Source organism: Catharus ustulatus, chromosome 2 (genome assembly GCF_009819885.2).
Source record: "Catharus ustulatus isolate bCatUst1 chromosome 2, bCatUst1.pri.v2, whole genome shotgun sequence".
NCBI classification, from domain to species: Eukaryota; Metazoa; Chordata; class Aves; order Passeriformes; family Turdidae; genus Catharus; species Catharus ustulatus.
In genome coordinates, this window is record NC_046222.1 from 38,092,050 (window position 1) to 38,236,228 (window position 144,179).

Sequence of the window (144,179 nt, forward strand, 5' to 3'; positions counted from 1 at the left end):
TTCCTGGAGCGCCAGGTGGGCACGGGACACCCAGAGTACCAGGGAACTCCTGGAGCAGCGGGGCCCCGGGGACGCTGCACGGAGCTGCGGCGGGCATAGCCCGGCCCTGCTGGGTACAGGCGGGCCCAGGGGCCCATGTCCGCCGGGTTGAGGCAGGGCCTCAGCCAGCAACCACGCGGGGGGAGCTGGGGGCGGATCCTTGCTGCAAAAAAAAAGTGCGCCTTGTAGTCTGGTGCGCCTTATATGACCTACAAAGTTGCGAAATTTGCCGACTCCCGGGGGGTGCCCCTTATAGTCCAGAGCGCCTTATGGTCGTGAAATTACTGTATTCTGTGTTTTCTGTTTCTTCCTCTCTTAGCATAACTCCCCTTGGATGGCTTCAGTCAACAACCTGTGATTTTTGACTTTCAGGAAAAAAAGTTAAAATATCAAAAAACAAGGATATTTTAATTTTAGTTGCCTAAAAAGTATTAAAATCATTGTGAAAGGGTAAAAACATGAATACTGTTTTTATGTAGAGCTATAAGCAACTGCTTTAGAATACAAACCTTAGTTTTCCAGTCCTAGAATACTCAAGAACTTACTTAAGGTAGTATGTCAAGAAGAAAAAAAAGGTACATTTTTAGGGCTCCAGAGAGGAAATACGAGTCACATGTCTTTGCAAAGCTTCAGCTGTTTTGATTAGAGGAAGGTTTCTTTCTAAGGAAGCTATTAACTATGGGAGTTTAAAAATGCTATTTTAAGATACAGAAATAAAGCAGTTGCACCTCAGTGAGCTTTGGCACATGATTTCTGGCTGCCTTTTAAAGGGGTGCAGAGGGGTTAATTGGCTTTTTCCAAAACTGCAGAAGGATATGCTGACAGATTCAAGTACTATTTTGAAGACCAGATAAGGAAATACACATGCACACACACAGTTTGTGAAAGCACTGTCAGCTAAACCAACAAGCACTTAAGTTGTGGATTCACAAGATGCCTAAAACCCTGTTAAAACACAGTCTGACGACTGTGGTTTGATCATTTCATGGGTACACTGAAGGGAAAACTGGGATCCCCCTCCAAAGAAAGCTTGGAAGAGCATGAAAGGACTCTAAGAGAAATGCAAAGAGAAAAACATCTACTTCATGCATTTTTTACAGGTTTGCCATTTTGCAGCAGGTAGCTGGGGTGAGAGCCTCCAAGCCTCAGTGATCATGGAGCTATTTTAGTCAGCCCGAAGGCTTTGGGGTAAAGGAGTTAGGAAGTTTGTCAGTTGTGGACCATGTCAGTCCTAGACCAGCCATGTGAATGGCATCCAATGTGAAACAGCCCTTACAGCAGCTGTGAAAAACCTTCTGAGAGGACAGTGAGTGTGCAGCAAGTCTGGTGACTTTCTGTGCATGCATTTCTGCACCAGGCTCCAAAAGCACCATGATCCTTCCTGACACTGTTGGCCCCACTACCAGTTTGTCGTTGCAGAGGTAGATTCATCCAGATATATATGCACTAAGAATATGATATCTGAGAGGAAAAAAAGAGCAATGTCAGTGGTGGCTTATTTCTCCCTCAAGAACAGAGACTGAGACAGCATCCTTGGCATTCCAGTTACAGAAAGAGCACACTGCATCACTCTGACACTCAAGTCCAATAAATGTATCTTTCTTGGGTTTATCTAAGTTCATCACCAGTTCTGCTCTCTACACTTCTATAAGCTCATTGCTTCATACTGACACTGCTTTCTATCCACCCTGTCTGATGCCATCCATCAAACGTGCAACAGAGACACTTCTTGTTTTCAAGTCTTTCCTTTACACTCATTTTAAACCCAGCAGGGGACGTCCTGGCCTCAGGATTCCTGCTTCAAATTATACAGTTTGCTTCAAATAAGCTGGCAGTAAAGTTCTGAACATGCCCTTCAGCGACAGACGTTGCTGCAGAAAGGACTGCACCCATTTCAAACTGTGAGTGCAAACAGATTTCAGATGCTTGGTCTCTCATGAACAAAGTCATCATCATTTATAGTCCCCGGCACAGCTGAGTCAATGTGCCTAGCTGAGTGCTAGAGATGCACGAGGACAGATTATGGCACTTGATCAGGATTAGAGAAATGTAACCCAACCATCTGAGACCAAGGCAGGCTTCAAAAAGTTGTAACCAAAAAAATAATATGTTTAGTTAGACCACTCAGAGTGAAAATCTATAGAGTGAAGACACTGGTTGAAATGACCTAAAATCAAAGCACTGAGTCAACACTTAATTTCTATTTAATTTTTGTGAAAATTTTGCTGAATAGTGAAATTTTTTAAAGAGAGACAAAAAAAAGAGAGGAAAATACCAAGAAAGCAGAAATATAGGCTGCAGGTAAATCCACAGTCTGGCTTTCTTAGGGAATCTCATGGATATTTTTCATCCTTCTTTTGGCAAGAAAACATTTTTCTCACTATACAGGGCAACACTGGCATTTTTGTGTCCCTAATTTCTTACCAGTTAGTGTGCCTGACTGCCCAGAGAAGAAAACACATTAATTAAAAGACTAACTCAGTGCAAAAACAATTTCTTTCTGCTTCTGCTACTCTTTCTAAAGAGAGGGATATACCAGATTTTACAAAGTTCACAAAGGACTGGTATCACTACTGCTATTAATTTCAGACAGCTACTACAATGACAAGTATAAATGTCCTGTGAGAAAAGGATGTTGGCAGCCCGAAATATTATATTTCAAAACCTTTTTGGGATTGACCTGGCTTTCAGTTAGTGACAGTTTTAATCATAATGGAGGCTTTGTGACAGAGTCTTCAAACTTAAACTACTCATGAGACACACACATTAATCCTGGAGAATAAAGGCTATTAGTCCTGCTTTTCAAAAAAACCCCTTCAAATCTGACCAAACTCTTATCTAGCTTAGAAAAAAAACCATCCTAATGAACTCTAATAATGGGAAGGATAACCTAGACCATGACAGGAAAACATGAATTTCCTAACATAGAGTCCTAATCCCACAAGAAAAATCCAGTTTCTCTGTCAAAAGCAGTGATTTATTTCCTATTATGCAATTCCAGATTTGACGCACTATTGCTTTTACAAATTAATTGCTTATTTCTTCCTTAGTGGTTTCACTTTTTGGCCCTCCTCCTAACACAGAATTGCAATTTGCAGGTTACAAAAAATGCTGCAGGAAGTTTCATTCTACATTAAATAAACCATTATTATTTAAAAATCACCCAAGAAAATGCATGCATGTTGTATACATAATAAAATTTAGAACTTGAAGAAAAAATGTGACATCAAACCACACCATCTTAAAATTTCTTCATATTATCTAAGGGATCTTGCAGCTACCTTAAAATAAGTCCTAAACAAAGAGATGTAGCTTTACTTTCAATATAGTTTGAGATTTGTCATTGACTTTAATAAAAGCAGGACTCAAATCTATAAACAGTGTTCAAACACAACGAGAGAAGACAGACCTCTAACCATGCAGCTGACTCATCTCAAATAAATGGTATATGATTTAGAAACTAATCATCATCTGTCTACACACCCTTTCTTGAAAATAATGTAATTTGAAGGAGTTTTGTCCAAATATCACTACTCTGGAAATCATAATGAAAAATGTTCTGAAAGCATGACATCAGAATACATGTCTGAAAGTCCACAGAAATTTTCTATGGAAGATATACTGAGCAGTAGCTTCAAGTACAGGCTTAACATTTAATAGTTGCCTATTAAATGTAAGGGAATACAGACCAGAATGCCCAGAATGCTAGCAAAAATCCACCCCCCCCCCCAAAAAAAAAAAGAAAAAAAAAAAAGATAATACTACTGCACATTAACAAGGAAGTGTGTGAAGAAAGATTAAATTCAGCAATAGCACTGCAGCCCTAATAGTTCAGTGGGTAGGATATAAAACTGAAAGCTCCTGCATGGAGAGAAAGCAAGGAGTTTCATTGACTCTCGAAGGAGTTCACACTATCAGAACAAGGAAGGTACATGAATATACAGAGAATTAAAACCCAAATGCTATTGGGGCTTTCCTTGAATAATTTTAAAAATGAATAAGACTTTTCAAAGCTTTTATTAACTCTATGACACAAATTTTGGTCAGGAAGGAAGCAATTTCTCCTCTCCTGGTATAGTTTTATGACTTTTGCAGGAGCACAGAGCAATGGAAAGCAATTGTCACAACCTAGGCAGATCTGCTGACCTAAAATAGAAAGGGATCTCATTTATAAAATAAAGTGCTGTCTGAGTACCTGTCAGAAATCTACACAGACAAGTAAGCCACACCGATGTGTGTTGCTGAATGATGGATAGAAAGAGAATAGATAGGGTGTAGGTAGGGGGAGCTTTGCAGTCTGAGTGAGGCAGGGATGGAGAGAGGATGTGGTGGCCCACGCATTAGAAGGAAATGACGCAATGCCACAGCACAGCAGATGATATTCTGGTTTGAGGACTCCTTGCCTTCCACTTAAATCTCTTTTATCTCATACACAGAGGAATCTCTAGGTCATGGTACCCTATGGGTATGTTAGAAAACCCTATCATGTGTGAGTTAGAAGACAGATATACACAACAGCACGACATTCCTAAAGCACTGGTCTTTAACTTCATAGCCCCCTTCAGACCCCTCAGACCATCGGTCTGTTTAGGGTTTCTGAGCATTATGAGTATTTAGGTCCATGTCAGGTACTCAACAGGGACATACAGAATGGCACAGAGACCACTGGTCTGAAACACTGCAATGCTTTCTTTGAAATATCACACAGAGAAAATACTGTAGTCTTTTAACAAAAAAACGCTCTAAATTATTTTGGTGAGAAATTCAAGGCAGTGAATCTGACTACCCAATCTCATACTGATCCAGGCTGTTCAACAGCTTTCAATTCTTTCAGTTATGTCCATCTCATTTTCTGCCTCCTCCCTTTGTTCTAAGCAGTCTTTTTTCTAGCTTGATTGCTTTCTCTCTTTGCTTTGCTGTCTAGTAGTAGGAGGGAAATGAGGGAAAAACAAGACTTTTCCATTGTAATATTTTTCATTTGAAGACTGCTTTATATGTTTATGTGAATGAAACTGAAATGTGAATAAAATTGGTGTGTTCTATTCTATTTCATAGAAAAGTCCTAAAAATAACAGAAGGGATCATTTTCCAGTTGATATAGCAAGTCAGAGCCAGAGATCTCAGGTTCTCATATATGAGCATTCATGCACCTTAGAAAGAATGATTTTCCAAAAGTAGACTCCAATGCCTATCTGCAAAATCAAATGAACACCAACAAGGTAAGAAATTTTGCTTTCCCTTTAAATTAAAATATTGCAATAACTGGGCATTTTTTAAAGTCTTAACACAGATTTCTATTGCATTTGCTAAATAACACTCTTCCCCAACATGCATTCCAGTGTGGCATATGAGAAACAGGCAAAGATATAAGGACATATATTGTAATTAATACAGTGGACGGGGCTGTAAAGACACAAGTATTTTCATGTCATCTCAGGAGCACTACCAACATTGCTCCCTGCAATATAAACAGATAACTTCTGTAATAATAATAAAATTTCAAGATGCTTCTATTCTAAAAAAACAAATATGCAGGATGGAATTTCCTCATGTATAACATCTGGTTGGAATAACCACAGAGCTCTTCTGTTGCCATGCAGCATGAACATGTCAAAAAGGTCCAAGAGCTAAGTCTCTTGCACAATCAGTTCCTGAAGAAGTAGGATCAAGACAAGGACCAACAATCAAACTGAGCTTCACAAAAATTTTTCCTGTTAAAAGTGACTGGCTAGCAAAGCACCACAGCATCATTCTTTACCAATGACTCCATTTACAAAAGGAGGTATCCCAACATCCCAGTACAATACCAGATAAAGAAGTTTGCAAGGGTACACTATCTAACAAAAAAAAAAAAAAAAATCCACCCCAGCCACAGTAGTTGGTAACTTCAAGGATTTTTATGATATAAATACTCCACAGGCAGTATAACTTCAAATGCATTTTAAAAAAATAACATTAAACTGTTTTTGCAGCAAGAGGACTCTGACAAGTAACTTAAATTTTCTGCAGCGCTCTACAATCTGTGTTGCTCTTAACTAATATGAATATAATGTATTTGGGTTTTTTTCTGTGTATCTGTGTACTGAAAGTGAAGAAATCTGTAATATAGCAGCTATTAAAGGTCTATAAATTATACAGTATATATTCTAGGATGGTAGATTTTGCCACTACTCTAATCCAATACTAAGTTGAATAAAAACAATTTTTTAAAATTAAGAATCATTATAGTGTTTCACAGCAATAACTATCAGTTTTATCCTTTTAGCTGAGTGAAATTGCTTTTGTGTTTGCCTGTTGGTCTCTTTTTTTTTTTTTTTTTTTTTTTTTTTGTAAGACATTAGGAAATCTCGAAAGCTCAAACAGAAATGAACAGTAGCTTAGTTATGCAAGACCCATTACCCGACCTTCACGACTGGAAACAAAAAAGCACCAGCAGCTTGGAGTGTCCATGCTGGTCTCAAAACATCCTGAAGATATAAGGATGTGGCATCTTTTGTTTTAGTGAAGAACTGGCAGTTAATATCCAAAGCAAAAGCTCTGATAGGCATGTTCTTTCACATTACCTAAACTGAAGGCAAATGATGACCTTGCCTTAGGGCGAGTAACATTGTTTTTTTCTAAGATGAAAATAAAAATAGTATTGCCAGCTTTACTTTCCTGAAGAGAATGATCAGTAACTGCTGAAAACCTTCCCGGTCTACACGTGTGAAATAAAGTAGGTCAGGAAATAGTCAATGGCAAAGCCTTTCAGAAAAGCTACCAGCAAATGAAATATGTGGGAAGGAAAGACGTGGGCTTGTGATTTCTCATCCGTTCAGCCTTTCAAATGTGTAGGCTGCTGTTTAGGGCAGAACTGAGACAAACAGCTAGTTAGACATCAAATTCATAGCTGTGTTCCTTTTGAAGACCGGTTCTCTGATCAAAACCAAGGGTAAGAAAACTGGAATAGCTGCTCACAGAACCAAGACACACCCTGCCTCAGCCTTTTGTTTTCTCTTTCAGTCAAGTGAGAGAGCATAAGCTCAAGGGACCCATGCCAGTGGCCCTCATTTTGTGCTCCCTCCCAAGTACATCAAGGTGTGGCATCACAATTTGCTGTTAACTGACTGACTGTGTTGGCTGCAGCTGGTTGGCCTGGGCTGCATCCCACCACCGTGCTGCTCCTTTCTGTCAGACCAACCCAGCAAGAGCCTGTGGCACTGCACTTCAGCTACAGTCCAAAAGGATCCTGTTAAAAAGCACAGTGGCCTACTATGAGACATTTTGATCTCAATACTCTTACACACTTTTCAGTTTGAGCTTGTACATGCCTTGATTTCCATCAGCCTGGAGTAACTTTGGAGTTCCACTGGAACCTGCTGAGTCAGGAGCTTGCTGAGGACAAGGATGTAATGCTAGAGAGTGATTAGAATATTCTATGGAAAAGTGGTTCTGCAGAAGGGAGGAAACCTTCCCTTTATTAATCTACATCACATGGTGACTGAAGAAAGAAAAATTATGTTACTTGGCTTTTTGCTTCCTCACCCTACACAAGTGCAAGATTCTCCAATTACTATCACATCCCAACCATGTAAAAAAATTTCATTGTTTCTTTTCTATAGATAAAAGACATACACCTCCTATCCTGCACCGTTCTAGATTAAAGAGCAGTTTTGGGGAAGTTCTAACATTATTTCTCCACTCAGCTATGCAACTTTTCATTTTGGATTTGAGTTTCAGTTGAGGAATGGCTTTTTTTTTTTCCTTTAAAGGACAAAAGGTGTTCAAAGATAAATAAAAATACAAAAATCCTCTTAGAAAAATACCGTCAAGGCTGGTCAAAGTCCAATTAGATAGAAAGCCATTTGCTGCCCTTCCTTGAATCCAGAGAAACTATACTAATATGGAGAGATTTTCTCTGGAAAGACACAAATGGCATTTAGTCACCAGGTTTCATTTTGTTTAGTGCTCATCTCTGTTCTGTATGATCCCTCCCGGGCTGCTCACTCAAATTATCCAGTGAAGCAGCTTATCCACTGGAACAGCAAGAGTATTAAAATTCTGGGGTTTCTGTCCCCCAAACCCTGCCAGCTCAGAAAACCCCTCAGCACACAGGCAAAATGAAAGCCAAATACAAAGCACCCATTTGTCAGACCTCAGGAAATATAGGTTACCCCTGTCGCTATTCTTGTGTCCTCCTTGGACAGTAATTTTTAAATTAAGCAGCCACTACATGAAAATTAAAACCAGTTCTAAGAGCTATGAAAAACAATAGGCTTAAGTGATATTACTTGTAGAGTGAATGCTATAGTACTAGTGATTCAAAATACCTGAGATCTCTCTTGGTTCTGTCTAGATAAACTCTGTGATCTTGGACATGTCTCTGCTCTGGTGGTAGCTCTTCCAAACTATTTAGACAGCAAGCCTTCTAAAAAAGTCTCATGACAAATTTACACAGGGTTCAATCCAGCAGAGTTACATCTCTGCAACATGCTGGCAATCATCTCTGATTGAAAAAATTAAGCATCTGCTTTCAAAGTACCTAAGTCAGACTTCAACCTTTTTGTTCCTGGTGATGTGAGAGTGGAAGAACAAAGGTATTTTTTTAGCAGTGGTATAAAGGAGTGGAAGACTGGGCTGAAACAAGATGAGATCCTAGCAGGGTCCTCACACGAGGAATACTCCAAGCAGGCTCCAGTGTACTGCTGCATCTCCCATACAGTAGTCATGACAAGGAAGGAAAGAAGGCAGGAAAGAATGCATGAGTATCAAAAAGTCTGATCAGAGCCTCTCACATTGAATGCATGAGATTTATCAAGTGTCAGTGCACTCAGTGGGCTGCACGTCACCAGATGCTATGAATTGTTTTCACGAGCTTAGGCCAATGTGAATAGATTGAAGTGTATCATCGTCTCTCTCCACAGGCTGAGGACCTGACCTGACCTGACCAGACCAGAAAAAGATCTGTAGGGAGAATGTAACCCTCAAAGAATGAATTTATTCCATTGATTGACGCATTACATAGGCACACCTTTGCACACATATGAGGCCAGATTCCTCACTTTCCCAAATGGTAAATGCTGTAGCTGCACTTCTATAAAGCAAGCATAACGGGAAATCAGAAGAACCAAACTGCTCAATTTACAGTTGTATTTATTTTTGCTGACTTCCTTGAAAGCAAAGTAGCTTTTGTCAAACTATGGTCTCGGGTCATAGATGTTATATAAATAGGAGGCGAGTACGTGCCATTCAGTAGGTAGTCTGTGTCTGCCATCTGGTGGGTAAATGTAAAAATTACTTAAGGAAAAGAAAGACATACTCCCATCTCTCAATCATGCTTTTTAAAACAGCATTTTTAAAGAATATGTGTATATTATCAGTTTCTTTTTATGTCAGGATTAGTAGTATGTATGAGATGTTCCAAGAGTCATTATTCATAAATGTATGTTCTCAGGAATTTAATTATCTTATTTTAGTTTTTGCTTCATGAAATCATCAATTATTGTGTCCTCCCTCCCTGTCCCTCATGTAACTTATGTTCTGAAGTCTAGCTCTAAAAAGACTTGCTATAAAAAGCTCTAAAAATAGTTGCATATAGAAGAGCAAGAGATTCTCATATGGTCCTCATCCTTTGTCTAGCAGAACCCCAGCTGTGCTGGCACGTCCCTAGATCCTATAAAATCTAGACAGTATTTTCAGACAATAACAGAAGGTGTTGATTGGTTGTGATGTCCAGGAGGTTCATAGAGCACCAGAATAGGAGAAGATATGCACATTAGGAGAAGTCTGATGACTGAGGTTTAATGCCACTCAGGATGCAATTCTATAACATTTATGTCAGATAGATTGCTTGCTTTCACTTCTCCATCAACACCCTTTTAATTTAGGACTGTTCCATTTACATTTTCAAAATAGTATTCATTCTCCCCAGCTTCCCTTTGTCTATGCTGTCTTTTCAAATAACTTTGACTTGTTCCAACAGAAGAACAAGTTGCTATTGGAAACATTTCTTTTTTAGCTGCCTTCCGTAGGACTGTCTGAAGGATTCACCCTGGGGTTCAGAATGTAGAACACAATTTCTCCAAGGACTCAGTGAAATACTGTAAGTAAGTCTGGCTGCCTTTATTTAAACTCTTCAGGTGAGGGAGAAATGGCTACACATTTTGATAAAATACTCATGCAAAACCTTCAGTCAAACGTATGATTACAGTGCCATATTTCACAGGCACCCCTATATATGCATAGCACCAGTCCCACCTGAGGATGCAGGTGTGCTCCTATAACACAAATTAATAATACAGCACATGAAATCTCACAAATGATCACCCAAGAAAACTAATGTAATTTTATTTCAATTATCACATTTATATATTGGGATACTAAATGTAGCAAACCTTCACAGCTCTTTCTTAAGCATCTAAGAAATATCCAGTGAGTTTTCAGCAACTTGTATATTTTTAGTAGTCTTTTAGCAACAAAATCTAAAATCTGCATCAATCTCACTGACCATCATCAACTGCTGATGGAACATACTGAACTGATCTCCAAACATACGTACTGCCATACCTCTTTTCACTTCAGTCTTCTACCATGGAGGTACAGGAAAAGTGTTTGGTTTGCATTTCTCACATTTGTGAAGAGATCTTTTTTGATGATAATGATATTCAGCAACGAGAGCAAACATGAATGGGGCCTGATCTCTCATGCCTGCCATTCACACAAAAAGAAACAAAAAGAGAGAAATGGTAGGTCTCCTCAGAGTCACTGCTTTCATTTACCTCATACTTGAAGGTTCAGAGGTAGATGTAATTTTAACTGAACCACAAAGGTGTAGGAATTATTATGTTATCTCTTAACAAGAGAAGAAGAAAAGGCATTTACAACTGAAGTAAGTAATCTTGTAGTGAGTGAGGGAAGGAGTAGACCCTATAGAACCAATTTCATTCACCCTGAAAGCTGCCAGAATCTCATTTCAGTCAATTTAGTTCAGTGCTTGTTTCAAGTTCCAGTAGAATGATGCATTTTCAACATAAAAAGGCTCAGCAGAAAAGGGTTTTCCTTACACTGGTGTGTAGGATAGCCAATGTGACTGAATTCTTGAAGTGAATTTCTTTCTTCCAACAATATCAAATTCACTGACGGAACATGGAAAAACAGATGTTAGCACTTCCTTTTCACATAGAGTTTCAGAGAACTGATTACTTCTCTTCAGAGGTCAGGGCAGGAGAATGCATTTTTCCCCTTACACTGCAGGACTTTCACAAGAGGTTTTTTAAAGAGTTGTTTATTTCTTGTCTTGCCTCTATTCATCTTCTGTCTTTAATCTGAACTCTGTCCTTTACTCACATTTTTTTCTGCAGCTGCATATTCTTTTATTGCTCTCTGAATTGCTTTTTTTATCAGGAGGTTGAGTGAACTTCAATTTGTCCTTCACCTGGTGATCACAAAAAGTTCAGGAGTCTGATTTACTTGTGTATCATTTCAATTTCATGCCAGTGCAGTTTCTTTTAAAAAAGACTAGAGAGTAAAACTTCTATGGCTCAGGCCAACACTACAGATATGTATGCAGTACTGAAAATCATTCAAGTATTTAGCTGTCTGTTTGGGGGCCAGTTCCAAGGCCACTGGGATATTCCCCAAGGAAAGACAGTGTTTGAAATATGCAGCAAAATGGAGGGAAGGAAAATCCTCCCCAGTTTTTACTGACAGCAGAAATGATGATATAGTAAGTGGAAGTTTCTCTGGTAGCATTTCATCTTTCTACATGCACACAGTGCATAACTGTCCATGTCAAAACTATTTGCCTTTGCAATAGCAGCAACTGCCCATACAAAGAATTAGTTAGATCACCTAAAAGAAGAATGTAGACATAAGGAATACTGCAGTTGGGCTTTGGAATACTGTAGTCTTGTGGCCAGGACACAGGGCTAAGAATTCAGAGAACTTTGTGTCTACTACAGTGACCTCAGATAAGTCAGAAAGACTCTGCACTTCAGACTCTGTAAGGATTAAAAGGAGTATCATGCATAAAGTTTGTCAAACAATCCAGGGAAAATGGTGATAAGGCCAAGTATTCTAATTTCTCTGTATAATAAAAGGAACAAAAAAAATAAAGACGTATGAAACCTTAAACCACAGAATTATCCCGAATAGAAAAAAAATTGAAATAGACCTTGTAAACTTCTTGAGCAAGTACTTATTTCTTACATCTGACCACAAAAATCCCACTGAGAATTATTAGCCTCCCATTTCTGAGAAAATAAAATTCACAACAGGAAACTGTTAAAAAAATAAGCTTCATATTTTGCATTACGATGTAATCACACAACAAACAGAAATGTCCATAACAGCAGTGCCTATTTTTAACTTGTTTTTAAAAGTTTAAGTCACTATGTCTTGCTCAGCAACAGAATTGAAATGGTTTCCTGCTTCTGTCTACATATACTAAATCTCTTCCAGCTGCAATAGAAAATCTTAAAGAATAAGCAGCTAGGAGCAGACAAATAGCCAAAATGCATACAACAGTGATAATCACAGTGACAAAAATATTCTATAAAATTCCAAGAATACATGCTGGCTAACTGTGACTCACCATCAATAAGAAGGGTTATTTAACAGGCCCTACAATTTAAGTCTGTGCAAATAAGTACAGAAAAAAACCCCTCTTTTAATTTGCTCTTGTAGCATGAAAAGGCTAGAATATTTGTAGACTCCAGAGCACTCTAGTGCAGATTTGAGGAAAGCAAAAATGGTCAGGATGCTCATCTTAAGGCAGCTGCAACATGAATAATCTGCAATTTATTGATTTCTCAGAGAGGCACGTATTTTGATATTAGTGATACTCTAACATCTGAGAGATTTTTCATGCATACATTATTCTGCTCCATTCTCCTTGTTTTCCATACTGGCACCCCAGTCTTTGGCACAAGAGCAACAAGAAAATGTACTTGCTGTATTTCCAATATGAGAAAGATCAGTGTCCTGTGAAGGCAGAAACTGAACACAGACACAGAAGAATTTCTGTATATTTGTGTAAAAACTTGTTCTGAAGCTGTAAAATGATTCAAGGCAATTCAGCCATGGTGAAGTCAATTCTGTAGCAAAAACTGTTCATTTCTCTTCTCATGGTGCCTCTATCACAGGGCTCCTTGAGATGATTTAACATTCTGATGCCAGAAAAGGGGCAGATGCTCTCTGGATCACATTCTGTCACCTATGAAGCTTGTCTGATTCCTCCACATACCAAGTCAACACAATAATCCAGCAGTAAAATGAAGTTGATAGCAATAAATACTCTTCTGTGCCATAGTGATGAAACCTAAAGAATCCATTCATAAGTGGTCCAGTGAGTATGACAACTGGAGGAGAACTGAGTTGTGAACCCAGGAGCAGTAGTAACAGCAAAAGCTCTTCATTCAATATGAAAGTTGTTAAATCAGCGTGACACCTTCCCTTAGCTTTATATCCCTGCATCTCGCAACACTGGGGTTCCTGTTATAACTGGTTACAATTGCAACTTTCCTTCCCTCTTTCCATGTGTAGCACAGATCCTTATGGGCCTTTACGCTAGCTCACAGTACCTTCTTCTTCCTTTTTTCACAGTGTACTACCCCAAAATGTTGTACTATTTGAAAAAACAAATGCCCTTCTGCAAATAGATGGATATTTACTTCTTGACCTCTGTAGAAGTTAGTGGTCCAGCATTTCATTAGGAAGCCCCAGAAGACGGGAGCACAATAATTTTGGACACAGTAACAAGTATCACCATTTCAGACGGAAGGGAGTCAACAAGAGTGCACCTGGACATGTAGTTACTATGGCAAATTCATCACCCTTTCCTTTAGGTTGTTAAAACTGATACCCTTGGGGACCTTTAAAGCTGGGAGAGGAGGAAAGAGGATACAAAAGGAACCTGAAAGAGGATACAAAAGGAACCTGGAAGAGGAAAAGAGGACAAAATTAGTGAGCCATTACACTAGAAAATCAGCCCTGCCCTGCTGTTTTTTTGAGTCCCCAGAGTCACAGCAGAAGGAATCTTATCACAGCAAAATACTCCACAGATCTCCAAGTTCACAGCATAGGGTCAAGGCACAAACCCAACATAGCAGGTAATAAATCTGACTACAAAGAATTCAAATCGAGGAGATAAGAGAAATAAGGACAGACTTTTTTAGTAGGGTCTGTTTTGACAGGACAAAAGGAAATTATTTCAAACTAAAGGAGGATAGATTCAGATTAGATATAAGGAAGAATTTCTTTACAATGAGGATGGTTAAACACTAGAACAGGTTGCTCAGGAAGGTTGTGGATGTCCCATGCCTAGATAGACTAAGGCCAGGTTGGAAAGTGCTCTGAGCAACCTGGTCTAGTTGAAGATGTCATTGCCCTTGGCAGAGGGGCTGGATGAGGGGGACTTCAAAAGTTGCTTCCAGACCAAACTATTCTGTGAATCTATGATTCTACAATTGCTTAGTGTTTTAAGTAGGCACAGAAGCAGCATTCTGACTTTTTTTATACAGAGACTTGTAGGAAGAAAAATATCAAGCAAGCTTAAATTTTCTTTCCAGTACGTAGCCATATGTGGCACCTTGAAGAACGGGATGTTTCAGAAGCACTATAGTGACTTGTGAAAATCAAAAGCAGCATGGTTTCTAGGCACCTTCAAAGTTTCATCTATGTTTCTTTTTATTGCAAATACAATGAAAAGAGTATGTAGTATGGGAAAGGAAAATATGAGTTATAAACCTACTTGTTATTTGCATGCCCTATATGAATAAAAATAGTGAAACTGGTATTTCGAATTGCTTGAAAATATGAAGCTAGAATAAAGTGTAAGAAAGGGTTTCTTGGTGAAAAGTCTTCTGGGTTTCATTTCATGCTCTTCTATTGACATTTTACAACAATATATGCTATTTATTTCACTCATGAACTGAGTGAAATCAATAACTTCAAACCACTTAAAATTTGATTAGTGGTTGTTTCTATAGCCTAATAGAAACTTGGAATGCATTAATTTTTTAATTTTTTTTTTTAAAGGAAATGATTTAATCCCACAGAACCCTTGGGAAAAGGCAAGTGTTTTTATTTTACTATCTGTTCCTCAAATTTTTATCAGAGAAAAAAAAAAAACTTCAATATTTGCAAAGAAGCCCACATATTAGCCTGCAAGCAACTCTCTATCAAAATTATGGAGTCATAGAAAAACACTAGAAGGGACCCCAGAAGCTCAGCTCAGACCAACTCCTGCTCAAAACAGAGCTAAGGTGCACCAGCTAAGGTAAGTTAAATCACGTTGCACAGGGACAGGGCTTTGTTTTTTGTGCCACATCTTTGGGCAGCCTGTTTGAGTGCTCCCATGCTGAAAGCCCTGTAGTCATGAAACTTCTTCTAGATGTTCAAACAAGGCTTTACCCATTTTCTAGGCCTGATAGAGCAGTCAGTAGCAGGTGACCCCCTGATGTCTCCTTACTGGCCTCCTGTTGAATCCTGACATAATTCCACAGTGGAACTCCATGCACATAAGCATCTTCTTTTGATGCACTCTTTCACAGTTAAAACTGTAACAAAGACTGGCAGCTACAGGCAAACACACCTTTATTTGACAAGTTATAAAGGTTGGCCTGGGACACCACAGTAGTGTTACCTCCATACTAAATTGGCTGCTCCTGGGTTGGAAGTGACATAACCACTTCTACTTTCTTTTTTTTTCTGCCCAAACAAAAGAATTTGGAACCTCCTAACTTAATCATCTGTCAAAATAGCTTTGTGACCCTGAGTAATGAAGGGCTACCACAAAAACCACCACTAAGACAATTTGTTCCCACCCTTTCCTCAGTCCCAAATCTGAGTAAACTCAGTAGGTATATGTAGAACCCTCCCCACAAATGTTTCCAAGTATTATGTGCAGTGAATTACTGTGACAACATTTTCAAAAGCTGAAGGGGTAGCAAGGAACAGAGTTTTTCTGGGGGTATACAAAAAAAAGGTAACACAGACATTGAACTTATTGTATCTGTATTTGAACAGCCCCTTAACATACAAGTAGGTTCCTTAACACCTTCAAGTAAAGATCCTCCCATTGGTTGCAACTGGATCTAAGGAAAATTGTGTCATGATGAATAAGTAAATAATCCTAACAAAAATGTTTCCTAAAATGTGCATCTCAAAACACAGTGAGTTTATTTCTTCAAGCAGATATATTGGAAAAGAAAAATTTTCATACATTTTTTGAATCTCAGAGATTAGAAAAAAATATTTCTAGTACTTTGATTAGTAGAAGATTTTTCACAGAAGCAGGAGAAGTATTAATTTTTCCTGCTCTTGGTTTAGTGAAATGACTTTGCCTACAAAGTGACCTATATGATTCTATATAGAACAAGCATAACATTTAATGCATTTATCATAACTGCCATTTACTCTTGAATATTTTTTTCTATGATCTTTGGCTGCTGCTATTCTATATTTAAAGTTCATAATGTGCTGCCCAAGCTGCAGGCACACTGAAAAAACTATATATCAAACATCTCAAACAGTTATTCAGAACTTCCAAGGGGGCAGGTCAGTTAATTTTAGAGTGCTGAACAACACCAAGCCTTCATCAATATTCCCATCTCAATTTCCTCACTGCTACTTTCCATCTTATTTCACTTGAAAAAATGTGGCCATAAACTACTGGGATTGATTAAATCCCCCTGGAATATTAATCAAGAGATACATTTTTGTTCAATGCCTAGTCCCTTGGTGCTTCATTAACCTAATTTCCAAGTGCTTCAAAAACCAATTAACTGATCCAAGGGCTCTCCCAAAGATGGCTTATGCCTAAAGGTGCCCTGGCCAAATTAATCTTTCTAAGAATACCAGAAGGCAAGTTCATTCTTCAGCCTACTTAATACTGCCTTGGTTTCATCATCCACCAGTGAATAGTGGAGGAGTAACAAATACAGGCACATTGTGCACGTACAGGATGGGGAAGGCAAGTAAACTACAGGGCAGAAGTAAAACCTTCCACCATGTGCATTTCCAAATGTATGTTTTTATGTTTTCTATATATTATAGGTCAAAGCTGGGGATTCCAGAATGGTTTATACAACTGTCAATAAGCTGATGGCAACTTGTCAGGCATCTGAATTTGACTCGACAATGTGATGGAGTACTCTGCTCAGAGTACCATAAGCAGGGCTCCTGCACAGCAGGGTCAGACTGCATATGATAGTATAAAGTAGGAGACAGGACCAACATCACAAACATAGCCTTTTTTTCTTTTTCTTTTTTATTTTTTTTTTTCAACTTTCTGGTTGGTCATTTGCAGGGATTTTTTGTCTCTTAGAAAATTTTAAAGCATGCTACTGTTGTTTTATTGGTATATTGCTCTTCTTCTTTCACTTCTGCTTTCCACAGTAGCCCTCTAAGTGTTCTTATATCAAGATTTCCTGACATGATAGGTTCTGCAGATGAGGCAAGACAAAGTCCAATGTCTGGAATTCATCCTAGGTTCAGGTTTTTGTCTGCATCAGCAAGTAGCATGGCTCAATAGGAGCAGTCCTGTAGAGTGCAGAGTCCTTGCACTGCTGCTGAGTACAGACTGCCCATACTGTGTTTGGGCATGGGTAAAACACAATTTCATGGGTCCAACTTCAGACTTTGTGTGTTAAATGTCAGCGGTCTCCCTAGCAGGCACTGGAGCAAGGGTTCTGAGGATGAAAATCCATGCAGAGCTGGTGAGGCCACTTCTACAGGCAAAGTTCCACTCTGTTCATGGCCTTAAAGGTACACTCTCATCCCAAAGATGATGACTAAACCGAATGGAGAGGTTTTTCCAAAATAACACAGGGATAATTTTAAGAGGTGGAAAAAAAGACACCAGCAAAGTCAAAAATGGACAAAGTTTCAGCCTTGTCCTCAAACTGGCAGCTGAGTGCACCCACTCTCTTTGGGGCTGAGCCTCTGCGAAATGGAAGGAAACACAAGGCATGAAGATACATGGTATAAACCCACCTTCACAGAGGCGCCTATATCTCTGATGAGTCTATAGCCTGTCAGCGTGTTAGATATTGGAGTAAAATGTTTCTTAAAATGTATCTTTTAAAACACTGGCTTTTACATTTCTTCCCCTCAGCTTTGCCCTGCTGGTGTTGCCGTCTCTGATGTGTAGCTTGTGGAGAATGCCATGGCATGGTGCAGTGTGAGAAATCCACAACAAACCACGTGTGGAAGTCATTGCTCTGCATTCTCACTGCCCTTTGTAGTAAGCCAAAAGAACTGCGTGCCCAGGTAGCCAGAAAGAACAATGGCATCCTGGCCTGTATCAGTAACAGTGTGGCCAGCAAGAGAGGGAAGGGATCTGCACTCGATATTGGTAAGATGGAACCTTGAATCCTGTGTCCAGCTCTGGGCCACTCAATTCAGGAAGGACATTCCAGTATCCAGAGAAGGGCAATGAAGCTGGCAAAGGCTCTGGAGTTTATGTCCCTTGAGGAGTGGCTGAGGGAGCTGGGAGTTTATCCTGGACAAAAGGAGACTCAGGGGTGACCTTATCACTCTGTACAAGTGCCTGCAATGCCACGTCGGGGATCGGCCTCTTCTCCCAAGAACAGAACAAGAGGGCATAACTTCAAGCTGTTCCAGGAGAGGTTCAGTCTGGACATCAAGAAAAGTTTCTTTACAGAAAGGGTGATTAGACACTGGAATGGGGCCGAGGAGGTGGTGTAGTCACCATCCTTGGCAGTGTTAAAGGAAGGACTGGATGTGGCACTTGATGGTCTTGATGTGCTGGTGTTCGGTCATGGCTTGGACTCGACGATCTCAGAAGTCTTTTCCAACCTGTTTGATTCTGTGGTTCTGTGAAACACGGGATACGGCGGGTGTCTGGCAGAGGGGAGGTGGGCAGCCCGGAGCGGCCGCCAGAGCTCAGCCGCGGCTCACCCAGCGGCAGGCGGGGCCGGGCATGAGGGCCGGGCATGAGGGCCGGGCGGGGCCGGGAGGGTTTTACCGGGGCCGGGCGGGGCGGGGCGGAGCGGGGAGAGCGGGCTCTCTCGGCCCTGGTGCCCCGCTCTGGCGGGAGCCGCGGGAGCACTGAGGGTGGCGGGACGGCCGGGTCGCAGCCATGCCGCTCGGGACGTCGCTCGGAGCCCACTCGGAGTCGGCCAGCCCCCGGGCAGCCAGCGGCCGCTTCTGGGCTGTCGTCCTGGCAGCAGCGGCAGGATTCTTCCTCCTCGGGTTCCTCATTGGTATAGTGCAGAGTAACCCTCCTTCGCATCGGGGGTCCTCCAGCCGCGGGACGTGGCTCGGAGCCGGGCCGAGGAAGGGCCGGGGTGGGGGGAGAAGCGGGCGGGTTTCAGCGCCCGGAGTTTGTGCCAGGGGTGCCCGGGGTGAGTCCGTGCTCAGCCGGCCGAGGCACCTCCGTGCTCCCTGCTTCACATCGGGCAGGTGCACTCCCTGACCCGCTCTGGGATATCCAGCTCCTCCGCAGGAGGGGTTTTGTGTCTTTGCCTTGTTTTTCTAGTTCCTTTTTGTTCAGGTAAATAGGAGTAAAATGGTGCTGTGGGCGAGAGAAAGGGGCGCTGGGTTTATGGGGAGGGGACAGAAAACCTACCCCTATACCCTGCTGCTTTGAAACAGCACCAACCGCAGCCACAGAGGTAGGAAGGTGAACGTGGGGCTGGAGGGGCACGGCAGCAGGCGAGAAATAATCTCTCAGTGTCTCACCTGCTCCTCGTCCCAAGCAGGCAGGACTGGGGGCTGCTACCGCAAGAGATTCCTCCTCCCCACCTTCCTTTTGCTTTCACATGGTCAGCTTATGGAAGGGAGGAAAAAACAAAAGAGCCACTTCTATTTTACAATGCCATTTGGTATGTACTTGGGACTGGTGCCATTGGGAAGCCCCGAGTGAATTCTCTCATGTGGAGCCTTTCAGTGTGCCAGTAACCAGTGCCTCACTGGTGCCAGCTTGTTGCCCTCTTGAACCCACTGGTTCTCTCATTCACACTACCCATGTAGCTGCTGCTACTCATGCACTGGATGTGTCCAGTCTGACTTAAAAACACATGTCAGGAACACTTCTCTTTCTAGCCAGCTGTTCCTCTCATCACTTCTCTAGTAGTGCTTGCTCAGAAAGGGAAGGATTCCAGAAAGGAGCCAGACAGACCAGAGTGAGAAAGGAGTTACAAGACATCTGTTCCTTACAAAGTGTGCCTGTTTTTCTGTGCATTTTTTGTGAAGCTGCTGCCTTGTTATTGAGGTAACTATATGACTGACTGCATGACGTTCTGATCCTCAAGAAAGATAGATAAATCTACAGGAAAATAACTGATGAATAAATATAAGGTAGTATTTTACATCCCTCAATATCTACCTAGACAAATAAGTTCTCTTACCATTTGTGAGACTAACTGCCATCACTTTGCAGCCTGCATTAGGTTTTAGCTGCTTGTATGTGCTGTAATAAAAACAGTTTTAAAATATAAAACAGTGAAAATCTTGTGGTGAGACCAAAGACAAGTGATATGTGTCATGAGAAAATTGCTCTGATACTTTTCTTCTGTATTTTCATGTGTTGTACAGGCTGGTTTGCAAAACCTACAGATAAGAAGACATCTCCGAGTACTCATGAGGACATGAGGACAGCATTCATGGCTGAAATGAAAGCAGAAAACATCAAGCAGTTTCTTCAGTAAGCAGTGTGCAGACTAATCAGTTCAGACAAGAAAATAAGAATCAAGTGGGAGCCAGTCCAATGATCACAGAATCATAGAATTGATTGGAAGGGACCTTAATGATCCTCTGTTTCTAACCCACCTGCCATGGGCAGGGACACCCTCCACTAGACCAGATTGCTCAGAGTTCTATCCAAACTGACCTTGAACACTTCTGGACATGGGGCATGCACAGTTTCTCTGGACAACCTATCACCACCCTCACAGTAAATAATTTCTTCCTAATATCCAAGCTAAACCTGACCTCTTTTTGTTTAAAACCATTATCCCTTCTTGTATCACTAGATGCCCTTGAAAAAGGTCCCTCTCCAGCCTTCTTGTAACCCCCTTCAGATATTAGAAAGTACTCTAAAGTCACAAAGCCTTCTCCAGGCTGAACAGCCCCAACTCTCTCAGCCTTTCCTCTCAGGAGAGATGCTCCGGCCCTCTGATAATTTTCATGGCCTCCTCTGGAACTTGTTTCATCAAGTCCTTGTCCTTCTTGTGCTGGGTCTCAGAGCTGAGCACAGCACTGCAGCTGGGGTCTCATGAAGCAGAGTAGAGGGGCAGAATCGCCTCCCTGACTTGTTGGTCATGTTTCAAACAATTCAAAACAATGGAACATGACAATATGGATATTTTGAAGTCTAATACATTGTAATTGATACAATAAATATATCTATTTAATAACTTAGAAGTTTTACCTGCAAGTACTTGCTCTTGATTTGTTTGTTTTAGGGATCTTGTAAATTGGTTATTTTTCTCTTTAGAGAGAGTAGTATTTATTAAAATTGTATATTTATTCCAGTCAGTAATAGGCCACAAGTCATGGTTTATTGATAAGAATTTACTTTCAGTGTAAAGAAAGAGCATCAGCTATTGTAGAAGTAATCAACAAATTTGCATTTGTCTCATATTTTTAGTCTGATGACATAGCATGGAGTTGCAGAAAATTAAATTGCTAAAAGACCATTTTCAGTTCATAGGATTGTAGCAATCCTACTGCTTAAATTTTTTGTATTTGCCATAAACTATTGCAGATAAATTAGCTGTAAAGTATGGCCTCATTACTACATAACAGTAATGTACTGGAGTATAACATATACATTCAAAACCAAAGATTTAGGAGTTTTTAGAGACTTAACCTGTGTTTGGCTCCTGCAAAGTCAGTTGTTGTTAAACAGCTCTGTGAAAGGACTTTCCTGCCCTCTAAACTCCCTGTCTTTATTTAAGCAGAAAGCATTGTACCTCATTCACTGTCATGTGATCAGTCCTGCAGTGAAATACAGCAGATGTTTAGTCACTGCTCAGAACTACCAGTACAGGCAGGCAGATTAAAAGAGAAAATGAAGAAAAACACAATGTTCAGTTAAATGGGAGTATAATGCAGGAAAATGTTATTGCATAAATCAACTTCTAATGAAAATGTGATACTTAAACACTTGTAACTCCCACAGAAAACAACCGTTCTCACTCACAATAACACATAAGTGTGTTCTTGGTTCAGTATATGTCATCTAGAAGATGATGTTGTCCTTATAAAAGTGATTTTTAGAACAATATTAGATTTTGGCATGATCAGAGGAACATGGTTTTATTCAGCAGCATTTGGCTGCTGAGGATTTTGTCTAGTTTGGAGAAAAGGAAGCTGAGGGGCAACCTCATTGCTCCCTACAGCTTCCTAAGCTGGCAGGAAAGGGGCTCATTTTCTCTCCCTGGTATCCAGTGATAGGATGCATAGGAATAGTTCAGACCTGCACCAGAGAAAGACCAGAGTGAACATGAGGAAGCATTTCTTTACCAAGAGCATGTTCAGACTTGAAACAGACATTCTAGAGAGGTGTTCAATGGCCCAAGTTTGTCAGTGTTCAAGAGACATTTGGACAATGCCCTTAACAGCATGCTTTAACTTGGTTGGCCCTGAATGGGTCAGGTAGTGGGACTAGATAATTGTTGTACATCCCTTACAGCAAACCTATTCTATTCCATTCCGTTCTATTCTGTTTTATTCTGTTTTGGCTTTCTTTGATGGCTTTGGTCTTATTTGAACTCCAGAATTTAAATTTTTCCTAATCTCATACCCCTTCATAATCCAAGATACAATTTCCTTCATTAACATCAGCTGGTGCCACACATGCTTTGTTGGCATATTAATGGCCTGGTCATATGATACAATGAGGACATCATGATGACAGCCTCATTGAACTGAGGTTTTTTTCAGCTGGCTTCACAACTGGGCTTTCACAGTGGTCTGGACAATTTTTAAATTTTTTTTTTGGACAATGAGCTGTTCATTATTTTTGCTCTTTTGCTGTTTGTTATTCATGCTGGCATGACTTTTAAGTCATAAACTGTTGAGTTTTTCTGTTCCTTGTTTGTATGATACTCAAAACTCACTCTCTTACTTGCCAACAAGACACACTAGGAGTCAACTTTTAGATAAACCAGTATTTGTTCCAAAATTAATTAAAATAGTGGGATTCAAGGAGAATATCTAGTTAATTATAAGTAAGGATCAGAGTAATTATGCATATTTCTAAATTGAATAGACAAAAATAATTGTACTCAGTTCTTTTATCACTTCACAATGATAAGGTCTTACTGTGCATAGGACTACTGTAGCTTAGAAGAAAAGGAGTAAAGAAAGGACAAGACCCAAGAGCTGGTGTCATCACACCATTCTTGCTAAACCTTGCTACAAAGAAGATTTAAATGCCTGTGCTAGATCAGGACAGCCTGAAACCCCTCATCTCAGTTTATGTGCACAACTTAAAAATACACAGATACACAGACAAGTCTTGGTCCTTATATAGCCTGCGTATATCTGATCATCTCTACAAGGTTTATTTCCAACTAGGCTAAGAGGAGTTCTGATTATGACCTTTAATGCCTGATCCTCCTTATTTCTTCCTTGTCTCTAGCAATTTTACACAGCTTCCTCACCTAGCAGGAACAAAGGAAAATATGCTTCTGGCACAGCAAGTCCAAGCTGAATGGAAGAAATTTGGTTTGGATTCAGTTCAGTTGATTCATTATGATGTCTTGCTCTCCTACCCTGATGACACTAAGCCCAACTACATCTCAATAATTGATGAACATGGCAATGAGGTACAAAAACCACCAGTTTTTCCAACCAGGGAACAAAATCACTTTCATACACCTGAGAAGGCTGTGAGAGAAAACTGTCTTCTGTTCACTTAATGGTGTTGGGCCTCATACAAAACTCAGGGAAATCAGGGATTCCAGTTTGCTTTTGTATTTTGCATCTTTGTTTCATAATATATGTGTTAGGAATATTAATATTTACCCTGATTCATACAGCATTCTTACATATGGATAAAAAAATCAATTATGTAAGATAATTACTTCATGTAATTCAATTGTTTGAAAATTACTCTGTTATTTAGAAAGAGGAAAGAAACCCTGGTCAGCATCATTCTTTACATTCACTCTTTATACAGTATTGATTCTGCTAAATTTCTGGAAGATTAGAATAGGTTCAAGATGTGCTATCACAAGGGGAATGAATTCATTATACACTGGCTGGAGTGCATGTAGAAGCTTCAGGGATGAACAGAATGCAAGCATTTTTACTACTGTGATATAACCTGTTCTTATCTGCTGTACCCAGACCACTTCAGGGAACCCTGTGTTCATTTATGTGGGATTCTGTGTGAAGCGTGGAGATGATATTTGTAAGCTCACACATTTAGCATGCCTTCTGAAAAGGATACTAAGTGCTTGCTAAAACTTTGGCCACTTCTTAGGTAGAATTCTAAAACCAGAGTCCTTTAGATTGGAAATGTTTGTGAAATGTGCTTGTGAATATAAAGTATTTCTTTTTCATATTGCCTTGTTTACCTTACTCCTTTTCTGCTTTCCCATTAGGTTTTCAACACATCATTGTCTGAGCCTCCTCCTCCAGGGTATGAGGCTGTTAGAGATGTGGTGCCACCCTACAGTGCCTTTTCACCCCAAGGAATGCCTGAGGTAAGATAGTAGGATGTTACATAGTAAAAGAATTAGAGGTAGGAACAGAAGTAGGAAAAGAAGCAGAGACAGAAATAGAAATAGTAGAAATGGAAAAGATGGAATACCATAGTGTACTGTAGCATTGCACAGGCTAGCAGAGAACAGTACTGAATAATTTGAAATTCCTTAGGCTTTAGTTCAAAACCCAACTTATCACCAGTAGGAAAGATGACCTAGCTTCTCGGATGTTCTAGGGATTATTGCGATGAAGCAATGCTCAAATGGAACAGTTATATATATGTTTAATTTTTTCCTCTAGTTTGAGTCAGAACTGGATTTTTTTTACTTTTCCTTAAAAACTATGGTAATAAATCTTTAATATCAGCTGCTGTAAACTTCCCCAGATATTTCTGTAATTATGCACCATTGTTTCCTGTCTAGGTGAACAAATTTACCAGCCAAATGAACAATCTCACTTTTCAAAATGCTGCTTGCCCAAGGTTCACGCTGACAGATATAGCTGCACAGTGTTGACTATGCTTGAAAAGCTTTTGCTGACATTTCTAGCTGATGATAAAGGTGTTGCTGTGATCTTAATTTAACACTAATCCTTCATGTCTTGTTATACAGATGGTGTCAGATGATGGGTTTTCTTTGATAAAGGCGGCCTGTGTAAAAGGAGTGTACTGTTACATGAGCATTAGGGGTTTCAATTAATATTTTTTTAGATTGGAATTTCTTGGTGTTGTTCTCAATATCTTTCCTGTCTATATGTAGAATAATTTAGGTTGACAGAACCCGAGGCTCTGCTTTAAAGTTCCATCTGGAAACATGTTAATGCTTCTACTCACACAGCTTGATATTATATCAGTCCTGTACTTTGTGATGTTTGTTAATAAGCTGTTCAGGTCCAGAAAACAAAAGGAATACTGCATTCATTTGCCTTAGACACTCAAAGAAAGCTGGAGAACCAAGCAGATAATCCACACTCTAGGAGAGCACATAAGAGCTTTAAGTGTTCCAACAATTGTAGTGGGAATTTTGTATAATAGTGTCAGATAAAATTAATGGCTTTTGACCTTTTATCATAACATACCACCAAAGAAAGACAGAATAACATCACTGCTTTTTTTGGTTTGTTTTTTTGGAGAGCTAAAATAACTCATGAGATGTGGGAAATGATGAAAACAAGTTTAATAAGCTTCAGCTTCCTTCTTTGATAAATTGTTTTATTTTAATTACAGTAGTTTCACGAATACAAGCCGCACGGATTATAAGCCGCACCCCCGGTGCCTCGACAATGTTGCTGTCTTTGTCAATAGATAAGCCGCACCCCGAATATTAGCCGCACTTTCGTTCGTCGCGAGAATCCGTGCGCAGCTTTCACAAATTGGCCAATTAGTAAGAGGATCGCGGCATAGCGGGCTTTACTGGCTCGGGGCGGGGCCAGGCAGGCTCGGCCCGCTCATGGTTGCCGACGGGGCCGGGTGGCCCAGCTCAGCGCCACGGCTCGGCGGGGCTGGCCGGGTGGTGCTGCCGCCGCCGCCGGGCTCGCTGGCCCCCCTCTCCCGTCAGCACCGCCCCGCTGCCGCGTTCGCTCGCCCGGCTGGCAGGGCTGCCGCCGCCGGGCTCGCCGTCCGCCCCGCTGCCGCTTTCGCTCGCCCTGCGCCGCGCCTCGCGAGCGCCGCGCCCGCCCCGCGGCGCTTTCGCGGCTCGCGGCGGCGCTTTCGCAGCTCGCGGTTCGCGGCTCGCGGCGGCGCTTTCGCGGCTCGCGGTTCGCGGCTCGCGGCGGCGCTTTCGCGGCTCGCGGCTCGCGGCGGCGCTTTCGCGGCTCGCGGCTCGCGGCGGCGCTTTCGCGGCTCGCGGTTCGCGGCTCGCGGCGGCGCTTTCGCGGCTCGCGGTTCGCGGCTCACGGCGGCGCTTTCGCGGCTCGCGGTTCGCGGCTCGCGGCTCGCGGCTCGCGGTTCGCGGCTCGCGGCTCGCGGCTCGCGGCTCGCGGTTCGCGGCTCGCGGCTCGCGGCTCGCGGCGGCGCTTTCGCGGCTCACGGCGGCGCTTTCGCGAGCGGCGGCGCTTTCGCTCGCCCCGCCGGCAGGGCTGCCGCCGCCGCCACCACGCTCGCCGGCCGCCCCCTCCCGTCTGCACCGCCGCCGCGTTTCCTCGCCCTGGCTGGCACTGCAGGCCCCCGCACCGCCGGGCTCCCCCACGCTGCTGGCCCCGATTATGCTGGGCTTCCCCCGCTGCCAGGCAGCCCCACCCGCCGGCCTTCCTGCTTCTGCCATGCTCCCCTGCACTGCTAGCCCCAGTTCTCCCGGGCTCCCCCGCCCTGCTGGCTCAGGCTCTGCCGCCCGCCCCCGACACTGCTGGCCCCGCCTCTGCCAGGCTTTCCTACCTCTGCCGGGGCCGGCCGGGCTCCAGCTTGGCTTGGGGCTGCCGCGGGCTCTCACTTCCGTGTTGGCAGCTTTTAGAATTTTGTTAATAGATTAGCCGCCCCGGAATATTAGCCGCACTTCCGGGTTTCCACCAAAATTTTGGTCAAATTGGTGCGGCTTGTATTCGTGAAATTACTGTAAATATAAAAACTCTTTTTCCAATGAAAACAATATCTGAAGACAAGATGGTCTTTTCAAAATCTGATGCTTATTTTCACCTTATTATATAATAGTTTGACAGGACCTCCAGGTACTTATCTAGTGCTGCTAGCAGGAGCATTCTCCAGTGTGCTGTTATCTGCACCTGTACTGCAAACAGCCAAGAGGGAGCATGTGTAAAGCACCTCAGTGAGCATACTCAATGGGGCCAAGGCTCTTCTGAGTTCTTACAGGCCAAGAATTTTATGTTAAAAACTGTTGTTATCTTACTAGACTCCATATGCCTTTCAACATGCTTTTTGATATTATTGTTTCAAATCCTGCCTCTTTCTCTCAGGGTGAGTTGGTGTATGTGAATTATGCCCGCACTGAGGACTTCTTTACATTAGAACGTGATATGGGAATTAATTGTACAGGAAAGATTGTTATTGCCAGATATGGGAAGATCTTCAGAGGAAATAAGGTAATCCCTGTGTATAAAATGTTACTGCTCTTCTTAGTGTTGCTCCCTCTTCAACTGTTCTGCCCTTCAGCTTTTTCAAGAGACTGAAACACTTCCTTAAGCTGTTCTGGAGATTTTAGAGTAACTGAGTTTTCATAGACCTGTGTTCAAAGATGATTCTTTAGTATTTCTAGGATAAAAGTAAATAAGTTGGAAAATATTCCATATTTTTAATATCAATTTACTTTCTGGAAATTGTTCCAAAATATCACTAATAGAGTGCCATACACTCTAATTCTGAACTAGATTGTTCTTCCCTGTTGGTTCAGCTGTTCTTTATCACGTTGATATTATGTTTCTTTATAATGGTTTCTGTACACCAGACAGAGACTATAACTTTATGGAAGTTATTTTAAATTCTGTATTTGGTTATTCAACATCCCTGTCATATAAATTTATTTTCAAACTACAGTTTTCACATATTTCCATGACCTAACAGGAAAGGACATAATCCTTTACATACTCCAGGCATACACTCAAAAGTTATTTTCTCAACAGGAATGTAAGAAGACAGTCTATTTTAAGAGTGTTTGGCTCTTGTGCAGCAACTATTTTGACCCCAATTTGAGCAGGACAATAATTTGTATTTGTCAGTTACCTAAGGGTATCAAGCACTGAATTCACTGGATGCTAATTCTTATTTTATACTGTTGATTAATCATGTGTGGAGCTTTTAAATAGATAACTTACTGGTTTACATACATATTATTTTCACCAGTGAAAATTGGTATATAACTCATATTCTGGGTCAGATAATATTTTCACTAAATGGTTTACCACTCTAAAGATACCATCTGAATGAAAAAGACTTAAAAATTGAAGAAGGTATTACTGTCTTTGAATCTTTCCTTAGAGTGAAACACAAATATCTTAGAGTTTCTAATGCCTAGAGAGGCAGTTTTCCTGTGGTTTGGAAATGATATGCCTCATTCTTACAATAGTATTTCTAATGACTACTTATATTCTGAAGAATTTGGTAGCCTATATAAAATCTGAAGAACTGTACTGAAAGTTTTTCAACTTCCTAATGGCGTGCAAAAATAGGATAGAGGATGAAGGCGAGTGCTGTGTTTCCTTAAAAAAAAAAAAAAAAAGAAAAAAAAAGAAAAGAAAAAAGCTATGATATTTCTGAGTTAAAATGCCCAAATTTAAAACTGTTGAGGATTAGTTGTCACTCTGTCACTATCCATCACTGTCATATCTAGTAGCAAACCAGATTGGGATGTCAGAATGATATATATTATACAATAATAAAGTCACAAAAGAACACTTTTAAAACAGCATGCAGGTCAGTCCTTCTGCCATAACGAGACTAAAATGTGGGCTCTCTGGAGTTAGTCTTGTTCACAGCCAAAAGCAGTTGCAAGCTCTCCAATTAAAATTTTCCTGTATAGAGCAAACCCTGAGAGGTATTCAGAGATCATTTAGGTAAATAAGGTAAGTACAAGACAACCTGAAAGATACTGTTGCTTTAATGTTATACAGTTTTTTCTGTTCCTGATGTGCCAACAGTCACCTGATTGTATTGATCTGGATGTCAGAATGAAAACTCAGGTTATGTAGCAATACTGTGGAGGATGTTTTCCATGTCACTGATGTTATCTCCTAACTAAAATCAAAGCAACAGCAAACCTTTTACTTTCATATGAAACTTGATCTCTGCATATATATTTTTCAGGAAATTATGAGACAGTTGTGGGCTCTTGACCTTTTCCCAAGCAGTGTAAAAGACCCTGAGGAAAAATCACTATAATTTGTACTTTCTTTTGCTCCTTGGGGGTCAAGCTATAAAGGACTGGATAGGGACAGGAGATGTGCTTTGCAGGTGAAGAATGCTGAATTGGCAGGTGCCAAGGGAATTATTCTGTACTCTGACCCTGCTGACTACTGTGCACCTGGAGTGGATCCTTATCCAAATGGCTGGAACCTTCCAGGTGGAGGAGCCCAGCGTGGAAATGTATTAAACCTGAATGGGGCAGGGGATCCTCTGACTCCTGGTTATCCTGCAAAAGGTGAGTGACTCTAGAGAAGGCATTCTCTGAGGGTCTGGTATCAGGAAAGGGCAGAGGATGTTTTCTCCCTTATAACAACACACTTTCTTAGTCCTTGTTGCTAAAAAAGGCAGGTTTCAGAGCAGTAGGCCACTTCTGTAAATGGTGCACTAGAGAAAGTGAGAGGATATTAGGGGAGCCCTAGAGTGCTGATCTGTATTCATCACCTTCACCTGAGGCTTCCTCAGCTGCTTGAGTTGTGCCTAAGCTGTTTCATTTAGCAACTAAACCAGATAATTTTGATTGAAATTCATTAAGAACTATTGATACGAGCACTTGGGCCAGCATAGGCCCAAGAGAGGCAATCACCTCAAGAAAATATGTCTCTAAGTAATGGGCAGGATTGCCTCTAGGCAGCAGAACTTATACTGAAAGGGGATGCATGTTCAAAACAGCAGCATGGCAGAGCAGACCATGAAGAAAATTTCTGGTTCCTCATGCTAGAGTCAGTGATCACACAGATGAATGCCTGTCTCCCTCAATCACAAAGGGCCCTGTGAATGTTGTATTTAGGAAGAAACTATTCTGTATATGCTTTTGTCCATGACATGAAGATTGATTTGTAAAAAAATACCTATTTATATTTGAGTTTTGTCAGAAAAAAACTTAGATTTTGTTTTGTACACAAAAGCAGCAATCCAGAATATTCAGTAGTCCAGTGTATAAGATTTTATCTGCATCTCTTTATCAACTGGCAAGTTTTTTTTTTAGTTCCTAGCTGAATGTTCCAAATATCACACTAAGGGCTCCTTCTTTGCTCTTCTTCTTTATGTGTAGCTTAGTCTGAACTTCTTTCCCATAAAGAGAAATATTTCTATGAAAAAGTATTTCAATACAAAAAAATAAACAAATAATTTTAAAATTTCCAGCCATCTTTAAATGAATGACTACAGACACTATGGGAGAACCTTGATTAGTGTCTCTCTGAAATCATGTTGATAAAGCACAAAGAATGAAATTACTGGAAAGATGTCAGCTCAGCTTTCGGGAAAGTGAAATGGTTATACCTGACTCGCGTGTTAAGACTGTGATTGTACAGCTTCCTTCTGAGACTTGTAAATATGAAAGTATCTGTCTTTTGCTTTCAGAATACATGTACCGACTAGACAAAACCAATGGTTTAGGTCTCCCGAAAATTCCAGTTCATCCTATTGGCTATGATGATGCAGAATCATTACTGCGGTAAGTTCATGGAAGATGTGAGGTGTTTTTAGCAGATTACTTTTTAGAAGTTATGGGAGTACAGTAATTTCACGACCATAAGGCGCACTGGACTATAAGGCGCACCCCCCCCGGAGTCGGCAAAATTCGCAACTTTGTAGATCAGATAAGGCGCACCGGACTATAAGGCGCACATTTTTTTGCAGCGAGGCTCTGCCCCCAGCTCACCTCGCGCGGTTGCTGGCCGAGGCCCCGCCTCAACCCGGCAGCCATTGGCCCCCGGGCCCGCCTCCACCCGGCAGGGGCGGTGCCGCAACCCGCCGGGCCCCCCAGGACCTGGCAGCCATGGGCCCCCAGGACTGCCTGGACCCGGGAAGGGGGGTGCCGCGGGCTCCCTTGCCCACATTCACCAGGCAGCCATGGGCTCCCGGGACTTCCTGGACCCAGGAGCGTGGGTGCTGTGGGCCCCCTAGCCCGCATTCACGCGGCAGCCATGGGCTCCCAGGACTTCCTGGACCCGAGAGGGGCGGTGCCGCGGGTCTCCGGGCCCGTGGGTCTCCGGGCCCGCCCCCAGCCGGCTGCCGTGGCACTTCCAGCTCCCCCCACGGCTCACAGCTCACACTTCCGGTTTGGCAAATTTCACAACTTTGTACATCAGATAAGGCGCACCGGACATAAGGCGCACTTCCGGGTTCGAGGGAAAATTTTAGTCAAAAGGGTGCGCCTTATAGTCGTGAAAATACTGTATTTGAAAAGAGAATAGAAAGACTTTTGCACTCTGCTTCTCCTGTAACTGTTGAAGTAATACGTTTGTTTCTCATTGGAACCTCTGTAGGAGGTGTGATATCTATTGTTACATATGAGGTATGTGCAGAGTTATCTGGAAAAGATCATTTTTAATATGGACTAATATGTTTCCAAGTTTTCCTTTCTTTAAAACTTTATCCTTTATCAGAATAACTGCTCATAATGATAAAGGTATAAGTTAAAAAACCTCTTATCCACTGCCAACTAGTAGTGATAGATATACATGGATTGCTATGTATAAATACGATGTAGCATGACATTTCTGTTCAATAAGTAATAAATAATATTAGAACTTGGTTTTAATAATTATAAATGAAGCCTAAATTCTTTAAAAATATTGGGTCCTTGTTTTCACTTTGGTCTTGAGAAGTCATAGCATCTTGTTATTCCTACTATCAATTTTTTATATAAACAATTTACTCAGGGCCTGAAGACATGTTAAAGTGTTGTGTGGAACAAAGCTTGACTGAAGTATGTATTTACAGTAAAAGACATACTTTCATTTAAAATAAATGTATTTTGCTCCCTAAGAAGCAGAACATCCAGCATTCTTTCTTTGTACCTCAGAAGTTCATGTCAAATATAGAAGTACTTTAAGGGAATAAGTCTGGGTGATTTTGATCAACCAAATGACTGCATTTCCATTGTGTTAACAGAATAAACATGGCACTTTTGACAATGGAACAAGAAAGGGTGACTTGGACTGTTCATGTTTCTCTACTTTAGCCATCTTTGACATGCATCAACTGTCTGCTTGGAGATTAAACAGTGTGCAGGGACAGCCACCATAAAACTATTGCCTGTACTGTTAAAGTGTTGGAATGGGTCCAAGCTGCTCTCTGCGAATTCAAATGCAAATGCATTTCAAGGCTGTAGAATGTTCCAGGGACCATTTACAAGAGGCAGTTTATATGCAAAACCTTTTGGCCAGCACTGTCTTTCAGGGTAGCTATAGGTCATTCCAAGCTGGTTTCTACACCCAGGATTATTGCTCTATGTTAATTTATTGGTATTAGTGTAGCTAAAACTCCAGATTATTCTCCTGCCAAAGCTTGTAGTATAAATTGTCTAAAACAAAGACCAACACTGGTTTGTGTGTGCGTGGGACCTACCAAAGTGTGGTTTCTGTTCCTCATTTGTTTGGCGCTGCTGTAAGATGTCTGTAACTAATAGCGATTTTTTTTCCATAACAGTAATATGGGAGGAGAGGCACCACCTCATAGTAGCTGGAAAGGAAATTTGAATGTATCTTACAACGTTGGTCCTGGTTTTACAGGAAATTATTCTACAAGGTCAGTTTTGTTTCCTGAGGAGGGTGTTCTTGGGACGAGGGGAAAAAAAGGTAGAGCAATAGATTTTGACCAAAGATAGAGTAGCTTGGTTTAGTAGCTGGGTTTATTTGCATCATTCCTTTGATTTTGGCTGTTTCCTTGGCTGAAATACATTCAGTGCAAAGCGTTAGTACATTATGTCTTGACTGGGTGTGACCTACTTGCTTTAGTTTCCAGATAGTCTTGAACAAGTTTCATTTGAAAAGCATCTAACCTTTGGTCAACTATTTTTTGAGCGTGACCTTTTTTTTCTTTTTTTTTTTTTTTCTTTTTGAGAACAAAGCATTATTAAAGTGCTTCATATAAGCAGTTTTTTCCCTCAGCTTTTCCAGAAAAAGGACTTAAACTATTATGTCAATTTTATTGCTTCGGATTGTTTTTGACCGAATTAGTAATTACAGTTTAAGACTCAAGTCGATGTGTTTCAATGTTGAATGTTGTTTGAGTACAATGTACTGATTTCATATGAACTGTTTAACTTAATATAATTGTTCGTACTGAACTTTATATGAATTCTTGGGGCTGAGTTGTTACACCTTCAGCTGGGGTACAGATAAACAACTCTTGATGTTATACAAAAAATCTCTTGATGCAGCTCAGGTTGTCTGATTTTCTGCTGCCTTAGGTGCTGCAGTAGTATGGACTGTGCTGGAATGTTCTTGTTTTGGCTAGGGTGGAGTTAATTTTCTTCACAGTGGCTGGTATGAGGCTGTTTTTCAGTTGCCATGAACACAGAATTGATAATATAGAAATATTTTTGTTATTACTGAGCAGGGCTTACACAGAGCCAAGACCTTTTCTGCTTTTTGTGCTGCCACACTGGTGAGAGAGTGGGGTGTCCGCGGGAGGCTTTGGGGAGGCACAACCAGATCAGGTAATCCCAACTGACCAAAGAGACCATATTCCAGACCATATGGCATCATGACCAGTACATAAAGTGGGGGAAAGAAGGAGGAAAGGGGAGACATCTGGAGTGATGGTGTTTGCTTTCCCAGGTCACCATTACATGTGATGGGGCTCTGCTCTTTTGGAGTTAGTTGAATAGTTTTGCTCTGCTTGTTTGCATGGCTTTTGCTTTATGTATAAAATTGTCTTTATCTCAATCCATGAGTTTTCTACCTTTTACCCTCCAGATTCTCTCACTGCTAGTGGGGAAGTGAGTGAGTGGCTGTGTGGAGCTGTGTGGTTGCTGGCTGGGGCAAAACTGTGACATGGAGTCAGTTCTAATTTGGACTAAACTGCACAAAATTAGAACTATTTACCTTTTTAATATTAGATGCTTTCCATTTTTCTTTAACTATTTCAAATTTAAAAACTAGCTGCTAGCAAAAGATATTTGGAGTTCTGATCTTATTATCTGTATAAATCATATTGACATCAGAAATATGCTGTTCTCATTTGTGCAAATATGAATCTATACAAAAACTACACTGCAATATTTTCAGATTTGCTTTGGTTTAATAGGAGATAAATTTGGTCAAAATGCTTCCCTTGGCATTTACGTGGTACACTTTTGAAAGGTGTCAAGATGTTTGATTATTTAATCTGGTGGATTTTCTCTTTGTGTTTTCTTTCCAATATGCTAGAAAGGTGAAAATGCACATTCAGAGCAACAATGAAGTAAGAAGGATTTACAATGTGATTGGTACCATCAGAGGCACAGTGGAACCAGGTAAAATAATTTGCCTTCAGTATAATTTGAGTGAGCAGTGACCTCTATCTGTACTTCATAGTTACAAGAGGGACATGAGAAATATAGTTTTCTCTGAAATATTGTATTGCATTATTTTTGAAATGGTGTTTGCACTGCCTTTCATATGGTTCAGGGTATGTCAGCACTTTCAGTGTAAATGCTGATTTTTAAGGAGGAGTCATAACCAAGATGGAAATATTTGTCTTCAGGCAAGTAACTTTGCAATTGAAAAAAAAAATTAAGTGGATATTCTCCATGAAGAAACACGGAATTTTGCATTCCATTGAAATACACTATATCCACCATTATTGACTTTTTGTCTATCTTACAATCTCTTTTAACCAGTGTGTTTTATACTCTAAAAAACCAGATATATAGAAATCCCTAGAATGATGATGACATGATTTATCTTCTAACTGCAGCACTTTCCTTTTGCCTAAAACACAACTGTTAACCATATTATAGTAGTACAGAGACCTAGTCTGAATTTTATCTCAATAATCATATCTCTATCATGATTTGGACAACCCTTTTTGTGATTGATTATATGTATCCAGAGAAATACTGCATTCAGCACATGAATTCACAATATTGTGAATTTCTGTGCTGTACAGGTATGATTAGTGGATCAGCTTCACCATGAAACACACTATTGTGAAGTACGGAAAAAGTACTTCTATCTTTAGAGGAAACCTGTAGTATATTTAATAATAGAACTAACAACATGGAGTTTGAGGTTTTAAGTCCTGTGAGATCCAGTTACTGGGTTTGATAAATTCTTCAACACTGACTGAAAAGTCTTCAGAAATTTAAAACATTTTTTTTTCTTTCTATCATGTATGTTATAAGCTATTAATCTTGGTTGCTTGATACATGCATGGAAAATTAGAAACTATTTCAAGTTAACATCTGTGTCAGGAAAAAAGTATTCCTAATAAACCCCCAAAATTAATTTCTCTAGACAGATATGTCATCCTGGGAGGCCACCGTGATGCATGGGTATTTGGTGGCATTGATCCTCAGAGTGGGGCAGCTGTGGTTCACGAGATTGTGAGGAGCTTTGGAAAACTGAAAGAGAAAGGTAATGCAAGGAAAGAATAAAGCACATCAAGGTAGATGCTCTCAGCAGTACCCATTGATTTCTGTGAGATTTAAAAATGTGTATGAAATTAAAAACGTGTATCTCATTGATGTCTTGAGTAAACACACGGCTGTGCACTTTGGTGTATGTGAAGTACTACTGCTCAAGAGAAAGTAAACCTAGAGGGAAACAAAACAAAATGGGAGATGCTGAAAAAACCACAACATTTAAGTGCAACTGACTACTTTGTATTTGAGGCTGGTCAACTGGATATGTTAGTGTTATAATACTGACACAGTGCTGGGCTCATAAAGGCTTCATCAGGGCCACACTGAGAGCCTTCTCAGCACTTGACTGTGGCTTGGAGGCATACTCAAGAATAAGTGAAGGATGCCAGTGTAATGCTGAGAATGAGCTGTGCAAACACAGTAGGAGGTAATGGTTAAAAATACCTCATGCCTACTTGCAATAGAATGAGAACAAATATCAACTGCACCAAGTTTCTGTTTCTGTCAGAGCAAATGCTGTCTCCCTATCTGGCATCCCATGGAGAGAAGCTCTGACATAAGTACTGTGTTAGAGAAGTGTTCTTTGCCTGCCTGTTACACATAAAACCTATTGACATTTAGTTTTATTTCCATTTCTTCCCAGTAACTGAATATCAGAGGAAGCTCTCTGGAATGCAAACGGGAAAAAATATTAAAAGTTTAAAAAAACAAAGAGAGTAAAAGATGAAAAGGTTCCAGTAGCTTCAGAGAAGACTTGGGGCTGACATACAGCATCAGGGCAATAGAGCTTGTTCTATTTGGCCTGGGTTTAAACTGCATGGAGGACATCAAGTGAAAGATTTTTCTTTTGAAGGTGATCTGTCAAAGTTACAGGAAATTGCTTAGGTTTTGAAATCAGGCCTTTGAAAGATAGGTCAAAGAAGTTCTGTAATAGATATGAAAATATGCCACTTTTCTGTCAGAGCAGACATTGATATACAATGTATACTAAACTGAACAGAGAAAGAGAATTAGAAAAGCCTTCTTTCAAGAATTTGTGCACAGGACATTATTTTTCCTTGATCAGAGTTTTAGATTCTAGACAATTTTACTGCATTTAAAGTTGAGTGATGAAATACATTATTTGGCCCAATACTGAAGTAGGGGCGAGATTCCTACAACAGCAAATTATTATTAGATAACGTTACTGATGTTGGTATTAAAGTTTCTTATGTATATCTCTTTCCCCACAGATCATGGTAAAAGATGAGGCCTCAAAAAATTCCATGTGTTTTCACATTAATCGTGTAACAAGTAGCCTGTATTTTTGTAATACAATTTTCATGGTCTTTCATTCCAGGATGGAGACCAAGGAGAACAGTGATATTTGCAAGCTGGGATGCAGAGGAATTTGGCTTGTTAGGATCAACAGAGTGGGTTGAGGTAAACCAAGAGCATTCCAAAAGAAATTTGCATGGTGGCTGCTTTTTGAGAAATCTGCACTAGAAATAAGCACTTCTTCCCTCCCCTATCACTATTCCTTATGCACACATTCTCTCCCTTGAATTTCCTTTTGAGCTACCAAGAATCTCTAGCTCCTTGCAGTATTTGGTCGCCTTCTCTGAAACAACTGTTTCTTTTGTGAATGGGAAGGTAGTTCTGAGGGGAAAAAAGTTTATCAGCCTTTTCCTTCTTTTTTTTCTTTCTCATAGGAAAATGCCAAAGTATTGCAAGCACGGGGGGTGGCTTACATCAATGCAGATTCTTCTGTTGAAGGTACATGGATATTACTTGTGTTTTAGGAGGAATGGTGATGGTATGACTGGGAGGGATTTCGTCTTGGAGATTCATGAAACCTTCAGTGTGATAATTTCTATTGCATTAATTCAGAAATTAATATGGGGAGAAACTGTGGCTTGGAATCATAAAGTGTCCTTCAGATATTTGTATTGTTTTGGAGGAAAAGTCCTTTACAGTAGCTACACTGTTTGGGAGATCATAAGAGAGACAAGAAGTGTGGTGCCCTGAGTTAGTTCTGTGGCAACTCTAGAATCAGCTTCTTCTCTTATAATGTGCATAATAATCATGGGGACATAAGAAAAGCTCTTAATACTTGCTTCAAGAGCTGGGCTCTAATTAATCCTAATCATTAAAGTGAACTGAGAGTATCACAGGAAGACTTTTCTCAGCTTGCTCCTCATAAAGAGTATAGCTCTCTAGTCTCTTTCTTATTAATAAATAACAGCATGAAGTTTCAGCTGAGGGAACTTCCTTCTTCTAAATAATTAGTTTTTTATCTGTTTTGAGGAAACTACACACTACGAGTGGATTGCACACCACTGATGTACAGTCTGGTTTACAATCTGACTAAAAAGGTAATATCACTTGAAATTTTTAGCCTGTATGTTCAGTGCTCACTTGCTTGACGGGGCTCTGTCTGTAAAAATATGGTGTCAGATCTTCCTTTTCTGACTGCAGTACCCCTTTTAGGTCAATAGCTAAGGAACTGGAGCTTTTTCCCAGGACAGATAAGGGGATTACAGGCTTATACCAATAAATTATCTATTCAGGATTAGGGGATATTTCCACTCCTTCTGTGAAAGCATTCCTTCTAAGAACACAAGCATAAAAGCACACTGTGAACCAGAGGACAAGAACAAGCACATAGCTGGTTGCTCAGATCAACTACTAGAATGCTCATGGTAGTAGGAGACTCTGTCTCCCTTTAGGCAGGGGAAGGAATTCGGGCGGCTACCATGTTGTTCTTGTGTGATGTGACAGGTTTGGACAATGTGCTCAGCTTCAGTGTACCCTGTTAGTTATTCTTTGTCTCTGACCATGATGCTCTCACACATTTGTGCGGCATGCAAAAATGGAGAGGTAGGGACCTTTCTCAGGAAATAGCCACATCATCTTAGACGTAAGGTACTCCTTGCTTTGGGAGTGGATCTTAAAGGTTCATAAAAGTTAATTTTATTTCTGGAGTTTTTTTCTGTTTAGCTGTATTAAACAGTGAATTTAATTAGTTTTTGTGTATGTTTTAGATGTCAATGTAATGTACCTTTAACCACTGTGTATATTCTGTGATTTTACTTTATCTGCCCTTATCTGCTTTAGGTATTCAGTCATTTGATAATTTACTATCCCTTGGAAGCTGGTATTAGACTGGTGCAAAAGTGAAACAGTAAATCAGTAATTTTCTGGCAATTAAAATACAGCAAATAAAATGTAGCTCTGTTAAAAGTGAGTACCCAAATACTCAAATATTTTTTAAAATGAATACCCAAATAGAGACTTCTGTCCTGAACTCAAGAAGAGTTGATCACCTGCAGTTCCCATGGTAATCTGTGCCAAGTGAAAGTGTTCAGAACTGTCAGGAAATCAGGTCAGCAGAGTCTCAGTTTGGACACCAAGAGCCATCATTAAAATTGTGACCTAAATACCAATAAAAAATGTTTGTGTAACCCTTTCTCAAGCTGGGAAGCAAAGGGTGATGAATGCATGTAACCACAGCTTGTTGGTAGCTGTAGCTGATGTCTGAAGAGAATGCTGATGAGGAAGCATGTCCCATGTGATCCCATCTATAGTTTAACTGGTATATAATAACAGTGGTAAAAAGTTTTCATGCTGATAGTTCTGTTCTATGGACAATTTCCTTCATGGACAAAACCCCAAATAAATTAGTTTTAATTTGATTCCATTGTGGAGTAATTATTAGATAGATGATAGATTAATAATAAAATATATATTAATAATCTCTAATAGATTCAAAATAGTAAAACCTCAGCAGTCCACCAATATAAAGGAAAGATGAAAAAAACATTAATGGTGTTTAAGCTGCTCAGTTACCTGCAAATTAGTCAGTGGTAGGAATTAACTTTAGAATGATTGTGATTTGTATACTACTCTATCAGCTCTGATGACATAAACACCAGGTACTGTGCACTTTGCCTTTCTAAGGTTGCTTCTGCATCCATAAACATAGTTTTTGTGAACTGGAACAATGTAGAAACAGTTTTGAATTAAACTAAGACAAAATTTATATTTTCTGCCAAAGTAAAGCAAAGAGTTTTGTTTTTGTAAGGGATTTCTCTGTTCATATTTAAATCAAATGACTGAAAATCTCAAAGAAATCTCAGAATTTAAATATTCACTTGAAATGTTTTGCTTTCCTTGTGTTCCATCTAAATTTACCTATTTTTAGGAAATAAACTATTATTCTGGAAAATGGTATGCATTTGAAGTGTTAAAATGGAAATGCAGAAAGGTTGAGGGACATAAGATGACTTACTCATAACCCTAACCCATAGGCTTGGTTTGATGACAGGTTGTTGACTTGTTGTTTGTACCCTTTGTCTTTTTTCTAGATACCAAGTCCTGATGAGGGGTTTGAAGGAAAATCTCTTTATGAGAGCTGGTATAAAAAAAACCCATCAAATGAATATAAAGGGGTCCCCAGGTCAGTGACAAAAGAAAAAAATTACATACCAAACATTATTACAACTTGTATAGTGTGGATTTTAAAGAAATACTCATATGAAGAGCTGAGTTCTGAGGAGAAATGGTGTGATTCTCAGCTGGTGTAAATTCCAGAGTTGTAATAATGGCAGCTGATACACTATTGTACAAGAGGTTTATGAACCTGCCTTTGTAGATGAACAAGAGGCTTTATATATGAAGTGTGTTAATTTAGTTTATAGAGGTCTAGACAAATAAGGGTCATATGCACAAGCCAGTGGCAATTGCACAAGATGTTAACTCATCAGCTTTCCTTTGAATTTTTTTCCAGTCTTCTGGAAGGCCTCTGAGTTTGGGAGGCTGAGGAGCACACCAGGCAGGATTTTGCAACAAAATTTACCAGGGGGTTTCTACAGAATCTCAAAAACTGATTTTATTCCATGAAGCCATGCTGGTACTGCTGTGATTTTTCTGAGATGAGAGCTTGGGACAGTGGAAGTTCAGAAGGAGGAAGGTCATTGGTTCTTGTCAGTGAAAAAAAGACAGTGAGGTACATTCTCCCCTTGAGAACTGGATATCTCTGACCCTGAGAAGGGTGACTTTGCTCTTCTGAGAATGCAGTTGATGAGGTGGAGGTAATGGAGGGGTCAGAGGCAGTACATGGTGTATTGACAAAAAAGAGCACACTGGGAAAAACTATGTAGTTTGTAGTGACTGACTGCTGAATAAATAACTGCCATGATATACTTGGAAACAAACTAAAATTATACTTAAGTATTGTCACTCAAGGCATCTTCCTCTTTCTTGTTTAAAGAATAAATAAACTGGGTTCTGGCAATGACTTTGAAGCATTTTTTCAACGTCTTGGCATTGCTTCAGGCAGAGCACGTTACAGTAAAAACTGGGTAAGTCTGTGTCTTTGTAGTTTTGTCTCCCTTGTAACTACCTGAATAACATCACCTGTAGAGGAGCCATTAAGACTATCAGCTTTTCAGGATAGTACAGTTCAGTGTGTCAGAGCGGTGTGTAACTATTACAACTCTGTGCTACCTCAACACCTCAATGTAATAAATAAGAATGATCAGCTTGTTGTCACTTAGACAAAAGGACTTTTTCTCAGGGTAAATGGATGTGCTTAAAATTACCTATGGCTGATGAAGGCTTCTGAGTAGCTTATGGTGACTTTTGAACGATTTGCAATGTTTTATGAAGCTTTGAATTCAAAATGGTTTGTGTTTTATTGTAAATATGGGTTGACTCTTGAGCATACTGAAAGAGGAGATTAACTGAGAAATGTTCAAGGAACAGACTATTCAATGTGGTCATTTCCTCTGAAAAGGAAGGAATACCCAAGGATACGAATGATTATTCAATCAAGCAAGAGAAGAAATCCAATCTCACCTGGATTTAGCCAACTGAAACTTAGGTGTCTGTGCTTAGCTACCTCCTTTGGGTTGTGTACATGGTCAGTGGAGAGAGATTGGTCCAAATGACCATTCATCTCAGCGTAGGTTAATGTCTAAGAGAGCCACTACTGACCATTCTTCACCTTCACTGTCTATAGTGGCTATAAAGGATTAGTCTGACCTGAACTCTTAAAGTTTACCATGCCTTGAATCCCACAGCAAAGATTTTCAAGCTACATTGAAATAGACATAGCTGAATAATGGTTTTATTTTGGCTTGGTATCCTTTGTTTCAGGAAGTAGAAAAATACAGCAGCTATCCAGTTTACCACAGTGTCTATGAAACCTATGAAATCGTGGAACAGTTCTATGATCCCACTTTCAAGAATCATCTGACAGTAGCTCAGGTACGGGGAGGGCTGGTGTTTGAATTGGCCAACTCTGTTGTGCTTCCTTTTGACTGTAGAGATTATGCATCAGCTGTGAGCAACTATGCTCACATCATCTATAATTTGTCAAGGAATCACGAAGAGGAGCTGGCAACATACAATGTATCCTTTGGTACGTATAGTCTTTCATCACATTCCTCCTCTGTTAATGCTAACAGTTCCTTGTATTAATGGATGCCTTAGTCATGACCTGGTATTTATCTTGTGCTGTATGAACAGTAAATAATAATAATAATAATAATAATACCCTCTGTTATTCTGAAATGGGAATATTTTATCACTAACATGCCTGTGTGGGGACTATGCCACTGCCAAATAGAGCTAACACAGTTGCATGTGCTTTGCCATGTATGATTTGCCAGTATTGACCACAATGTATCATTGTAATATTTCATTTTAAAAAAAATCACACTGTTTTGCAGCTTATGGTGTTGGATAATTCTGTGGCTGAGAAACCTTTTTTGAATTAGTAACATTATAGAATATGCAGTTTAGGATTTGGCTGCTAATGGCCAATATGAAGCACATGTGCATGGATATACAAACACATGCACACACGATCTCAGTCTTTCTCAAAACTCTATGTGGAGGGACATAACAGTAAAACGCGGGTTGCTTGGATTTATAAAATCTCAGACCTACCTGAGCAGTCTGGTTCTGGTTCCATTATCTGTTTTTTGATATTTCTGTACATTCTTCAAGTAGCAAATAGTAAACTGTATTCACAACTATACTTGTTGCTATTGTTTCTAATAGAGGTTTTGACACAGAATTATGTATTTTTTAATGTAGGAATATGGGGTCATCTTCTTTTTCTTCAGTGAGACTTAACAATTCATGATCATGATTACAGTGGAGGATAAAGCTTTAATTTAAGAATTTGATTTGTTAAATGATGTCTTCAGAACTTGAAGTTAAATACTTTCCTCTTACTCCCTCCAGATGCTCTGTTTTCAGCTGTGAACAATTTTACAGAAGTTGCTGCTAGCTTTCATGAGAGACTGCAACAAATAGATATCAATAAGTAAGTTCACCTCTTTTTTCTTCCGGTCAAATACACCATGTCATCCTCTGAGCTCAAGAGGACTTAGTCTTCGCTTGCTGCCACTTTATGGAAAAAAAGAAATAAGCTGTAGTTGTAGCAAGCTTTTTGATGAGCTTTCAAGAAATTTTATGCACCACCTATGCCAAAGGGCCTAGTTTGCACTTGACTTAATTCTTAATTTATTCTTTGTAGGCCATGCCCAGAATGACAAGCCAAACTTCCTTTTGTATATACATATATGTATGTTCCGTTTCTTGGGAAGAATCTAATTTAGCCATATGTTTACCCTTATGGAACACTAACTGAGACTAAAAGCCATCTTTTTAATGGCAGCAACTTTCAGATAAAGGAGTTAACAGTAATCTCTTATGCAAAAGATGACATTTATGACATATGACACGTATGTGACATTTTCAAAATGGCTTTATTGATGGATTGTCTAAATCTATGCTTTAATTCAACCAACCAGTTTCAGTTTCTGTTTATACCACTGTAAACTTGAAAGAATTTCCTAAATGGTAGTAGAGTTACTCCAGGTTAACTGTGATATAAATTTTAACATTTTATATTGGTGAATGCCTTTGAAGGACTACAAGTTACTTTGGATGTAAACCACCAAGTCCATATATATTCTGTATAACTTCATCACAATTCTTTTATTTGTTAAGCATCAATAGTATGCACAGGGCTATTAAAAGCACACAGACACAGATGGTCTCTGCTCTAGAGAATTAAAAATCTATCATCAGAAAAACACAATTCTCAGATGGTTCAAAAGAGGATTTTAACATCTCAGGGTTCCTTTTTCTGATATGTTGCAATTTTACATAAAAACAAATGCAATTTTATTGAAGTAGTTTATGGCTGGCTTGCTTTTTGAAAAAGAGGGTCCTTAGTAAACTGTTGTAAAATAGAAGAGAATGGACTGCCTAAGCATCCTTGTGAAAAGGAAATAAAGGAATAAGATGAGAGAAAACATGAGAGAAAATACCTGAAATGTTGTCTTTTGACTCTATCATTTGCTCTTTAAAAACAGCTTTAAGAGACTTTCCAGTTATGCACCAGCATATTCTGTCACAGCACAGATCATCATATTTCTGTTATGCAGGTTAGCTGACATGGGCTATCTCTTAATGTTCAACATTACAGATCTACTGTTCTTCATAAATCCAGATGTGTATGCTGGGATAAGAGTAGGTCAAACACACTGCAGTTAATATGGTCAACATATTCTTTTTATTTTTTTATTTTTTTTTTAGCTTGCTTGCTGTCAGATCACTAAATGATCAACTCATGTTTCTAGAAAGGGCTTTCATCGACCCTCTTGGATTACCTAACAGGCCATTCTATAGGTGAGAAAGGCTTGCTTTTCACTTTCCTCGTGGAGTGCACTATGAAAATTTGAAGATTTACAGGTCTCCAAACAGAGTTATAATGATTTTATTCAACACAGCAAAAGTGCATGAGACAAGAAGAATAAGACTGAAATGGGGAAAAGACGCTGGGGAAAACTTCAGTGTGATACACTATACAGAATGAGGAAGACTCTTGGTTTGATTTGGCATCTAAATAGATGTAAAAGTTTAGTCCTGGTGTAATTTTACATAATTTTAATTGTAGAAACTTCAGGAAGTTGTTATTTGAAAGTGAAATAGTGTCTAGTTGAAATACCTGCAATTTGATTTTAAGAGCATGGCCATGCTAGCAAATGTAGTACTGAAACAGCAGGGAAGGAATTCAGTGGTCCTCTCATTCAGTTCAAGAAGTAAATCTTATTTAAGAGGCAGTGAATCAAGTCTAGTTTTTTTGGTCCTTCTACCAGTCTGTATAGTTCATAACAGTAATCTCTCCACTAAAAGCTAACTGCAGAAGGAGAAATTTAGCTGTGCAATTCTTGTACCTCTCATAGCTCATGGTTAAAAATCTATTGAGAAGAGTCTCTCGTTACAAGTCTTTCCTATGTCAAAGCATACCTTTATCTATTGGAGACTGTGTATTTCTGTGAGAAAAAACCTTGCTTTTTAAAATTCTTTTTATTTTATCAAAGTTGAGAGAAAGAAAAATACTTTAGTTAACTTTATCTCAAGTAGCTATAAAGGAGGTGGAATTCATATAGCATAATGCAGCTTATGTTATTTTTTTACTTCACGGACTTTGTCTACTATTGCTACAATAATCTTATTTATTTACATCTTCATTGTCAAGTGTTTACACCTGATTTATAAAACATAAAATAGTATGTTTTATTTTCCTAATGCATAATATTGTTATTTGTTCCCTCAACTTCCCTACAGACATATTATCTTTGCTCCAAGCAGCCACAACAAATATGCAGGAGAATCCTTCCCAGGAATCTATGATGCCATGTTTGATATTGAAAGCAAAGCTGATCAACGTGAAGCCTGGGAAGAAGTGAAGAGGCAGATTTCCATTGCAGCCTTCACCGTGCAGGCAGCAGCAGAAACACTGAAAGAAGTAGCATAAATATAGACAATATAGTCGTCAATGAAGACGCCTTGCAGAAGCCTTAAAAATGGAGCATTTGAAAACACTAGGAGGATTATGAGAAAGAACACAAAATCAAAAAAATCTTGATCTTTGCAAATAATATACCCAAATGGAATGCATTTAGTAAAGTTAATGAGGTAATGTACTCCATTCTGAGAGCTCAGGATTTAGATGTCTTCTGAATTGAGACTGATAATATTTCAGGTTTTCTCGCTGATTTGTATTTCAAGAATTGCTAACCACTGGATTTATTTTCAGAATTTTGAATTTTTCTAACTGGATTATTATAACGATCTCCATAGTTCTTCAGGAAAACAGAATTAATTTCATGTTTATATCAGTTACAAATTTTTTTTGTTTTTTTGTTATTTACCCTGGGTTTGCATAATTATACCTCAAGACAGACCTCTCAACCTTCCTTTTCCACAAAGATTGAGATGGATATCGAGATGGGAAAACTGTCACATACTGTGTGCAGGATGTATAATGATCATAAAAAGTTTTGGGCAGCCAGCCCAGAATACTCATCCATGACATTCTTTTCCTCACATGCTGCACCTTGCAGCTGTTTGCAAATAAATTTAAGCAAAAAGCTTTTAGTCACTGGAATAAAAACAAGGCAATATATCTTGTCAGACAGATAGTCATCTCACAAAATGTCTTTCAAGATGAAGATGCTATTGTTTTTCTTGTAACCAAAATCTACCCTTGCTATACCTTATCCCTATAGAGGTGTTTTTAATATGAAGACAGAAGCAAAGAAAATTCATCATGTCCTTAGTTTGAAAGGATACCAAATTGCTGCCATTTTTGTAGAGTCTGTATGTCTGAGTATCATGTGCTGCTTACTCTTATGATGGACCATGGGACAACCAAAATCAGACAGAGAAAACTCAGAAAATCAGATCTCTTCATCTGAAATTTTGCCACTGGACTATTACTAACCTCTTGTACAGCTAATATTTTGTGTAATTTGATGTGCCATGTTAGCTGAGGCCTCTACTATGTCTTAAACTACTGTCCTTTGATCTGATGGTTTTCAGTACCATGGCATATTGTTTTCCATGAGGATTCATTGAATCATAGATATTTCTGCACTTAACATTAAAACATTTTAGACAAGCTACTAAAATTAAGTCATTATTTTGCTTAGCTTTTGGTCTTTCTGATAAAATAATCTAGTTTACCAGATAATGGGAAATGCTCGTATACCCATAGTTATTTTCACATTTTTTATGAAACTGGAATAAAATGATGGAGATGCCTTCCCCCAGATCCAGAGCCGATGGGAGACATTGCTGACATTGTCACTGCTGGCTACTCTACTACCCCACTATTACCAGGGGAGAATTTATTATGACTGTCTATAATCTACCTCTGAAAAAATTAGTTATCTTACCCTGGACAATTTTGTCTGCAGCAAACAGGACAATGATAAGCCAAATCCACCATGCAGAGAGAGGCAGCAACAAACAGCTCCTGTTGACCAGGGGGATGCAAAACCAGTATTTTTCTGTTGCTGAGGAGGATGAACTGAAGTGCCAAACTCCAAAATTGTGGAGATCTTTCTGTATGTGACCTGTATGCTGCCTATGTATTTTTCTTTCAGTCCAAAAGATAATTTTTTAATCTTTGACCTAAACATAGGATTGTTTAATTAAAGTTTAATTAGGGCCCTTTTTGGCAATAGTTAGCAGATAATATGCAATGTCCTTGCCCAGGACCATACAAAATACAGAAGTAGTTACACTGTTAAACTACAGCAACTTCCATTTTAAAAAATCTGTTGCCTGTTCCCTAATCACTGCAGGGAACAGGATACAGGAAAAGAAATTTACTTCTTCCAATTGACTACAAGCTGGAGACATAGGCTTGTGTGAACCTCACAAAGTTCAGCAGTGCTGAGTGCCTGGGTCAGGGAAATTCCAAGCACAAACCCAGGCTGTGCAGAGAATGGATCGAGACTAGTCCTAAGCAGAAAGACTTGGAGGTGTTCGGGGATGAGGAGCTCATTGTGACCTGGCAAAGGGCACCTGTAGTCCAGAAAGCCAGCTGCATCCTGGGCTTCACCAAGAGAAGTGTGGCCATCAGGCTGAGGAAATGGAATTCTATCCCTCTGGTCTGTTCTCATGAGATCCCACCTGCAGTGCTGTGTCCAGCTCTGGGGCCCCAGTCTAGGAAAGGTCTGTTGTAAGGAATCTAGAGAAAAACCATTAAATCACAGGCCTGGAGCAACTCTGCTGTGAAGACAGGCTGAGAGAGCTGGGGCTGTTCAGCCTGGAGCAAAGAAGGTTCCATGGAGACCTCAGAGTACCTTCCAGAACCTAAAGGGGCTAAAGAAGGTTGGAGGGGGACTTTTTATAAGGACATGTGCAATAGGACCAGGACAAATGGCCTTGAGGTGAAGTGCATAGTCCCTGTGTTCCCTTCACGCTCTCTCGACCTCATTGGGTACGTTCCCTTGTGGGAGAAAGGGTCAAAGTTCGCAAGCTGCACTTGTCAGCTGCCAGCAATGAAAACTTTTAGTTGGAATCTGATAATAGTCTCCTGAAGCTCAAGATAAGAAAGACTCTGACTCAAAGAATCAACATGTACTACCATTTTAGTCTGATAGAATGAATGCAGAGGCCGTGAGAGAGTTCAGGGGACTGTGCAACTGGCAGAGTCAGAAGGAAACTACTGATTTGAAATTGTGGTTGAGCATTCCCCTGTTGCCATTTTTCCTGCCAGAGCTGTCTTTCCCACAGATCAGGGTCCCTCGATCCCTCAAGCCACAAGTTCAGCCTTTGGTCAGACAATAGGTCAAGCAGCACAACAGTAGTGTATCTTTCTTGCTGCAGATATTAAGCTTTAGGGTCCAGTTACTGAACAGCTACAACTTACAGTTTACAAGCCCTAGCATTCATTCTGTGGTTCATGTACCATTACTGGCTTTACTAATTGGCTGAATAGCAGAATTATGCATTCAACATACAAATGCATTCTAGTTTTGTATTTGTCATGTGTATCCTTGGCTTTTCTGATCTTTTTTAGTTTACCAAGGATTTATGTTTTAAGTGAGTAGAGTATATGTAGCTACCTGGAAGTGCTCCTAGCTTCAGCTGAACCTCACTCTTGTTTTTACTGTCAGAATGAGCAATTCTCACTGCTCCTGAACTCAGCATGAAGCATATGCAGTAACTAATAATTTTCACAATAATTCAAAAAGTGATACTAATTTAAAGAAGTACTGTGTGTTCAGGAGTTTATGGTTTGGACCCTTTTTCTCACCTGTGCTAAGAAAAGGAGTCCTTTTACCCTGTAATCTTTTCATAGTTTGTTTTGCATAATTTCTCTAAAAGCCCTTGTCACTTTACTGTCTATTATGTGCTAGTCCTACACCTGTGGTGCTATATAAATGCTAATACATCAATATGCTCATTCTTTATGAGTTCTGTAGGTGGAATTCCATCTGGTTTGCCTATGTCAATTCAGATGCTGGTGTGAAATGTCATTGCTGTTCAGAATTTGTGACGGTTTATGAGCAGTTGGGAAATGACAGGAAAAAATCACAAGACTGGACTTGCTTATCATTCCAACAAAGACATCCAGCCCTGTGCTTAAGACTGGCTGTGACTGGTGTGGAATACCCAGGTGATGTAATTTTTCTCTGAAAAGCCTTAGTTTAAGTAATTATGACATTAACCAGTCTTTTCTGATTTTTCTGAATATTTTCAGCTCATCATAATGTATTTAAGAAAGTTTTGATACTCGGAATGCTGACATTTCTTTCACAAACTGTGTCTACTTTGGACTTTGGGAGTGAGTGGTAGGAATTTAAAGCATGCCCAGGCTCCCAGAAAAGCTTCCCTGCTTTCAGCCATACCACTGGTCTCAAATGGGTTGGTCCTCAGTTCCAGTACAATCAGTCTTGGCTTCCCATGTAGCCATGACAGAACTTGGCAGCAGGGAGTGATGTGCAAGGTCAGAGTAAGTTTATGCAAAATATGATGATTCTATGAAAGTATTTTTTGGCTATTCCCTGGGCTGCAGTTGCTTCCTTCTCCATTAGATATTGATGGATTTCACTAAATTAGACGAGGAAAACTTTGTCTTAAGAATCCTGTAATCTTAAATACGAGTAGCTAGAGAATATGTGAAATAAATTGGCAACTTTTCCTAGTTGCAAATTGGATGATTTCTGAAAGTGTTCTTGCTGGACAATCTAAATTATGTTCTCAACTTCTCTAAGTATACATTCCTTGCTAAGGATTAACATTACCATGGAATAAAAAGGGAAACAATTATGTGTTTTGTTGGTAAAGAGGAAACAAGTTTTCCCTTAACTTCATCTCTTGGCCACTTCCACTGGAACAGGTTGTGAACAAGCCTAAAACAGGAACTTTCAAAACCAGAAAGTCTTAATAATTAGAAGAAATTAGCATCTTAAATATTACACGTACATTGCTTGGTGCACAGCCTGGATATATATTTGCTACAGAGATACACACCCAGCTACACAGGGGCTGTCTGGTGGGGTGAGATTGAGAAATGGAAGAGTTTTACTGCACTTGGAAAATCGTATCATCACCATCACGCAGGGATTAAGGCTGGTTAAGCAGCATGAGAACTGAGAAACAATGAAGGCAGGGACAGCCCTGGGGCTGTGGGTGGAAGGAGAAGGAGGGGGGAAGGAGGAGGAGGAGGAGGAAGGCAGCTGCTTGCCAGCCCTCAGAGCCTGCCAAGCTGCTAGTCAGTGCTGACCGCATGGCCGGGAGCAGGAGCAAGGCCACTCTCCGTGTGTGGCTCGTGTGCCCTGGGCTGCTCAGCTGCTTCTTGCTGGGCTTCCTTACAGGTGAGTACAGAGACCCAGGGGTCAGCCCCCAGCTTCCGTCCCCAGCACACATTTGTGTGCAGCCCCTGTTGTGATTAACTCACCAGCAGGGAGATTATACTACTTTTAGGGGCATGGTAAAGTACTCGACCCACTGCTTTTCTAAGCTTTTCTGTCTAGCCATTTCAGTCTTCAGGGAGTGAGGAACAGAATGGCTCTGTGCTTCAGCTCAGGACAAGCCCTGGTGAACTGACAGCTTCCCAAAACAGGCAGCCAGGCATTCAGAGAGAAAGGATTCATACAAGAGTTTGAGACATCAGGGACTGCAAGATCTCCCAGATTTTAATTTTTTTTTTTTTATTTCCTGTTTCTTACTGAAGATATTTTTAAATGCTCCTATTCAGTTGCTATTTTAGAAATTAAGGGTAGAGGAGGAGTTTGACTGACAGCCAAGTTACTGAAGTTCTCATGCAGATTGGACTTCACTAGAGATTCTTTTCTGAAGTCACTTGTAGCACTTGATTTTAAATTAAAATTGCATGTCCTTTTAAAACTTGTGTTGTAGCACAAACCTAAGACTGAAGTATGAAAGAAAAATCTATGTGGGCTATTAAATATGTAAAATATTAGTTTAATTTAGGACATCTCTGAGCTGCTAATTTCTGGTGCTTGTGCTATGCTTAAACATTTCCCTGAACATCATCTTTTGGCACTGCTTCAAAACAGGATACTGGGCGAGACAGGCTTTTGGTCTGATCAAGCATCACTGTTCAGTTCAGAGTGTTACTACAATTGTATTTAAGTGTAACAGGTCATATATATTGTGCTTGTGACAGCACATGTATTTGTCTTTCTTATGAAAACTTTCCCAGTTTGGGATTGTCTAACTATAATAACAAAAGGATGTTTTTGTTTTTGTTGTTTTTCTTAAGACAAATTCATACAGCTGATATACCTTCTCCTACTACTATTTATGGCTACTGAATAAACATTTTAAAACTGGCTTGGGTGACAGTTAACTTTATTCTTTTAATTATTAAGTAGACTAGCACCTCCCTTCTCCAATCTGTAACTATTACAATGCTGGCAGGGTGGCTGTTGAGTCCTAGACCTTCTCTTTAAATATGCTTACATATCTATTTTAAAATACATGCATAAACTTAATAAATTTCATCATGAGTGTCAGGAGTTCAAACCTCACAATACAAACAGTTAAATTGAGAATCTAAACTATAGTTTAAAATTAATGAGAGGTGAGTCTGCCTTAAAAGGGAATTTACCAGGGATTTAGAGTTTACTCTTTTCATGATGTCACTTTTAGACATTTCAGTCAATGAAATATATTTTACTTTTCTGCTTGAGCACTGCTTGACCCCTCAGACACTGACAGAGGGTGCTCTAAGCCCTGTTCATTCTTGTGGTTTTAACTGTTTAGTACCACAGGTTGCACCTGTGCTCAAACATGTGAGGACAGTATTGCTCAGTAGGAAACTTTTCAAATGTGTTTCAGGATGGTTTACAAAATTGACCGAGGAAAACCCCAATTCTTCAGATGTCCATCAAAATGTGAGACAGAAACTTGTGGCTGAAATGAAAGCAGAGAATATCAGGAAATTTCTTCGGTAAGCCTTGTGCATCGTTTTTTGAACAATTTTATCAGTCAAAAAAGCCAGAAAGTGATAACATCAGCTCCAAGGACAGGCCTCTGAAAGCAGAGCTTTTAAGATACTTAGTAAGTATTTAGTTTGTATGGAAAGTCTGAGGGAAGAAAGAAGAGGCTTACAACTCTTCTGTTCCCCCCTCCCCATTTTTGAAGTTGCCTTTTTGAAGTGGTTCTATTGTCAAGTGTACTTCCCTCAGCTGCATCACTGCCAGTGCTTACCAGTCTTCATGATTTCCCATCTTCATGATTTAATGAAATGTGCCTTTTTTTTTTCTTTACAAGTATCTGAAGCTCTAACCTCAGATAACTTCGTTTTCTTTCAGACTGAGATGATTTTACTGTGTTTGGGATATGATGATTGACATGAATTCCATCTGACTGATCATCTGTTCAATGTCTCTTTCAGTTTGAGCAGCTAGTCTAAGTAGAAAATTAATCTATTACAAATTAACGCTACAAATTTGCATGGCACTGAGTTGCATGTACACTTACAATTTACAATTCCTTTAGTGTGACCATACTGGATAACGTGCTGTTAATTGGGAACTCTGACATCCCATTATACTCGGTCTTCTGTTTCAGAGATAAAGGGCTCTGTCCACAGTCAGTGTGCCTGTATGGTTGGTGAAGGCTGGCATGATGTAACTGTCAGTAAATATTTTTTCTTGCATTGTAATGCATCCATGCAGTTCTTTCAAAACAGCTAAAATGCTATGGATATAAAAATACCCCCTTTTTTGCCTTTTTTTTTTTTTACCATTCCACTGAAAATGAAAAAAAATCCCCACATTATAGTGTATATTTATATTTTCTATAGAGGAACAAATATATTCACATGAAAAGTAAATAAATACTAACTCTGGTAAGTAGAATGTTTGTATTCAGCATGTAAGTCAGCAGCTGCATGAAGAACATCAAAAGATTACTGACAAATTCAATTTCTATACATTTATTCTAAACCCAAAAGGTTTCATACCTAACATCAATCAGCTTTTTAAGTCTGCAGGCTTAAACTTATTTTGTATTTGTTGCTTTACATAAATTGGACAGTTCCTGAAAATTATGTTTGAATGAAAATCTGGGCTACCTACCATGAAAGAGCCCTGTAATTATGCCAAAGTCTCTTAGCTGTGGGACATTAATGATTTCTCATTTGTCTGCTTGCTTTGGTGATGAGCCAAATGCTTCATGCTGGTTGGGGGTTTTTTTGGCTAAATTCAAACAAAAATCAGGAAATGCAGAGAAAGTGTATTAACATACTATCAAAAAAGTTTGCCAAAAGCATAAAAAAGGTGAACTTGAGAATTTTCGTCCATATTCTTCCTTTTTAAGACTACTACATCTGCTTTTATCACGTGAGGAGAAAAACTATGAGTCTCAGAAAATGCAGATGTTTTGGTCTCAGCATTGTATCATTGCTCTGTAAAGGATTCAACTGTTTGGAAGGGAAAGTTTGAAAAAAAAAGTCGTGTGTTTCTCTTGCTGGTATATGTGGTATTTAGTACACTTAAAGAATTAAAAGGTACAGTAATTTCACGATTATAAGCCGCACCATTTTGACTAAAATTTTGGTCCGAACCCGGCAATGCGGCTTATAATCAGGTGCGGCTTATCTATGGACAAAGAACAAAAAGTTGCTGTTTTAGTTTGGAGGACAGGTGTCTGCTGAGAAAGGCAGGAACTTCTCTTTGAAATGGAGAATGTAAACCCCCTCTCTCCAAATTATTATAATTTGGAAATCAAGGGGCTTTCAGGCAAAAATATGGAAATTAGGAATAACAGTTCTTTTCTAGGGAAATCAAAATAGAAATACAGTACTACAAAGAAACAAACTCCAAACCCTGACAAAGTCAGAGTACAACCTGACATCCCACCAGGCAGGGTGTTGGTAGCAGTCCCATTAAATGGTGGCTGCATCCTCCTGCAGTGACAGATGTGATTCAGTTGGAGCAGTGCTCCTGCAGAAGGTGCAGTTTCCCTCCGGAGGTCCAGTGGTGATGTGGAGAAATCCGGTTTTCCTCTGGAGTCCAGTGGAGAAAGGGGCTCCCTTAGTGTCCCAAAACCTCTGTTTTTATCTTGGTAAGAAATACTGGGCTCTTCCCCCTGGCTGGAGCAACTTCCAATGGGATGCAGTAATTTTATCAGTCACACAGTGGGACTCAATGGGCCATTAGCAGAAAATGACTCCCTGGAGGAAGGATGGGTTGTGAAAAGATAAAGAACAATGTCCTACCTGGTTTCAATGGATGGTCCATTAGCACATTATCTGCCATTGAGATAAGGATCACTGTCCCCACCCTCAACAGATGGTGATAGAACAGATACCTTTTATCACACTCTGTATTGTAACATGCGGCTTATAATCAGGTGCGGCTTATATATGGACAAAAAACCAAAAAGTTGCTGAAACCCAGAAGTGCGGCTTATAATCAGTGCGGCTTATAATCGTGAAATTACTGTACTTAAAATACTAGTGAAAGAAGGAAACAAGCAACAGGATTTGGCAAAGGTTGCTTCCAGACTTTGATGCATACCCTCACAGTTTAAAGAGAGGAAATGACACCAGCAGAGAGCAAAAGGTTGTGGTCTACTTAATGAATCTGGATGCATTCAGATCTTGGGGCCAGGTGGGACTCATGTGAAAGTGCTTTATGTTGAGATTACAGTGTTGCTGTAGATGAGAAGTTCTGATGATTTAAAGAGGCCCCAGGTAGCTAAAAAAGGCTGATATTGTGCCCCTCTTTTAGTAACGACAACCTGGAGGGACTCTGGGCTGGTCAGCTTCAGGTCTGGGAGGGTGACAAAACATCCTTCTGGAACCTGTTTTCAAACACATGAGGGATAGAAATATAGTTTGGAAGAGTCAGCATTTATTTACTATTTGTTTGCATGGTCAGCATATTGCCCTCTGTAAAGAAATAGCTGGCTATGTGCATGAGTGGACACATTATAGTGACTGTAACAATCTTGACTTTAACAAGGCTTTGAATATCATTCTCCTTTAGAATCTGAGGAAGTACACACTGCAGAACAGGGGTTGAAAACAGTCTGAAATGGCAGGCTGGAATTTTCTAGCACTAATTAGTGGTAATTGCTGGTATCTGACATCTGTGGGGCAGCCATTGACAAGTAGCCTGTTGGGAATTGGAAGCTGATGCAGAGTACCTGGTTGACTGATGAGCTCATCATTCCTTACTTGTTCAGTGGCCAAACAAATTATTTCTGTAGGGTAGCCTGGAGGGACTGGATTCTGTTTGTGATTGTTTGTTGCCATTATGTGTTATATCTGATTTGGAAGTGTATGTTGTTTAGAAGGTTTTGTTATTCAGGCTTTTGATTAAGAAAAAAAGAGCAAACCTGTGCAGATAATTTAGTGTAATGATTTTCAAGTTAAACTTATTAGGACATTAGGACACGTTGTGACGACAGTACAAATCCGTGATCAGATACCAGAATTATCTGGAAGGTGCCTTTGTGAATGCTTTCCTATATTTATTTCTGCTTCTTGCATACTGCTAATATTCTTTTGCTGAATCTTTGACATTGATTTTCATGGTTTGTATGTAGATGTTGGGCAAAGAAAAAAGTTCAGTTGACTTATCTTAAGGCCTCAGGAAAGATCCTCTGCTCTGAGTATATTTTGTACATGTCCTGATGCAGACTCTGATAAACAATCATGTTACGCAGCTCAAATTTTAAGACCTTTAAGACTGTCCATGTAATGTGTCTTGAAGATTAGCTTTATACACATTGATCCTATTTCACTATTGTATCTCTGCATTTGCTGCTTACCAGTGGTTTTCTGTTTTATTCTAGTTCATTTACCAAGTTGCCTCACCTCGCAGGAACTGAACAGAATCTTCTCCTTGCCAAAAAAATTCAAGGCCAGTGGAAAGAATTTGGACTGGATTCAGCAGAACTTGTTAATTATGATGTGCTTCTTTCATACCCAAATGAAAAGCAGCCAAACTACATTTCAGTAATTGATGATCAAGGGAATGAGGTGATCTTTTCAATGACAAAACTATGTTTATGTAAAACAAAAAAAAAACCCCAGTGACCTCCTGTTTGAAAAAGTGTCTTCCTCTGTATTCTCACCTACTCAGCTCAGCATGTTGTGCTTTATACTATTTAAAAAAAAATCCAGTGCAAAGGGTATTCATATTTAGAAATTGTTTTCCAGGCCTTGCAGAAAGCACAGCAAAGTGGCTGAGATCTCAGTGCCTCGTACAGAAGAACTAGGATGTGAGGCTGCAGTTAACACCAGTAGACCATAAGGTGTTAGAAGGGTTCAGCTTAAGGATACATCTAGGATAATACCCTGTTTTCATAAACAGCCTTAAGTGGATGCACAGGGACATTTAAAAACAAAGAAATGTATTTCAGGCATGCAGTTCTTCCAGTGTCTAGCTGTTTTCAGCTCAGGGCTTCTCTGAATGTGCTGCAATTAGTCTTTTGAAAAATCCTCGTTAGACCTTCTCCAAGTATTTATCCAGTCAGTGATATTTCTCTTCCAAGTACCTATCCAAACTCTGCTTGAATATCTGCACAGTATTTGCTTCCACAACATGCTGAGGTAAGGAATTGCAGAGATACTTTCAATTTCATGTAGTGTTGCCTTGTTCCCCTTGCTCTCAACCTGATTCCACTGGCTTCCAATGGTGTTTCCTGAGTTGGTTGGAAGTACAAATGAACTAGTCAGTCTATAGACATCTCCTTTCTGAATAAGCAGGGAAATAAAGACGTAAATGTAAATTCTGACAAGGGACCTGAGCAAGGAGAGGAGGTGGGACTGCTAGAGAAGCATCATAGCACATAGGTAAGGATGAAGAGCCAGGGTACGAAATAAGGAATAAGTGCTCAGGGATGACATAAGCTTAGATGTGAAAGAATGAAGAAGGTTTTCCAGAAACCCTGTAACAGTGTCTCAGTTACAATCTCACAAGGTGACAAAAGGTGGACATGAACTTTAAAGCAACATGAGTGTTACAATACATAGTGATAAAAGGCAGCATGTTTGACTGGAGTATTACCAGATAAAGAGAATAATAATGCAGGTGGGAGAAACCACAAAAGACAACATGGATGAACCAAATGTCTTTTACTGTCAACACCTTTTGGCAATTTTCAGTTATTTCTTAGCTTCAGGCAATAAGTGATGAGCATCTTCTGACAATGAAAATCTGTCTCTTTGTATTCATCTCTGCATTCTATTACAAAATTTCATCTCTGGATACCTACTTGTATTTTTGTTTGAACCTACATGTATTAGTTAGAATTGCATTTGTTGCCATCAATTTATGGAAACTATAGTTTAAACTGCTGACAAAGCTAACTAACTTGGCAAAAGCCAAGGCTTTTGATACTTTTCATCCATAGGACTGCAGTATTTTGAAATAGTAATTATTTGACAAGGAGTCTGATGGACAGAAACTGAACAACTGTCTCTTCTGACTTTAAACTATAATTAGCATTTTCTTAGTGTGTGAATTTGCGCCTAGAATGTTTGACCAAAAACTACCATTATTGTTTTAATAGGTTTTCAATACATCATTGTTTGAACCACCTCCACAGGGATATGAAAACATCACTGATATACTACCACCATATAATGCGTTTTCAGCACAAGGAGTGCCAGAGGTAAGAAAAGCAATTATGTAATGGTACTAGTACCTATTTTTATAAACATTTTCTGGGACATTTTCTGACTTCTCAAAATATTTGTTGCAGTAGATTTAATTACAATTTGTCCTAATTAAAGAACACTTAGGCACAGATAGGCCACATATTATGCAAAGGTTAGAAATCTTCTGGGACCAAAAAAAGAGCTCTCTCAAATTGCTACAACTCTGAATCACATAATAACAGGAAAAGTTTTTGTATTGATGGAAAATTTTGGATACATCTCAGATTACTCCATATTATTCAGTCATATGTAGAGGACTTGTTTAAGGCACAGGTAGAAGTAGCAATATTTATATAAATAAATATATATAAAGTTGGAAGACATTTTAGATTAAATGGGTGCCTTCAAAGGCCACAAATGTTCCTCACTTAATCTGCTAATTCATTATGGAACAGGTCAGGGACCCAATAAATGAGTGAAATTATATAGTGATGTTTGTGTATGCAAGGAATACCACTGTTTTGTCACAGCCAGAGAAGTTTGGAAGTTTACCAAAGTACTCTGGCTTATTTGGCTTATTTTCCAGCCTGTTGTTAGGACTGTTGTTAAGTGCAGGATAATATCCAAACATCAGAAGTTTGAGCCAAAGCTTCCTATAGAATATTGTGGATATCTTTGGCTATTGTTTCCACAGGTACTGGATCTCATTTGCAGAAATAAAAATATAAAAAAAAATTAAAATTTTCTATCATACATAGTGAATGAAACTGTATTTCTGATAAATGAGTATTTTGTTTGTTGGCTGACCAGTTGCCACAACGCTGCTTTGCTTTTCTGCCCAGGCAGATCTGGTGTATGTGAATTATGGCCGTACGGAAGATTTTTTTAAGCTGGAGCGTGAAATGGGAATTAACTGTACAGGAAAGATTGTAATTGCCAGATATGGGAAGATCTTCAGAGGAAATAAAGTAAGGGTTGTGTTTTAATTTTTCCTCTGTGGGTGAGACACTGTTCATGGTAAAGCTTGAAGGAATTAGTAAGGGCCGTTTGTTGGAATATATGAGCAGAAGGAGGCCTGCAATGTATCCACTGTGACTGCAGACTAAGAATAACTTCCAAAACAATAAAACCAGATGAATGTATTAAACTCCTGAGACAGAGATGGCTGCAAACTCCCTAGGCAGTTCTTGCAAGAGAATAGTTTAGGGAACTGAGTAGTTTGTAGAGCCAAGTCTTTTGAAACTTGCCATCTATAGAACTGCAGTACTTTGAAATAGTAGCATTTTGACAAGGACTCTGATGCACAGAAACTGAGTAACTATCTCTTCTGACTTTAGACAACAAATCTGGCAAAACTGGTGATAGTGGAGCAGTGGGGATAGTGGTCAGGTTTTGTGCCTAATTTTTGTGTTCTGTGCTTTATTTCATAGCCTTGAGCTATGACTAAAGATTTGACACAAATAATGAACATATTGCATTTCACTTGGTATGCTTGGTTTTTCTGCTGAATCTGGGGTAATTTTCTCTCTTTCACATACTTGTCTTCTAAAACTGTGTCTGCATGGAAGCAAATCTTAACATTCAGATTTTTTTCTGCATTAAAAAAAAAAAAGCCCCATCTTAAAAGCAAATAATTTCACAGGTTAAAAATGCCATATTAGCAGGAGCCCAGGGGATCATACTTTACTCAGACCCTGCTGACTACTGTGCCCCAGGAGTAGACGCTTATCCAGGGGGATGGAACCTTCCAGGTGGAGGAGTCCAGCGTGGGAATGTTCTAAATCTGAATGGAGCTGGGGATCCTCTAACACCAGGTTATCCTGCAAAAGGTGAGTACAGGTTCTGTAGCCTGGACCATCAAGTACTTTATAAACTACTGCTGAAGGTGTGGCACTAGAAATTAATTTATTTTCAATACAGAGGCACAGAAAAAAGCTGCTTGAAATTCTTATTGACAGTAGTTACAGTAATTTCACGAATACAAGCCGCACCAATTTGACCAAAATTTTGGTGGAAACCCGGAAGTGCGGCCAATATTCCGGGGCGGCTAATACATTAACAAAATTCTAAAAGCTGCCAACACGGAAGTGAGGGCCCGCGGCAGCCCCAAGCCAAGCTGGAGCCCGGCCGGCCCCGGCAGAGGTAGGAAAGCCTGGCAGAGGCGGGGCCAGCAGTGCGGGGGGCGGGCGACTGAGCCTGAGCCAGCAGGGCGGGGCAGGGAGGGCGGCAGAGCCTGGGCCAGCATGGCGGGGGAGTCGGCAGAAGCGGGGCTGGCAGTGCACGGGAGCCCGACTGCGTAGGGGAAGATAGCAGAAGCAGGAAGCCCGGTGGCGCGGGGCTGCCCGGCGGTGGAGAAAAGCCCCGTAGAAGCAGGGCTGGCAGTGCACGGGAGCCACACTGCATAGGAGAGGACAGTTGAAGCAGGAAGCCCGGCGGCGCGGGGCTGCCCGGCGGCGGGGAAAAGCCCTGTAGAAGCAGGGCTGGCAGTGCATGGGAGCCCAGGGGAACCGGGGCTAGCAGCGTGGGGGAGCCCGGCGGTGCGGCGGCCAGCAGTGCTGGCCAGGGCGAGCCAACATGGCAGCGGCAGTGCAGACGGGAGTGGGGAGCCAGGGAGTCTGGCAGCGGCGGCGGCAGCAGCACCACCCGCAGGGCAAGCAAACGCAACAGTGGCAGTGCAGACGGGAGCAGGGAGCCTGGCGGCGGCGGCGGCAGCAACACCGCCCGGCCGGCCCAGCCAAGCCGTAGCGCCGAGCCGGGCCATCCACCCCTGTCGGCAACCATGAGCGGGCCGAGCCTGCCTGGCCCCGCCCCGAGCCAGTAAAGCCCGCTATGCCGCGATCCTGTTACTAATTGGCCAATTTGTGAAAGCTGCGCACGGATTCTCGCTACGAATGAAAGTGCGGCTAATATTCGGGGTGCGGCTTATCTATTGACAAAGACAGCAACATTGTCGAGGCACCGGGGGTGCGGCTTATACTCCGTACGGCTTGTATTCGTGAAACTACTGTAATTTTCTATATCAGACTAAGTTCGTTCTGCGTCATTCTAACTGGTTTTAGTTAGGTAGGGGAATAGAGTTTCTAAGAAACTCTTTGTATGGTGCCACCCGTGTGACACTTAAAAAAGCAGGATATGTAGGATTACAGACTATGAAACAGCAGAAAATGACTGAGAATTTATAGTAATTTTAAAATATCTGTGTTTCTCAAGAGGACCAGTTTAAACTGGGTAATACTTTGCCATCAAAGAGGACTAATAGCTTTACTTGGAGGTGTGTTTCCTTGCTGGTCATTAGTTCCAGGCAGAAAAGACAGTTTAAAGTCCTTTTTAAGGGGAATAAAAATCCTGTAACAAAATTAAGGGCAGCCCAGAGTCTTTCAAAAGTTGGCACCACATGCTTCCTTGTCCTTGTTGGCATCCTGAACTTAGTCTGACCCAAGATTCCTGCCAGTGCTGGGTGCTGATGGGTTGGCTATACAGGGATGATTCTGGAAAGCTCATGGGCTTGTGTGCCAACTGCTGGGGGCATAAGACAACCTAAAACCAGGAGAGATTGTGTGTGCCAGGCCCAGCAGACTCAGAGAGACACTGGCTGTCTTCAACCCAGGTAAATGCATCTGTGGATGTCCCCTGCAGCTTGTCAACCAGCTGCACAGGTGCCATCTTCACCTCACACACCAGCTTGGTTTCCCCAGAGCCAGCTTGGAGGAGATGTTATAATATGGTTGGACAGCAAATCTAACCTTGCATCAGGTGTGGGGACATCTTTTGCACTGCTGTGCAGATGCATTACTGGGTTTGTGGTTCTGTCATTACACTTTGGTTTTCTAGAAGCAGTGTGTGAGAAAAGATGTAAGAATTAAAAAGAATCATGCATGCTGGTGGCTGTTCAGATCAAAAGTGTTTCCAGTTTGGTAAAATATGCTAAAAATGCTGTAAACTTGACATTTTGTTCTGGTTTCTCAGAGTACACTTTCAGGTATAAAGCTAATGAAGGTGTAGGGATTCCCAAAATCCCGGTTCATCCCATTGGATATCATGATGCAGAAGTATTACTGCGGTGAGTATGCATCAATCCTTCTCTCCAGAAGTCAGTACTGACAAATGTGCAGACAAATTTTTCATATTAAGAAGAAAAGAATCTATGCTGTTACTTGCATTTTCTTCTCTTTTGTAGTCTAATGTGTGCTTCAGAAAATGTGGAAAATCCAAAGCAATCTGTTTCTGCAATAATGCTTTTAAGAATTTTGTAAAACCACCTAGGTTTGGCTGCAGTACTGATTAAGAGAATTTAAGGTTTCAGCCTAATTATAAACTGCGTTTGTCTTGGTTTTCACTTCACAGTGCAATGGGAGGACTTGCAGCTCCAGACAGCAGCTGGAAGGGAGGTCTCAGTGTGCCTTATAATATAGGACCAGGATTCACAGGCAACTCTTCTACAAGGTCTGTTTTAATACTTGCCTGTCGATATAATATTGGAAAAAAAGAAAAAAATCCCTCTGAGGAAAATACTCTGAAGCAATTCATCTAGGATACTCTGGAGATATTTAATTCCTTTTACTAGGGTTACATTTGGAGATAACTTTTAGAATTCAAAAATAAATTGCATTAATAAAGATCATAAATTTGCAGATCAGGCCACATGACAATGACATTTGGCTATAAATTGCAATAAATTGCAAAAAAGCTAAAGATCACTTTTCTGGGACTTTTCCACGTGAAAATAGTTTCAGTTTACATGAGGTATTATTCAATGAGGACTGTCAGTGGACCCCAATGAACATTATGTAAAAATGGTGTATCATTATCACTACTCCATCTCCTGGATAACAAGAGTATGTCTGAGTATATAATTTTATAAAGACTTCAGTTATCATTGTTCTTTTCTGCTCTGCTTTAACACTAGCTTAAAATGAAAAAAGTGTTAATAACTGAACAAGAAAGTGTATTTCACATAATTACGGTGCTGTTTGGAGTATCTTGAAGAACAACTGAGAAAACAGTATGATTTATCCACAAAACTTGTATTTTTGAGTGGACTTTTTAACATCTTCCTACTTGGTAGAGCAACATTTTTTTGCTAAATATGGATTAATAATATACTATATTTCTTTCTCAGAATAGTTGAATATCAAAATGAGCCTTTTGATTCTAGGTAGAAAGTCACTTGCACATGGAAAGTGTGCACATATACACACATTCAAGCCACTAGTGTCAGTTATTTTCTGGGCAAAGATCCAGTGGCTGTCCTGAAGTAGGTTTTGATTTTGACAGCTATGCAGATTTGCTGCTGAAAAGATAAGTTCATATGTGCAACTCCTGAGGTTTTGCCAGACACACAATTCCCCCCATTGTTTGGTGCTTTGTTTCTTCCACAGGTTAAGGGGCCTGAATGCTGTGTTATTTTTATCTCTCCAAATAGCTGGATTCCCTTTCTTTTTATAAAATTTCACAAATGGATTTTACTGGTGTGGGACAGGGAAGAAAAAACTGTCCTGCTGGTAGAAGGTTTTCTGCCTCTAATGGGAGATTCCCTGCCCATGAAAGGACGTTGGAACTAGATAACCTTTAAGGTTCCTCCCAACCCAAACTATTCTGTGATTGACAAATCTTGATCACTTAGATCTGCTATCCTAAACGAAGATTTCAGTTTATTCCTGGATGAATATTCCTAATGGCCTTTCCTCTTAAGTTCTTCATTATTATATGAACTTGTGCTAGAAAACCAAAGTGTATTCTTTATAAACAACTGCATATCCACGATTATAATTTTGGTCAAAATGTAGATCCATTTTTAATTACTGTGCATGTTTTTCAGTTTATTCCTCTGTACACAATTATCTGATTGGTTCCCTTAAATAAAATTTCAATAAATTCTGTAAATCTTAGCAAATTTATGGACTGGCCCAGCTCATAGGCTTTTTTTCTAAGGCGGCAGCAGCAGCAGCAGGCTAAATTGAAATAAAAAATGGGACTCCGAGACAGTGTGACAATGCTGAACACACATTGGGTCAGTGCTGAACACACAAAGCAGAACAAAAACATAAATTCTCTGTTTTCTGTGTTATTAGCATTGGCTTTTTATTGGCTTATTACTCAGAAATGGTTACTCCACACTTCCTTTCATTTCAGAAAAGTGAGAATGCATGTTCAAACAAGCAATAAAATAACACGAATTTACAATGTCATTGGCATCCTCAGGGGAGCTCTGGAACCAGGTGAGCATCAGATGTTTGAAGATTTTAATTCTTTTTTTCTTTTGTATTTGTTGAAATTGTACTTGTGTTGTAAGAAACTTTTAGATAAACATGCCATATGGAGTCTTGAGAAATTCTTAACAGCTTTTCTGTCTTTCCCATGACAGTATTTGTCATTGGCATTCCCAAGAACAGCATTCCCATTAAAATACAATGATAGAATCAGAGAATGTCTTTTTATAATGCCTGTTATTTTACAGTACAGCTTCCCCTTACATCAGTTATACATTTTGCCTTTGCAAAAATTAACATCATTTAAGTTACAGAAAGCTAGGGATGATTTGGGACCTTGCCATTATACTATTGATACACAGTAGCATGTTATACACATGAAAGACTTTTAGATGCAAAATATCTACTAAATATTTCTTGTCTTTAGTTGCATACCTTAGTAGAGTAAGTGAATGATTGCAGATTCCCTTAAAAAAAAAGAAACTTGTAGCACTGGAATTGAACCTCATATTTGATTTGATACAAGTGAAGATGCAATCAAAGGAAATCACAGGTAATCCAAGTGCGTTTTAAATTATGAATTGATACTGTATGTTTGTTTCCAGACAGATACATTATTTTAGGTGGTCATAGAGACTCTTGGGTGTTTGGTGGTATTGATCCAACGACCGGTGCCGCTGTTCTGCAAGAAATTGTTCGGAGTTTTGGTAAAATGAAGATGGAAGGTAACTTACTGGAGATATAAAATTACTGATAGGGAAAACAGCAGCTTTGAGGATCAGTGCTTCTATAAGCTGTTGTATTGATTTAACTTTTCACCTCTACAGAAAGTTTTATTTCTCATTATGAAGGATCTAAATTCATTGAAGAGATGCATATGTAGCATTGTGTGGTAGTTGGCTGAACTTTTTCCCTTGTGAGTGTAATGGTATGTCTTAGCTGTGCAGAATGAAAATATTGCATTAAGAAGCAATGCCTCTGCAATAATATGCTCCTCTAAGGATTTTGGAGAGGATTTTTTTTTTACTGTTATATCAGTTAAGTGCTATTTTTAAAGCAATTTCAATTAATTGTGACCAGTAGACTTTTTATATAAAAAGTGAATTTTCAAGTTTAACTGTAATTGCAGGTTGGAGACCTAGGCGAACTATTATTTTTGCTAGCTGGGATGCAGAAGAATTTGGATTGTTGGGTTCCACAGAATGGGCTGAGGTAAATAAAAAAATATGTAAAGCAAAGCAAAACTTGGAAGTGTGTTGCAGATGACTGTAGTACCCAGACTGTAATCCTAGACTGTAATCCTAGACTGTAATTCCTACACTGTAATCAAAAACTTTATGGTAAAATAGGACCACAACAGACTCCTTCAGGTGTTGTGAGGCAGTCATGAATTTATGCAAATTACCTGCCTACCTACCTTCTTACAAAATAAGTGCACTAACTTCTAAGATTTAAAAATCTACTTTGAGGCATAGTAATATCCCAGAGTGGTCTCTATGTGGAAATCTAGCCCATGATTTAACAGAATTATGGGATTTTATTTAACCCAGATTGGTCTAACTTTGTATTTCAGAAATTCCTTAGTTTCTATAAATTTAAGTCCAGTTCCTAAGCCTCTCATCCATAAGCATGCCAAGCCTTTGTATGAAAATCAATCCTACTGGGCAAATGGAAGAATAGGTAATCTATGAGTGAATAGTTCCAAATTCCTGTGGATTCCAGCATTGTAGAGTATCAGGGACAGGACAGTCAATTAATTCTGTAGGAGGATCCCAGACTATATACCTGCCTGAAAGAAGAATGTTGGGAAATTCAGAGGTAAGGTTCTGGGTATTTTTGTCTTCCTTTTCCTATTGGACATGTTATCTTTATCTTCCTTTTCCTGCCTGAGAGAAGAATATTTGGAAATTCAGAAGTGAGATTCTGAATACTTTTATCTTGCTTTTCCTGTTGGGTCCATTCAGTTCTTAGTGGATTTGTTCAACCCCAATAAGAAATATAGGTCTTTCAGAAGTTTCCATTGCTTTGTCTGTAAAATCCAAATTAGAAATAAAGCAAGAAGAAAATTGCCTGAACTTTCTGTTCAGTTTCTGCCGAACTGTGTCAATTTATTAGTACTGAATGGTTTAACAGAAATATGTTGTCTTATTCATCTATTAGAATTCTATTTACAAGTCATTATTTAGCTGTGTGGATAGAGCTTTCAGAATCTATAAAATAATATCAAAAGGAATCTTTTTAGTTTAGTTTATTAGCATGGATTTCAGCAAATCACAGAATTGTATGGCAAAATAGCATATGTCAGATGAGGTAAAAAACCCAGAAAAATGCTCCCAAACACCAAAGGGATTCTATCATTCTTCTGTTATCAAAGCTGAGATTTTTATTCCTTTGGATTTGCACTATTTCTTTCAGCCATAAACTGGCTTCCAGCTGTAACAAAATGTCTTCATCTTACTGCTGGTTTATGAAACATTAGATGAAGGAAAAGTAATTTAAACTATTTTAAATAATTTACTGAGAAATTTTAAATAGTTGGCATTAAAGTTTCATTCCACCTAAACTCACTGGTGGCAGAAGTATATTGTGTGTAAAACTTTATTTGTGGTTTCTTTGTCTATGTATCTCTGCATATATATAGCTGCTGTCAAGAAAAAAACCCCACACAATTGTTTTTAATTATGAGGAATATGAAACAATGATACTAAAAAGATTAGTTTCTCTTGAGCAAATCATTAATAAATTAGGGAGTTTTCTTATCTTTGTTAAATATTGTTACTACTTTTCTGTAATGGGTTTTGTTTAATAATTTGGTATCTAGTAATCTATCATTCATTATTTTATGAAATGGCAGCTAATCATATTTTCTAATAAGGTTAGAAAACCATAAGCACAGTTCATATTTGAACATGTGTTTTAATATTATTTTTTCCTTGCTTCATCTTGGTGGTGTGCATTACTACTCTTTTAGACTTAAATTAGATTCAGTTTCTCTACAGACATTCCTCACAGCTTACATTCCTCTTCTCTGCAGCTGTCAGATCTGTCATGTATTAAATCTCAAGGAAAATTAACCCGTCATATTCCCCATCTTCTGTGTAACAGAAAGAATTCAAGTGTGGCAGCATCTTTCTGCTGCACAGATGATTTCCATTGCTCATAAACAAAGGAATTTCTTTATGCTGCAAATTTGATTTTGCATATATGCAAGGCCCCATATAGGCAAGTACAGTCTTGCTCCCTCCCATCATATTCATTTGCAGGACCTCCTCTCCTGTTATGTTTTTTTTTTTTTTTTACTATGTTAATTTCATTGTGTAGTTATGAATTACCAATTAAATTTCTAGTTCACATGACTTACAAATTATTGGTTGGGTTATAAATTGAATGAATCGAGTAACAATTGCTTAACCTAATTAAAATATCTGTCACAAAGCCAAATTCTCATGAAATACCACTTACTGATTAGAATATCAATTTCAAACATAATTACCAGTTTGCAAAAATAAATAAACAAATGTCTGTATATATTTAACATGAAAGCAATGCTTAGTGGACTCAAAATAGTCAGTCAACTACATTTTAGTAGAGAATTTCAGTGCTTTGACTTATCCCTTTTTGAAATGGAAGTTTGTAGATATGACAGGAGTGCTTGGTTTATCAGTGTTAAAATTGAGTTCAGTGCTGGGAGCACATATGAAAAAACAGGGAAGCATGGAGGGATTCTGGCTGACCTCACAGTCACATGTTGCATGTTCAGAAAGTCCTGAAGAGCAGAGCTAAAATGAATGTAATAACCTTATTTTACTATGTTACAATTCTATTCAATAGTTTTTCTGCTCTGTCTTGCTCCTGTGTGATGCAGCAGGCAGCATTTTGAGGATGCTGCATTTTGTGGATGTTTCCCACAACAAATTAAGTCCCAGAAAGGAGCAGTGAATTTACCCATCCTCAAACAATATAATTAAGAAGGTACACAGTAGTAATTATCCTGGCTGAGATCTTAAAGGTAATGCTTTAAAAAACAGTGCACTTGACATGCTCTTGACTAAATGCCACTAATTGAAAGTAAGACTCGCACATTTACAACCCTAGGAAAATTCCAAAGTCCTTCAGGAACGGGCAGTCGCTTACATCAACACAGACTCTTCTATAGAAGGTGGGTCTTTTATTTCAAGCTTTACCCGACTTTACAGGTATGACACTTATTAATTCTCAGTGAATTATTTACTGCACGAGATGGGTATTTTGGAGTACAGAATAAGTGTAGCAAATACAGAATTAAGTGGACAGAGAGAAAAATTTAAATTTTCATGTTGCTTTATTTTGTAAATAGTGTCATCCATGAGCTGCAGTCCATGTGTCTGAGCCCAGAATGTCTCCATGGGAGGAGTTTATTATTCTGTGCTAATGAACTGAGCATTTTGTATGTTAAACTGTCTCTTAAGTGCTTTAATATACAATTGTAGTTTTGATACATGACACTCTGCTCCTTGTTCTGGTCACAGCTCCAGCTCCTTTCCCTGTGGAACTATAATATTTTGAGACAATAAATTATTATGATTGTAAGACCTCAGACTTATACTTTGTGGGGGTGGGAGATGCTTTGGTGCTTTGAGCTAGTGTGCTCACCTTTGTTGATTGCCAGGAGTAGGGGGCTATATATTTATTAGAGCAGGACTTTTTAAAAAATATAAGCACTGAAAAGTGTTTCACAAAAAACTTACCCACCATTATCCAATTTACTATGTCCTTCAGATTATGAGAATATGTAATTCAGGAATGTTGCTTAGAAACTGTCCTTTATTTTGAGAAGGCTCAGCACTATGATCTATAGATCACAAAATCCTTCTGAAATTATGCTGCAATTTATTACAGAGAGACATTTTTTACTGATTTCTGTGCTGAAATAATAGTCAAAAGAGTCCTGTGAAACTGCTCTGCATCATAACCTCAGTTATTCAGGGCATTACTCTTCTCAGGTCAAATCCAACTTATTTGAGCTTCCTGTGTGAGAATAAAATGGATATCTACAGGCGTATTTAGGAACTCTTTTTATTCCTGTCAGCTAAAAATTTTGTCTGTCACAAAAGGATTGGAAAGAAAGAAAAGCCAAACCCAGTTTCTAAATGCTCAGTTGGAGCTGGGGAATAAGGAGGGTTAGAGCTGTTCTTTCATTTATGCTGCCTACATGCTGTGTAAAAAGTAGAGCAGAATTTCACACCTAGAAAATCTCACGAATGAAATAATAGCTTTACAACTGCTTCATATTCTCACCATGGATTGTAACGCATATTTTTTAGTTGGTTTGCAGCCAGCATGCTGCTGCCTTAACAATTTTCTTCTAAATCTTGATTATTCAAACATGTCTCTTGCTTTATGCATTAAAGAAAATGTGAAAGGAAAACAACTGGAAAAGAAGTGTATAATAAGGACAAGAACACCATGTTCAGTGCACTGATTTAAGTATCTTGGATATCTCTCACCTGAGCAGTAAAATCCCCTGTAGACTCATAGCATCCAGGTACTCTGAAAATTATTTTGTTTATCATCATATGTTCTCCACAACATTTCTTGTACCACTTTTTGGACAGCAAATGATTTCTATTTATTGTCTTGTAGCAATGAGAAGAAGTAAAGAAAGTAATTTTTTTAAGCAGTTTTGTGGCTTGACTTCTAGTTTTCAAATACAGACTCTCCTTGGAAACATCATTATCTGGTACTTTTTCCATCATATTACTTTTTGCCTTCTGCTCACCAAAAGCTTTGGGAAGTGTATGAGTGACAAGATCTTGTAGCTAAAGGGCATACTTTAGAGCTATGGGAAGGCTTAATTGCATTACTGTGGATGTACTATAACCAATACATTATTTTCTTGTAGTGGCAGTAGCTCATAAAGTGAGACCATGCAGTCTATTTCTGTATATATATTCTGAGGCAAGATCTAAATTCTTGCCTTAGTCAAAAAAGTTTATCTAAGAAAGGACTGCAGGATTTAACCCATTAAGAAGGTAATGCCCCTAGTACATGAAGGTAAAATTTCCATGTCTTTGTTTTGTTTTCAGGTAACTACACATTAAGAGTTGACTGTACCCCTCTTCTCTACAAACTGGTGTATAATCTAACAAAAGAGGTACAGAATCGATTTTTTCTTCCTTTCTAAGAATAAGTATGACTCCAATTTTATTTGATAAAATTGGACTATTGAATAATACCAGATTTGTTTTATTGTTTTGCTGAAAGAATCTTGATCCCACCAAAATCAATAGCAAAAATCAGCAGTACACAGTCCATACTCACAGTTCCTCAGTATTCTTAAAAGGATTGAAATGTGTCACTGACATAAGTGAAATCTTATTTGCAATACACAGCAAAACTAATAGTAATAAAAAAGTAAAATGGTAAAACGCTTGAGCAAGATAAATTCTCTAAATTTGTTCTCTAAACATTGAAGGGAAATATTTTTGACCCTGGCTAGCTACCATTTTCCCTTTCTGTTACCCCAAATCTCCTCCATATCTCACTGAGCCCCTGAAATATGTGATAAATATTGAAGGATTAAGAAGATTTAAAAGGTCTGATGTATGGATTTGCATTATTTCAAGTTATTTAACCATAACTCCTTTACTTTCACCTCACAGGATACATTATTATAAGGGTGTAAAGATGTGATCCATTAAAACATGGAACTTTATTTGCTGTAGGAGGAGTTAACCAGATTAGGCACCTGTCATGAGCCACTGCCACCATCCTCAGCTGAGGATTCATCTCAATTAGCAGAACACAGCTCTGTCTGACTTAAGTAATACATGCTCCCTGTAAAGGATTTGGGAAGAAATAGATGCCTTTAGGATGAGATTGGTTTGACCAAGTGTGGTTGTCTAACTTTGTGTGTACCGAACTCAAACTATTTCCCTTCTGATCTTAAGGGAACTCGGTTCACTTGGTCCAGTGCAAAACTGTGTCCTGTAATGGCACTGGGTAGGATGACTCCAGGTACCAATCTCCCATTCTGCTGGGTGCATTCATCCCCAGTAATTTTCAAACACAGTACACTTTTACCACCTGAAATGCCATGATTTAGAACTGGGGAAGTTTATCTATGCTATTCCCATGATTTTCTTTTCGTTTCTACATTTTATTTTTCTATCAATTCTTCCTATCAAGAGAAGAAGCTGTGCTGTTCGAATATTAGCTCTGACACTTGGCACACTGAGGAGCATTCTCTATAAAAATTTTGTGTCCTTAGTGCTGCAGGGCCCTTGATAAAATAATTTACTTTCTCTCTGCAGTAAGCCACTACAAAACAATATTACTGGAAAAGATAAACAAAGTTACAAAAAATGCTCTAGGCTAAAAATAGTACCCCACTCTTGATCTTAAGTCAACTATTCCTGGTTTGAATAGAAAACTTCCACTATGCAAAGTACTTGAGACTAACTTGAAAAAAGAAATGTCATATTCACTGTTATTTTAGCTTTTAACAGTAGAAGCCTGATGTAAATAATAGAAAACCTGGCAGCCTGACCGTGAATGTCCAAAGGAAAGTTATTCTGTTAAGGTGTCCAACATCCAGTTACTGAAAAATGTCTTTGCTCTTCTTGGTTTTCAGTGAGCCAGTTTTCACCAGAAAGAAGTGTAGTGTACACATGAAGTGTTTTTTTTCAGGGAGTTCTGCATTTAAGAGTGGCCCCACATACAGATGGGACATTTAGCTGTTGACTGTCTTTTTACTTTGCTGCCAGGGTTTAGTCATTTGGTCACCACCAAATGGGGTCTGCAATAGTTCAATTCCCCTGTGATTATCACTGCTTCTTTTTGCATTTAAACTTAGAGAACTCTTCATCTTCTCTTGAGTTAGCAGGAAGCTTATGCTGCTCCTAGATTTGAATCTAAGTCAGGGCAAATACTATGTTTTACTGTGCTCTCAGTGTTGTATGAAAAAGCTGACCAATGTTTTTTATAGGACCATAGCTGTTACAATAACATCTTTGCCAGAGCATAGAGTGCTTTTGCTCCATATGTCAGGGTTCAGCTTTCTCTTATTAATGTGGAGCCTTCACTTTAGCCCTAGGACTTGACCAGAATACCCTGAAAATGACAGCAGCCAAGCAGTGATTTCACAAAGCTGTTATTTTCCTGCTAGCTGCTGACAGAATCTCAGAGGTCAGAACTCCTTGGAATTTCAATTTGGAGTCTGTATGTTTTTCAAGGCTGAATTTAAGTCTCAGCAATATGGTGGGACCATGTAAGTGTCCATTAACATTTTTGTTTTGTATTTCAGAAAAACAAATTTCCAATCCTCTGCACATCATAATCAAACTTATGTTTAAAGAACTGTCTATGAAAGGTTGTTTAAGTGTAGGTGGAAACCAGGACTGGAGTCTTGATTTATTTCTACTCTGCCATAGATTTTCTAAGAGCTTTGGTCAACTTATTTTATATTCTTTCATAGTTTTGCTGGCAGCATGATGATAGCACTAATACTTACCTTTTCCATCCTGGTTACAGAGCTCTTGGGGGTTTCTTTGAGGCAAGGGTGAGACCCACATTTGTACATACAGTGTCTTGCACAATGATTCTCTGGGCTTGGTTGAGTTCCCTTGGAACTGCTATAATGTGACTTGTTTGGATCCTTCCTTCTAGTACAATTCTTTTGCACCTTTCCTACAGAACAAGCAGCCAAATTTTAGGTTTAGCCTACTTGAGAGAATATTGGTGCCATGCAGGGCAAACCTCAGGGCAAACAGGCTTGTGGTTGTCATTTCCCCATTCAAGCTGAAAGCAAAGCAGGTTCTAGTTTCTGGACGAGTCCCATAGTATTATATATGCTGTTGTGTATCTACATTTACATTCCCCTGTAGTAGATGAGCTCCAGGCAGCATCCTCAAGCTTTTGACCTGCTCTTTCCTACTGTCTGTGGTTGGCTCCTGTGTAAGTACCTGTGAGGTGCTTTCCTTGTTTGAGAATGCATAAATGTGTGTAACAAATGTCAATATTCACTTCCCTGGAAGCAGCAATGCTGCTGGTTAAGAACAATGCAGGGACCTGCAAAGATCTCCTTTTATATTGAACTGAGGTAGAGATAATTCCAATGAGAATATAATATTTCCCTCCCCAGATTTTAAGCCCTGATGAGGGTTATGAAAATAAATCTCTTTATGAGAGCTGGCTTGAGAAAGATCCTGCACCTGAAAATAATACCTATCCCAGGTAAGTTGTTAATACCTTTGGGGGTGTTTTACCCCAATATTTTAATCCTACCATGGCATGGCTACTCAGCAGAATTTTTTGAGATGTGCTATTTATGGCAGCAATACAAACCTTCTAGCACAAGGTGACTCTCTGGCAATATCTTTTATAGTAAAATAAAATAAAATTTTATTATTCTTATTTAATGATGTTGACATTATTTCTGCAATGAAATGAAACCACACACTTTCTAAAGACCTTTTCATTAGTAGAAAAGCAATTTGAAAAGCATTCAGAAAAAAGCAGAGAGGAGAAAGAGTTCAAAACAGTTTAGTCACCTACTAGATGAGATAAAATCAAAATTGTTAGGATAAGCAAACAGTTGAAAGAAGCTGCCTAGAGCAGTAATTAAAAAGTAGTAATTAAAAAACTTGAGATAATTATTCCTTGTTTGTACAATGGATGAAATGTATTACATTACAAATATATATATATATATGAATGGATTAAGACTTCATATTTGAAGGTATTGCAACTCCAAAACATTTTTTCCGCCTGTGACTCAGAAAGGCTAAATCTTATTCACAATGTGGCATTACTGACATAAGGTAAACTGCTCCTTTTGTGATTTCACAAAAATTTTCTGCTTGTTTCTGGCCCTACTAAGATGAGTTTCTGGATTCATTAGACTCGCTGAGATTTCTTCCTTTTGAAAAATCTGCCAGATCTGATCTTTCTTAGTTGATGCCCATAGCTCCTTGCAGAAATAGACACTAACTTCAACTAACTTCAGGTGGAACAGAAGAAACTTTGCTTTTGGTGTGGGGTTTTTTTTGTTTGTTTGTTTTTGTTTTTGTTTTTTCCTAAGAAACACTAATTGTTCACCAGGCCAGACATATAAACTTCAGATGTAAATGTCTGAAAATAGAATGTCTGTCTCCTGCAGTTTCCTGAGCCCTGCCACACCACAGCTCTCCATCAGATGGCAGCGGCGGCCCGCAGGTGCCGAACGCTGCCGGTGCCTTCCTTTCCAAGTGGGAATTATTTATCAGTCTTGGATTCTGCTGCGGAATATGCCAAGTACACAAACACATCTGTCTTTACACATACTGCTGCCCAATTCGGATTAGTTTGGAAATAGACGAGTGATGTTTTAACACGGGAGATACATGCCTGATGCAATTTTATGGCTCCTGTGCATAAAGTGTTTGTTTGTATTTTTAATGTCATCACTGACATAATTAGGATTGCTACAATTAAAAGATCTTCCTAGCAATCAACTGGATACTGAATCAGAGTGCTGGAATAAAATCAGTTAAGTAATTAAGCTTGCAATTCATCTAGTCTTTGATCTCACTGGTATCCCTGATGTGCCCTTCAGAAGAACTGACCTCAATTTCTCTGAAAAATCTGCATTTTGCATAAATTACTACCATACTGTTCAGTAAGTGCTCTCACTAAGATGTTGTCTTTTCCGCATGCAGAATAAATAAACTGGGGTCAGGCAGTGATTTTGAAGCTTACTTCCAGCGACTGGGAATTGCATCAGGCAGAGCTCGTTACACCAAGAACAGGGTAAGTCTGACAGATTGCTTGAAGAAGTTTGATAGGGCTGAGCAGCCATCCTGTTAAAAGCATTTATTCATAATTAATAAAAAACCTTCAAAGCATCTTTGACTGGTTTGTATATTAGTGACATTTCTTAATTTAGCAAGGAACCTAAATGTTTGGAGAATAAAACATGTTACAGTGATGTGTATATTCTATAGGATTTCAAGTTCACAGAAAGGTATTTATAGAGTCTGATTGAAGGTGGATAGTTTGTGCCACCGTGCTATTAATAGTCCGCTTAATACACAAATCTTCCGTAGTTGTGTTCAGAAACAGCTGCACAAGGTATAAAGGGGCTGTGATCGAGAACTTTTGCTATCCAAACTCCAAACTGTTTTCAGTCTTGGAGAAGGCAACTTCTGTGCAATGGAACTGAAGGCAGGTCTGTGTGGGTGGAGAAAAGAAAGCCTACTCACTTAATCCTGTGCTACAGTCCATGGATTCAGATTGGTTTATTTTTTAATGGGAACACACAAAAATGAAGAATAGTAAATTGTGTTTTGTAGCAAATAGCTTTTTTGATTTAGAAGCCAAACAAAACATCAGAGTCATAAAGGGATCAATACATCTTTTAACTGCAGCCAGAATACAGGGCATTGACAAATTTGCTTGCTCTTTTCCAGAAAGCAGACAAATTCAGCAATTATCCTGTTTATCACACTGTGTATGAGACATTTGAGCTAGTGGAAAAATTTTATGACCCCACCTTCAAGAAACAGCTAACAATTGCCCAGTTACGAGGCAAACTGGTTTATGAACTGGCAGATTCCCAGGTCATTCCCTTCGACTCGAGAGACTACGGAGAAGCCTTAAAAGGATACAGCAACAGAATTTATAAATTGGCCAAGAAGCATGAAGAACAGCTGAAACTTTACAAAGTATCATTTGGTGAGTAACAGCCACAGGACTGTTTCTTATGTGCATAGAATCATTCAGGGACATGTTACATCTGTCATAGCTCTGCAAATTAATTCCTTTCTTTCCTGTTTGAATTTTGCCATGACAGTAAAGAGCCTCTATTTTTTTTATTCTTTTCCTGAACACAACACAGGTTTAACGCATTATTGCCTTGATAAGAGGGTTATAACAATTTTCATGCATATTATTAATTACAGACATTATTACAGTGCTCATGGGTGGTCAAGGACCTCAAATGTAGGACAAAAAGGGATCTCAGCCTGCTCCTCACTCCCTTGCTTGGAAAAGAAAAGTTAAGTGCTTATGGCAACTGCTTGGAAATTGAGGGACATAGGTGTCCATTCCTCTTCATCCAAAACTTCATCTGACCCTGGGCAGAGAGCTTCAGCATCTCCCTCAGTGCCTGATTGCCATTTTTAAGCCACAGGAGCACTTTTCCAGATCTCCTGCATGAATACATCCATTTGCTGAGCACCTGAGCACGTTGCTCTGGAGCCCATAAAACAGGTCTAAAGCAGCAGAGTGCTCTGGATGCTAGGCTGGCATAGCTTCCACAGTCATTTTCTGTCTCCCCTTTTTTTCTTTTTTTTTCCTTCTTGCCTTCATCACTCCTTGTGTTTCTGCCCCAAGGAGATTTTTCAGTCAGTCCTAATTCACTTGCTATCTGATGAACCCATGATTTAAAGATATCAACCACCCTTCTGGAGATGCAGTCCTTGTTTTTCGTATGTGAAACATTTTAAATAAATCAAATTGAACCCACATTTGGGAGAAATTAAAAATTAAATTTGAAATGTCATGTAATGGTTTAAGTCAAAAATTGCTGACTATTTTGAAAAGACACCCTTTCTGTAAAAAGGAAGCATTGTGTGATGGATCATCTGGTCTGAGATTCTGTAAAACACCAAGAGTTATTTCAATATGTTCTAGTGTTCACTGCAGCATGTTTTGTAAGATCAAATCTATTTTTTTGCAGTAATAAAACATCCATCAAAATATCTGTGAAAGAATTTATTTTCATTGTTTGATTTTCTATCTATTTTCAGATTAAAAGTTGTGCAAACTACCTCCTGACCAATGCATCTATTCTTGTTCCTAGAATCTAGAAGCAATCTTCTATTTTTAGCTTTTTTTTCTTCCCAAATAACACTGAAACATCTCCTTAATAACTTTAAAAATGTGTCATTTTGACTATTTTTTTCAGTCTTATCATTATTTTCATGGCTCTTCTCTGATACCTTATGGATTTTAAATGATTTCTTGAATTAAGCTGTATTTTTAATTTTTAAATTTATTCTCTTGCAGCAGAGTGCATTAAATAACATAGGTAGGTTTTACAATACTGTGAAAATTAAAGTTAATTTCACTCAGCATTTTCATAGAATTGCTCAATGACAACACTGAATGTCAGAAAATTGTTGATTAAGCCTGACTAAATCATATAATTGTCCTTTAAAAGAATAGATTAAGGTTCCTATTTGCATTTGGTTTCACGTTTTAGCTGTTCATCTGCAACAATGAAGGCTGGAATCTTTTTTTTTCCCATAAAATATGTGCTTGCAGTCATATGCTATCAGGAAATAATATTTTCAAGAGGGGACAAAAGACATGATGTTTTCTAAAATAACCAACACTGACAACACTGAATAGCTAGTGAAAACGAACATGCAATTTCTTATATATATGTCAGATGATGTTTATTTTTTTTTCTCTTAAATCCCTTCCTACTGCCTCTGAAATATAATTTGTTGCTGTGATATGGCCATGATGTCAGCAGGGCAGAACTCTGTCCCCTGGCAAACTTAGAGCTCTTGCCACAGGGTTGTGGACAAGTGTGAATTCTCTCACCCACAAGGTGACGTGTCCCTCTGAGCTGCAGTCTGTATACAGCTTGCATACATAAAATCTGAGCCTCAATTGCACCAAACAACAGCAATAAGACAAAAAAGAAGCAAGTGTAGGCTCGTGGTGAATAAATAAGTTTGCTAGAAATAGAAGAGCAAGTGAGTCTGAGGAACAGCTTTCAACAGGAGTCCTGGGAACAGAAAGCCTGTCACATGAAATTGGGTAATAAATCTATAAACAGTGAAGGGATAATAGTTACCAACAGAGGACTGGATTTGGGAGATGATCTAATCACATGTCCCATCTTCCTGCACAATTGAAGAGAGGGTACTCTGGTTTAGCCAAAGTTTTCTGAAACTTGTGGGCAAAATTTACAAGTTTTAAATTGTCTTTCTACTTGAGTTGAGTTTTGGTGGGGCCAGAAGTTAGCCTTGTAAAATCCACCTGTGATTTATTCTACAAAAATTGCTTGCATAAATCAATACTTTTCCCAGGTCTGTTTTAAATAGAGCCTTCTGCAAGAAAACCATCACAGCTGCTACTGCCATTAAAAGGAAGGCCTGCTGCTTCTCTAAGTTATTCCATATGTCTCAGATGTATTGGGCTGGGACAGGGCAGGAAAAAGCAGCAGCCATTCCTGCCTACCCGCCTGCACACAGCCAGGCATTCCCTGAGTGAGGACTGAGTGGCAGTGCTGTGGGACAGCAGGGAGGGACATGGCAGAGACACCTCCTGTGCTGCAATTCCAGTGTGCAGCAGGCACAGGACTTGGCTGCTTTAATCTGCCGTGCCATGCCAGCTGTGCCTTTTGTGTCTCACCTAACGCTGCTCAATGCAGGTGTCACACTCTCCTGTTGTGCTGTGAATGGGACATCTTTCTCCCAGCAAAATCCTGCTGTTCATCCACAGCCTTCTGGAACAGCTGGTATTTCTTGATGGAAGTCAGTCTTTTTATACCTGAACACTGCAGTGCATTTGTTAAACAGGAATCTGCAGAGCTCTCAGTTTCCACAGACAGCCAATTTTTTGCTTGCAAGGCAGAGGAAAGATGTATGGTTGTGAAAGCTTTCTCAAGCATTCTGCTTTACTGTTGGTCTCATTGCAAAAGGTACTTGCTAGTAGTCCAGCTCTTTAAAATCTGCACTACGGAAACCAATCAATTATGTAAAGACAACAAAATTAATGCTATTATATCCGCAAGACAAATGTAGTTCTTCTCCCACCAGGCAACTGAAAGGTATATTTGGCTTAGTGAATACTATGAAGTTGTTCATGAAGTCCTTCTATTTCTAGATCCTCTTTTTTCTGCTGTGGTGAACTTCTCAAAGGCTGCTGCTGCATTTCACAGGAGACTTGAACAAGTTGACAAGAAAGAGTAAGTCAGGAAAAAAAAAGTCATATATATGCATATGTATATATTTATGCCCTAGTACCAGGTAGTCATTAAAATTACTGTAATATATGGAAAGGCAATTAGCAATGAAAGAGTTGGACTGGGATCTCTATTTAGACACTTACACTTGAGTGTAGTAGGTGATACCTGAATTTGTACTTTCAGCACACTTCAAAGACACAGGATGATGTTTCAGAGTATCTGAGATATGGATATGATGCTTGAAAGCCTAAGGCCCCTGCAGGACTCCTGTGCCCTCTGAGTGCAGTGACTGCAGGCCACATATGGTACCAGTTGTATTTAGGCAGCTGAACCCCAGCCTAACTATGTTACTGTATGATTAGAACAGGACTATGGACATTTGGCTTATGGGTGGATATCAGCATTTAGACATCTTCATCTATGTAAATTTCAGTCTTCCTCTCCCCTCGTTAAGTGGCATCTTTCCAGTGCCATTTAATACTAAGCAAGTATTTGACACTCTCAGAAAGTTTTCTATTTTATTTTGCATAGTGTGAAATGTCATTTTCTAACATAGAAATATAGTTCATTAATATAACATAGATTCAGTATCTCCATTTGCAAAACCTCATCTTTTTTGTGAACTGTGGACCACACTTGTCTTTTCTTTTTTTGTCAGAAAAAAAAGGGAAGCGTTTTAAATGAAACTGGGAAGTCATGTTTTCCTGCTGTGTGACATTTCTCTGTCTCCCTCTCTTGCAGTCCAGTTGCAGTGCGCATCATGAACGATCAGCTGATGTTGACAGAAAGAGCTTTCACTGATCCTCTGGGCTTGCCAGGAAGGAAGTTTTACAGGTGAGGCTAAAAGTTTCTTGACCTGCTGTCTAAAGCACTTTATTTTTGGAGCTGATTGGTCAGCTGAATCGCTGTATAGGTCTTGCAGGAATTCCAGAGTTCAACACATTGCTTTAGGTACAATCCAGTGAGTAGTGGACTTTGTTTATAACCCTTAAGGTGAACTCCTTGGCTACACCAGTCTTGTGGAGCCAAATTCCTCTCTTTTGGCTGTCTTTTCATAGCTGTGGTTAAACCACACCACCGTTATATTCTGACTTTTACTTGTAGATGTGCAGTATACTGCTGTTACAATTTGCTCTTGTGATCATCTGCAAAGTGAGGATTGAGTGGAGAGTGCATGAACTGTATTGAAAAGACAGGGGAAAAGAGGGTAGAGTAAAAGGGAGACAAGAATGAAAACACATGTGTAGAGAGGGTTACTTGAAGAGAGAAGCCAAGAAGGGAGAGTTTGGAGAGGGGGAGACCTTTCAGCACGGGATAAAGGCCTGTGAGCTGTGCTACAGAGCCCCATCTGTCTCAGCTTTGGCTGCTTCTGCGGGTGCTCCAAAAAGCTTAAATCACTATTTACTATAGCCTTTCTAGAAACCCAATGCTTTCATTAGGAATACCTGACAAGAAGCCAGCTTTCAGTGTCAGGGGTGTGAGTACCTCACTTTGCTCTCAGTATCCCCTTTTTCCTAACAACTGGATATATCTGACTCACTGATGGATGGCTTTCACACCATGCCAGAAGTCTTTCAGGCAGGTAGAACTGAGAATCACACTTCCATCCTCCTAGGATAAACTGTCGTTCACACTCTGAGAAGAATGAAGTAATTTCTTTCTAGAAATTTTCTTGTTGGGTGTTGGGTATCATTTGGAGCTGTCTGGATTTTTTTATTATTAGTTCTTGCTTGCATTTATTAATGTAATTTTAATGTTTCTTTTCATTTGGGAGGACTCTTTCACATGGTGTAAATGTGCTTTGATACTTCATAGTTAAAATCAATTTAAGAGCAGATCTGCAGCTATTCATTATTTAGGAAAAAAAATATACAAAAAAATAAGATCAATATTTGGTGCAGTTCTGATCCAATATGATCACTTCTTTTCCCAAGAATTCACCCAGAGATTTTTTCCCCCTCCTTTTAAATTACTTTCCCAGGTAAGTAATCTGCTGATCATCATGCAACTACTTAGTTTTGAGGTTTCAATTTCATTTCTCACAACACACCATAATTAGTTTTATTCTGTTCCAGACTGCCAAATTACTTTGACAGGTTTGTTGAGTTCCCATTTTCAAAAAGTGTAATATGGTTTTTTGTTCCTAATTAGACAAATGTGTCATCTCTTCCCAAGAAGAAGGCCACATGACCTAAATCTGTGCCCTTTACAATAGATTTTGTTTTTGGGACAGTTCCTTTCCTTTTAAAGACCAATTTCCTGTGTATTTAGTTCTGATCTTCCTGGGATTCATAGCTGCTTTATATAGTACACATACAATGAACATACACCCAATTAATAGTTTCTTCTATTTAGGGTATTTGCCTTTTTCTTCTTTTCCCACAGACATGTTATCTTTGCTCCAAGCAGCCACAACAAATATGCAGGAGAATCCTTCCCAGGAATCTATGATGCCATGTTTGATATTGAAAGCAAAGCTGATCAACGTGAAGCCTGGGAAGAAGTGAAGAGGCAGATTTCCATTGCAGCCTTCACCGTGCAGGCAGCAGCAGAAACACTGAAAGAAGTAGCATAAGGTGATGGCTTTGAAAAGTCACACAGTGGAGAGTGACACACGGAGTTGTCACAGTTGGCTGTTGCAGTGGCCCAATGCCCCTGACTGCCTGCCCCACCTGAGTCTCCAGCCTCCTGAACTGCATGGTAGGGGAGCATAGCTCTCTATGTCAGAGAATTGCTGCATCTCTGGTACTGACACAACTGTAGCTTCATGAACTGCCTAGGATGGAAGCAAGACGGGTGTGGGGAGAAGTGGGAAGAGGGGAAAGCAGAAACAATCAGTTTCCAATTAGAATTTTCTGAGAGATCTGCCAACTATGAGGATCCAATGTTTTGGATGTAAAGTTATGAAAACAATTATTTGCCAAGCTACTTGCAAATTTTGCCCACAGCAGGGATCTACAGCACACGCTTTGACAGAAAATATGTAATACTCGGCCTGTCTATTTTTCTTCTTCTGATAATTACAGTAATTTCACGATTATAAGCTGCACCATTTTGACTAAAATTTTGCTCCCAACCTGGAAGTGCGGCTTATATTCAGGAGTGGCCAATAATATGAACAAATTTTGGAAATTTCCCAATCCGGAAGTCCAAGACCGCAGCAGCCCTGAGCCGAGCCGGAGCACGCCCAGCCCCAGGAAGTGCGGTGACGCTGCCCAGCCCCGAGATGTGTGGCAGTGGCAGTGGCCGGGCACGCTGTACCCCCGCTTCCCAGTGGCAGCGGCCGGGCAAGCCCCTCTCCCGCTTCCCGGCAGCACCGACCGAGCACGCCACACTCCCGCTTCCTGGTGGCAGCGGCAAGTGGGGCTGGGGCCACTCCCTGGCAGCTGCCCCAAGCAGGGCTGAGCCAGTACAGTAATTTCACGACCATAAGGCGCATCGGACTATAAGGCGCACCCCCTGGGAGTTGGCAAAATTTTGCAACTTTGTAGATCATACAAGGCGCACCGGACTATAAGGTGCACTTTTTTTTTTTGCAGCGAAGATCCACGCTGTGCACAACAAAGTAACTAATTAGTAACGGAATCCCGTGATCGTGGAGTTTACTGGCATGTGCTCAAATTGGAAACATTTTAACAGATTGGTGTAGCCTTTAAACGCAGCCCCAAGCGCCATTCCCATGCACGGGCGGGCCCCGGCACTCCCGCCCGCCCCCGGCTAGCGAGGCTGGACTCGGGGCAGCTGTGGCTCACGGCTGCCGCAGTTTGGGGTAGCCATGGCTCACACCTCGGGGTTGCTGTGGTTCAGGGCGGCTTGGGCGGCGCAGTGCTGCCCGCTTCATCTCTCCCTATGCAGCTCCTGCTGGCCGGGGGTTGCCTGCTCCCGCCCCACCTCGCGGCTCGCCGCTCCCGTGGTGCCGCCTCCCCTTGTGGCTCAGCTCACGGCTCGCACTTTTTTTTTGCAGTGAGGAGCTGCGCCGTGTGCAACAAAGTAATGAATTACTGGCAGGTACTCAGTTTGCAAATCTTTTTCACAGATTGGCGTAGCCTTTAAACACAGCCCCAGGTGCCCTCCCCGTGCCGCAGGCCCAGGCACTCCCGCCTGGCGCTGGCTGGCGCAGCTTGGCTTGCGGCTCAGCCGCCACGGCTGCTGGCGGCTCCTTCTCCCCGCGCCCGGGCTGCCACCACCTGGCGGTCCTCGATCCCCCTGTGCCCGGGCCGCGGCCGCCGCCACCCGGTGGCTTCTCGTTCCCCCTGCACCGAAGCCGGGACCGGGGGCAGCTCCCTCCCTCCCTGCGCAGCTCCTGCCAGCTGCGGCTGCCCACTCCCGCCCCCGCTCGCGACTCGGCAATCCTGCGGCACTGCCCCCCCATTGCGGCTCACACTTCCATGTTTGTGAATTTCGCAACTTTGTCCAGTATATAAGGTCCACCGGACTATAAGGTGCACTTCCGAGTTCGGGGGAAAATTTTAGTCAAAAAGGTGTGCCTTATAGTCGTGATATTACTGTAAACCCCGTGATCACGCGATTCTGTTACTAACTGGCAACTCTGTGAATGTTGCATGCAGATCCGCGCTGCAAACGAAAGTGCGGCTAATAATCCGGTGCAGCTTATATATGGACAAAAACCTAAATGTTGCTGACACCCGGACCTGCGGCTTATAATCAGGTGTGGCTTGTAATCGTGAAATTACTGTACTTTTATAATAGAAGACACCAAAGGCATCTCTGCATTTCAGAATCTAGTTTGCAGGACTGGTGAATGCTCTTTACACTGATTTGCTTTCTTTTCCTTAAAAAAATAAAAAAGTGGCTGTACTACTGATTACCAAAGTAGTACTGCCCATTCTCAATAACCAGGGAAAACAGCTGCTTCTATGCAGAAATCCAAAAGCATGTTCTCCGTGGATGCATGTCCAAACCTCTGAAAGCCACTATGCATTTCCCTCCTTTATTTACACTTTGGAAAATAATGATTTTGGGTGGTAACCAAAAGCTGACCTCCCTGTTCTCTTTGGCACTTTCTATAGTTCCAAACCTATGGCAGCTTTTGTTACTCTTTTTTCCCAGGTGATCTTTTTCATATTTTTTCCATCTGAAGGAGCTGGAGGACATTGTTACTATTAGCATGGAGCTTGAGATAATCCTGTCTTCAAATAGACCTGAAGAATGTTTCCCATCGGGAGCTGATTCTACATTCAAAGAGGAACTGAAATGCATGAAAAGGCCAGTTGTACAAAACTGTTTAATTTGTATATAAGGATAGAAAAAAAATTTAAAATTCTTGCTTCATTTTCCCTTTAGATGTAATTTTCATCTAAATGCTTTGAAACTAATAAAATTGCTAGAATTTTACTGAATCACATTCCAGCTTGTGGGAACTCACACTAACCAATTTCTTCTCTTATGTGAAATATACTACAGTTTTTCTCACTACCATAAATTGCACCAGGTTGTGGAAATAAAATCTTCATTCTATGGGGAATAGAACAGATGTGGTCCTAAAAAGAACAGAATTAGAGAAGTAGGACAGAGGAGTTGTTCTCTTCTCAGATGCCTTGAATTCAAACAAGGAAACCAGAAATAACTTGTGGGAAGTTGTTTTAGGGGATATACACCACCAAGAAGCGAGGCTTTCATTAACATCACTTCCAATAAGCCTCCATGAAAGATGAAAAATTATGTACTTGTGGATTTTGTTCTCAAAATGGGACTGGTACATAATAGTACTGTTTTGTTTTATTTCCTTTCTTTGAACCATGTGCCCTTCTTGTTCATTATAATTTTTCATTAACTGCAACAGGCAGTACTGAATGTGTCCCCAAGGAAGGGTTAGGATATCTAGATGGTGGAAAAAAAGCCATTAGTGTCTCTTATGAGCAGCAACCAAATTTGGATCTATCAGTAGCTGCTGCTGTAGGATCATTGGAGTATAAGGCAAAAAAGGCATTTTCACACTGAAAGGAAATATTTGACAAAACTTTATTTTTCCTTCATTTACAGAAATGAAGTGTGCAGGAATATCCTGAGACTTCCCCCTGCTCCTACACTAGCTCAGTACCAGGAGAAAGCCTCGGATCCCTGCATGAACAGGATAAAAGATTCAAAAGAGGCTCACTCCTCCGGAAGAAATTGCAAGGCTTATTTCTGGAGGGTTTCCAGGAGAAAAAGAGGCCAGGTACAGAGGGCGTGGGGATATTCAAGGCTCAGAGAGGGGGCGGAGGGAATTGGACTCCAGCCAACCAGTCTAGCCAGAGGGAAGGGGGAAGGAAAGGGGTCACACCACAGGACAAACTACAGGGGTCTAGGGATAAACCATTTTCAATGCATCTAGAACAGTGAATTACAACAGAAGTGAACAAATGTTTCACCAGTAAACATAACTCTTTCAGTGATACCTAGCCTTTGAGGTTCTGTACTATTATGTTGCTCGTGCAAAAGAACATACAGTCTCTCCTTGCTTCCCTGTGCAGTTTGAAGCTGTAAGAATAAATTACAGCTCACAGCAGGTTGAATGCACAGCTGTCATTGATCGCTTTGTTCTTCTTGTCAACTTAATTGATAACTGTGTGAATGTGAGATTCATCATGACCAGCTACATCCTGAGTATACAGAATAGATTAAATCCATTTCCATTCCTGTCCATAAAGTTCTACTGAGGGAGAGTGACATCCAAACTCTTATAAATAAGGAAACCAAACCACTTATGAATGGCTTATACTAACTAATTTCCACAAAATCCCTATTCTTGGTACTGAAAGGATCAGTTACTCAGAGCTCCAATCACCTTTCCTTCCTCAATGAGTAGAATCTTATGTTCTATAGATAAGCAAACAAGTGTGGGAATTTTTCACATTCACTTTACAAATGGACAACACTTGATCACCTACTCTGTACCTCCCCAATTTCATCAGTCCAGTTCCTTCACTCAGCCTGGCTGAAGAAATCAGTGAATCTTACAACTGGGAGAAACCAACCCTTCAGCCTAGACTGGAGTTGCAAAATTAAACCTGGATGGACCAAGTATCACTCAGATATTTGTCAATTGCCTCTTTAGAAAATGTGTTCCAAAGGGACAGTGCCTGGAAGTTTACTTCAGCTTGGACGCAATTTTAGCAGGACCTGTTGCATTAGTAGAAGAGGTAATAGTTTTAAACTGGAGCAGGGTCAATTTAGATTAGGTATACAAGTAGGATTTTTACAATGCAGGTGAAGAAACACTGGAACAAGTAGCCCAGATTGATGGTAGATGCCCCATCTCTGGAAACATTCAGGGTGAGAGTTCTGAATAACCTGATCTAGTTGAAAATGGCAATGGGATTGGACTGGATGGCCTTTAAAGGTCCCTTCCAACCCAAACTTTTGTTTGATCCTATGATTCAGATTCTCTTATGGATGAAATAGCTTTGGCTTGCCTTTGGAAAGAAATCTGTAACCGTAAGTGCTAAATCTCCAGCTGACACTGTGTCAAACTCATCTGGGGACCTCTCTCTGCAGCTGGTAGAAATTGGATATAGTCAGCATGACCTGTTTCTTTTTTCCTCTCTATATTCCTCTAGTTTCATTTGAGAGATTTCAGTGTACAGTTAACACTGCTATTGAAAAGCTGAATGTTCACGATGGTGAGCATCATTAACTTCCCTATGGCAGAGCAGGGAAGACAACATTAAATGAAATATACAGAAATCTTGTTTCTGCTGTTTGAAGCAGAACCAAAGCGCTCTGTTCCTCACTGAACAGCACCTGCTCAGAGAAAGTGTCCTTAGAGAAACGCAGTAGGAACTGAATTTAGCAAGCAGTCTTTGTTAAGGTAAAAGATTGTTACCATTACATCACTGAGACTTGTGCCAGTTAGAATCTATGAAATCAAAGATACACCTGTCAGCATCAACAGTGCTTCTCCTGATGGATGCTGCACCCTTAAACATCCTCTTCAGCTTGGGGCTGAAGCAAGGAATCTAGGGAGGAGGAGGAGGAGGATGAGGAGGAGTAAGATTGCTTTGTTAGGCACCTCATGTAGGAGGGGATGGACCTAGTTCAAATAAAGTCCAAATATGTTCCAACCTTTCATTAAGAGAAAGAATGGGAGAGGCAATAATAGAAAAGCATTTCACAGGAGGGTATTGGCTAAGAATAGAGTTGCTAAGTTTACATGGCACCTTCCCCAGATGTGCTTTGCTAGCTTGCTGACAGTGCAGCTGACATGCCCCTGATGCTGCCATCCACATTACTTCCAAATTTGGCTGTACTTTCTGAAGGAAACCCAAGTCACAGTTGCTGGACACAATGACTGTTGTGACAACACAGCCTTATGTAACCCCTAAGAAGCAGGAGTTCAAGCAGAGGAAACACAGCCAGCTGTGAACACTGAGCACTGAAAGATTTAGATCACTGAGGCTGCTCATCCCTTCAGGTATTTCTAGAACCAATACCCTTCTACTGAAGCATTGCTTTTGTTTCCTCAGCTCTGTCTCCTAAGCCATATTTCCATACTCTATACTGGAGCCTGCATGCCTGGACACCTCCTGCCTGCACTAAAGCTCTCTTCAGCCTGCATCACACACATTATCCTGGCACTACCCTTACAGGAGTGTGGCTACTGACAGCAGTGATAGTGCTGTCCACTGCCATGGCAGAGAAGTCAAAATTAACATCCTGCCAGTCTTATTACAGGCAGAAAGAAACACAATTTGTAAGTAAAGACAGGTTCATTGTTGGTATGGTCAAAATCTTAACTGTGTGATCAAAAAATGATTACTCTCTATTATTAAAGAAAAAGAAGGAAGGATACTACAAACCTTTCAATAGAAAGCAATTACAGTATTTATGAGCTGTTTCTCTTCCTGGGATCTGATATTTATTATCGCACGTCAGTAGTCCTCTACACCACATCTCATGCCCCTGCATTTTCAAGGCCTCTGCATGTATCCCTCTGTCCCTTTGTGGCATGGCACTAGAATCTAAAGTATGTTGCTCCACACAGTAAACCTGCCTTAGTTTTAGTAGTTACATTAAAAAATGTCTACCCTAAACAACTATAGAATGAGAAACAAGGTAAACCAAGTAAGACAATAGTCACCTGAGCATGAGAAAAGTTTTAACAGCCAAACAAGCCAGAACAAAGCTGCAGGCAGGTTCAAAGAAGTTCAGACAAAGCAAGCCTGGCAGGTTCCAGGACCCTGCAGAGCTGGAATGAAGTTTTTGCCATGCTACCAGCCATGGGAATCCTGTGTTCATTGAACCATCAGCAGAGATTGGCACCTGGGGACTACATGGGGGAGGTCCCAAGGTTTTTAAAGAACAATCACTAAGGACAACTATTTATCCATAGTCATATGCACAGTTAGTGTCCAATCCTGGTAAACTTGAGAAATGGATGAAATCAACCCAGCTTTTCTTTCTGTATTTTCAAACCACCCCTGCTCACCTAATTCAGCCTGACCGGACTTTGGTCTTGCAAATACCATTCTTGTCATGCACAGTCTCTGAGGACCAGATATTTTATAGGATTTGGAGTGTGACTGCAAGACTTGGTACTTGCCTCTCAGGCAGCACTACACTCTGTTTTGTACTAGAACACTATTATCAGAATATGGAGAAACTCTGGCAAAATCTATCAGCCCTCTCACGGCTACTGCTGAGTCTGCATAAAACTATACTTACAGTGAAGAACACCTGCAATGCATGGAGGAAAAGGGAGCATGCACAATGCCGCAAGTTGCAATATACTCCTGAATAGTTATGCTTATTGAAATACCCTTATGGGACAGTTTAAGGTAAAACATATGTGCATTATATAATACAACTGTGAAATACAAAAACTCATTAAAATTACAGACGGTTTAGCTTAAGAAGTATGCACTCAGCATTTGGGTATTGACACTAAACCACAATGAATTTTTGGCCACTTTTCATTGTACAAGTCCCAGCCATACCCTAGGCAATACAACTGTTTAATAATAAATGTGACAAATTTAACTGGCTGTTTTGTAAAGAAAAATGTTGAGGAAAAATAAGAGCAAAAGTAGCACTGACCAATGCCACTGTGCTCACACAGCAAGGAGGTGAACCCTTACAAAGGTATGTGAGAGAAGTATAAAACACTTTCAAGTTTAGCAGCTGTTGTTGCTTTGCATTATTATTAAGCAGGAGTTGTTGCTTTGTATTATCCATAGCATGTCTTCTCTGAATTATTTTTCAACAAATATGTGATGGTCTTTCTCTTAAAAGCTAATTTTCCACTACCATTTCAATAGCCGCCATTCATTTTACCAACCTTCTCTTCTTTACAGCTGTAAATTGCTCTTGGAAAGCACAAGCATCCCACCTAATTTATCCAGTAAAGTAAAACTCTGGTAAACAGAAGAGCCAACAAGCTTCCAGTTCACAAAGCTGCAGTTAAAGAACTTGATTGTAGGTTTACCTCTTTATAGTAGATTTTGCTCATGAGTAGAAACTCCAAATGTTAACTGCTTTCACTATGGATAGAACATTTAAAATTTGGGTTGTTTACATACAAAAAGATACAACCTGATAACAAGGCATTCCCTTGAAAAAAACCTAAATTAAGACCCTTGGGGTAGAGAAGCACACTGTAGCAACTCTGCCTCCTTATACACAAGCCAGATTTGCAATTAAGGAGGAACAAATTAGGTAAAGCACATTAGGATAGAAGCACATTAGGTTGGTTTTCTCCCAAGCATGAAATTCAGCAATAATATTGCAGTATCAATATTTATCATAGGTTTAAATCACATTTCAGAGAACAAGGTTTCAGGACTAAAAATATTTCATAGATCATTGTAAGGTAACAGATCTGCCTCCAGGTAGCTTTAAATTAATTTTGTTGCAATCCAGCTTTCATTAAAATTTAACAAGGAACTAAAGCTTCAAACACTTGTTTTCAGTACATAATAAATCCATTTTATTCAAAAGGATGCTTCCTTTTTTGCTTAACACTCATCTGACTGTGGATTAGTTTGTAACGACTTTGACAAGACTTCGGTTACCCTCTGGTTAAAACATCTACCCAGCTTTGGGAAAACACCAAGCATCTATTATCATAGAATGTGGGAACCCAGGATATTCCCCTGGCTTCCCTGGAGTCTGGACACGGGGCTCAGAAGCCTTGGCAAGGTGCCCAAAATCCCTGTGAGTTCGATCTAAGTCCCTGGGAGAAATTACCATCTTTATATACAGAATTACAGAGTCACAAAAATAAGTAGAGTGTAAATTGGTGTATTAAAAGGTAGAAAAGTAAAGTTTTAAAGATTGTTTATATTAGGGGGTCTGAACACAAGATGGAGGATTTGTGGTATAGTAAGAAATTCTTTCATCTTCTTCATGGCATCCATCTTCTGGGTTAGGATGCCAATTCAGGATTGGTTAAGGGAAAACTGGACAATGTAATGTAGGTGTCATGTATTGGGAATTAATTGTAAATAAAGTATACGTAATTTAGAGTATAAAAGATAAGTCCAGCCCTGGAGGACAGAAGAAGAGCCTTGAACAAGTTGCAGAGTGGATTGCTGTAAGGTAGAAAGAAAATTCCTTAGATAAGAAAGAATAAACAACCTTGGAAACCTCAGAACACCAGCTTTCGAGTCTTCTTTCATGCCCTGCTGCACCCTAGCTGCAAGACAAGAACTCTCAGACCACCTTTAATGTGCTGGTGAGTGATCTCTGACCATAAAAGAGGTTGCCGCCGGTCACAATAGAAAATATAAGGTTTCAAGAGGTGAACCCTTTTCTACGCTGAGCCAGAGGTTTGGAAAGTATCTTCTTTTTCCAAGAAACCAGAAACAAACATCCAAGCAACAGTACCCTCAGCAACTTTAGAAACAGCCACTATATCTCAAATTATTCCACTTTCACTAAGTTTGTGACAGCTCAAAATTCTTGGGACTCAACTATTTCTGTGAATAAGACAGGCCTCCATATCAGTAACCACATTTGGATTTCTGCAAAACTCACAGATCCTGACTGGGTCGTAGCATTAGAAAGCAACAAAGGAAGGAACTACAGGTGGGGAAAAACCCCTTAGCAATGCAGTTTTCCTCCTACAGGGACTCACATGGAAAACATCCACTTACATTTTACTTCAACAGCCATGTTACAAACTAACAGGGAAGTTCTCACCTGTAACAAAAGTAGTCAAAAACCAACCCCAAATGCAACCAGCATGTAATAAGAATTTTATTGAATACATTTAGAAAAAAACTAGAGCATGAAGACATGAGATTAATTTCTGTGTGTAAGTTTTATGAATGTGCAGAATCAAACAGCCATGCGAAAAGTCATCTCCTCTTCAACTGTAATTCAAGACTCTTAGAATCGCAAAATTATTACCACCCTAAAACAGTGTTCCAGATACGTAACTTATTACTTTAAAAAGGGTCTTCTTCCTGAACAGAAGTAAAAAAATTTAGCAGCAGGCTGGGAAAGACCGATCATTAACAGGTGCAGTATTTAATCAATACTCATGCCATGTTTAAAGAAGGCAAGCCAAGAACGCATCATTATGTAGAATCGGTATATTTTTTTCCAAGGCAAAATCCCTAGTAAAACCAATTCCTAAACTACTGAAATGGTGACTTGATAATGTACACAGTCCAGAATACCATCCAACAGAAGAATTTTTTGTCAAGTTGTATCAGCTCCATGTATGACCTAAGAGTCAGAATAGCTGATCAGCCCTGTGTTCAGCAGTGTATTAACATTTCATATGAATTCCAATTCCTCCAAGAAATGTTGTTACAGATCACAGAATTGTTAAGATTGGAAAAACCTCTAAGAGCACCAACTATCAAGGTAGCACCACTACCATGTTCACCATTAAGCCAAGTCCTTAAATGCCATATCCATGTTTTTTTTGACACCTCCAGGCATGGTGACTGCACTGTTTCCCTGGGCAGCTTGTCCTAATGCCTGACAACCCTTTCCATGAAACTCACTTTTCCCAACATTCCATCTAAACCTCTCCTGGCACAACTTGAGCCCATTTCCTCTCATCCTATCACTTGTTACCTGGGATGTAACATTAGGTATGAAATCTCTTAGGTTAGATAAGAAAATGGGTTGATATATGAGGGGAAAGATTAAGACTTCTGTCATAAACTTGTACACCCATGCAATTTTTCATATTATAAAGGGATCATGAAGGTGAAGTTTTATATGCACCTGGACAGTCAGTTCTGACTCATGTAACATGCTTGTCTACACGTGTAACACGTAAACACATAAACTGAAATACACTACAGCTCTTAAATACTTATTTATAAAAATACAGTTAGACTGCATCAACTTAATCCATTCGGTAAATAAAGCACAACATCCAAAAGAATGAGAAAGGATAAATTCAACACCAGGTATTCCTGTTCATGCTGGCTTGCAATTTAAAGTCTTATTATTAGACAGGTGAAAGCCTGTGATCAAAAATCACTTTACTTGACAAATCTTGACTTTGGGTAAGTATCAATCATGACTGGTTTAGTACACTACAGTTGGCCTCACCTTCTCTCCATACTTACTAACAGAAGTTACAGCCAAGACAATGGTCAAAGAGTCTGCTACCACTATGCACGGAAAGATGTCATTGCATGGAACACCAGGATCAACCTTTGGCACGTTGAAGCCTGCTGTGAGCAAGTGCTCAAAACACACAAATTCAGTGAGTGATCCAGCTCTTGCAGCTTCAGGATGGATGCAGACATATGGTCATAAAAAACTGCAAAGAATTGCTGCAGGTAAACAGAGAGTTTATGGCAGTCTAGGTCATCTGAAGGTTTATCTTTTCATTTTGAAAAGCATCCCAGGCCAGAGAAACTATGCTGTTATAGCAAAATCTATATATTCTTGCCTGACCAAAGCTGGGGGAATTTTTATGGGTTCTTTGTTTGCTTGTTTTTTTAAACAGGTAAGTTTCAAAAGTGGTTGCATTGTCACTGATGGAGAGAGTCATTATAGGAACACTTGGAGTATCTTTAGTTTTGTGCTGAAAGTATGAACAACAGAAGAGCAGGAGAAATGACTAAAAAGCAAAAGCAAAACTGGGGACTGTGTTTACAGGAGCTTTCTCCCACTTCTGGCCAAGGTGACAAAGTTACCAGCAGAACATAGCTTGAAAAAGCATAACAAGCAGTAACAGGATCCCAAAGCCTGCAGCATTCACAGCAGATGGTCCCTTCATCCACATTTCTCTCCATTTAGGGTTCAGTGCATTAAGTAGAAGACGACTTATTTAAAAACAGAAATTCTGTTTTCCAAAGGAATTCCATTTTCCATGTAGTTCTTTAAAATGAGTTTTACATTATGTAAACCTACTGCACATGAGGATGCAAATTAAGTGAAAATATGTTTTCCACATTTTTAGACATATTTAGGATATTTATATATCCATATGGATAGACACATTTGAACTTGCTTGTTAAACAAGAACTTTATCCTGGCATTTAAGCACTACTAATTTTGCTGTCCAAGTTCGGAGTTCTGCACACACAAACACAGATGGCATGCTAGTAGCTACAGTTATCTAGAATTTTTCATCCACTAACGTTCTCAGTGTCATACTAATAAGTACTCCACTTCTTGGTTCAGAACACATCAAAGAACCTCTGTTCAATTTTCAGAGGACCATGTGGCAGGCACACATTTTATAAGCTTGTACCCTATCACTTTGCAATACCTGGTATTTTCAAATAAGAAAAAAAAAAAAAAAAAGAGGAAAAAAAAAGGCATTAATAGAGGCTGACAGAATCTATGTAGCAGAACTTAGAGCTGAAAATTTTTAGAAGGGCCCAAGGAAGTATGCAACCATGCTCAAACTAAGCGATCGAGGATAAAGGATCTTAAAATGAAGGTAGAGAAGCACCAAAACAATTTTATATATGTGTACATATTTATATATATATAGTAATTTCACAATTATAGACCGCACCTGATTATAAGCTGCATGTCTGGGTGTCGGCAACTGTCTTGGGTTACAACACAGGATATGACAAAAGGTATCTATTTTATCACCATCTGTTGAGGGTGGGGGCAGTGATCCTTATCTCTGTGGGAGATATTCTGCTAATGGGCCATCCATTGAAACCAGGCAGGGCATTGTTCTTTATCTTTTCACACCCCATCCTTCCTCCAGCGAGTCATCTTCTGCTAATGGCCATTGAGTCCCACTGTGTGACTGATAAAATTACTGCATCCCATTGGAAGTTGCTCCAGCCAGGGGGAACAGCCCAACATTTCTTACCGAGATAAAACAGAGGTTTTGGGACACTAAGGGAGCCCCTTTCTCCACTGGACTCCAGAGGAAAACTGGATTTCTCCACATCACCACTCGACCTCCGGAGGGAAACTGCACCTTCTGCAGGAGCACTGCTCCAACTGAATCACATCTGTCACTGCAGGAGGATGCAGCCACCATTTAATGGGGCTGCTACCAACACCCTGCCTGACGGGGTGTCAGGTTGTACTCTTTGTCAGGGTTTGGGGTTTGTTTCTTTGTAGTACTGTATTTCTATTTTAATTTCCCTAGAAAAGAACTGTTATTCCTAATTCCCATATCTTTGCCTGAGAGCCCCTTGATTTCAAAATTCTAATAATTTGGAGGGAGGGGGTTTACATTCTCCATTTAAAAGAGAAGCTCCTGTCTTTCTCAGCAGACACCTGTCCTCCAAACTAAAACAGCAACTTTTCGTTCTTTGTCCATATATAAGCTGCACCTGATTATAAGCCGCACTTCCAGGTTCGGACCAGAATTTTAGTCAAAATGGTGCAGCTTATAATCGTGAAATTACTGTATATATTTGTATCACCAGTGTTACTTTCTTGGTATTCAGGGATGGTTTCTTTGGTAATGTATTTCCTACAACTTTAAGCATGAAGTAGGACTTCAAGTACTGTAAGAGACAGAAGTCTGAGCTCAAGTCAAATCATACCTATTGGAAAACAGCAAGATTCTTAGAAATCTGTATTTTACTTCAGAATGCCTTTACTACACCCTATGTTTCTCCAGACACTACTCCAGTCTGCCAAAGCTGGCAGATGAGCATCCTTGCATTTTAATATGGTTCTTTTTTAACCTCATTTAAACAAGACCTCTTGTTTACATATATAGGATTAGGCACAATAAATAATGGTGTGCATTTTTTATTACTTTTATGCTAAAACATTTTTATTTCAGCTGCAAGCCAAAATTAAGAAACTATTCCAAGCAGAAATAGAAAGCAACATTACTCCGTGTGCTGCTGCTTGGATTAAAAAAAAAAATAAAATCTCTGCTTTTAGCCACCTACCTTTACTGATGAACTGTAAACAAAACTAAGGTCTTGATTTCTAAATACAGTCTCTTCAAAAGATACAGTATTGTTTTAAAGTATTTTGATTCAAAGGTACAATCACAATTTGAGACAAACATTTTAAAGCATGTTGTTTCTCCTAAGATTTGTCCTGTACATAACCGCAGTTTTTAGATGACCATCGTCAGAGTCAAGAGATATACACATCCATGTGAAAATCGTTTTACCAAGACACCTGCAGCGTGTCCTGGCTTCTACTACACATATCCACCTACTTTGAGAATAATCTTGAGATTTTCAATGTTGTACAGTAGGACAGACTATACATTCTAAAGGCTGTCAAATATATACAGCACTTTGGTAATTTTACAATAGTTTGCTGTTTGCATACTCTTCACAGCTGAAATGCTAAGTTATACATTTCACTGTCCATTTTTTATATTTAACTATTCAAATAGCAAATTTAAAGGAGTAAAAAAATTTCCCATCTTGCCACCTATTTCAAAATTTTAACCTGATCTGCTTTGATACATGAAAAGATAGCAGGAGTCAGCAAGTACTGAAATCCTTGGACTACTGTTCCTTTCATCCTTCTATAGCCAACAGGTATAGAAACAAACCTTCGTTTCAGAACGTGAGAGTCTACAAGTGTACAACTTCATATTTCTGTTATAGAACCTTTTATTCTAGATGTGGAATTGCATGCTAATTAGTTCAAACTCAGATTTTTCTATCTGCATTACTGTATGCTTCATAACAGTGTTGAATTTAACACAGGTTATCAAATGCATCCACTCTAAACAGAACAGCCAAAAAACAAAGACACCCACTGTGAACAGAGAGCACATCTACTGGGATAGTCAGTACATGGCAGGGAAGGCTGCAAGCAAAGGGCAATAGCTGTTTTACTCTAAATTCCCATGGAGACATTGCATCTAGCATAAACACACCCATGGGAGCAAGAGCAGAAATAACTGTAACCCTTTCAAGTTTATACCCCCATTTACTGTGCGTCAAATTTCTTTCTAGAAGGGAACAGATGAACTAGCATAAAAAAAAAAAAAATCTATATAAAAGTTAAATATTTGATTACAGTAGCAAGTCACCACTTCAACATGGGAAATAAGTTGCCTCTTGGAATTGTTATTTATCTGAACTCTCCTCTTTTGGTTGTGTGTTGGATACTGGTAACTCCAGACTTGCCCATAGCAGGGGCTCTGCTTTCCTCATAGTGAGCTCAATTTTTGTAGCGGTCATGTTCACGTAACTCCTCTTTACATCGATCACCTGGAACAGAAAAGGGATTTCACACTTCAATTTACCAGACTGACAGATATTGGGGAATTAAGTTAGGGGGCACATCATCACTAGATTTCAGTAGATGTTTAGGTAGATGAAGATCCCTCTGGTATCTTGAAAAATCAGCTGTTTCCCATTCCCAAGTTATGGAATGTTTATGGCACAAACACATGCCTACATATACCTAACATACACTGGCTAACGCAGGTAAGCAAGGGTTTTCTGCAACATCACTACCACGGTGCTGGGATCAGAGAAGAAGGTGGAAGAACACCTGCTGTGCAAAGCAGTGCCCATTATGAGGGTCACACTGGATCTCCTGGGTCATATTCAGATTTAAATGTAATTACTCAATGCTATGCAACTCATTCAAAAAACAGTAACGAGGAAAACCAAACCATTTTGAAACAGAAGCAGCTAAAGACTTATGTTTTGTTTTCCTTCTGTGGTTTTTTGTTTGTTTCTTTTTAATAGAAAAAATATTTTCACACTTACTCCCCATAACTTCACAGTGCGATGAAACTCCTTTTCTCCTTCAAATACGATATGGATATTTACCTTAACAAGAAAAACAACAGAAAATATTAATTTTATCATGTTAATAAAACATCTGACACCTCTAGTATGTTTAAACAGAACACAGCATGTTAGGACTTGATTCCTGCAATGACCAAAGTGGTAAAATGGTCCCTCATAAATAGAAGTGAGTATCTATTTTAATTGATTCTGATACAGTTGCAGTCAACTGACCACTGGTAGCTTAACATTTTAGATAAAGAAATCAGAGAAGCATTTTAACACTTGTTTAATATTAGCAGCTGTGAAACAGCACACAATGAAGAATGGTATCAAATTACTCCAAGTCATACAACTAAATGATGAATCCATAATTATTTATACACACTGATACAAACCCATCACGCTTGGGTTTTAATTATGGAAGTCAAATAAAAAATGTTTTTGCATACACTACTGCAGCTTTTTAAAAAACCTACACATTAAAGTGCAGATGTCCAAACAGAAGGAAGAAATAAAGCTATACATACTTGAACAAACACAAATGCCAAGAAAAAGCAGTTACTCAAAAAAGAGTCTTATGCTATCTCTGCCTTGCAAATAAAGCTGAGCAGATTTTCCTAAGTTCAAGTTGCTGATCTTAAGGTAGAGGCTCACCATTGTGCTATTAGCTTCTACGTAGCTCAGATCAGGGACAGAGTTTTTAGCATATACAGAAATAGTCACTTCTCCTCCAGTCTGGTGCCAATCATGCCTGCATGGAACTACTTTCGTCCCCTATATAAGGAAAAAAGGTACAGCAAAGAAAAGACTTAGAATTACATTAGGCTATTTTTTTACAAGATTAACAGCATGAACGCCCAGGACTCTTTAATAGCCAATTAGCATAGCTAATAAAGGACTACATTTCATCTTCACAGGAGACTGCAAGACTCCACTTGCAACTCTTTTTACTAAGTATTTCAGTACCCCTCTCACAAAGTACAACAAAAAAATGTTACTTCATGGATCACCTTCCTTTCCAAGAATACAGTTAGCCAGAAGATTATACAAATGAACTGAATGAAGAGAAAGAATGCCATGACCAAGAAACCTTCATATTCTTGCAAAAAATATTTATTACCCTCTGTTCTCCGACAGAGAAAAAGTAAACTGTCAAAAAACCCTCAAAAAAACCCAAAAAGCTAAAGTAAAAAAAAACCTTGTTGGATAGAAGCCCATTATTCTCAATACATATGGTTTCTTTAAATGCGGGTAAATTCTTTACTCTCTTTTTCTGCACTCTCCTGCTTTAGGCTCATGACTTCAGTATTTTTTTAATCCCTATTTTCTGCGCTTGCAAATAATTATTGAACAAAAATATAAATCTTCAAAGCAAACCACAATTATAGGATTTAAAGGAAGTAAAGGATTTGTGAAGTAAAAAAATGTAAAGCGAAACGACAACTTTTATAATGTATCTTTATTTTCTTCTGTTAAACATTCCTGATGTTTCCAGAGTCAACCCATTTTGCCTCAGCAACAGACTATATATTCATAACAACAATTCTGTGTTCATCTGTATCCATGGTGTGACCAAATCATGCTTTTCAATTGTTTTGGCCCATTATCATATTCTATAATTTTCTTAAAGAATGAAGTATACCTGTATCACAGACTACTTCACACTCCATTTCTGTTTTCCTGCTGTGCACAGTATCTTCCACATTATGTCAGAGGTAGTGATCTGTAATAGCTCAGCTACAGTAATAACTCAATCAAGCTACAAGCTACATTTCAGTATTCAAAATTCAGAATGGCTAGATACAGAATGCAATCTTAATGCTACTTACTGCATCCTTTTTAGTCCATACGTGTGTTCCTCTTGTGCAGCCTTCTTGAGCTAAAAATGTATTGAAGTCAGAAGTTTTCCTTTTACAACAGCTCCAATACTTCATCCTTGAAAGTTTGCAAAGTAATTAACAAACAATATTTAGGACACTATTTAAGATCTTTCCTTTATGCAATATTACTGTTACTTTAGTATATCCCCTTTAAGCATTGACATTTTTGACTGAAGAGTGAACACAGAACAAATCAAAGCAACATCAAAGAAAGCATGAATGCACAACAGACTAGTTAAAAAAAACCCTCAAGTTAACTGCATACTAACCCTTCACAGAACACAGGTACAAAAATGGAATTTAGCTGAATACTAACCCTTCATGGAATATAGGTACACCAGAATGGTATATACATACTTCTTCTGTGCTGTGTGGTCCTTCGTATGTCTGGTGGGACAAAGCATTTAAAGTGCATTACTGTTACAGAATTTGGAGCAAGGAAAAAAATAAATCAAAACAACAAAAACCAGAAATAATGACCAAAGTACGACTAAGTTTTCGGGCAAATAATCTAGATCTAATGGCTTGTCCTAGTTTTTCAAAGTAACCATTCAACCTTCCTTCACAGAAGGTTCTCTGACACTGCTTAGAAGCTCTACTTTGTCTTAGCTCATTGGCACATCAATGGTGACACCACCTGTGCTCATAAAGGTTACTGCAGATCCTCAGAGATTTCTGTCTCTAAAATACTCTGAGCATTCAGATAAAACAAGAACTTAACTTGAAAATCAATTAAATTCACCATTCATAAAACACAGATTCTCAAAAGAAAGTAAAATAAGCAATATACAACTTAGCATCAGGTCAGTTCTTCCCAACACAAAGACTGCCAAAGTTCTCCTCCCACCATAGCTTCAATAGATAATGCAAAATCTGTCAGGTAAAATAGCTATTTAAATCTTCCTGTCTCATTCTGCACAATGTAAATGTGTCATTGCACCTTTCACTTTAAATGACTATGGAATAGAATGGTTAATTTTGGTGCTAGAAGTGTTAAAATACTGACTTTTTAAATCTTCTTGCAGGAAGTATGAACTGTTAAGATATGTAGATGCTTCTATCTATACACAGATTATCAAGAGCAATTCAAGTGCTATCAATAAGCCACCTCTCACCAATATTATATTAATATGTTAAGCTAAAACACATCAGAACCATGTATTTGACAAGCTTACTAATTAGAAGTTCATGAGGGGTTTAAAAAAAAAAATCATTGATTTTCAGCACACAACTCACATTTGTCCATACTGAAGTGTGTTATCAAATATGCATTTGTAAAACCTAGTGGACCCTGTGCCTTTTCCAAATAAATTCGTAGCACATAAATGAAAACTGCTCACTCAATAGCTGAGCAGCTGGATTTAGAGTACAACTGAAGCACTTACTTTCGAACAGCCTGCATTTTTACATGCCGTCCCAATCTTGATTTCATCACTATCTTCGTCTGGAAACAGAATATTATGAAAATAGCAAATGAACTGTATAATCTACTGAACACTTTGCTTTTATTAAGAGCTAAAATGAGTCAAGGAGGAGATTAGAAAAACCTCCCTCTTCAAGCTTCTATTTTCTGCCTGATACTGAAATCTGTCAGAGAGGTATAAAGAAACATCCAAAAAGCTGTATTACCGATGCATCAAATTCTAGGCTCTATATCTTTACACATTTTAAGTGAGGTAAATATAAAAAGATGAAGAGGATCATTACAATCAAAGCGGAAGTGAACATTCATCTTGTTCAGTTTCGTAAAACTAAGAATGTAAAAGGCTTCAACTGTTCTCTATAAATACACACACGGAAATAATTTGGATACCATGGAGAAAGAAGAGCTAAATTAGTTTGGCACAAGAACAAAAGAGCACAAAATAGCCGTAAGCGTAGGTTGAAGTTATAAAGTTTCTTAAGGAGCAGTGTAGTTCTGGAACCAAATTCCAAATAATATGTGGGAAGAAAAAAGAGAAAAACAGACAAGGAAGAACCAACCAATCTTTGGAGAAATTTCACTGATTTATGAAGGCTTTATATGATACTGTCTCGGCAACAATAGGGAGTAAAGTTCATTTCTTGGTAAGTCTGTCAGTCAAATATTCAGAAATGGATGTTCCCATTATGTCCATTCTAACCAGGAAATCTTAAAAAAGACATAGTTCAAATAATGCTAAGGAAAATGTACTGCTCCTGACAACCAAGTCTCCATGTTATCCACATCTGAGCTTCAGTCATCATTCCCTGGACTGGAAGGCATTTCCCAGATTATTAAGAAAAAGAGCAATTAGAGGAAACCATCACTTTAGAAATGACAAGATCAGCATTTCATTTATTTGTGCGACACTTAGCATCATGTGCCACTTAATCTCCCAGTCTCCTTACCTTTTCTCCCTTCATTTTCTGATGACAGTTTCAGTTTATCAAGAGCTTGCTTCAAAGAAGCTGACACTTTCAGCTGCAAATTTGTCATTGGCTCATCTGGGCTAAAAAAGTCCAAATATTAGTGTCAACCTACTTTATGAAAAAAAATTAACAGAAGACAAAGTAGTAACTTTTAATCTTCCTACAAGGCTTTTCTTTTCAAACCTGCCTTCAACAAACGAACTACACTTTTAAATGCCAATCCTTAATGTTTATGAAAAAACAGACTAGAAACTTATAAGGCAGTCTTGGCTTTCAACTGGAAATCCTAAATACTCTACAAAAAAAATAAATCAGAGATACTAAGGCATCTAAATACAAACACCCCAAAATTATTTTTATTGCTGTTTAAAACACTTAACACAGCTTCTAGTGGCATTTTATGCTATGAGGTTATAGACTTTAATTTTTGCTTCTTGTGGATCTAAGAGCTGAAAGATCAAGTACTTCTTTGTCATAACCAGAATTCTTTTCTCATATTTTGAGGCTTCAGGTAGCATCATAATTTCTACCAAATCCAAGGTCCTCTAAAGTTAATTTCAGAATTTCTACACTGTATGAACTGTACAACACTGAATAACCAAGCAAGTTTTAATTTGGCCAACTGACTACAAATTTGGAAAACCTTAAGTTTCATATACCGTACCTCGGCCTCTTAATTGTTTCCAATGGTTTTGGTGCCTGAATTATGTGTTCTTGAAATTTGGGTTTCAGTTCAGCTAGCTCCTTTCGTTCAGAGGTAGTTTTGACTTCTGGCTTAACAGGTTCAGGAGGTTTCTCGCTGTTATGGAGACCCTTTGTGCAGCCCTATTGTGGAAACCATACATTTTTATTGATATATAAATGCAGTGTCGTTTGTGTGCATTAACAATTAACAAAAACTGCAACAAGTTCTCTTGACTCATTTCTTCAGCTCCATCTTCCCCTTTAGACCATTCTAAACACTGGCTGCAAAGGAAACCCTACCACTAAACTGGAAAATATTCTCATTTTGGATGTAAGTTAAAAGAAAAATGCATACTTTCTGTAGTCAAGCAAAGCAGCAATAAATATTGCCCATCCTTCTTTATTAGCAAGTAGCTCTATCAAAACCTATTTTGATGATTTTAACAATTAAAGCTTGAAAATGAGCCTTGACTTCAGCATTACATGAAGAAAAATAGAGCATATAAGAATTAAGACAGTTTTAACAGAAGTAGTCTAATTTAAAACATGTAAGCACATGCACTATTGAATATTAATCACTGTCACTTGACAAGTATAAAAATTGTAAATAATCATGAGTACATACCACAATGCTTAAGAAGTCAGAAAAGTCTGTTGTTCTCCTCTTACAACATGACCAGCCCTATAAACATTTTGGAATAGAAACAACACAGGCATGACTACCAGACTTGACAATAGCTTTAAAAAAGCAAAATATTTATTATATTCCTTTAAAAGATGCGGCTCATCAAGATTAGCAATTGTTTTCTTCGCTTCTGTGGATAATATTATCATCAGTATTTTTAAAAGCCAGAGAAGTCTTCCAGTTTGCTGATGCTGCCTTAATTAGAAAGTTCAGTAAATGTGAGGCAATACTTCCATGACAAGTTAGGTGCCAACTCTGTACAGCAGAAAATAGAAATGTTACTTCATCTCATAAAAGTAACATGTAAGCAAAACAAACAAATACTACACCTGAGACCAGGCTCACCTGTGGGCCAATGCACAGGTCCTCTTCCAAAAATGACAGGGATTTTTCTTTATTTTCTTGAGTACCACTCAAATGTTTCAATTGCTGATTTCCTACCAACAGAGTTGGCTATGTGTATTGCACAGCTATCCAACTACATCAATCAAGAGCCTTTTTTATTATACAAACCAGAAATTCAATTTTAGAGCAAATTGCCTTGCCACTGTGAATAATACATCTTAGAACTCAAAGAATCTTTAGAGGCAACAGTTTGACTAATGAACCACTGCTTTCAAAGCTTAAGTGGTGCAATACAGTGGTTTTAGGTAGGTGGTTCTAAAATACCTTCAAAATATTAACTATTTCCACAGGGAGAGGAGACAAAAGGTTCATCCTGCCCACCTAGATCATCTAGAACTTACAGCAGGAAGAAAACTGCTTATTTGCTATTATGATAATTTTTAGTTAGGTCAAGAGGAAGGATAAGGAGAAGAGGGAAAGTGGTTTTGTTTATAAACAATGAATATGAAAGAAAAAGGGAGTAAATACAAGTTTTTGAGCTAACCGTATAATTTCTCTCTTTATAATTACATAGAGGTGCTTTGTACTGTCCTCTGAGTACAGCTATAGTTTTGTACAAAAAAATTACCCCAGTATAAGCAACTGTATAGTATTGATCGAAGAGTATTTGCCCCAATTCGCCAGTGGCATACGATGGCTGGCCCTAGAGTCAGGCACTGCAATATAAACAACAGCTCACAGCAAACACACTGCCCAGCACAAATGCAGAAGCCTTCACAACGCCAAAAGACACCACATTGTTGGGAAGAGACACACTTCCAGCAAAGTACTTCCTAAGTACCAAGAAAAAACAGAAAACACGCCCCTCAAAGCTCAGCTAAAGAGTAGTTTACTGTTCTAAGAAAAGTCACTTAAGCTACATATTAATAAAGTGCCAGGCTCCATTTTCGGACACCAGATTTCTGACTACACACAACTGAATTATTAGAATGATTTCCAGTACTGTTTCAGCAGTTATGTCTCAAATGATTCCCTGCAAGCACTTTGTATGCATCCAGTAGATCCTGAAGAAGGAAAACAGTTTAGCACAGAACCAAAGACGGGTTGTGCAGTTGGCCTAAGCACTGGAGGAAGAACTGTCACAGGTATATTTAATTCATCACTGAAGATGGAGCCCAAGAATCCTGGGCAGCTGCATAAGAGCATGGGTGACCAGCCCCAATTTAACCAACATCTTCATTTGGCTGATTAAATGAACGTGACTGTTTTTTACAGCCAACAAATGTCACATACACATTAGTGCCCTGGCCACATTAGACCACAAGCAGCTGCTCTGAATTCCAAGCAGGTTAATTAACTGAAAGAGTATGAAACCTCTCAATGGCTTCACAGTCCTTTTTAGAGGACCTAATTAAACTGCTGAGAGACCTAAAGTCAGTCAATCAACAGGAAACAAGTCATATAGACCTGCATGGCATTTAGACCATATGAGCGGAGTTTTTAATTTCTTGTTCAGGAAATGAGTAACTGTGCTTTTTTAATTTCACGGGGTTGCTCATGATAGGCTGAACATCAGTTTTCAACACTGAAAAACCTGGAAAAAAAAAGATGAAAAACCAAAAAGATAATACCTAAAAGGACAGTTGCATACTTACTTTGAGAGCATCATGAAAAACAGGCACACCTGGATGGTATGTGCATGAACCTAGAAGACAATGATTAATATTAATATTAAGGCATACCAAGAATCTTTATTCATACATTTACAAACCCAGCAAAAATGTCACGTTTGCAATTCATGCATGCCACAAGCTGCCCCACTTCCCTGAGTGCACATCATTATTCAGAAAAATCCAGATTCCCTAAATAAAGCTGAGTGCATATATTAAACATAAATAATCAGGTCTTCTTTCTTCTTAAGTATTATACAACACAAACTAGAAAGCAGGCATCTAACACAAACTACTACTTTCATGTGGAGCAAGTAAACTTTCTATGGACCATCCCCAGCCTTCATCAGTGATCAGGCCTTAGTGGTAACAACGATTATACTTGATAATACTGATAATAATAGTAATTTTGCAGAATTAAGGAGGTGTCCCTATGGCTACCTGACAGACAGAAAATACTGATTTACCACTCCAAATACATCTATTTGAACCTGATTAGAGCTTTCTATCGGGAAGTATTCTGTTAAAAAAGTCTCTTAATGCAAATCATGGCTTCATTATTTTAACCATAATTACCTTGTTCTTTTTTTCAATGTTTGTAGTATCCTAAGCCACCTAAGGACTTGAACCCAAAGGTTAGTCTTCCACGTGCACATTCTATTCTATTGACATTCTAACATGTCAATACTATTTATTAGCATTAGATTCTGTACAAACACTACACTGGAACACAACCTCCATTAATGAAAGTTTGTATTCACAGATGTTTATCAGCTGTTCTCTTTTACTTGTATTCCTTTCATGTGACAAAACTGCTGATTATAAAACTTCACACTGACGTTTACTGCATGAATAGTATTTTACTGATTTGACTCTAAACACTATTTTCTAACCTTTAAAGCAAAATTAGAAACATTTAATTTTAGAAGTGACACAAACAATAGCAATTCGCATAATAGGAAGCAAAAGAAAAAAAGTGATAAACAACTTTATCAGCAATCTTCCTACAGATATTTATTAGGCAAAAACCCAATCCAAACTTGGTTGTTCCAATGTTTTTTATAAATATGTAGATTTTTAAAATAAACCTTGTAGTATATACTTCGATTTTATAAGTCTAAAGTACTAATTCAGCCTAAGGGACATCAATTCCCACCTTAACTCAAAATGCACATATTGTGGGACATTAGTCCTTCAGCGAGACTTACAAGTATGTAAACCAAATATATAAACCTCTATCAATTCCTTCAGTTTCAAGATGAAAAGCTAATGTTGGTAAACCTCACAGGAAAATTAAAAAGGAGAGACCAGGACTTCACTGTTAAATCAAATAAAAAAATAAAAGTATTCTTTCCCAAAATCATAAAAGCAAGTCATTAGAAGCATCATGACAGTAAAAATAAACCCTGTTCTGTAGCAAAGATTATTTCTGAGTCAGGGGACTTAAATGAGTATTTGTAATCCTTCACTAGAGAGATGCTGTTAGTAACAGCAACCATTCTAGAGACCAGAACCATCTCGCCATCAACCCGCTCAGGGGTGGCTGCACTCCAGACAAGCGCCTGTTCCTCCATCTGGCCAGGGGCAATCCTTTTTCCTCGCTCCCTGAAGCCTGCTCTGCAGCAGGTCCATTGTGGAGCAAATGACATCCCACTCGGCTGCTGCCTCCAGAGGGCCCTGCGTGCTCCAGGAGAGAAGATGCCAGGACAAGGAGCTCTGCAGTGCCTCAGCAGAGCCAGTGGGATCTGTGCCTTGAGCAGTCTGACCACCGTCCCTGCTAGAGGACAGTGACACACCAGCTCTTCAGCACTCATACAGAGTCCAACAGCTCGTCTGACATGAAGGATCCCTTCTTCCACTAGGTAGGAAAAACTGGGAAATCAGGATACAAGCAGATAAAAAATATTCTAGTTCTGATTTGTATGAGATCAGATTGCTGCAGATTTTGGTTGCTATTCTATGTTTTCACTTTTTCAAGTTATCTCCCCATTGCTTTTAATACCTTTCCTTTACCAGGAAGACCAAAGTTTTTCTAAGTCACTTTCTCTAATCCTCAGATAATTTTTGGAGACACAAATACCACAATTTTTCAGGTTTTTGTTTATTTGGAGCTTTTTTGATGTCAATTTCATAGCCAAACTGATCCTACCGTGCATAAACTTCTATCATCTTACTGCTACATCCTTAAAGCCCTTAATTAGTTGTTTCATTAAAAATCAAAGTAGAAATTTGTAGGGGTCACTCAAATGCAAAACCTGGTTCTCTGTAGAGATCTGTTAATAATTACCTTTACCTTCAGAACTGCTTAGTCTAGAACACAGTGATTCCACTACATGTTCCAGCCACTTACTGAAACAAATTTCATGTCATGAAATTGTTCCAAGCACCACAGAGTTAGCATATGGCCATGCCAACCTGACCTAGCTTACCACAGCTTGATCACAGGCCGTAAAGAAGTGTTACTTTTATAAAGAGCACAGGTCACAAAGTCCTAATAGGATTTATTTTTTTTTTTAACAATAAATACCCTTCTCTGCTTTGCCGTTTGTGGGGATGGCAAAGGGGATGGGAGTGGAAGAGATCACTAAACGCAAGCATTCCACAACGGTGCCCATGTCTGCTGTCACTAACAGTAGCAAATCCTACTCAGTATGTTGCCCCTCTCTATGCAAAAACACGTAGCTCAGAAAAAATAAACACTCTTTATTGCCACGGAAAATGCACAGGCTAGAACATGTTACTACTTCTAACTCTGGGGGTTACTAAAAATTAAATTAACGTAAAGAGGGCATTCTAGAAATTCAACCAACAGAATTACTTTACAAACCAGGTGTAAACTCACATCACCCTTTAACAGCCCCTGTGGAATTATCAAACCTCAAACGACAGAGCTTTCAACATCTTTCACCCAGCACACACAGAAGCACGGCAAGCGTTCAAGGCACTTGGAAAAGCAGACACACGTCTGCCATTCAGACACACTTAATTACTGGCTGCAAGTCCACACACTTGAATTAAAAAAGAAACAAAACAACACCAAATTAAAAATAAAAAACCGCTGGTAACTGCCGTGAATGCTGCACCCACAGAGGCCCTCAGCAGAGAAGGCAAGGTGGGCCCTGCGGTCCTGTGGCACCCACGGCAGCGCTGTGCGGCGCCGGGCCCACACGCGAGTGCCAAGGTGACAGCCCCAGCCCCAGCGGGACAGGACGGGCTCGCACCGCCCCGCACAGCCCCGCACAGCCCCGCAGGCCAGCCCCGCTCCCCGCACTGCCGGCGGGGGAGGCTCCGCGCCCCGGGCCCTCCGCCGCTCTCACCCTCCGTGTTGTTCTCGGGGTCGAAGCGCTGCCCGCAGCCCCGGTTGTAGCACAGCAGCGACATGGCCGCGCCACCTCCTGCCCCGCCGCCCGGGAGAGCCGAGCTCGCTGGAGCACGGCGGAAGGAAGAGGGAAGGAAGGAAGGAAGCCGGGCAGCAGCACCGGGGGCGGGGCAGCTCCCGCGGCGGAAAGAGCCGGCCGGAGCCTTCCGGAATCTTCACGAAGCTTCGGGGCCGGCGAGAGCGGGCAGGCGGCCGCGCAGGCGCTGCTGAGGGGCGGCCGAACGGCCGGGCGGCTGCGCCCGGTAGCGGTGCGGGAATGCTCGGCCTCGGGAGAGCTTCTGGCACTGTTTTAGTTTTTTATTTTTTAAATTCCTTCTTTTATTATTCTTTCCTTGCATGTGAGTTTGATTTGAAATTAATGTTTGTGTGTATATATTGCGTGGCTGTCGTGTCTCTACTGAAGCAGAAACCTACTGTGGAAAACACTCATTTATGTTCTCTTAGTTCCCTGAAAGTTTGCCTGGCTGCTCCTGACAGCTGGCCAACTTACATACGCTTATATGTACTATGCATTATAGGGGCTGTATTGAAAATAATAGAATAGTTTGCAGTGGAAGGGACCTTCAAGACCGTCTTAGTTCCAACCCCCCCTCGATAGGCAGGGACACTGCACTAGACCACGGCTCCAAGCCCTGTCCAGCCTGGCCTTGAACACCTCCAGGGATGGGGCATCCATCCACTGTCCCAGTGCCTCACCACCCTCACAATCAAGAATATTTTCCTAATACTGAGTCTAAAACTAAGTTTTAAGCCTCTTGTCACTAAATGCTTTCCTAAATACATAACCACAGACATTCACGTTTCTGCACGCAATTACAAACTGACTCCTCCTAGTTAAGCGTCTTCTGCACAGCTTTTAAAACAGAATTGCCTAGGTGTTCATAGAGCTTGTGACAAATCCTGAAGCATGCGTGCACAGAATGAACAACAACAACAAAAAAGCTTCTTAAAAGGGAGTTTCGGGATGCAAAAAGAACAATCATGCTTCCCATGTAGCCCTGAACTTCTGCAAACTTGTGAGTTGATGCCTGATGTCTGCTGGCATCTTTTTATGTGTGTCTCACATAAAGATGTACATTTGTTTGAGCTACTGAATACTGAGTGCTTCCTTCTGATCTGCAGTTCCCATTGAAACCTCTTGTAATTAAAAGCAGAAAAAAAACCCATTCTCTTGCTATTTACTAGAAGCATTTTAGTGTATAAATGCAAGTGGTAATAAGAGCTTGGAAAGAAAAGGGAGATGTAAGTATACTTCTCTTTCCATATAAAAACATTTAATTGTTTTTGTTAGGTACCTTATAAAATAAGAAGATGGACAGAAATGTTGCATATGGGTGTGTCATTACCATAAGGTGAAGAATTGTTATTATAGCATTAATCTGTTTGCCTGTCAGTGAATGTGCCACATGAAAATAAAATGTGATTTATATCCATAAAATAAGTGTTGTGGTATTTCTGTGAGCGTGGTTGAATTTCAGCCATAGCGTGCAAGTATACATCCGTTTTAGAAGGAGCCAACATTTTGTTGGCTTTATGCAATGCAAAAAAAGTTATGCTTCTGCAGAGGCAGCATCAATTTCTGTTCAAAGAATATTTTTTTTAAAGTCAAGAGGAGTTATTTTAGCAGTGTGGTATTTACTGGATTAAACAGTAGCATTCCTGTGACGTTAGTAATGGAGTTTGGTTCTAACACTCAGAGGAGACTTGTGAAAAGAAAAATACAATCCATGTGTTCCCAAAAGTATCGTGTATATTCCCCACCTAATTGCTATTTCACTGATATGGAGACATGCCTTTATATCTTCCAGACAGAAATCAAAAAACAATGTATTTGCTTCATAATTCCAAATTCTACAGCATTAAAGAAAATTCATCTGAAAACTCAGTTTGTTGTTAATTTTAACACGCACAGTCAGATCTCTGACAGTTACTGAGCTGTATCCATTGTCTTTGTACGTGACATTAAATAGAATGAGGTTTTTTGTTCCACAGAGCACTATAGAAGCAAACAGTGGTTTGTAATCAGCTCTTGAAATTGAATATATTCGGCCTGCACAAAACACTACAAATTGACAGCACATAATCCTCACCTCACAGAAGTCTGCACAGCTTCAAAAAAGCATTTTCTGTGCTTGATAGGAAGGCATGAGAGGCTTTCAACCCAGTTTGAGGAAAGGTAGAAAGTAACTTGTTCAAATAAGATTTAGATAATCATCTTGTGGGCATGATAGAATTACAGTAAATTCACAAATACAAGCCGCACTGAATATAAGCCGCATCTCTGGGTGTTGGCAAATATTTCGGTTTTTGTCCATAGATAAGCCGCACACGAATATAAGCCGCTCTGTCATTCGCAGCGAGGACCCGCGCGCAATTAGTAACAGAACCGCGGGAGGGCGGGGTTTACTGGCTGAGCTAAGGTTGTGCAGGCTCGGCCCGCTAGGGGCCGCTGACGGGGCCAGGTGGCCCAGCCCGGTGCTGCCGCTCGGGGCCGGCCGCCGCTGCCCCTGGGCTTGGTCACCCCGGGTCGGCGCTGCCCTGCGGTGGCAGGCAGGGACGGAGCTTCCCCCGCTCCTACGGCAGCGGCGGCAGGCGGGGACGGAGCTTTCCCGCGCCCGTGGCACCGGCGGCGGGCGCGGACAAAGCACCCCGCCTCCTCCCCGAGCCGCGGCAATGGCGGCGCGCACTTCCCGCCCCCTCCCCGGGCCGCGGCAATGGCGGCGCGGCCCCCCCGCGTCCTCCCCGGGCCGCGGCAATGGCGGCGCTTCCCCCCCGTCGGCTCCCCAGGCCGCGGCAATGGCGGCGCGGCCCCCCCGCGTCGTCCCCGAGCCGCGGCAATGGCGGCGCCCCCCCCCCGTCGGCTCCCCGGGCCGCGGCAATGGCGGCGCGGCCCCCCCGAGCCGTGGCAATGGCGGCGCCCCCCCCCCCGTCGGCTCCCCGAGCCGCGGCAATGGCGGCGCCCCCCCCCCCCTCCTCCCCTGGGCTGCGGCAGAGGAGGGAAGAAGAGAGCTCTCCTGCCTCTCTCCCCGCCCCCCGTGCTGCCTGCAGGGAGCCAGGGCAACACGGTAACACTGTAACAATTGCGAAATGCCGGCTTTTACTGGCCGGTGCTTGGCTCGGCACTCTGGCTGGCACGTCTGGGGTTGTAAATGTCAGAAAATTATTAATATATTAGCCGCACCCGACTATTAGCCGCACTTCCGGGTTTCCACCAAAATTTTTGTCAAATTGCTGCGGCTTGTATTCGTGAAATTACTGTAAGTCTAATTTATTCCTGTATATTTTGTGTAGAAACCTTTTATTTGAGATTCAGAGTGATAAGGAATAATGGTCTAATGGATGATCACTGGGTTTTGGTTCCCTAGAACTTAAAACATGAAAAGTACATTGGTAATTTTTTATGTGTTTTGTCCTTTATTTTCAGTTTCAAAGTCTTCCACAGTGTTGGATTCCAGAGTGTTAGACAAGCTTTTATGGTGCATTTTGTGCTTGATATTAGGTGTTATAAGACAGTTTATCTGAGAAATAGTAAAAGATTTGTGAGTGTACGCTTTTTATTTTAATTGCACCTGCTCTATTTTTTTTCATGTAAGAAATGTTGTGGTTAAAAAAATTTTTATGTATGTATGATAACAGAGGGATTTATATCCCTATATCCCTCCGCCTTTTTTTTCCCCTTTTTTTTTTTTTTTAATGGAGCTAGATTCTGTGCAAAGATTTCCCTGGAAAAAACCACTCTGTATTTCTACCAGTTAAAAGTCATTCCACCATGGGACTTAGGTGTATTTCCAAGCGTTGGAAACGGCATAGTTGCCTTGTAGAACTGGAATCTGTAAAGAAACAGGATGTTTCAGTTCATTTCTCAAAATGCAGAATCTTTGCTTGCCAGTTTGTTGGCTGAGGAGTCTTTCATCCTGGAGTCTTCAAATGAAGACATTGTTCATGCAGAAGTGCTGAACATGGGATTGTGAAAAAGCTCCAAACTAAACCAGAGTTCAATAAATCTGAAGGAGGGTGAGGAGAAGGTTTTCAAGACTTGAGCTTGAGGCTAGAGCTGTTGCATCGCACCAGAATATTTTTGCTTCTCATCAGAGGCAGAGAGCATTTTGGGCTGCCTCAACTTCCTTGGAACAGAGGGGGAGTCCTTGAAATTTAAATGGATTCTGAGGACTCATTTAAAATCAAGGCAGGTAGCTCTGTTTCAGATCTGAAAATATCAAAATGTGAAATAATTAAGCAAATCTCCTCTTTAGGAAGTTCAGCAGACGTTTAAAATACAAATGTAAATCCTTGTAAAGCTAAAAACCAAACACCTGCAGAGTTTGCAAGAAACTGTCCTGTTCAACTGAATATGTTCCGATTTGATGGGCAGAACATCTTAAGATGTTACACCTCATGGAGAAGCAGAACAACTGACTTTTTGGGAGAGAACACTTTTCTCTCCCTTCTGTGATTTTTTAAATGCCAGGTTTTCCCAGGAGGTAGGAGAGATTAAACAGCATCCGCTTCTAGTAATCCATCAGAGTGCTTGCTGCTAAAGCATGACCTGAATTTAAGTAGATGCTTCATTAAGGCTCACCACCTCCTTTGATATCAGACTTTAGCACAGGCTTGCTGTGTGATTGTTGGAATTCATTTAAGGCAGAATTTTCAAAGGTAATTTTCTGAGTAATCTGGGTGCCTGCAATATCTAGAAAACATTATCATATTTTAGGCAGTTTTCAGAAGTCTACTTTCAGGTGGTGCTAAGGAGACTGGAAATTTCGTTACTGAGTCCAATAGGATACGGGATAATATGTCGATGCATCCCCATTTAAATTTTTCTATGCCTTTGACCTTGCTGCAGAAAGTAAAACCTATTTGATACAATATGTACAACCATTCTCCAGAGTGCTGCTTTGTCATAACTTGTAGTGATGCATGTTTTATAATGACCTTTTTCATCTTTTCCTGCTGATGAAACAAGATTGAAATACTACATAATCTGTAAATTATTAAACATAAATGCTATGTTGAAATTTAAAGAATTCAACTCCCTAGATGACAGAAAATAGAAAGATAATTTGTGTAGCTGCATAGAGCGCTCTAATGCTGTGACCCAAAGCAATTCAAACACAAAATTTATGGATTACAGGAATAGTGGTGGGAGAAGAGCTAAAACTAAATATGCCATCCAGAGGGACTTTAGCAGATTTGAGAGGTGGGTCTGTGTAAACCTTATAAAGTTCAGGAAGGCAAAATACAAAGTCCTGCACGTGGATCAGGACAATCCCAAACACATGTCTAGTCTGGGCAGAGAATGGAATAAGAGCAGCTCTGAAGATTTGGGTGTGTTGGTGGATAAGAAACTCAACACAACCTGGCAATGTGCACTCCCAGCCCAGAAAGCCAGCCATGTCCTGGGCTGCATCAAAAGCAGCATGGCCAGCAGGGTGAGGGAGGGGATTCTGTCCCTCTGTTCCACTCTGGTGAGATCTCACCTGCTGTGTTCAGCTCTGGGGCCCCCAGCACAACAAAGATGTTGGCCTGTTGGAGCAAGTCCAGAGGAGAGCCACGAATATGCCAGAGGGCTGGAACACCTTTTTTGAGAAGACAGGCTGAGAGAACTGGGGTTGTTCAGCCTAGAGAAGAGAGGGCTGAAGGGAGAGACCCTAGAGCATCCTTCCAGTACACAAGCAGGTCTGCAAGAGAACTGGAGACATGTCGTGGTGGGACAAGGCATATTGGCTTTAAACTGAAAGAAGTCAGGTTTAGATTAGATATTAGGGAGTTCTTTACTGTGAGGGTGGTGAGGCACTTGAACAGGTTGCTCAGAGAATTGGTAGTGTTTCAGTCCAGGTTGGATGGGGGTTTGAACAACTTTGTCCAAGTTGAACAACAATGTCCCATGATGTTAGTGGGTAGCATCACTTCCTATGGCAGGGGGTTTGAAACTACAGTAATTTCACGAATACAAACCACACCATTTTGACTAAGATTTTGCTCCCAAACCGGAAATGCGGCTTATACTCAGGAGCAGCTGATACGTGAATAATTTTCTGACATTTACAACCTCAAAAGTGCCAACCAGGGTGCCGAGCCAAGCACCTGCCAGTAAAAGCCGGCATTCCACGATTGTTACAAATTGTTACTCTGTTGCGCCGCGGGTGGAGCCTGGCTCCCTGCAGGCAGCACGGGGGGCGGGGAGAGAGGAGGGAGAGCTCTCTCCTTCCCTCCTCTGCCACAGCCCTGGGGAGAGACGGGGGGGCCCCGTGCCACCATTGCCGTGACTCAGGGAGGCAACGGGGGCCCGTGCCGCCATCGCCGCGGCTCGGGGAGGAGGCAGGGTGCTCCATCCCTGCCTGCCTCTGCCACCGCGGGAGCGGGGGGGGCTCCGTCCCTGCCTGCCACCACGGGGCAGCGCTGGACCAGGGTGAGCAAGCCCAGAGGCGGTAGCCGGCCACGAGCGGCCCCGCCAAGCGGCAGCACTGGGCTGGGCCACCTGGCCCCATCAGCAGCCCTGAGCGGGCCGAGCCTGCACAGCCTTAGCTGAGCCAGTAAACCCCACCCTGCTGCTGTTCTGTTACTAATTGGCAACTTTGTTGCACGCGGGTCCTCGCTGCGAACGACAGAGCGGCTTATACTCAGGTGCGGCTTATTTATGGACAAAGAACGAAATATTTGCCAACACCCAGAGATGCGGCTTATACTCAGTGCGGCTTGTATTCGTTAAATTACTGTAGGTGTTGTTTAGGGTCCTTTATCAAACTTAATGGTTCTATGAGTCTCTAGATCAGATATTTAAGAGTTACAGTAACATGTTCACTTTGGTGGATATTTTCATGGAGTGTTTGAGCTTCCATCTCCAGCTTTTTTGTCTTTTTTTCTTCTTTTCCCTTGGAGGTGGCTAACGCAGCTAAATCCTGAATTTCTTAGCACCAGTTTCAGCAACAGAAAGGGCTTTTGTGAGAAGTGACCTGGCCTTAGTTCTGGTAAATAATGGTGACCTTTGCTTTGCTCCTCTGCACTTTCTTTACGATTACTCTTACTTGATCAGTATTACCAAACTCATTCAAGGTGCTCTCTTGGGCAGTTCCCCACATCTGATGTTTTCAAAATAAGGGTTTTTAAATGCCTAAATACACGGTGTAACTTTGTTTGTCATAAGGATTCTGAAACTTGAATCTAACAACTTCAGGCTTTTCTGGAGCTTATGTCTGGCTACTTATTTAAGACCAAAAGAAAAAGGTGCTGATTTTGTTTGGCAACCACAGAAGTTTTAAGAATAAATTGTGGCAACGGTAGAAAAGATTGTAACACAGCTAAAGAGGCTACTATCTGGTTATGGTCTTTTTTTTCATTCAGTTTACTGCAAGCAAGTGTATTCAAGTAAAAGCAGCTATCCAGCATACTTATTACATTTGTTTCTGATGCTGTAAAGTTACTGGGTCTAATTGCACATGCAATGAGAGAAGTGTGCTAAAGAATTTACAAGACCACTCTTTGTGAAGCATTTTCATAGTGGTGTTAACAATGGATTTCTCTGTTCATTGATAATGAAATAAATTGGATTGAATCATGACACTTTCTTGAGAAGGATAAGACATGGAAAAAACCCACTTAGTTTTATGTCAAGAAGTTTAGTTTTCATTATGAAAAATTTAAATATTCCCAATTATAAAACAGAAGAGTTTGCAAAATGACAGTTTGAGTTTTTGTGTGTAACTCCTATTTATGTATTAAAGAAGATGGGGCAGTAACATGCGAAAGTGCAGACTGAAAAACAGCAAATGCATTATGAACTCAGTGTGTGCTGGTTAAATAAGTGCTAAGAATTTCTGTCAGCCAGAAGGTGGTAGCAGAATTCTCCTGTAACAGCTCTGGATTGTGTTCCAGAAGGCATTCTCAATACAAAGTGATTTTGAAACGCAGTTCAGTAAACATATTTTTTTTAGTAGCAGGAACAAATAGCACTGGCATTTTTTTTTTTTTATTTGGCAGCATCTTTGAGTAGAAAAGTGTCTGCACTTATGCCTGAGATGTCATACATTGGGAATGCATGTAGGATCTGTTACTTGGGTTTTGTCTCTGTTTTTTTGCAATTGTAATTATGGTTTTTACAGACTTTTTAATGCCAAAGGGAGCCATTTATGGGCTGAAATGACAAGAGATTTATTTTTCTCATAGTATCACAAGACTGGAAGATGTCAGTACCATGAGAAGCCCAGATAGCACATTATTTCTATCCAGAGGAACTCTGTCATTCTTTCACAGATATAAACACAAATGCAGAGGGCAATATCCATGAACTGGGACTGATGCAGCACCCCAGTCATACTCTTATCAAGTGTAACAACTTGAAGATGCCAAGGGATAGGTTTTATAACTCTGTTTTATTGTTTTGTGATACACTTGTGTGACCTTCTGTGCACATAGCCATTCCTATTTCAACAGGGACACTCTTCATCACTTCATGAAACTTGTGAGAAATTCAGGCTCTGGAGCATAGCCTGTCCTTCATTTTTTCTTAACCATTGTGTCACAGCTCTGATGATACACAGTACTGCTCTGCAGACTTCTTTAGGAAATTGTTCTGTACCTAAGTGATAGTTTCTATGGTAACTATGATTATGTTTTTTGTGATTTTCGAGGGTATTCTATTTTGTGGGGTTTTTTAAAACAACTTCCTGGATAGTTTGGAATTAGATGGAGCAAGGCTTTAGTGTGACATTAGGAAGAGTCACCACAAAAATAAAAAGAATGGAAAAATGAAGAATTCTGTGCTTGATCTAGGTACCAGCAAACTGAAACAGCAGTTCAAAAGAGCATCAGTCTCTTAGTTATAAGCTGCCTGGCTTATAAGTAAGTAGGCTGGAGCTGCTGCAGCTATGAAGGAAAAAAAAAAAAGGAGGAGGCCCAGAGCAAGCTCTGCCAGTCTTACAATTTTGCACCTGATGGTCTTTTTAAAATTGGCTATTTACAGTGACTGCAGCTTTCATAATCTCCTCTTACTGAAGCTGTGACTGAGAAAAACATTCACCCAGAAGATTACAACAACAGACTATTTTATCATATGTGCTTCTCTTCCCATTTACTGTTCTTTACAGTATAAATATGAAGTTGTTTAGGGCACTGTGTGCAGAATTTCTAGTGGAGCCACAACAATGACAGTGATGAAGATATGAAATGAGCTGGTTTAGAACTCAGCAAAAGATGGAAGGAAATACAAATTGTAAGTAGATATAGATAAAAAAAGATATATGAATATTAGAATACAAATACAGAAAGCATGGCAAAGACCAGTGAGTATGTACTGTGTGAAAAATTTGCCAAGACATTGAGACAATCACAAAATTCAGGCATCTATTTTGCACATATGCTGGGAAAGCATATTTGTAGAAGTGGTTTCTTTTAGTCAAACATGTAGGTGTTGTAAAGATGCCAGAGGTAAGGTTGTAGAATACAGCTGGACATTTGAAAAACCCAAGTTTTGCCAACAGCCCTGTTTACTCTTGAGGCAGAAGGTAGGAGAGGGTTAACCCAAAATTAACTTAGTCAATGAAAATTCAAATGTTTATGTAATAAATAATAAATGTACTAAAATTGTATTTAGAGGTCATTGCTGTAATGCTTACCAGTTCTCTGTCTGTATTTAATTGTTTCATCTCCAAAACAAGGAGACAAAATGCTTATTTTGTGGAACCAAAACAATGACATGAAATCAAAGGGAGCTGATGAAGGAAAAGATGCTGTTAGTGGAGTGTTTTGATATTTTGTCAGTACTGTTAAAAATACATTATCTTTCTGTTTTGTTGCAAAATGGGGGAACAAGGACCACATTAATCAGAAATTATTTGCAGATATGGAGTTCAGTTCAGTGCGATTTTGAAGTGTGCAGTGACTGCAGTTTCAAATGTACAGGGTGCAAAAGTTTAATTTCTAGATAGGCACAAGTGAATCTTTTAGAAATAATATATGATTTTTCAATCTCAAAGTCTGAGAAGTCTTAATGAAGCCCAAAGATGTTCCCATTTAATTTAAATTGGTACTTGGCATCTCCTTTGAGATTATTGAATGTTATTTTATCTTCATATAATACTGAATGACTATTTGCTGAAAAATTGAGGTTCTTTTAAGGGGCTTTATGTTGGACACTAAATTAATTGAGTTATCTGAACTCTATTAGTCATCTGAAACAACTTGGTCTCTATTTCCTGCTCTTAGTGACTTATTAATGTGGCTGTGGCAGGAGAGGAAAAGAGCAAAGGAGAAAGTGTCAGTGCAGTTATTTGTGGGTAATGCTTCCATCTGGAGAGCAATGACCACCACAATTCTTCCAAAGAGCCTGGATTCTACAAACTTTCTGGAGAGTTGCTGTCCTAGAACTGAATGAAAACCCTACAGCAATAAAAAGTGGAAAAGACCTCATTCTTGTAGAGTGTCCTATGTTGACCCCTGTGAAATTTTCCATTGCGACCAAGTGAGGAATGAGGACACCCATCTGCCACTTGTCCTTCACACAGCTCATATTTCCCTTTATCCTATTGCAATGATGTAAGTGAACTCTGCAACCTGTGTCTATTAAGCTGTAAAGAAATAGATCTGACAATCAGTGAGAAATTTTAAAAAGAGGAAGACACTGCATTTGATCATATGTAACCACTAGGAGAAAGTTAAGCACTGAAACTGCTGACATTGATCGTGTTCTCAGGAATGAGTAATTAGAAGTAGGACCAGCAAAACCAGGGCATGTATTTGTAATTTCAGCTGCTGGGCTGGCCTCAGAATTCTCCAAGGTAGCATGTAAATAGTCATGTGACCAGCTGTTTAGCCTAAATCCATGATAAAACTAATGAGTTATTTCAAAATATATGTGAGCAGGGAATTAGTTACTAGAGGTCTTAAAAACAAAAACCCCTGTTTTTTGTGCAAGGGAAGTTGGAGGTTCTTGTTTTCAGACTTCTGTGGTTGTAGACTAGGTCCCAGTGGATGAAAGTGCTTTGCACACTGGACTTGTGCTGGCAGTAGAAGAGCACAGAGGGTTTGAAACAGATCTTCTGAGAGGATGCTCAGCTGCAGAACAAGTGACATGATGGCCAGGTCTGCCTTAGATGGTCTCAGCACCATAGATCAAAGCCTCCACAGGAACAGTGCCTTGCAGTAATGCCAGTAATGCAGTAATGCCTAGTGGGCAGTGGGGATGTGTAAACTGCATGGCATGGTTTGAGCACAACAGCACCTGCCAGAGGATGGGTTCTTGGTCTAGAAAGGCTGACACACTCAGTGTAAAAAGTGTGACATTATGTTATACTAGACTGAGCATAGATTTTACAAATTTCAAGCTTATTTGGTGAAATTGTCTGTTTTGGTTTTTATTTCCCCCTAGATTGTTGCTCAGATCTCTACAGTTGATGGTACTTTCCTTTCTGTGTCATTTTGTCTTTATTACAGTGTGTCATAATCCTTGCTTAACATCTCCATAGAAAACTGTATTAGGAAGCAAAATATTTATCTGCACGCTAGAGCCTGTTTCAGAGCTTAAGGTGATGAGGTGAGTATTTTCCTTATGATCTTCTAGGTATTTACATTGCTATTCCACATTGGAAAAAACAATCTCATCAGTAAGAACTGTGAGATTTCCCTGTTTTCACAGTTATGTGAATGCTACCCTTCCTCAAGTAATAATCACTCGCTAACCTTGCATTTGTTGCTCTTTCAGATTTCGCAGCCAGAACTGACACTGCTGACAGCTTGATAAACTGTTTGCCATTTATGATGGCTTTGCCTCTTCCAGGAACATTCTTTTCTGTGTATACTCACTTTGAAGAACCACCCTGATTTTTATCTGAAGCCTCTGCACAAATTAGGCAGCCTTTGCTCCTGAAAAATTATCCAGGGTAAAAAATATAAAATTGTGGCTCAAGGAAACATTGCCTATATTAAAAGAACAAGTTCATGTGGAAGAAGAGTTCTGTGGCACTAATAATGTGGGTACCCCTTGATGTGGGTCCTAGTTTCATATGGATCTTGGCAGTAGAATGATACAGTTGAAGATAAAGTTTACAGGTTATATCCTGCATTTCATTTCATGGTCTGCTTTGGTAATTTTCTGTTTGCTTTTTAGGTAATTTGATGACAAATTTACCGATAGGTGGTGCTGCTGCTCTAAATCCTCTCTGTTCAGTCTTGATTTGAGAAGGGAATGCTGGCACTTGTATTTCAACATTCCAGTGATTTCTCAGGCTCTAAGAAAAATACTATGAAGTATTACTTAGGTATAATATTTTCTATGTATTCCTGGGAAGATAATTACGATAATGAATCAAGCTCTTTTATTGTAACCATCTTATTTTTTTGTGCTTGTATATAACATCTCTCATAACAATGAGACTCATCCCACATGTGAAAGATCTTGAACCGTCTGATTCTGCTTGCCATAGTGTCAAGTGATATGCAATGGATGTTTTCTTAATATGCACTGTATTTTCATACATAATGCTTGAGAACAGAGAAAGCAATATTAAAAATGACTTGTCTGAGTCTTGAGGAAAGTCTTTATCAAGACAATAAAGTCCAGGTAACTTGTGTCATTTACTTGCTGTTGGTCAGCCGCTCCTTCCTTAAGAAATAATTGGAGAAGAAATGTCTGTCTTGTCTGGCGCTGACAGAAAAATCACTGTAACATCAGAACAAGCAGGAATGTGGTTATGCTACCTCTCTCTCCTTTTCTAGAAGCAAAGAGATGTAGCTATTTTATTATGTTTGTTGTCATTAGTCAAGGCTACTGCTTGTTTGTCTGAGGCTACCAGTAAACGCAGTGTGATTCATGCAGAACTGCTTGAGGGATGGCTTGACTCCAAAAGCACAGTTTAGCCTTTATTTGGCAGTTGTTTGCTTAATGCAGAAAAATGTGTATGAAAGCTATGAAAAATGAATCTGTGCTGTAACACCCAGCTTGTAAAATCCACTTGATTTATCCTGCAGAAGATATTGCAATATAAAGGAATAATGAAGACAATGCCTGCCTTCATTTTCTCTTGTTTCTTAGTTATGCTGTCATCTTTGATATTATTGCAATGGATTCAGGCTTATATGGAGTCATCATGGCTAATAAAATGTCTTTAAAATCGAAGATGATCTGTGATGCTGAGCTTTGAAAGGGCATTTTTAAAAATCTAATTGTAACGTATGTAGAATTTTCTTCCCCTTGTATGATTACCCTGATTTAATCATGAACCATAAGGGAGTTCCATGCTGTGGAACAGAGTAGTAGAGCATTTGAGGAGGCATTGTTGCCTCTCCAGAAGTAGGTCATCCTCCATAAGGGCCGTTTTACTGTTGGAGGCTGATTATTGCCTCTGTCCTTCCTCTGTAGAACAGTGGTTTCGCTCTTGTGGCATTTGAATCTCTGGAAATCTTTGGCCCTTTCCTTTGCGTCCTTGGTCTTGGAGAAGCAAGCATGTTTCTTAAATGTGACACGCAGGGAGTGCCATTTCCATTGAAAAAAAATTAAATATATCAGGGGCAAAGTCAGAAAAAGATGAAGTAAGAAACTTTGAAGTCATCAATATAAACAATGGTCCCTGCAGAAACTGAGCACATGAGGGTGAGGAATGCAAAAGTGAAAATGCAGAAACAAAAGAGATTCATGCTGGGAATAAAGCCCAGATTTTTCTGCACCTAGGTGAAGAGGACTAAGAAGGCAATTGCCTGGAAACTCTGGATAATTGGATTAATCTCCATTAGCATTTAAATTTGGATCAAGACTGCACTTTTGAATTGAACTCCTACCATCCACATTTTTCCTGCTTTTGTTCAGAGTGGTCTCAGAGCAGCTAAACTAGAAACATTGCAGGTGAGATCAGGATGGAAGAGGTACTCCAGGACCTGTTCCATTTTAGTTGGTGATGAGCATGCAGGTGATAGGAATAGACTAGATATAATGTAGTCCAGTAATCTGAAAGAAACCCCCTGAAACTGTGTAGTGCAGGCATTGTATGATGATATGAAAGCCCTTGATGACAGAGCTTTTGGTCTGCTGATGTTCTGCTCTTTGGTCACTGCTAAGTGCTAAGGACTGTGCAGCTTGATGTGTGGTGTGCAGTGGGGTTCCACCAGTGACCACAGTCCTTGGGCCAGTCTTCACATGGAGATTCTTCACAGTCTTCATGCTTTCAAAGCAGCTTTCTCAGGAACAGGCTGGCTCTATGTGTCTGTCACAAGCAAGAGCTGGGTGGGCACTTATTCACCCTGTCCTTGTGGGTAAAGGTGAGCACAGAGCTCCAGCTGGCCAGTGTTTAGGGTGGGTGGAGGGTGAGCACTCCGCTGACAGAGGGGGCAGCTGCAGGGCCAGAGCTAGCTGGCTGACCTGCAAGGGAGCAAAGGCTTCAAGATAACTTGAAGAATGTGCAGTGTCCCTACTGGAGTCCTAGTTATGCAGTACTGTTCCCTTAAAGTGTTCATATTGTCTTGTGAAGAAGGTTTTTGGCTTTTTTTTGGTTAATTTGCAGGTCCTGTTGAACACAAATTGGTTTAGCTCTACTACACAGTGTGAATAACTCTCTTCATTCCTTGATATTGCTTCCTTCAGGGTATTTAAACTGTGTTATCATCTCCCTTCAGGCTCCTTTTATCTGACAGTATGTATTAGACTCCTGTTTTCTCTATTTTTTATGTCACAGTCTCAAATCTTGTCTTCATTTATTTGTCTGTTTCTGTCCTTAAATATGTGGGATAAGCTAGCATACTGAATAGAAAATTTGTTATAATTCTAGAAAGATCAGTACTGCGTTATATAAAGCTTCTCAGGATTTGACTTAGGCTTTTAAATATATCTACTGTTCCTACTTCTTTTACCCACCCAGCTTTGTTAAATTAAGGATGTTGAATTATATATATCTAATGGAAGGGATTTTAGGGACTTTTTAAAATTTTGTTGTTGTTGTTGGCTTTTTTTGGTTTTTTGGGGGTTTTTTGGGTTTTTTTGGGTTTTTTTTTGTTTTGGTTTTTGTTGTGATTTTTATTTACTTTTATTTAAAATTTCATTTTATTTATTTTTGTTTTCTAATTTTGATGTTTGGGTTTTGTTTGTTCAGCAAATGAGATCTACATAAAATGTTTTTAAAGACCAGTTGAAATTATATGAAATATTTTTTTAAAACCTAATATTTGTTCTCCTTTGCTTGCATAGAAAGTCTGCAGTCCTGCCCCAGGAATGGATGCCTTTGCACTTGGGCATAATCTCATTAGTATGACCAGGACTTTCTACAGGTAGTACGGTACACCAATAAAAATCCAGTTTGATTAAAACATAACTATGACAACACACAAAGCAGAAGAAAAGCCTTAGTTAAGGAAGTGCCGCATGGTTAGAGGATGTGGGACAGTGGGAATATGTGAAAACAGAGGCATTGTGCAGCTACTGTGTCTGGAGGTTTCCAAGAGCAGACCGGATAAAGCTGGACACAATGGAGTGTGACCTCAGATGTGGCCCTTCTTTGGGCAGAAGATTGGACTAGAGACCTCCTGAAGTTCTTTCCAACCTGAATTTCCCTATGATCCTATGAAAAAGAATGATGATATATGAGAAAATATTAATAACCCACAGGAATAAATCACTGTTTACTGATCTTGCTTGCATAGTTGTTAGTATGTTAGATTCGAACATATTTTCATTTCTTTAACAGTTAGGATCGACCAATTGGTCCCAAAATACGCACTGTAGAATATTTTCTGGTCTTATTTTCAAGATGGCAGAATCAAGTTTACAAACATCTGTAGATATTTGTGTTTAACAATGGAGCCTTGTTTTGAAACCATGGAATATTTCATAACCAGTTTGCTGAAGCAGATACCCTCTTATGTGACCATTTTAATCAATCTTGATTTGTCACTCTGAAAGGGTCAGGACCTTAAAATATAACAGTATATTGACTCCTTATTAAAGAATCTTCCAATCTGCTTTAAAGTCTTATTACCTTTTGTAATCCTATAGCAAATTCTATAGCATCTTTTGGTAAAGGTTCAAAATGCCTACTCACAGAACTTTGTGTTCTGAACTACCAAAATGTATTTTTTTATTATTACTTGTGTAGATATATTTTTCAGAAGTTCTTCCATCTAAGTATAAATTTAGTCCTAGGTTCCTTGGCATATGAAGTCAGAGGAGATCATGACACTAGACAGCACAGGGCAAGTTTATGACACAATTCCAAATGTACTTTAAATTAGGGGGAGGTCAAGTATTTACCCACATTGCGTATTACACTGTGGTTGAATGAGATGAAGAATATTGGTGTATTCAGTATGAAGCCACTGGAAAAAAAAACCAAAAACAAAACAACCTGTTAATTAAACACAAGGGAGATTTGTCAGGGAAAAGAAAATTAGATGTACAGTAATTTCACGACCATAAGGTGCACCAGACTATAAGGCGCACTTTTTTTTTGCAGCGAGGATCCACTGCCGGCTCCCCCTGCAAGGTTGCTGGCCGAGGCCCCGCCTCCATCCAGCAGCTGTGGCACCGCGGGCTTGCCTGTACTCTGCAGAAGTGGTGCCGCAGGCCCGCCTGTACCTGGCACCCTGGGCCCCCAGGCCTGCCTGTACCTGGCACCATGGGCCCCCAGGCCCGCCTGTACCTGGCACCATGGGCCCCCAGGCCCGCCTGTACCTGACAGGAGCTGTGCTGCGGGCCCCTGGGCTTACCTGTACCTGGCAGCCACGGCCCCACGGCCCTGCCTCTACCTGGCAGCCGTGGCCCTGCTGGCTCCCCCCGCGGTTCGCGACTCACACTTCCGGGTTGGCAAATTTCCGAACTTTGTCCATATATATGGCACACCGGACTATAAGGCACATTTCTGGGTTCAGGCCAAAATTTTAGTCAAAAGGGTGCGCCTTATAGTCGTGAAATTACTGCAAACATGCTTGTTATGCACAAGTGCTTCCACAGCGATCTGACTGAAGAAAACACCGCATGACTTGTGCTTGGACCTCAAGAATTCACTCAACATTTTGCCATGCAATCAGATGTGTCGCTTCCTGTAGCCATGGGGTAGCTGCCCATTTTCCTCCCTTTCTCCCTCCCTTGCCCACTTCTGCCTCTCAATTTTCTTTTACTTCCTTCCTGCTTTTTTCTCTGCACTCCTCTTCCTTTCCCTGTGTCTCACACATCTGGACACTAACACTCTATAGACATGGTTTTCCTAAACCTCTAGTGTGTTACTACTCTAATAATACAGAACGAAAGGGAATGAACCGTAAAGTCATTGGCAGGTGAAGGAAAAACCTGGTCTGTATCACATGGGAGCACAGGACTCAGAATAATGCAGAGTTTTTTTATTTCAAAGGAGGAATTGTAATGATAAGTAAATTGAAGGCAGAAGAATGGAGGCCCAGACTGCTGCATGAATAATACTTCTATAGTTCTGAACAATGAGGATAAGAGTTTTTTCATTTTCAGATGGCTCATACAGGCACTTCTACACCGGTTACAAAGAAAACCACATCCAGTTTTGTCCAGACATTTAAAGTGTCCATTTGGGGATTTCTGTTCAGGAGGTGTTCCTGATGACCTAACTCATTGGTGGAAGGAAAAACAGAACACTGAACACAGACAACATTGTTGAGTCCACCTGAATGAGTGTAAGAGATGTAGTTTTTTTCAAGACAAGTCAACTGTGAACATCAAGTCTAATGTTCTTCAAATTGCAAAAATAATTATTAATTGTCTTATGGCTAAAGAATATTTATTGGTATATTCAATGGCAGGGATTTTGTTTTTATGTATAGTGTGAAAATAATTGAGGAGTGGAAAATTCTTTTTAGGACTGTAATAATTAATCAGAATGAAGCATGTTAAAAAATATGGCTTGGATGTTCATCTGATGCAAATAAGCTCTTGTTTGTAATCAATAGACCTGTGACAGTTTATGCCAGCAAAGGGCTTGGCTCTTTTTCTTTTGAATGAGTAATATACCCAAGCAATAATTTTTCTTTCTTATATTGAAGTGCCAGATTTCAACCTGTTCATTCACAAAGCCGTGAAAAACTACCCTGTCTCCCATAATTCAGTACTTTCTAGGATAGTGTTTGTCACTGTCCATTTTCCTTTTTGGTGTCATCCAGGTGAAATAATGTAATTGTGAGTTAAGTCATGCTGCTAGTCTGAAATTAAAAGTTGAACAGGACTGGAATTTCTTCTTAACTGTGCCTCCAAAAACCGGGCATAATACTCATGAAGTCTGCAGTGTTACAGTAGGGTCAAATATTTCCTATCAAATATTTCCTACCCTTGGATATTTACTGATAGGAAAGAAAACAGTGGGTCTAGGCTGATGAAGAGCTGGTTTTTGACAGAGATGGAGAGGTAATTTGTCAGAAACAATGCTGCAGCATTGTAGCAACAGCATAGGAGATCTCAGCAGGAGATCTTTGAGAGGAGAGGGCAATTATATTTTAAAACAGAGCTGATTGCATTCATTAATTCACACATTTCCACAAGCGCACACAATACCAAATCATGTATGTTCAAATATTGCCTTCCCTTGCAGCATCAAGATGCTGATGTGCAGGCAGGCAGACCAGGATTCGCAGTGGTACCACAGGGACACAGCTGCATGTCACTCCCTCAGGTAACAAACGGACAAACAGAAATGTACTCAAGTTGTGCCAGGGGAAACTTAGATTCAACATTAGGAAAAAATCCTTCACTGAAAGGGTGGTCAAGCATTGCAACAGGCTGCCCAGGGAAATTCTGAAGTCACGGTCTCTGAAAGCGTTCAAGAAAGATGTAGGTGTGGTGTTTATAGACATGGCTTACTGACAGACTTGGCAGTGCTGGCTTAATGGTTAGACTCATTGATCTTAGAGGTCTTTTCCAACCTGAATGATTCCATGATTTTGTGACACAGAGGACGAGAGAAAAAGGCCAGGTTCTCTTCATGCCTTTTGGATTTGTCTTATCTTAGTGATCTTGGATATGCCTTTCTTGTTCCCCATATAATTTGGGGATTAGTCTCTGCATCCTGTTCCACCTGTGATCCCTCATGATTTACACCCTGTCTTTTCTTTCGCAGTTTGGGTATCCTGAGAAGGAACAAAGAGATGTGCTAGGAACTTGATGACCTCCTAATCTAAGTGACATTAATGTATCGTTCTTCTAGCCCTCCTCCTGCCACATGATTCTTTGTGGTGCTTCCACACTTGTACATTTTTATGAAATTTAAACGCCTCTGCTCCAAATCTCTACGCAAGACAGATGCTGTTCTTCTGATATTTAATGTAGACCTTCATGATGAACGATGATGCTGAAAAATACATGAATAGGGGCATTGTCATATTAAATAGCAGTATATCACCACTGGTATATTACTTCCCACTAGAAGGAATGTTGCACTAGCAGGACTATTATGGACTTGAAAGCAAAGGAACATCAAGCTTGTTTTTCATTTAATCCACATCTGACTATACTTCATAATACAGGTAATTATTGTTAAGAGGTGTTAAAATAATCTGCATATCTTCTTATCATTGGGACTGAATTAATCTCATCTAACTATAGACATCTGCAGTGCTGACATTTACTTCTGAGATACCCAATGTTCTGTGTTACTGGTGAAGAGAAATGTACAATTCTAACTAAAGTGCAGGTTATTTTTGGCAATTTTAGATGTCTACTTTAACATAAGAAAAATAACAGCCAATTAGATTAATTTTCCCCTCTATTCCCCATTTTGAAGGAAGCCTATAGAGAGTAGTTAAAATATAGAAATCTACATTTAGTTAGTAAATATCCCCCCAAATGTCTACTTTCTCAAATAATGACCCCACAACTATTATATTGGGACCACATGAGGACAAAATAAAATTTGCCTACTGCTCCTCAAATAACCAAATCAGTGATGGAAATATTTCTGGAATAGAAAGAATTGGAATTAAAATACGTTTTCTATGTTTATAGAATGGAAGGATTGACTTATTTGGTGATGTAATTGAATGTATTTTCATTTAGTGGTTGGGAACGAAATCTATTTTTATACAAGGGGAGAACTTGATCCGCCATCACAGTTTTTCACCTGGCACATGATAAAAGTCAATCAAATGTCTCCTGCAAATGACAGCATTTTGTGTTCCATTTTCTTCTTACTGATAATTGGTTTGATAACCTGTTTAGCTCCTCTAGTAGGTAAAGATCAGCACCCAGCACAACCATCCAAAGCAACTGCGTTCAAGCTGCTGTGTCTTTAATATTTTGCTTTTCAGTTATTTTGACCTACTGCTGCTCTTACTAGTGTAAAGGCTCAGGTTTCAACTTTTCCAGATGACCAATGACTCCCTGTTATCACTTCTGGTAAGTTGCAACGTCTATGCTACTCCTGTTCAACCATTATGGCCAAGGGTTACAAATGTGACTACTAATTTTCAGTGCTCCCTCCGGAATGCTTGAATCCAGCCAGAGTGGCATGGGTCTTCCTGATGACATGGCTGACAGCTCCATACTGATGCTTGAATATCCCAGTGGATCCAAAATAGTGCTATATGCTTGTGTTTAGGCATTTGAACCCTGCTCCATCTGGTTTTTAAATTTTTGGACTAAAATACTGGACAGGGGGTTTTTTGACCTGCATTTCAGTAAGGTAAAGGAAAAAGTAAATAATTTGTCCTGAATGGGATTCCCTTTGAATGACTCAAGGCTCGTTTGTCTACTGAAAGCCACCTTTCCTGCCCTCTCAAAGCCCCAAACCCCAAGCTCTTTTCAACATGTGTAATTGCTATTAAATCTGATCCAGATGTTAAGAAATAACAAACTGGTATTAAATGCTAGTGGAAACATTTCAGCAAAATGCAATGAAGATGGTCACAAATGCAAAGTGTCCAACACTTCATTGCAAGTGCTGAAGCATTTTTCAGTTTCTGACTGCAGCCCACGTTAGCAAACCAAGCCTGATTCTTTCTTTTTCTGTTTCTTATATTTTTAAATGTTAATTTCTTTGTACAAAAGACCTTAGCAAGTCATTCTCTTGTGGAATTCAAAGAGCTTACCTCCAGGGAAGACTTAAGTTCTTTGAAAAAGCATGTAGGATCAGGAACTTTGGTTAATATTTACTGGCTTACAACTGTAGATGCTAAATAATAATCAGTTGCACAGCAATATGAAGATCAGAATATTTCACAGAACTACAATTAGTCCCTGAGCCTCGCCTCTGTTCTACCAGCTCCTGTCAAAGTAGATGAAGAAGGGATGGGTTCAGAAACGTGTGCTCCTTCAGAATAAGAGTTGACAGCAAAAGGAGTGTTTGTACCGTGAAAATGGATTGTGCCATTTAAAATGGAGAGAAAATCTGTAAGAAGAGTTAAGCTTATCCCTAAGACAAAGCTCCTGGAAGCAGGCTCAGTCACAGAACTTCTGCAGAATCCACCCTGTGAAGTGACGATGGACAACAGAACAGATGTTCAAGTGCAATGCCCTTTGTTGGTGGCAGTGTGAATAGTGTGTTTGAGAGGGAAGCCAAGCAAGGACTACTCAGTTACTGGGGGAAGCTGTTTGTAGGAAGAGCTACTAATACCACTGCATGAAAGAGGTTTGATGATGACTTACAGCCTTTCTGTAAAAGCATGAGAATATGCTATGGCTCTTCTCCTTCCATCACCCAGCATTCCAAATGACTAACATGTCTCTGTATATAGAGGAAAAGACATGGTTTAACTTCCCTGTCAGGAGGGTCTACTGGCATTTTTCACTCATCTGTCTTTACTAAAAAAACTTGCTGTATCTGCTGAGTGGAAACCTTGACAAAAAATGAGAAACAAAAATTGGGAAGGAAGTCCTTGAACTAACAGTCACAATAATGCTTCCCATGATGTTGACTCTCTTGTTCTAATTTGCACTAAAATTGACAGACCTTTTTGTGCTGATTTAGACCCCTGTTCAGCTTGATTACAAAGTTAAAAACTTTGGCTTTAGCTGTGCTGGAGAATGCTGATTGCAGGCTCTGTTACATTATGTCAATACTCTCATGTCATTAGCACTGTGCTTTCATATTGCTTATTGTAATGATCCCTCTGCTGTAGTCCATGCTGAAACTCTGCACACAGATGATCAGGCCTTTCTCCTTATGTACACAGTGCATTAGAGCCAGTGGGTCAATAGCAGCTGGCTGCAAGATCAAGCCCTGAATTTTGAAATAACCTCTGCCAAATATGTAGTCTATGAAATCAACATTATTAATCATAAAACACCTTCCATCTATAACTAAAACTCTGAAGTGCACATTTGGGATAGTGCAATACTTAATGAAATAATAATTTTATACGTGATGGATACTGTCCCAGAATGAATAAGGAAAAACCTACCCAGTATTCTCAAGCAGAACATGTAATTGATACCAAAGACAAACTTGACTTCAAGACATCTCTTGTAGAAGTTGTATGAAAATCTCCCTTCCAAAAACCTATCATTCTTGATTAGATTATACTGAATATTGATAGAGAATGGAATAAATATCCACATGGTAGTGCTTTATTAGGACCTTTCTGGATCTGTTCCCTCATTACGTTCTTAGTTTTGCACGGTCCACTATGTAGAACGAAAAATTTTAGTTGCTGTTGTGCTGCAGATTTCTTGTCAGAAATGCTAGGAAAATATGCAGGGCTGGAGGAGGGGAAATTCTTCTTTCTGCAAATAGCCAATGTAAGCTGTGTAAATGCTAACACCATGACTTAAATGACTGAAGGTCCTCTCTTGGCTGTATTTATAGAGTAATAAATTTTGTCAGCATCATTAAAGTGAGCTTTTAAAAGGAGGAACAGGCATTTAAAACATGGCAGTGGAGTTCTTACTCTGCAATGTTTCACAAAACCCTGAATCTGTGGAAGTAATTGAATGGTAGGGGTGGAAATGGGGCAATTCTCTTGTCCTAACTCAAGCAGCTATGAAGACCAAATCTGAATGAATCATCGCAGGCTCTTCTATGGGCGTTACTCATCTCTTGCTAGCACAGATACTTATAAACTTAGCTCCCAGGACTCCAGAGTTTCAGAATTCACCTGTTTACAACATTCAGCTCTGCATATTTATAGTAGCCTATTATTACATCCATTAAGAGCTTTTTAACAATTTATTTTGAGTGCTTGAAGACAGCTATTCCATAATGTTAATGAGCAGACTTTCCCTGCTGACAGATATGGTATGATTCAAAGTTATTGTCAAGACTTCTGAAAGCTCAAGAAAGTAGGCACTTGAAGAAAAGGTATTTACATATATGAATTAACACAAATGAGTGACTCACAGAAAGGCATTAGATGATATAAGAAGGAAGCAGTCTAAGTCCAATGCATGCACTTTTCATTCAAATCAGTGATTTTGCACCTCTTACAACTTGGTGTCAGTAGCAAGAACCAGGGCCTGTGTTTACCACACACTTCACTTTTCACAGGGATTTTCACAGTGGTGATTACAGCAATTTTTTATTGCCAAATATCAGCAAAGTGTCTTGGGGCTATACTTTGCCTTCTTCCCGGTTGCCTAAACAATCTGTTGCAAGATAAGTCATGCATTAGGTGCTTTGCCTGAAAGGCACTGGGACTACTTTTGTGTCATCACTGTGTATGGAGCCAGGATCTGCATGTTGTAGAAAATAGCGCAGGTTAACTCCCTGTTAGGGTACCACCTGATGTTTTTGAGTTTTGGCATCTCAGTAGTTATGATGATGAAGTTCAGCACCTCTCTTAAGTGAATTGAAGTGGTCTGCAATGCTTTTTTGCTTGAAAATCAGTTGGCAAAAGTAGAACTCCAAGGCGGACTTTTCTTCCTCTTAATATTAAACTCTATTGCTTTAGAAAACTGGTTTTATGGCTTAGTTAGTAATTATTACTCTTTTTCCTTGTAATGTGGTTGTGCAACGAAGCCTTCCCATACAAAACAGTACCACCAACTGCTTTTTGGGGGGAACAAGTAACTGAGAAATGTTTGCACAATGCATAAACATCAGAGCTATGTATTATTTCCTGGTAAGCGGAGACATAGAACCTTATAACACCGTAAATTGGTTTCTTAATAGTAAATAAGCTAATTTCTCCTTTTGTCAGTCAGTCAGCGGTGAAGTCTAGTATTCTCTGCACACTCCAACTCTGATAATTTTGTTCATTGTATATCTCAAAGGCTGTTTTCATGCTGATCTTACAGGCATTAACATCAACCAATCTACTTGGTAAATATCTCTGAGATGCTTTATTGCTTAGCATCCTGGTAGTCTAATTTACTTATGTGCTGACATTGGCCACCTTTAACTTTCTCCTGACAGTGGGATTAAGTCGTGGAAAGTGTCTTCCTCAAACAGCGACATACTGTTTTAATTTAGTTTCTTTTGGAGAGAAATTTGATGCCCAGAAGTGGTGGTGTTGGAAGCAAAGGGATGCCCTGGCTTTTACCAGGCAGTGTGATATCCCAGAGCTCAGGGAACAGGGATGTGCTGCTGGGCTGTAGCACTCCAGCCTTCCTCTCTGTTCAGCTCAATGCTGATGGCAGGCAGCAACCCTCAGGAAGAGGGAAGAGCTTCCTCCCATTGTCTCATTTCATGCTCTCTTTGCTAAGATCGTTCACACAGGGAAAAAAAAAGAAAAATAAAAAAAAGCTGTTTCAGTCTGCAGTTTGAATAATAGGGTTTGCAGAGTGAATCCTTGTTCCAGAGTACATTTCCCAAGGCATTAGGGAAATGCCCTCCAACTTCCACACACTGGCCCTGCTGAATGGAAAATGCCCCATCTCAATGGAAGAAGGGAAGACTGTGCCAAGGTGTCATGGCTGTTTAGGAGGAAGACAGAAACCAAATCTAAAGGCAGATGGAGGCTTATAGATAGAAAATGTCAGAATAAGGCTGGATGACTAAACCAATGCTGACACATTCCTTTTATGAAGGAAGAAAGGAAACAAAGACATGCCTCTTTGAACTATCGTAAAGTGAATTTTTGAAGCAATGGAAAAGGGAAACCGTGGCCTCGGTGAGGCCTTAACTAAAACTCCAATGTTTGTTAAGAACAATTTCTGTAGGGACACAGATGGAAAGGGTTTTAATATCAGAGCAGTTATCCTTGCTCAGGACCCAGCTGTGATGGGAGATCAGCATCATTCCCTTTGCTGGTGGTTGTCATTCCTTTAGTTTTGCTTTTGTGAGATAATTGCCTTTAAGCAAAAGTATCTGGATTATAATAAACAATGTTATATCCATAATCAGTGCTACTGTGAATGAAGTCGAAAAATGCCATGTAAACCTCTCAGGTGGTGGATGGAGAGAACAACATCCAGCTGGCGTGTGGTGACATGCACCCGAGGTAGCATCGTCCATAAGGCAGCGTGTCTGCTCCTGGCTTTGAGAGTCAATGAAATTTAAAGATTAGCTACAAAATACTTACTCCATGGTGGAAAGGCTGCTAGAGGGAACAGCTGACTAAAAATGAAAGTTTTGTGTTGTTTGGTCTCTTCTCATGTATTCTCTTTGTGTTTCCTTCCTGGTCCTTTTCTCTGATATAATCTCTCCTCTTCCTGCCTATCAGGAAATGCCTTAGTCCCTTGAAATTCTTAAATTAATTTTCTTTTTACACGTCCTTTCTCTGAGTTTTTCTGTAAAAATCTCTTGTGTAATCCCAAAATACCTAAAATTCCTCTGCTAAAATGAGCTATTGTAAACAAGACCTTTTCTTTTTTGATTTTTTTCTAATTTGTTTCTCAAATCTAGAATATCACTTGTAAGGCCTTTATAAACAATAACAGATTACAGAGACAATCCCTGACTGTATTAAAACTGAACTGACTTGAGAATCCAGGTATATTGTTTGGGGGAGAAAAAGAGGGCAATCTGGTTTTGTCTAAATACGTAATTTAATTTGCTGTAGGTGTGTGGTAGACAACATCTAATCTTTTTAAGCAAGTGCTACACATAGAAACTGAGTACCCCTGGATTTTTAGAAATCAGGTTGTAGTTGTATTTGATCAGGGAATTTTCACTCAGAGAATTTCTTGGTCACACCAATAGATGGCAATCCATCTTCACGTCCCTTCATTTCTTCAAAAGTGAACTAAAAGGTGAGGAGGAAAGAGAGAAAACAGTTTTCCTCAAATGCTTTTTTCCACTTTTATGTGTCATAGTTTCAAAGCTAAATGTTCAAATGCCCTGGAAATGAGAAATTATCTGAAAACTAGTACACTGCATGCTACCACAGCACAAATTACCCCATGCTGTCCTGCCAGATTTAATCTGCCTGAATCATTTTTGGAAGGGATGATATGGGATTTAGTTTCTATGTGAGCCAGTAAACTGAGATTAACACTGTTCTTGATACTATTGCATATTTTAATCTGAGATTCAATTTGTTGCCAAGTTCTACATGGTGAAATCTTCAATAGATATCAAAAAGATAGGAAAAAAAAAGATAAAGGAATCTCAAGTCATGTATCAAGATACTTGATCTTGCAGTCTGATTGTGCTACAGCAATGTAATTCAGAAATAACTGCAAATAAAATATCTCAATGTCAGATTAGCAAATGTGATGGTAAAATTAAAACCGAGTCTCATTTGCTCCGCTGCCATTGTGGAAGCACTTGTGTACTTCAGAGATAGCTCTTCCAGCAAAACTGGCCTCTGTTTAGATTAGAGAATCTGATTGTTGAATTAATTTGACCTTTTTAATCCCTTTGTTTACACATATACTACCACTACAGTCACAGAGCCCATGGGCATAGGAGAGAGTTTTTTAGGAGATATTTCCCACAAAAACTATTTTAATTGCTGCAATTTGTTTAAAAACTGAAAAACACGGGGAAATGAATGCCTTTGCCCTGGCTGTGCAGTTCTGTGCACCCAGGTGTGGTCTGGGACCAGCAAGTCCAGTTCATTTGGCAAACAATACTTATTTCAGCTGCAGTCTTGTTTATTCTGGGTGTTCCTGGATAAGACTTTATGTGGAAAGGGACTAAACTGTGGCTCCCTCCAGCCTGATAGCTGGATCCCAGGAGGCACTGGGATAAATAATATCTCACTGGATGAACAGAGCAGCATCACGGAGAGCCACAAAGGCCTGGGGCTGCAGAGCTCAGAGAGCTCAGTGCTCACTCCCTGCTGCTGCATGAAAGGCTGAGCTCTGCACCCACCGCCCTCTGCTTCACCCCCAGCCCTTTTCCTGGCCTCCCGTGGCACTGCCTGACCTGCTTCCCTCCTGCAGTCCTTGCCCCAGGCTTTCAGAAGACGTCTGTGCAGGTCTCTCTGTCGGGCACCATCTGAAAGCCCCACGCTATTTGGGAAGAAGCAGCGTGCTCCTACAGTACATGCTTTTCCCTGAATTCTTGGCATCCTGTAATTTATTCTGTCCTTTCTTGCACTAGCAAAGAGAACATTGCAAGTCAGTAAACAGGCCTTAATCTAGAGTTATTGTTAACTCAAGAATGCAGGTAGTGCTGAAAATAAATTGCATCTACTAACAGTGCACATTATGAAACCAGGCATTTCTTATGGAATCCTCCCCTTTACCAAAATTAGTGCCTTGTGTATAAAGAATAGCTCTCTTATTTTTGTTGGGGTTGCTCATAGCTCATGAATAGAGCTGAGGCTTAAGAGGTTATTGTGGATGCTAAGGATGGCAATAGGGAAGCTAGATCAGCAAGCTAAAAGAAAATGAAGTTTCACCCATTAATTACCCATTCTGCTAGTTTCCAAGTGTCAACATGCTGTGTTTCCACAAGCCTGAAAGTACAGAAGAGGGCATAAAGTGCCTTGCACTGTTCTTACCTTTCATAAGATTTCTGCCCTGAACGTATGCTCTCGTTTTATGTAGGCATTTTATGTATTTCATGAGCTCCAGAGGTTAGGTTTTTTGTAATAGGACATCCATTTACTTCCTGAGGGAGTATTATTCTGCCTCTTTGTATGTTAGGAAGCCTTTTCCTCTAAAAAAAGAGAAAAAAAAGCCCCAACTCAGTCTAGGATTATATGAAATGGGGAAAGAATATACAAAACCGAGCCTTAGGCCTCAGGGATGAATCTCCATAATCTGAAGCCAACACCAGATGAACTGCTGAAAGGTTGCTGTTTAAGCCTTGATACCATTACCTCTCCTCTTTGACCTGAAGGGATTGATTATCTGCTCCTGGAGTATTAATGAGTTTGCTGAGCTTCTCTGCAGCAAACCTGTGGGCATGAACTTTCTCTTGCCTGAAGGAATGGAGGATAAATCTCTGAGCTTGTTTTCATGGCTCCAGTTTAATTGCTGATACAGGGGTTTTTGTGATTTCTTCAATGAACAGCATCAGAATCTATGAATTTTATATTTCCGCAAAGAAAAAAAATACAGGGGAGTCAGGTAAATGTAAGGAAGGAATGGGAAAAAGAGGAAAACACACTAGCATTATTTTTCCAGTCTCAGAAACTCATTTGCTAACACAATGAATAAATTTAACAAGGCACAAGTCTCTGTGCAGCCCCAGCCAGTTCCCCAGTAGATCCATAACCCTCTGATCCTAGTGAAAGGGTGTCAACTTCATTAATGGCAGCATTCTCCAGATACACACAAATTAATCAAGCATGTATGAGAAGTTAATGAGTATAAAATTAATGGGGTATTTTTGATGCCTTTTTTGTAGATATTTCTAAGTAAACAGGGATGCTTATTTCTGAAGCTAGAGAGAAAAGTCGGAAAACCACCAAGTCAATAGTTTTTTTATTCATTTTCAGTGAGCTTCTGTGCAGGATCTGGTAGTATAAGCAGAGCAGAAAGATGGGGTCCTGGGTACAATACCAGGCTAAAAGTTGCAATATTCAGCTGTAGTGTTAATCTACTGCAACTTTATTAGTCATTTTACTGTCCATGCCTCAGTTTCCCTCCAACAGCTGCTGTTTTTCTTCAGGGTGGAATTTACTCTTCTTGATGGGGATTTGCTGAACCCCAGTTGTGAGAAGGACATGGACTTTCTGGGAGACCACTAGGGCACTGCAATGCAGAATGTCTGACCTTCCAGGATAGGAAATTCCTGGGCATCAATAGAAGCCCAGGCTGCACTGCTGGCCTCCACAGGCTCTGTTCTGTGTCACTGCAGGCCTTTGGCATTTCCTCTGTTTGGGTTCTGGGTCCTTTCTGAGCATGGATTGTCAAATTCACCAAACAAGGGTGAAAGGACTAAATGCAAGCAATTTTCGAAACAAATGCTGAACAAACCAGTTCATGCAACATTAAGTTCACTATTGTGTGGATGTTCTTTCAGCCACTGTGTGTGTCCTGTTTATTCCACAGCATGCTTGCACATTTAATGTATGAGTTTGGAAGGGAGAAGGAATTAACTTCACCTGTCACCTGGGGAAAGTTACCTTGTTAATTTTCTATTGTGTGGCATTCTGAGCTCTTGAGGAAAAGCATCAGGAGGTTTATCCCTGCCAAAGGATATGACCTTTAGTGAACTGAGAAACACAGCATGCAGTTTTTGTCTTAAACCAACTGTTGCATTGCTTGTCATATTTATTTAAATGTCGTCTGGCATAGTGCGAGAAACCAGGAAGGATCACATGAAAACTCACCAGGATTATGTTGGTTCATTCCCTAAAGAAATGCATGTTTTCATACAAGCACAGCTTTTCTCATAATGGAAAAGTAGAAGGAATCCTTCTATGCTATTGGAATTACTCAAATGGAAGCTACATCTTCCACTGACAGGAGCAATGGGGCCATTGGCCCCACAAGTAGAAACTGGATTTATTCTGAGCCATCAGTCCTTTTGAAACATTTGTTTAGCCAAGGACCTGTATATGCGAAGAAGAATGATAGATAGTCATATTAATTCTATCTTTAGTCTAAGCTGAGACCACCAACATTAAAATGCCACAGCGTATTTTTTTCTGTAGCATTTCCCTAGGCTAAGTTTCTGCACAAGCCCTAAATGTAGATTTCCATAATATAGTATATTGTGATGTCTTTAGCATGTTGCCTTGGCACTGATCACTGAATTTTCTGGGTTTATTGTATTGCTTGGCTTAGGGAAAAAGTCCCCTTAAGGAAGAAAGCTCTATAAAGAAAAAGTAAAATAATGATTCCTTAAGAACCAAAAGGGCAATACAGGCTCCACTAAAATCCCTAGAAAGAGATTATGCAAATCAAAGGAAGGAGAAAGGGAGCATTGCAAGAGAGCTGGCAAAATAACTTATGAGAAAGGAAAATTAATTCTGTCATGCCAAGACCATGCACCTTTCCTTCATATTATCCCCTCAATGCTTTTTCCAGCTTCTTTCCTGATATCTCTTGTGTCAGCAATAGGTCAAAATTTATGGAGGATTTGGATACAGTGAGTGTCCCTTCATTTTCCCTAGTGTTTTCATGGTTCAGTATAGTACATTCCTCCCCTTCAGCCTTTAAATTCTGTTCCCCTTCAGGAAAATCTCTATTGCTTTCAGAGAATCTCTGGAGGGTTTTTCCAGTCTTCTTTGGCTGTTTTTTTCTCAAAAAGACTGTCTCTTGCATTAATATCTCTGTCCCCAAGCTCCAGTGAGCAAACTTAAGGTGGCAGTTTATGTCCAAATAATTTTGCTAAAGGATCTTATTTATTTGAACTTCTTCTGCCTAAGCATCAGGACTTTAAAGCATCCATCAAGGGTGGAAATATTTCAGTAATGGGGATGGGACTCACAATTTATTGTTGTTCATGTTTATATTTTGCCAAGAATATCTTATACTTTCATTAGTAAGACTTTGCCTGGCTGTTTGGGGATAGGGTGCACAGAGTACCAGCCATGAAAATAATGAGTCCCTCCGGAACTCTTTCTAATGGTCTTGTACCTTAGCAGCCCTCAGGTCAGCAGCTTCCAGCAGACCTGGATTGTGATATGGGAAGTGAACAGAGAGGCAGAAGAATTATTGAGCCTGGGCAAAGAAACTACAAAGAATGAGTGAAAACATGACCTGAATGATATGGATTGGAGTCAGGGCAAGGAGCAGGTCGTTGGTGGACTGGAGGTGAGATGGGCATGTCTTAAACAAGGATCCAAGTTGGGAGGGAACTGGGACTAACTGGGCAAGAAGCTTGGTGCAGGAGAAGGAGCAGAGGGTTGAGAACTGAATGTGCTTGATGTCTGATGGCTGGGATTGGGGTGAGAAGCTTGGGTGGAAACTGGTGTGGCAAGGATGAGGAGAAGCAATGACGGTGAACCATGTGGAGTGGGAGGGAGAGCCAGAGGAGAGCAGGGTAATGTTGGAGTGAATCAAGCTGGGGTGGGTGAAGGGAAGGGCAGATACTTCATTCACTCACTGCTTGCCTTCCCGTGCCAGGCTGGAGTTTCCATACCAAGTTTCCTTCCTCTCTGCACATGTAAGAGAAGCCTTCCATCTCCCCTATGAGAGAAATGCATTCCCCACGCTCCATGATGATTCACATCAAAGATGACAATCTGCACTTGCTTTCAATTACTTCATTAGCTTGAATTAGTTGAAAGCTATTTTTGCATCCTTCAGGGATCCAGCCTGGCCTGAGCTCTATGACTGACACCACACGATAGGAAAACTTCTTCCTTTTTCAATTTTGCAGTTTGTCTGCCTATTGCAGCAAGAAATACTTTCCCCAAATTCCATTATTTCTTTTGCACATTTCAAATTAATCTCCTGGCCATTCTTACAAGCTGAGCCTGGTCTGTTTATTTATCTGGATAAATATCTGATATAAAATCTCATTAGCCCAACAATTACCTTTGACACCATAGAGGAATAAAGTCTCTTGGCCATGCAAATTAGGAAATCACAGTTAGTCCCTTCCAAGTCTGAGAAGGCACACTTTTGAAAGACATTCAAAATGCAGAAAATCAGAGTCATTAATATTACTATTATAATAATAGATATTATAAATATATTATTATTAATATTATTATTACTCCTCGTGATAAATCTGTCCCTCTGCATCCTATGCAGACCAAAAGCCTAGATGCTAATTACAGTAATTTCATGATTATAAGCCGCACCGTTTTGACTAAAATTTTGGTCCGAACCCAAAGTGCGGCTTATAATCAGGTGCGGCTTATATATGGACAAAGAATGAAAAGTTGCTGTTTTAGTTTGGAGGACAGGTGTCTGCTGAGAAAGGCAGGAGCTTCTCTTTTAAATGGAGAATGTAAACCCCCTCCCTCCAAATTATTAGAATTTTGAAATCAAGGGGCTTTCAGGCAAAAATATGGGAATTAGAAATAGCAGTTCTTTACTAGGGAAATTAAAATAGAAATACAGTACTACAAAGAAACAAACCCCAAACCCTGATAAAGTCAGAGTACAACCTGACACCCTGTCAGGCAGGGTGTTGGTAGCAGTCCCATTAAATGGTGGCTGCAGTCCTCCTGCAGTGACAGATGTGGCTCAGTTGGAGCAGTGCTCCTGTAGAAGGTGCAGTTTCCCTCCGGAGGGCCAGTAGTGATGTGGAGAAATCCGGTTTTCCTCTGGAGTCCAGTGGAGAAAGGGGCTCCCTTAGTGTCTCAAAACCTCTGTTTTTATCTTGGTAAGAAATGTTGGGCTCTTTCCCCTGGCTGGAGCAACTCCCAATGGGATGCAGTAATTTTATCAGTCCCACAGTGGGACTCAATGGGCCATTAGCAGAAAATGACTCGCTGGAGGAAGGATGGGTTGTGAAAAGATAAAGAACAATGCCCTGCCTGGTTTCAATGGATGGCCCATTAGCAGAATATCTGCCGTTGAGATAAGGATCACTGCCCTCACCCTCAACAGATGGTGATAGAATAGATACCTTTCATCACACTCTGTATTGTAACGTGCGGCTTATAATCAGGTGCGGCTTATGTATGGACAAAGAATGGAAAGTTGTTGGCACCCGGAAGTGCGGCTTATACTCAGTGCGGCTTATAATCGTGAAGTTACTGTAATCATTCCACCTGATGATTCTATCTGTTCTTGTATGGCATTTCTTTGGAAAATTGCAGAAAGAATGAGACAAGAACTGGTCTATAAAGGAAGGGAAAATCAGGTGAGCCCATTCTTTGTAGTGCTGCTATTTTCAATCCCCTTTAGTACTAAGTACTAATAGTACTAAGCACTATTAACACAAAAAAGTATTTACGGTATTAATGCAAAAATATTTAAAGTGCAGGAAATTTGGATTTGTGTTTGATTTGCTCCTCCATTTCTCAGGTATTCTCTATGATGTAGTGAAAAGACTTTCTACTTGGTGAATGTGGAAGAAGCTCAAGATTTTGGTACTGAGGGAGCTGGCAGAAGTGCTCTCTGAGCCGCTTCCATTATTAAATTCAATATTAGGAAAAATGTCTTTGTGAAAAGATTGTCAAGCATTGGAAAAACTACCCAGCAAAGTGGTTGGTCCACCTTCCCTGGAAGAATTTAAAAGAAGTGTGGATGTCGTAGTTGGGGGCATGGTTTGGTGGTAACTTGGCAGTACTGGTGGACTCAATGATATTAAAGATCTTTTCCAACCTAAATTTGATTCTAGGATTCTATAATTTTGAAGAAGCCCAAATCCCATTCATAGCCAATGCCATTTAAGTGGCTCTGAGACTTTCAAAAATTTAGTTGAAATCTTTCTGAAGTGGCAGGCATTGGAATCTTCAGTGTTTGGTTTCCCAGTCCCTCGGGTCCTTTTACAAATATTATCTAAGCAGAGTCCTCTTGGAAATAGGAGCTTATAATGGGCTATATTTGTTCAGGGAACCTGCAAAAGTGAACATTAAAGTGTGCATGCACAGAAGAAAAAAGATCTTTGTATGAAGTTTTCCATTCATGTAGCTGTGTTGTGTCATTCTTTCATAATAAATGGAGCTATGTAAGTTTTCCTACATGGTAGAAAAATAATTGGATTTCAAGTAGACAAGCTAGAGCCTTGTTTACTCAGATGTCATTCCTTTATGGTACAGCACCTCTAATTCTGTAGGGCTGTGCTGGCCATCCAGGTCACCAGCATCCTCATTATTGTGTGCAGGTATGGTATGCCCAGAGTGAAAACTGACTAGCAAAAAGAACACATTGTAATTAACCCTAGCATTGTAATTAACCCTAGCAGGTTCTCAACCTAGGATGATGGTTTTTAGTATTGAAATTACATTTAACCACTCCAGTAGAGATGAATAGAAAGCAGGAGATGTAGAAATAAGCAAAATAATGATGTGATTAATATTCACAGTATAAAGAATTCACTCTTCCCATCTGTTAGAGATCACTATGCATTCCACACTTATCTCTCTGTAAATCAGAAGCAGACTGATGATTTATAAAAAAAATAGTAATTTATTCAGAGAACTGCACATCTATTGATGTTTTATCTGGTTGCCTGTTATCTGGATTTTAAAAATGTGGTTAATTGTCCATAACTCTACTGAATTTTTTTTCAAATATATTTTCATGTTTGGTCAGAAAGTGTTGTGCAAGATTATCCTAATAATTATGGTTGAACTTGACTGTTAAGTGCACCTCTAATTTCTGCTGAAGGCAGTGGGATTTACAGCAAAGAGCTTTAAAGATGGTTAGCCTGCTAGGGCTGGATCACTTGCTTAAGCTCTACAAACTGTATGGCATTTGCTAGAGTAATTTCTTTGATCACTAACCCCTGGCCCAAGCCATTAGTATTTGGGGACTGGCCAGGTTTCCATTAAGAGGAGAAACTGATGACAGAAATCAGACAGGTTTTTTTTTGTGCTGTCCTCCTTATTTACAATGAATATTCACAAAGTTATGCTTCCCTGAACCTGGCAGGAACCCCTAGAGGCAGTTCTTGAACACAGTTTAAAAATCTAATTCCTCAAATGCCTTTAACTTTGTCCCTTTTTCAGGGCTGCCAGGATGAAAGTGTTTTTCTTTGATGCACCCCTTTTGTCTTGCTTTGTGTTTTGTGTTCCACCTGAACATGAGGTACTGTGCAGGTGACTGGAAGAGAGAGGCTGTGGAGTCTCCTGTGCTGGGGACATTCAAACGCCATCTGGACACAAATCTGAGTAAACTGCTCTGGGGGACACTGCCTGAGCTGTGAGGTTGGGCTACATGACCTCCAGGGGTCCCTTCCAGCCTTACCCATTCTGTGATTCCATGATTCTGTCCTTGCAAACGCTGCCTTGCTGCCTTTGGGGCCAGGCTCTCAGCCTACATATGCCAGGTGAGCCAAGGTTCACTCTTGCCCATCTTGACCATCAGCTACCACGGCCACCAGGTACCATCTTCCATAAAACATGTCATTTCTTCCCCTGTGGGTGAAAGATCAGTATTTAACCAATGCTGTAGTAAATAGCAGCTGCTGAGGTCTTTTTTCCACAAAATACAAATTTTCTATCACTCACACAAAGTTATTGCATGTATAAAAATTGGTGGGAAAGGAAACAAAGCTGTGAATCAAGACTGATGTTCTTTTGGAATTTTCGGGTAAAGGGAATTGAAATTACTTTTAGATGAAAAATGCTGTTTATATAATGTCAAAATGTTATGCTTTTTCTTTTTAAAATCAGTTTAAACTCTCTTTCCTTAGCAAATGTCTAGTAAGATTGCTTTAGTTTGGGTTGGTTCAGCATAGGTGAAAGTGTTTTATTCTGTTGAGTGGCCTCAGAAGTTTTAGCTTTCTCTGTTTAGTAAATTTTTATACTGCATTTCCACTTCATGCATGAAGTGGCAGTTTGAGTTGTTATCACTCCTGATGGTCTGAAGGCCTCCAAAGAATGGTTTCCTTCTTTCACAAGACAAAATAGATTATTTTTCCAAGTATGCTCTATGTTTCAAGGTAGAAATCATCTGACTCCAGTGCATGATAATAGCTGGCAAAATAATCCAACTTGTGAAAGGAAATATGGTCATCACTCCTCTGAGATAGAAAGCCTGTGCAGTGAGGTGCTCTAATGACAAACCTCTATGGGTGTAGTAAGCTAGTTCCAACCAAGTCATCTAAGACCATATCAATAAGTCAGCAGTGAAACTGTTCAACTGAACTTTGTCGAAGGAGTTTATTCCAGATAACAATGTAAAAAAAAAATATTTTTATTAAAATAGTCTCAAATATTTTTGGTCAGGCTGCAGCACAGAAAACCACTGGCATGCCT

The 144,179-nt window shown here is 39.8% G+C and overlaps 3 protein-coding genes across 9 annotated transcripts; 2 read left to right on the top strand and 1 right to left on the bottom strand.

Annotated features, from left to right (window-relative positions):
- The first annotated feature begins 19,056 nt into the window (after positions 1–19,056).
- On the top strand, positions 19,057–46,869 carry FOLH1B (folate hydrolase 1B). 3 transcript variants are annotated; one of them, XM_033084222.2, is made up of 19 exons: positions 19,059–19,244; positions 20,578–20,686; positions 23,630–23,816; positions 24,597–24,698; positions 27,607–27,732; positions 29,597–29,783; positions 30,911–31,004; positions 32,984–33,082; positions 34,708–34,793; positions 35,776–35,895; positions 37,243–37,325; positions 37,595–37,658; positions 38,190–38,257; positions 40,250–40,341; positions 41,155–41,245; positions 42,042–42,306; positions 43,137–43,218; positions 44,499–44,591; positions 45,534–46,869. In XM_033084222.2, the coding sequence occupies exons 1-19, from the start codon at positions 19,121–19,123 to the stop codon at positions 45,721–45,723; spliced, it is 2,262 nt and encodes a 753-aa protein (XP_032940113.1). In that variant the 5' UTR covers positions 19,059–19,120; the 3' UTR covers positions 45,724–46,869. The 3 variants fall into 3 exon arrangements, 2 of the variants coding, with proteins under 2 accessions (XP_032940113.1, XP_032940117.1); XR_004420552.2 differs by lacking the exon at positions 45,534–46,869 and having other exon boundaries at positions 19,057–19,244; positions 42,042–42,152; positions 44,499–44,584; XM_033084226.1 differs by lacking the exon at positions 19,059–19,244 and having other exon boundaries at positions 20,594–20,935.
- On the top strand, positions 45,807–84,984 carry LOC117009812 (N-acetylated-alpha-linked acidic dipeptidase 2-like). Of its 5 annotated transcripts, none has more exons than XM_033084182.1 (21): positions 45,807–45,884; positions 49,187–49,380; positions 52,071–52,182; positions 56,040–56,226; positions 57,762–57,863; positions 58,692–58,817; positions 59,492–59,678; positions 61,816–61,909; positions 62,194–62,292; positions 63,982–64,067; positions 64,664–64,783; positions 65,188–65,270; positions 68,154–68,217; positions 70,124–70,191; positions 73,180–73,271; positions 74,735–74,825; positions 75,485–75,749; positions 78,918–78,999; positions 79,741–79,833; positions 81,385–81,699; positions 84,070–84,984. In XM_033084182.1, the coding sequence occupies exons 1-20, from the start codon at positions 45,862–45,864 to the stop codon at positions 81,572–81,574; spliced, it is 2,358 nt and encodes a 785-aa protein (XP_032940073.1). In that variant the 5' UTR covers positions 45,807–45,861; the 3' UTR covers positions 81,575–81,699; positions 84,070–84,984. The 5 variants fall into 5 exon arrangements, with proteins under 5 accessions (XP_032940073.1, XP_032940081.1, XP_032940089.1 ...); XM_033084190.1 differs by having other exon boundaries at positions 84,101–84,984; XM_033084198.1 differs by having other exon boundaries at positions 81,385–81,575.
- A 9,969-nt stretch (positions 84,985–94,953) lies between these two features.
- CHORDC1 (cysteine and histidine rich domain containing 1) lies at positions 94,954–108,317 on the bottom strand. Its single transcript, XM_033053218.2, has 11 exons — positions 108,085–108,317; positions 104,753–104,802; positions 102,693–102,749; positions 102,048–102,208; positions 101,363–101,463; positions 100,378–100,436; positions 99,309–99,379; positions 98,942–99,047; positions 97,767–97,886; positions 97,089–97,151; positions 94,954–96,581 (listed from the first exon to the last, which is right to left on the bottom strand). The coding sequence occupies exons 1-11, from the start codon at positions 108,146–108,148 to the stop codon at positions 96,438–96,440; spliced, it is 996 nt and encodes a 331-aa protein (XP_032909109.1). The 5' UTR covers positions 108,149–108,317; the 3' UTR covers positions 94,954–96,437.
- Positions 108,318–144,179: the final 35,862 nt, after the last annotated feature.

Excerpts from the sequence above, each read along its gene's own strand:
- CHORDC1 (XM_033053218.2), bottom strand. The coding sequence starts at position 108,148 with ATGTCGCTGCTGTGCTACAACCGGGGCTGCGGGCAGCGCTTCGACCCC. Across the intron at positions 102,209-102,692 it reads CTGACTTCTTAAGCATTGTG|GGCTGCACAAAGGGTCTCCA; the intron begins GTATGTACTCAT and ends TTTCCACAATAG. Across the intron at positions 99,380-100,377 it reads AAAATGCAGGCTGTTCGAAA|ACATACGAAGGACCACACAG; the intron begins GTAAGTGCTTCA and ends TTGTCCCACCAG.
- LOC117009812 (XM_033084182.1), top strand. The coding sequence starts at position 45,862 with ATGCATTTAGTAAAGTTAATGAG. Across the intron at positions 49,381-52,070 it reads GACTGGTGTGGAATACCCAG|GATGGTTTACAAAATTGACC; the intron begins GTGATGTAATTT and ends AATGTGTTTCAG. Across the intron at positions 59,679-61,815 it reads ACCAGGTTATCCTGCAAAAG|AGTACACTTTCAGGTATAAA; the intron begins GTGAGTACAGGT and ends CTGGTTTCTCAG.
- FOLH1B (XM_033084222.2), top strand. The coding sequence starts at position 19,121 with ATGCCGCTCGGGACGTCGCTCGGAGCCCACTCGGAGTCGGCCAGCCCC. Across the intron at positions 19,245-20,577 it reads CCTCCTCGGGTTCCTCATTG|GCTGGTTTGCAAAACCTACA; the intron begins GTATAGTGCAGA and ends TGTGTTGTACAG. Across the intron at positions 20,687-23,629 it reads AACATCAAGCAGTTTCTTCA|CAATTTTACACAGCTTCCTC; the intron begins GTAAGCAGTGTG and ends CCTTGTCTCTAG.